Source organism: Onychostoma macrolepis, chromosome 08, assembly GCF_012432095.1.
Source record: "Onychostoma macrolepis isolate SWU-2019 chromosome 08, ASM1243209v1, whole genome shotgun sequence".
Lineage (NCBI taxonomy): Eukaryota > Metazoa > Chordata > Actinopteri > Cypriniformes > Cyprinidae > Onychostoma > Onychostoma macrolepis.
Genome location: NC_081162.1, coordinates 9541808 through 9680673, shown reverse-complemented (window position 1 = coordinate 9680673; position 138866 = coordinate 9541808). Strand labels below are relative to the sequence as shown.

Genomic DNA, 138866 nt, shown 5'->3' with positions numbered 1-138866 from the left:
TAACGCTAATTTGCCCTGTTTAGTAAATCTGGCCCAAAATAGTAATAGTAATAAATAACAATACAAAAATTCAGGTTCCTGTTGGTTGTGGTTCACACTTATTAAATTCTCACTCTAAATTGAAAGCGAGTCCTTTCTAAATTCCGAATTTTGCATAACCCTGTTTGTTGGTAGTGTGTTTCTTTGTTTCTGTAAATCTTCACATTTGCATCTTTATTGCGTGGTATACTGTATGAATGAGGACAAATGGAGATAGCAAGAAAAAGAGAGAGGACACATGAGGAGGGACGACAGCAAGTGAATTAATAAAAGAGCGGGGCAGAGTCTACTGACTGTCTTCTCTGTGCCGCACCCAGAGTGAGCACAGCCTGGCATTACTCATTCATGCTCATAGGCTTTTCATGAGTTCCACTGACTCGTAGTCTTCCTCAAACATCTCTTACCCTCTTTTTAGCCACACTGTCTGTGTTCAAATTAAATGTATATATATGTGTTTTGTTTTCAGAAACCCACAGTGTTTTTGTTTTGCCTTTTAGACTTTAGAGCGAATACAGTGCGCTGCTTTTTCCATCCTTTTGTTGTGTCTGTCTTGTGGAGGGCTGTGGTTAGTCTTTTCAGAGCGAGAGTGTGTTTAAGGCATCTGCTCCTGTCTTCTGATCAACCACACTACCATTTTTGGCTGCTCCTTTTTCTCGTTTTCAGCTTGATGTTATGAAAAAAACATGACCATACATGTTTTTGCAAGCCTGAAATATAAGTTGCCGTCTAAATCACTGCAGTGTCCAGATGAAATGTCCACCGAGTGTCGCTAAAAGTGATTGATTTTCTCCTATAAAGTCTAAAAGTCTATATAGTGTTTTATGGATTTTTAACACAACCAATAGGAATGCATTTTGTCCTAAAGCTTACTATAATCAATAGATCTTAAATGTAATTTTTTTTTATCTAACTTTCACAATTCAAGACATTATTAATTGATAACATTTATACACCACTACTGCTTGTTTCACTTGGAAACTGCTGCAGTTTCCTCCCACAGTAAAATTTTTCAAATTTTTTTCATCATTAGCAGAATAAATGTTAAGTATGATTAGCAATGCGGACCTTCAACACACCCGTGAGGCGTTCTCTTATCTCTTGTGTTTCTCCTTTTTACTCAGTCTTTCTGAATGGCTGGATTTGTCAGTTTTATTGTGTTGGAATATCATGATAGGAGGAAGTGCACCCAGAGGAGAGAGTCTGCCTAAGTTCTCTGTTAATAATTTAAACTACACAGGGTTTTATAAGGACCCTTTTACTAAATCAAAGCCTTTCTTAAGAAGTCATGGTGGGGACACTTTCTTTTATCTTCTGGTAGAAGCAGAAAAACAAACAAACATGGTGTTAGATTAATACATTAGCCTACAAGTGAGTATATTTGTAGGAAGTACAAACTGGAATATGATATATTAGTCTGGACTAAAGTGTTTTTGAAAGACACTTACTGCCCCTTAATACTTAAAATGGAATTTTCTTTGATTTGGAAATAAGAGACAAGAGTTTGATGTACTTGATCAACTTTCCGAACTCGAAACTTGAAACTCAAAACTGTCTGTCTTAAAATATCCTTTATTTAAACTAAGGTACTCATCAAAATTGCATGAGCAGAGGATTTGCATGAAAGTCTTAAAGTCACAGCAGCAAACATGATTAAACATATTCAAGGCATGTTTTTGATCTACTTCAGCAGTTTTTTGCTACATGAGTACAAGGAAAATGGACATTTAATCTAGTCTTCCATTTATATGCACCATTATATAAAGTAATAAAAACAGTGTTTATGTAATGTATGCTACCATTCACAAGTCTGGGATCGGTATAAGATTTATTGAATAAAGACTCTTATGCTCACTGAGCTCAAGAAACATGTTGTATTATCAGTTTTGAAAATTTTTTTTGTGGAAACCGTGATACATTTTTCAGGATTCTTTGACGCAATAAAGTTAAAAAATAACAGCATTTATTTGTAGATAAATGTTTTGTAATACCGTAAAAGTCTTTGTCACTTTTGAAAAAAAAAAATTAATAATCTGACCCCAAAACTTTTGAACAGTAGTATGCATACTGTATATTTTATATTGCTAATTATACATTTTAATATACGAAAAATGCAGTGTAGAGATTCCTGTGAACACGTTAAGAGTGATGACACAAATAGATTGAGGCAGAACTTGAATCAGAACTGAATTGATTCGTTAAAATGAATCATTTGAACCAAATTCATTGAAATTAAACAAACTTAATCAAATACTGTTTTTACTTTAAATGATGCTATTAAAACATATTTCTATACTTTTGAGACAAGGATCAAATAATCACAGAAAATCAATGGCTAAAAAAGAATCAAAACCATAATGGCTTAAAAAAGCACTGTATCATTGATAATTACAACATTGCTTGAATATTCAATATATCACCCAGACCTACTAAAATTTTAAGTGGATCAGAAAACATCAAGGGAAAAAAAAATCTAATGATGAAATATGTATGATATGACCTCTTTAAGAGTGCTTTGGGATGGGGGATGGTCCCTGAGCAGTGCAGGGTCTGTGGAAACCAGCCCAGCGTTCACCCCCTTAAATCAATACTTCCACAAACAGTATCTACAGACTCTCCATCGCTTCTCTGCCTCATCTGAAACGCATTATGTAATGTCAAACCATTATGCTGTCATTAGATAAATATAGCTATTTGTCTTCTCGGACAGAGGGACGATGATTCTGGGAAGGGGTAGTGATATCCGAAGTAAACAATTTAATTGCAGTAATGTGTTTGTGTGTGTGTAAGTACTGTATGACAGTCTCCTGACCTCACTATGTGGCTGTGACTCCATTGTAAACATCTCATGTGAGTGTAGTTTTATCCAGCACTGACTTCACATGTGCAGTTTTATAGAAGCTTGTCCTGATTACACAAACAGTCACATCTGTATTTCGCCTGTACTTATGTGCCTGAAGAGTGATTTTGGTTTTATGTTGAATTACTTTAAAGATGTATTTTGGCATGTACTCTGGGAATTGCAGAGTAGCAGATATCCTGATGTTGATGTCTCCGAAGAGGTTTAATTAAAGATGCTGTAAGTGATATTTTTTAATGGAATGACACTCAGAAAATGTCCCTATTACAGTACCTGTCAGATCTGAATTAGATGTCCTAAAATATCTTGAAATAATACACTTGTGTATGTGGCAGCACTGAATCTGTAACCTGCAAAAATGTGACTACAGTCAAATTCTTTTTTAGATAAAAAGAAATTTGAGGTGCTTTTTGTGTGTCAAACGTTTTGTGTGTTTCATGCTAGAATAATATTTTACTTCTGTTGTGCTTGATAATGATGGAATTAATATAGACTGTATTAGTTTGTGGTTATTAGATCTTTTTTCTTTGTATCGGTATTATTATACAATAACAATTATATATACACATAAAATTTTCCATCATAATCAGTTATAATGTAGTAGAAAATATCTAGCTTTAGAAAATATCATATTTTATCTCAAAAATTAGTTTGTGGTGTTTTATTTTTGCGTTTTAGTATATAAAATAAGAATATTATTATTTATTTACTTAAATTATTATTTAAATTATTTTTATATTTGTTTAAAAAATAGTATAGAATTTTATAATCAGCCAGCTACACTAAAAACATATTTCATGCAGAAAATAAATTTCATTCAGAAATTGCTAGTAAATGTCACAAATGATTACAAAGAAGAAACAGCAAGTAAAAGTAACGCATTAAATTAACCGAGAAATAGAAAGTATAAAGTCAGAAATAGTCATTTCTTGTAAAATGTCCTCCAGTAACCTTGGAGCTAGGTGTGCAATTGACTAATGTAACTTTTAGTCATAGGGAGTGATAACTGCCAGAAGGCTGAATATTCTATATATCTGACCAGTATTTTCTTTTCTTGTATTTACAGGTCTCCTGGGCTAGTGTGTGTGCAGGTGTGAGTGAGTGAGCTTATTTATACATGTGAGTGTGACCGCGTACCATCGTCAACATGGCCTCGGTGAGTGTGACCTTGGAGAATCAACTGCACAGCGCACAGAAAAACCTGCTGTTCCTGCAACAAGACCATGCCAACACATTGAAAGGCCTGCATGCTGAGATCCGCCGCCTACAACAGCACTGCACAGGTACACACACACACACACATGCCAATACACTGAGCATCATGTAGTGATTGCCACTTACAGCAAAACTGCACTAAGCAAGCATCCATAAACCCATACATTATTCATTTGTAAAATGTCTACACTAAATGAAGCATGAAAAATGGAGTGTCTCATTTATTTAATGGCTCAAATTCTCATTATAATTACTTGCTTATGTAAAATGTTTTTGCTGAGCAATGATGAAACATTATTGCCAGTTTTAGTGCATTTACTATTATTTTGTTTAGGTAATCTAGTATTGTTTTTATTTTATTTTTGTATTTTTGCCACTTTTAATTCAGAGATTCTGGAAATGAGAGGACGAATAGGGGAGGATGGGATTGGGATGCGACTCGAGTCGGATTTGAACTCACCCACACAAGTGCCCTCATGAAGTGGGCGCCAAATCCTGTGCATGACGACTCAGTTTAATGATGTTGACATCTTGAGGTCACTTGTGGTGGCATCATATTAAATGTCTATGTCAAAAATGAACATAAATCTGTGGCACTTTGTCAGAGACACATGCTGCACATAGAGCTTATGCAGTCCAGTCACCAGGTCACTTCTCTGTGCTAATAGAGTAAATGGTGCCACAGGGATTATTGTTTAGGATTGTGAGAATAAAGTTAATCTCATTGTAGATGGCTTGATCCTCATCTAAAGGCCATTTCAAACTGACGTGATGCGAAAAAGCAAGGTGAATCGCCGACGAATGGTGCTTTCACACCGAGTGTGAAACGATTGATCGCCTTTGCTAATTCACGTCTACATGCTAGGTGGCGCCGACCAACAATGCATTTTTCCTCAGATATGTATCTCGTATATGGATTTTGTGGACATTGTCCGCTGTTCAATATACAGCATTAAATTAAGATAAATAAAGTTTGGTTCTGCACCAGAAACACAAACTATCTATAATGCTTACAAGAAAACATCTTAAAATAGTATAAAGTACAATTAGCATCAAGCCAAATATGAAAATTGATGTAATTATTAATGTTTTTGCTTTAAAACCCATTTTAAACCTTTATCGAGTGCTTGTAATAACTTCCGATTGTGATCTATAGTTGATTTTGATTCTGTAATAGGCAGACATGCACTCTTTGTATGTTTAATCATTTTAAAAAATTTGGTGCGATGACGCTTTTGAATCGAAACAATAGATCCCTGTGGGGCTAGTCACATTAGGTGCAATCATTGTTTTTTTCCCCCCGTCACTCCACGATGTAACAGGCCATCCAATTAAATTTGAGCTAAGATCACATGCCCAGAGCAGCTACTGTTGCACAAAAAGGCAAGAGGCACCGAAGAAGAGTATTCTGAGAGAGAAGAGGATGCTGAGTTCTTGTTATCATTGGTATCTAAGAACAGAATTTTTGCGTTCAGTGTGAAAAGGCCTTAACGCTGCTTCACTCCAATCTCCATGGCCATTTTTTTTTTTAAGTAACCATGAAATCGTTGTGCTATTATTGTGTGTGTGATTTATTATTGCACAAAACAAAACATCACAGCCAAACAGCAAAGCAAAACAAAACAAATCACCAAAGCAAAACCACAAAACAAAACAAACAAAAATATCAAAGCAAAACAGCAAAGTAAAAACAAAACCACAAAACAAAACAGCCAAGCAAAAATGCAACGTAAAGGCAAAACAAAACAACTAAACAAAACAGCATGGAATACTGTCTTATTGTTTGCAGTATATTGAAGCACAAAACAAAAAAACTCAGTAAACTACATAATTTGAAGTTTCATGTTGTTTGTATTGTTCCACTGACTCCCACATGCTCTTTTATCCTTGGTTGACTCTCTCTTGTGTTACTTTTTCTCTGTTTTTGCTCTCACTCTCTTGATCTCCTCCTGTTTCAGGTGATGTCTTGTGTCATGTGATCTTCAACTGTTGTCATTTAAGGTAGTGTGATGCTCTGTGCTGCCAGCCTAACATTTGATCTCTCTCTCTCTCTCTCTCTCACACTCCTCCCTTTGTCGTTCTGTCCACTCCTTCTGTCCTCTCTTTTGTTTCACAGATCTGACATATGAGCTGACAATGCGGAGTTCTGATCCAGGCGGTAAGATTTCTCACGCACGCTTTACATGTGGCTGCATTCACACTCAGAACAAAATGCTTATGCAAGGGGGCTGTGTGTGTGTGTCAGGTGTTGCTAGGATGCTGTCAAAGTGCTCGTCATCCACACGTTCACCTGTTAAAAGAAATCTCTTAACAGCCTGGTAGACGCACAGACAGATGGACATGCAGACAGCAGGAGGAAGGCCAAATCCAGAAATGCTGTTCATATTTATTTTTAGTTTCTTGTTTTGTCTGGCAGTCTCTTTATTTATCTGCCACTTTATTGCTCCCTCTTTGTAGCAGGTTGCAAATAAGAGTTTTTTTGTTTCCCGCAAAGAAAGAGAACTGTGTCCCTCTTCGCACATATACCACCATGGACGTGCCTTGTAACCTGGCAACCAGCGACCCACCCAGCAAACACACACACACATAGACACACATGCAGTTTCCAGACAAAACAGTGAAGGCGTTGAGACTTTGAGAGTTTTTTACATGATAAAGACTGTACATGTACATGTACATGTGTAATCTTTATTACACAAGAACAACAAATAAATGCATGAAATATTGATTTTGGAGTTGAAATTATTATTAAATATTATTATCTCACAAAAAAAATAAAATAAATAAAATAACAAAGAACACCATGACGAACACTGTAACAATATTACGATATTTATTTTTATATTAATATGATTAATCTGCTGATTGTATTTCTGCAGTTGACTAGTTAGAATAATGTATTCCAGAGAGCTGTGTATAATGAATTAGTTTCACATTTGTTTAGTGTCTGTATGGTTGGACAGGCTGTTGTTTGTGTTCGCGCTTGTGGCTGATGTGAGCCAGATCCGTGTCTAGCACAGGAAATGAGATTATGAATGACTACACTAATACAGCACTAATGCAAACGGCTAATGCATCATCTGCAACCTGCTGACTACATCCCCACGCTCATGTTCCTAACAATAGCCATGATATTTCAGACCAGCACCGGTGCCATACATCAAAACACTCGGTTTTATGTGCGATGACATTCACAAATGACATGAGAGACTTTGCAAATGATAATCACACGTTCCTCTCATTTCAAAGATTAAGCGTCATTCTTAATCCAGCCATCACATAATAATAGAGATTATTTCTGTTCCAATTTAAAACAGCACTTTATGTCGACTGTAGTAACAGCAGATGGTTCATTCTCATTAAACTACATGTCCGTAACAGATAACTACACCACCGATCGCTGATTAGAGCGACATCTGTTGTCTCTCTACCATGACACATGTGATATTAGCATTGTGAAGAATGAAGTATACTTATCACAGTTTCACATGTAAGTACTCTCATACTGAAGCTGTTGCTTTGACCTCAGATGACTGTGCTGGAGTGTGTTTCGTGGATGTATTATGGCTGTCCAACTGGGTTTGTGTGTGAATTTTGATGGTGACCTCATTATCTGGTGTGGGCAGGGAAAGTGTGAGAGAGTGTGATTCGGTCTTCAACATGAGCTCATTCTGCATGTCTATTTTAATAACTATTAGAGAGATCACATAGAACTGAGACCCTCATCTCAGATGAAGTTTAACTTCAATATGTGAATCTGACATTGAAGGACATTTTATTTTATTTTATTTTATTTTATTTTATTTTATTTTATTTTATTTTATTTATTTATTTGTTTGTTTGTTTTGTTTTGTTGTTAATGCTATTTGTATATGCCATTTTGTCTATTATGTTGTTTCACTTTGGTTGGTTTGCACTAATTTAAATATGCAGCATTTTTCTGATTAATTGGATACAATTTTCTGATTTTTAAAAAAAATTTTTTAAAACATATTTGCTAAATCATTTGATAAATTTCTGATTCTTTTAATTTTACTCCATATACTACTATACTGTTCTTTCTTCCTTTCTTTTATTTTCTTTTCTTTTTCTTTTTTTCTTTTATTGCTTTGGCAGTTGCAAATGTTTACTTTTCGTCTTTTGTCTTGCCAGTGATGCATGATAAATTTAAACTGAGAAAAAGCAAGAAAGTGAGAGAGAGAGAGAAATCTTCCCTTGTGTACCATTGTTTAAGCTGTTGCAAAGCTGAAGGTCAATAAAGAGGGACATTGCTATTCCCCCAACCTTCACATCCATTAGCAGTGTAACAGGAGATAGGATCTCTGTCTATGTGTGTCTGCCCTTCACTCCCCCTCCTTATGAGTGTGTGGAGTCTCTCTCTGAGGTGCCCGTCTCAGCCCCACCCTATTTGGCTGCTAAATGCATGTCTTTAACAATCTTAGACATTTATAAGATTACCAACATAACCCATGTACATTTCTTTAATGATGAGGTGATTTTCAATAAGATGGTTCAGAATTATCCATGCAATTACAATGTACATATCCAGCTAAATTTATGTAGAAATCAATAATATCTATGCTGAGCTAAGCTAACCGAGCTGTTCCCATAATACAACAAATGCTGTTTGTCAAAAGCTTAACATCAGATCTTAAGGGAGGAGTGGATTGTTCCTGTATAGGAAAAGGTTTGATGTTTCATAGCCATTAGTTCTGCAGGGGTAATTGGTTTATTGATGTGTGATTCACAGTTCACTGCTGCCCTCTGCAGGCTAATGTTTTAGCCAGTTTGCAGAAAGTCTTTAAGTAAACATATTATTTCAGACATTGTACTTATCAATAGCTTTATTCCAAAACCTAGTGAAATCCTTCTCTTCCTAGATAGACAGCTGCCTTGTGCCTTCTAAGGAAGCATAATCATCATTACTCACAAGTGATCAATTAAAAAACACTTTGCATAGACATTAACTCATGTGGCACACAAGTAGCACTGGAGACTAGAGAAGAATCTTAAAATGCTGACAACAAATGATGATAATAGTGAAAGGTTCTTCAAGTCCAGTCCTGGAGGGCCAGTGTCCTGTAGACATGAGTACAATCCCAATTTATCGCACCCGTCTGCAACTTTCAAGTAATTCTGAACACTTTATAAGTTTATTCGGATGTGTTTGGTTTGGGTTAGAGCTAAACTCAGCATAGTAATAAAATGTATATTTGTGTGTAGCATCCTTTTTAAATGTTTGGACCTAACATCTTGTTCTCTCTCAGATGATGGTGAGGCTCGTTGCAGAGAGCTGCACCAGCGCTGTGAGGAGCTGGAGGTTCAGCTGAAGGCTAAAGAGCAGGAGAACACGGAGCTCCTGCGGGATCTTGAGCAGAAGAACGCCATGATCTCGGTGTTGGAGAACACCATCCGTGAGCGAGAGAAGAAGTACCTGGATGAGCTAAAGTTGAAGAGCCATAAGTTGGCTGTCCTGTCTGGAGAGCTGGAGCAAAGAGCCAGCACCATTGCCTACCTCACCTCCCAGCTCCACGCTACCAAAAAACGCCTTCTTGCCGGGGGAGCTGCGAGTATAAGCCCCTCTGTCAGCCCTGTCGGCTCTTTCAAACCCGCCCCTCCTCCCGCTTCTGCGGCATCAGGAAATGACAAAGACGTCCGGCAACCCGAGACCCCTCGCAGACGCATGCGCAAAAGTCTTTCGCAGCCGCTGCACTCTGAATATACAGAGCTGTACCGGTTGGGTGCCGCAGATGGCCGCAGGGTTGTACTGAGGGATTCGGTAGATGCCATGCCAGATCCCACTCCGTTTCTGCAAGCCAGAGAGCCCACGGCCCCCGTAGAGTCTCAACCAGTGCTGCGGGAACGCCCTTCTGTAATCCCGCCCATCGCTTCTTCAGCCACACCCCCTGCACCATCAAGCCCCGCCCACATCCCAGTGCCCCCAAGTCCCAGGAATAGTCCAGCACGGGAGGGACCCCATCCCCGTGCTAACGCACATATAGGAGTGGCGCATCGCATTCACCGCTCGCCCTCAGCAGGTGGAGGTGCGGCCCGGCAACAGGCTGAAGTGGAGACCCTCGCCGTGGACCAGGTCAATGGGGAGCAGGTGGTTCGCAAACGCTCAGGTGCAGACAGAACTGTTTAAGACTGACAAATGCGCACATATACACATCCTAAAACAGATAGTATATTAACATAGACGTATTAAGACCAATGCAGTATATGCGGAAATCTTTATGACTGTGAAAACACACAAACATGGATACAGATGCTCAAATCATCAACATATCACCAACAACCTAGTCAATAAACGAATAGAACACAAACACAATACAAATTTAAACAACTAACAAACACAATAGCACAGCACAACCCTGGGAAATGCTGAACAACACACCAGTGAACAAGATTTAGGCAAAGACTGTTTTTGCGAGTGTGAGAGAATATGTATGTGTTTTAAAGGGAAAGATGGAGAGACTACGGATGGCAGCAAGAGCTTCTGTATGTCCTGCTGCTTTTTATGCAACACTGTATAAATGAAAAAAAAAAAAAAGATGTAAAAGACTTTTGTTCATGGTCATTTGAATAACTTCTGTCTCACCTCGGTTGGGAAGGAGAACTGTGAGCATGCCAAATGTTTGTTTTTCTTTCCCATTTGACTTTCAGCACCTTCTTCACGCTTTCTGTTCTTCTCGTCATCGATGTCCCGCTCCGTTTGACTCAAGGTGCAAACACACACTCATATATTGCCAAATCTCTTCATTGCCTGCTGATTTAATGTTCTAATGCATATTCATATCTACTCATATTTATTCATGAGCACTGCAGTAGTACTGGAATCTCCACACTCCTTCAACTCTCCTTCCCCTTTCATTCACATATCTACAGGCTAATGTGAACAATCCTGCTGCTCCTAATTAAATGCCTACAGAAATCAAAGGTCTCAAAGAGGTCACTTCAGTTTATGATCTTGTTTCACTTGCTTTTATTAATAACATTCTACATATAAAAAATAAGTTCACCCAAAAAATGAAGATTCTGTCATTAATTACTCACCCTCATGTGGTTTCAAACCCGTAAGACCTTCGGTTATTTTCTGAATACAAATGAAGATATTTTTGATAAAATCCGAGAGATTTCTGGCACTGCGTAGACAGCAACACAACTGACATGTTCAAGGCCCAGAAAGTGTTAGGTATTCTCGTAGCTTCATAACATTACGGCTATTTTAACAATGACCATACTACCTTTTTGGGCCTTGAACATGTCAGTTGCATTGCGGTCTATGGAGGGTCAGAAAGCTCTCGGATTTCATCAAAAATATCTTCATTTGTGTTCCGAAGATGAACAAAGGTCTTACAGATTTGGAACAACATGAGGGTGAGTAATAAATGACAGAATTTTCATTAACTATGCCTTCAAAGATGTATTACTCATTGTTTAAGATGAAGAAATTATGGACGATGGAGCTACAATAATATACTGGGGAAGAACATTCCTCCTGCTTACTTCTGAACACAGAATTTTGTGATTATTAAGTGGTCTTTGTTAGGGGTATTTTGCATGTGTGGACAATATCATGTCCACATCTGAAAATGCAGTTTAATTCAAGGAGCAAAGTAGTTTCAATTTCTCCCATTCCTGACTAAATCAAAAGACATTTACCCATATTATCACTCACATGGAATGAAAAATGACAAACGTCAAGTATTTTATGAAGTGAATTTATTTTATATTAGCAGTACAAAAATAAACATACATACTGATAAACAAATCTAGGAAGGTGTACAAGCAATAGCAATGGAATCTTATTGGTTTAAGACAATCAGCTGCTTGTTAAAGAGCTCGGGGAAGTGAGGTAGAGAGCGCCCGAGCCCTTTAACAAGATTTGCTCTCGACTCGACACACTTCGTCAAGCTTATTATGGTTTAATGTGATTTTACCATAAGCCTTGTTTTATTTTGAATGTTCGCTGACGTAAATGGCAGGAACAAACAGATTAAATCATTGAGAAGGTTGAAACGGCTCAGTAGAGAACAATCAATGCACGTTTGCATAAGTATCAAGGAAAATATATATATACATGATGCTCTGCAAATCTCTTTAGATAATAAACTGTTAATAATACCTGTTATTCATCATACATTTTAAATAATACAAAATTCCATTATTCAGATAAACTAAATCATGAAAAAAAACTACATTTATAAAAATCATCAATCTGGAAAAAAAAAATGTACAGGCATGTGCTCATCATAACTCTCGCTTCAGAGACAAAAAACATTGGAAACAGTCGCCAATCAAGCAAATGCAACCTTGTTTTTCTGCTGTCAATTTAACACAAAACTTGGGCAGAGATCGTGCACAGAGTGCTGTTTAATAGCATTTAGTCCATGTTCCATATTTTTATTTTGTTAGGTTATTTTTGTATTGAAAGAAGTGACAGATCCAAGATTGACCCGTGCCAAGTGACCCATAAGTGGCCCTTATGACAGAAAGTACCCAAGAAAGAATGACATCACGAGTCCAAAAACTGTCACACAGCTATAAATGGGTCCAGAACTGGCAGCATCTGTGTAATAATCCACATCTGTCTCATTGTGAACATGATCTCCTGAATGCTCACCACCATGTCCTTCGTGCCCATGCCCGTGTCCATGTCCGTGGCCGTACCCGTGGCCATGCCCATATCCTGCACCGTAGCCTCCGTATCCTCCATAGCCTCCATACCCGTGCCCATACCCATATCCAGGTCGGGCCAAGGAGCTCAAACCGTGTCCGACCAGCATTCCCCCTAGAGCTCCGGCAGCAGCAGCCCCTGCTACCTTCCCAGTGCTGTGTCCCGAAGAGCCTCCGGTGTGGGCTGGTGGGGCACGGTAATGTCCACCGCCTCCTCCCCAGCCCGCACGACCGGAGCTGCTGCCGCCCCATCCTCCACCTCGGCCTCCTCCGCGCCCGAAGCCCCCGCCCCGACGCGACTGGACCACAGGAAACATCACCATCAGGAGTAACAGGCAGTTCATCAACGAGAAGATTTTATATTGGGAGAACATGCCGGAAGATGCTGTGAAAACACAAGGTCAGAGGTTGACTGAATCCACGTCTGGTAACAAAGGCTGTGCATGCAAACTCTGTGAAAGCAAAGAGCTAAACATAGTTCAAAAAACCAATCAGTCTTAGACTCGTAGGTCCCAATGAGATCTGTCTGATTAGTGGACACAGAGGACACAGCGTCGGGGGGAAGGATATAGAGAGAGCCAATAATGTCAAGAAAGAGAAATTAGAGAGGTCTTCTTTTCTAAAATGTCTATAGGTTCTTATCTGAAAAAAGTAGCATATTTATCATGTATTCATGTAAGCATAAAAAGAAAGCATAAGCTTAATACATTTGAGAGACAATTCTGTTTTTAAAACAAGGGAAAAATAATCGAAGATGCATTTAAAACAGATCTTTTAAGAATGTTTATGTTAACATTTTTTTTTTCATAGTAAAAAAAGTGTTAAAGACTGCACACAATGTCCTTTGAGAAAGAAAAACAAATTACAAAGTCTTTCTTCAGAGGCCATAAAAATACAAAAGTGCCCATGCAGTGATTAGATGGTTTCAGTGTAACGTCTGTCCGTCCGTCTGTCTGTCTGTCTCTCTGTCTGTCCGTCTGTCTGTCCGTCTGTCTGTCTGTCTGTCCGTCCGTCCGTCCGGCCGTCTGTCTGTCTGACTCTCTGTCTGTCTGTCTGTCTGTCTGTCTCGTCTGTCTGTCTGTTCGTCTGTCTGTCCGCCCGCCTGTCCGCCGTCTGTCTGTCTGACTCTGTCTGTCTGTCTGTCTGACTCTCTGTCTGTCTGTCCGTCCGTCCGTCCGTCCGTCCGTCCGCCGTCTGTCTGTCTGACTCTCTGTCTGTCTGTCTGTCTGTCTCTCTGTCTGTCTGTGTCTGTCTGTCCGTCCGTCTGTCCGGCTGTCTGTCTGTCTGACTCTCTGTCTGTCTGTGTCTGTCTGTCCGTCCGGCTGTCTGTCTGTCTGTGTCCGTCTGTCCGGCTGTCTGTCTGTCTGTCTCTCTGTCTGTCTGTGTCTGTCTGTCCGTCCGTCTGTCCGGCTGTCTGTCTGTCTGACTCTCTGTCTGTCTGTCTGTCTCTCTGTCTGTCTGTGTCTGTCTGTCCGTCCGGCTGTCTGTCTGTCTGACTCTCTGTCTGTCTCTCTGTCTGTCTGTCTGTCTGTCTCTCTGTCTGTCTGTCTGTCGTCTGTCTGTCTGTCTGTTCTGTCTGTCTGTCTGTTCGTCTGTCTGACTTCGTCTGTCTGTCTGTTCGTCTGTCTGTCTGTCTCTGTCTGTCTGTCTGTCTGTCTGTCTGTCTGTCTGTCTGTCTGACTCTCTGTCTGTCTGTCTGTCTCTCTGTCTGTCTGTCTCTCTGTCTGTCTGTCCGTCTGTCTGACTCTCTGTCTGTCTGTCTGTCTCTCCGTCCGGCTGTCTGTCTGTCTAGAACTATTGGTAACACTTTACAATAAGCTTACGTTTGTTAACATTAGTTGACTACATTATAAACTAACAATGATAAATACTTCTAAAGCATTTATTAATCTTAGTTAATGTTGATTCCGACATTTACTAATACATTATTAAAAACAATAGTTGTGACTATTAACATTATTTAATAGACCTGAGCTAACATGGACTAACAATGAACAGTTGCATTTTTATTCATTAATGTTAACAAAGATTAATAAATATTGTAACAATTTATTTCTCATTGTTAATGTTAGTTAATTTAATATAGTTATCAAATAAAACCTTGTTGTAAAGTGTTACTGAACCTATTTCTATATTAAAATATTTTAAAATGTAATTTATTGAAATGTTATATAATTATTTCTGAAGGATCATGTGACACTGAAGACTGAAAATTCAGCTTTGCATAACAGGAATAAATTTCATTTTAAAATATATTCAAGTAGAAAACGGTTTTATTTATTTATTTTTTACAGCTTTAAAACAGATTATAATATTTCACAATATTAAGGTTATGTATTTTTGATCAAATAAATGCAGTCTTGATGAGCAAAAAAAGATTTCTTTCAAAAACATTAAAAAAAATCTTAATTCCAAAATTTTCACTGGTAGTGTAGTGTATACACACACACACACACACACACACACACATATAATTAAAAAAATTGTATGCATGTATTTATAATTTAATTTATTTATATTTTATATATAAATGAAGTTCTGTATAGAGAAGATCTCTATGTATATTATGATCTAGAATTGAGCAGTATACATGATCTTTTCAGAAACTAGGCCGCCAGTCTGGCAGCTTTAGAATGGTAATCTGGTGTAGTTCAGTGTCTGGTTGTCTCAAGAATATTCTCACCCCTGCACCATTCACTCAAATGCAACACAAAGAGGATGCTCATTCTTAAAGTCATTCAATTCTGAGGTAAACTTTACCACAGAAAGATAACCTTAAAATAATGTAAACAGCACTGGAATTTGAATAATAAGCAGATGTTTTATACCGTTATCTTCATATTACATACAAATATTAATTCTTCATCAACAGCCTTAGAAAACAGAAATAAACAGTAATACAACATTATACACCAAAATATCACACATTGGTATGTAATTTTCCCGTATGAAGATACTTTTCTTTAGAGATATTAATAAAATAATAATAATATTAATAAATGACTGATATTAAATATGGTTAAAATAAAGTTTTGTTCCTCCAAAGGAGGATGCATTGACTTACATTGACTTGGTGTGAGGATGAAATGTATTTTGGAAGGTTCAGGATGACTGTCCAAGTGTTGTCCTTCTCTCTTGTCTGCTGCGCTTGAATGGATGAGAGTTTGAGACAGAACTCACACAAGTACACGTACACAGTGGCATTAACCGACCGCTGCTCATTCTCTGATTGGTTGAGTGAATGAACCTACGTCGGCCCTTCTCACCGGCATAGGATCAGAACATCGCTCTAATCCATCAACAGGATTAAGACGGTCTATGGATTTGACAAACGTCTTTAGGCCCAGGGTCATACTGTGGGGTCGGTCATGTGGTGACTGTATCTCTCCATGAGCTCAGAGATGCTGGTTAGATAACCCACAGATGACCTGCAGTCAAATCATGTGGAAGACTGATAGTTCTGACATTCACACAGTGAGTTTCTTTGCTGGTAGGTTGTGCATGAAAAAAATTCTTGGCCAGTGTACAAAAAACAATGGACATTTTTCACGTTTCCGGGGTTCTCAGAAGCAAAAGTTGTTATATAGTTGGGTAAACCTCTGAAGAGATGAATGCAATCCCCCAAAAATGTAGTGTTTCTGAGTTTCCAAAAGAGGAAAAAATTATAGAAATATTAGGAAAAGATGTCAAATTTGCCATCACTCACTCGGCTGTTAAAAATACCCACACAGCAGAGTTAACTAGTTTTCTGAAATTTAATACTAAGGTAATAAAACATAAAATATAGTGTCAAAAGGTAGGCCCTACAGAAAAAAAAAGCTAGATATAGCTAATAACTGTGAAAAGGCTCCACTGTATCCAGAACTGGGAGAATACAAATACAAAACATTTTAATTAGCGATCTCACACACTTTTAGAGTCCTCTGCAAAAACTGATACTACATACATAGTGTGCATAACCTCAATGATGTTATAAACGCATATCTAGCTATATAGGCCTATTTCAATGTTCACCCTAGATGTAATGCATACTAAGTTTGTATTTTACTAGATTTGTAGTACATATTACATGTAGGGCACACTGGATGTAGTTCATACTGTATACTCTGTGGTGTAGACTATGTAGTGGGTTTTGTCATAACATCCTTTGATGACTGGAAAGTTCAAAAGAACAGAATTTCTTTGAATTAGAAATCTTTTACCACTATAAATGCATCACTTTTGATGCATCCTTGCTGAATAAAAGTAATAATTGCTTTCAAAAATATATAAATCTTACTGACCCCAAACAGTAGTGTATAATACTCTTTTTGTTACATGTTTTAATAGTTACATGCACACTGCAAATAATAGTAATTATCCTCTATAATCTTCCATAATCTCTTAATACTGATACGCATGCTCATATTCATACTAGTAACAGACACATTTGATAAGTGTAAAACGTTCTGATGATAACATTTTATTTAAATATAATTATCACCATATTCTCAGTTTTACAATCAGTATCATATAAACACATGCCAGATGAAATATCAGAAGTATGACAACACAGAGGCCAGTCATAGGTGTGAATGAGAGTCTAAATGTAAAAGAAAAATATGAAGCTCTTTCTCAACTACAGCCATGCTGTCCGTCCTCTTCAGGTGCCCAAACATGCATACCAGTCATACAAACTCGCTCACTCAGACATCCCAAACAACATTCAGATATTCAGACGCGGCAGTCCCTTGTGCTGCTTCACTCCGTTTTCAATCATCCTTTAAATTCACAGTCTTTTACTTCGCTTCTCACCATTCTGGAACAAAGAGATTTTTAATCACTGTCTAAAAGAGACGTTGGTCTAATGGAATTGCAATCAGATGGTACAACAGGTTGGCTCAGACCGCATGTATTCTCAATACATCCAACATGTAAAGTGATCAGTCAGTCGTCACCCTTTTTAATGGGTTAAACCAAACAAATAATACTAAAGTTGTAAGAATTTATCTTTGTTACTTTGTGCTTGTCGTTATAATTGCTCTTTCCAGTGATCACTGGATGATGAAATTCCCTGGTTTAGTGGAATGTGCTTTTATATTATTGTACCTGCATGTGATTCCCTACAGCACCAGAGAAAAATATACAAAGAATGTTTATATAACAAGATGTACCATCCATCTTCACTGGTCAGCAAATATCAATGCATATTAGTGGTTAACAATCATTTAGGACAGACGGGACTGATGAAATTTAGTCTGGAAGTCCACTGATTGATAACGAGGGGAGTGTGCTCGTCACATACAGGTGGAGCCTTCTGGTAAACACTGGAGCTGCTTCTCAATGATACACCGCAGATACTTGTACCTGTTCAGAAAGAGATGCATGGATTATTAAAACACAGAAATGAACCGAAAAGGATTTTGACTCACTTTTAATGCATCGCTGATTTGGAGGTCTCTTAAAAGTGAAACTGATATTTTTCCCTGCCTGCTGCCTTTGACGTCACAGCTTAGGATAGTCTCTAGTGAAGGGCTTGTGACTGTGCGTCGTCTTGTGGTGCCATCAACCAATTAGCATTGTCATGACATCATTTTCTGTGGCGCTTGAGTCAGCAGTCACATGGCATTTAGACTCAAAAGACCTGGTAGCAGACCTGAGCACCCATGAGCCGAAATGAGCAGCAATGTCACATTTCCAATCACAGATTTTCTGTATATATGTGACCCTGGACCACAAAACCATTTCCATTGATGTATGGTTTGTTAGGATCGGACAATATTTGGCCGAGATACAACTATTTGAAAATCTGGAATCTGAGGGTGCAAAAAAATCTAAATATTGAGAAAATCGCCTTTAAAGTTGTCCAAATGAATTCTGAGCAATGCATATTACTGATCATAAACGACGTTTTGATATATTTACAGTAGTAAATTTACAAAATATCTTCATGGAATATGATCTTTACTTAATATACTAATGATTTTTGGCATAAAATAAAAATCTATCATTTTGACCCATACAATGTATTTTTGGCTATTGCTACAAATATACCCCAGCGACTTAAGACTGGTTTTGTGGTCCAGGGTCACACACATGAATTAATTTAATATTTAAAACAAGCAGCCTTGTCATAAATACAGGGAAAAAAACAAAAAATGCTTTGAATAGGCTGCAGTTAAGAATCCCTGATATATAGACATTGATATTTTATTGGTATGAAACTTTATGTTTAAATAAAAATCTGGACATTGTATATTAATTTATTGCAACTAAATGAAAATATGCCTTCGATTTGCAAAGTACAGTATTGTGTCATTGTAGCTGAGTCTGCAGATGTTGAAACAGTGGGTCATTACAAGCCATCATTTCTCCTGTCTGCTCATGTAAGGTGGATCATACCTGCTTCTCAGCTTCTGCACCTCCCTGTCCTCCTCTTCCTTCAGTTTGATAATAAAACTCCGCAGGACAGGCATCTCAAATTTGATGTACTGCGCCACCTACAGCAGCAGAGAGCAACTGCAGTCAGTCATGTGAATTTCTTTGTGCGTTTCAGCATTACCAGCCTTATAAAGTTGAATTTCTAAGCAGATCAACCCCACACACACACACACACACACACACTCACTTCATAGGGAATCTCTTCTCCCAGATCCTGCTCCATGAGAAAGATCTTGCAGACGTGCTCACATGGTCCCTGAAGTATTCTCACTACTAACGGGTAATCCGTACGCTTCAGCTGAACACGCTCTGAAACACATATCACATTTTGTACATCTGCAACTAGATTCCAATATTTTCATTTTCATTACACTGTACAAATATATAAGGTGCAAAACTGGTCTCCACCACGATACTAGTGTGTTGTGGACAATTGCCAAACAGATACGCAAAAATCTTAACCACAAAGCAACTTTTTTTGGCAATTTCTCACAACAAATTTAAATGTAAAAAATATCCATTATAAGATTTAAGGTATAATTCATATCTGTAGCACAAACATCAAGTTTAATACTAAAACTAGGTATCAGCAGTTACACTACTTATCAAATGTTTGGAATAATTACATTTTTATGTTTTTGAAAGTCTTTCATGGTCACTAAAGCACATCCTAGCTGATTTTTTCTTACTTAAACTTTTGAATTATAGTATATCATGGTTTCCACAAAATATGAAAAACTGATTAAAAAATTATTAAAGTAAAAAGTACATTAAAATTATTTCTGAATCATGTGACACTAAATACTGGAGTAATGCCTACTGAAAATACAGTTCTTCCATCACAAATAAATTACACTTTCAAAAATATATTTAAATAGAAAGAAATTATTTTAAATTGAAATAATATTTCAAAATATTACGTTCACAATTTTTTTTTCTTAATAAAAACATGCACCCTTGGTGGGCATAACACACTTCTTTCAAAAACATAAAAAAATCTTAATTATATAGTATTTATATAGCAGTATAATAGTGATTATTAGTGTATAATATTGATTGTAGCCTCCAATATAGTATAATTGTCATGTTGTTCTGTGTCCACTAGATGGCGATTCAGTGTTGCACAGTCAAGTTTATTAACTGGAAAATAAAAGCAGACAGCATCTGACCTCCGCTGGCATGAACGAGGTAGAGGGCGAAGTCATCCGGGCTGTTCTCGATCTTAAACTTATTCAGTAACACCCGCAGCACCTGTGGTGTGGTCATGCAGCTGTTGATCCGGACGTTAGTTACAGAACCATACGCAGGAGTGAACACAGCCGTCTAAATCAAAGAGAAAGAGGAACAAGAGATCACATGACTGATGCTTAAACAATCACACACACAACTGATTCTTCTCAAGTTACCTTGTGGTTGTAGAAGTGACCGTTGATGGAAAATCTGTGCCTTCTGATTCGCCGCTGGTCGCTGGGAGACCGTTTCCTGCCCCGTCTCAGTACACCAGCATCACTTTTGGTTCTAAGAAGCTGAGCGGAGACGTCACACGCATCTGCCAGGAGAAAGCAGAAGATGAGGAGGAAGAACAAGTCACAAATTCACATAATGTGTCTTTTTGAAGTCGTACCTTCTTCTTCTTCATGGTCTTGTGTTGTGCCGTTGCTCGAGTAGTCCTCGGGGGGCGTCACTTCCATCTGAGGTGGAGTTTGAGGAGTCTGTTTCTGACCCTCCTGACTGGAAAACAATTACAGAGGAACATAAGAATTCTTCTTCCACAACATAAAATTCACAATCCACAGCACAAAATGTACCTAATATACTATACACCTATTTTATATATATTTTGTAATTTAATTTAGCTCACAAAGGCTGCATTTATTTGATAAAAAATACAATATTGTAATTTATCATATCAGAAATCATTCGAATATGCAGATTTCGTACTCAATACTCAAGAAACATTTCTTTTTTATTAACAAATCAGGATATTTTGATTAAGAGAAAGCTGAAAAACAACAGTTATTTGAAATAGAAATCTGTTGTAACACAATAAATGTCTTTTCTGTCACTTTTGATCAATTTAATGCATCCTTCAAAAACCTAAATGCCAACAGATGTCATTTTAATGTTTAATTAAAAAAGGTCAGTAAAGCAACATTTGATCATGCTGTAAGCCAGAAATATTTTTTTTCTGAGCAACATCAGTCTGTATTCAAAACTGAAATCCTAGAATCAATCAAATGAATCTTATTATTTGTCCAAATGATGCCAAAACAATCAAAAATGAATTCCAGTTGAAATCTTTCTGTCATGCATATGAACACATACTGGACATGAAATCAAATGATTCTGGGAACTGCTTGTTAAGCTAACATAATCAATAACATCTGGCATGCAAGTGCTCAGTTTCTCAGCTCTTTTATTCTGTGTACTGACTCTCAGTAGGTGCTGAAAGCAATATTAGCATTGGAGTGCTCAGATATAAATAGTTCTTTTGAAGTCCCCATTTGGAACCATAAGGCAAAACTAGACGAGATCAAAACTATAAAACATTAGAAATGTGTGAATTATTTATATAACACACGCTCAAAACATTTCAGCTGATGGAATGCCAAAAGCATGGTCATCACAAGGATAGAGTTGCTATGGCAACAAACTCAGGAAACAAAGCAGGCTCTCAGCTGCTATATACTGTAGTGTCAAGGTTACTTGAGTTTAAAGAACTGGGCTTATGAAAGAAATCTTGGTTTCTGTTATGAGGATATGGTTGATAAGCTAAATAAGTACTAATCAAACACTGTTTTGTTTAATAAAGTGACATTTAACGGTTGAAAATTCTGTATTGCAAAAAAAGTATTTAGCAGTTTATATACACTACCTTTCAAACACTTGTGGTCAGATGTTTTCTAAAGAAATTAATAATTTTGTTCTGCAAGAACACATTTAATTGATCAAAAGTGACAGTAAAGACATTTACATTTTTAAACCAAACTTTTTATTCATCAAAGAATGTTAAAAACAAACTGCATCAAAGTTTCCACAAAATATGAGGCAGCACAACTGTTTCCAACATTGATAATATTTAGAAATGTTTCTTGATTTCTGGAGGATCATGTGACACTGAAGACTGGAGTAACGGCTGCTGAAAAATTAAGTTAAAATATATTCAAAGAGAAAACAGTTATTTTAAATTGTAATAATATTTCATAATATTAGGCTACTCCTTTTACATTTTTAATGCAGCCTTGATGAGCATAAAAGACGTCTTTCAAAAACATTATCTTAAAGGGATACGAAAATTTGAAAATTTTGTCATTAATCACTTACCCCCATGTCGTTCCAAACTTGTAAAAGCTTCGTTCGTCTTCAGAACACAATTTAAGATATTTTGGACATTGACTGCCAAACAATTAACACTGTCAAGGCCCAGAAAAGTATGAAAGGCATCTTCAAAATAGTCCATCTGCCATCAGTGGTTCAGTCTGAACTTTATGAAGCGACGAGAGTACTTTTTGTACGCAAAGAAAATAAAAATAATGACTTTATTCAACAATTCGTCTCATCTGCGTCACCGTAGCGCCATTTTGGAGAATACCCGCTGGACGCAAACTGCGTACGCTGTTGTGTGTCAGCCGCACCGCATGGATACGCTGTTTTCATTCAAATCAAAGCGTAAATAAACGTAGAAGACGTATCTGTGCGGCGCAGCTGACACAGAACAGTGTACGCTATTTGCGTCCAGAGGATATTCTCCAAAATGGCGCTATGGTGGAGGAGACGAATTGTTGAATAAAGTCATTATTTTTATTTTCTTTGCGTACAAAAAGTATTCTCGTCGCTTCATAAAGTTCAGATTGAACCACTGATGGCAGATGGACTATTTTGAAGATGTCTTTCATACTTTTCTGGACCTTGTGTTATTTACTTGGCAGTCAATGGGACAGTCACAAACCTCCCGGTTTTCATCCAAAATATCGTAAATTGTGTTCCGAAGACGAAGCTTTTACGGGTTTGGAACGATATGGGGGTAAGTGATTAATGACAAAATTTTCATTTTGGGGTGGGGTAACCCTTTAACAAATCTTACCAATCTCAAACTTTTGAACGGTAGTGTATATTGACATATTAATCAGTCTTATTTTCCAGTAAAAACAAGGTATATTCAGTAACATAAACTGATTTTGTCTGTACTTTTTTTCTCTCTTCATCAGTGTACAGTAGTTCCTCAGTACTGCATGTATAGGAAGTAAATGAGCTCATTTAAATATATTTGTGTGTATGCTTCATTGTCTGACCTCTGGTTGTCAAGGTTACACCCTGAGTGCCAGGAGGTAGAGGAGGGAGGAGGTCTGATTCGCTCGTGGTCATCCTGCATCTGAAGCCTGATTGGTCGACGCAAACCCCATGAGATATTGAGAAGTCCTTCTATGATCAGCTCCTCCTCTTCCTGCAGGCACAATACACACAACACACATATACTTATCCTTGAGTTTGTTACCTGACAATAACAAGTGATGATACATAATGGACCCGAGTATTACTTTTAGAATAAATTAGGTTGATAAATGTAGCATATCTAAATCTGTCAGTAATTTGACACAGCCAGAGCACCTGAGCAAGCTGCATTTACAGACACAAAAGGAGCCCTGCATGAACACCCCCACACAACCCCTCCAGTCACAGACAGTTATTACTCCCCAGACAATAGTGAATAATTGAGAAAGCACAGACGGGGTCAAACGCTTCCCCACCTGCCACACAATGAGTGTAAATCTCTTTCTTACCTCTCTGTGGCGTAACTGCAGGTTCTTTCCTTCATAGTAGAGATTGTAGGTCTTTAAATGAGAGAGAATGCTTCTCCTGAGAAATAACAAAGTTTGTTCAACAATTCATTTAATCTTTGAAAAAAGTAAAGAAAATTCTTTAAAAATTCTATTTTTAAAAATGCATTTAAAAAGTTGTGATTTATTTTCTCATTAATTTATTTGTGTGTGTGTGTGTTTATATATACAAATAATGAGTACAAGATACAAATGAGTGCTTATGTTAATTAATATGCATTGTCCCTTTTAAAATTAAAATAAAGAACAAAAGAATAAAGAATATATATTTATGTACACATAAGTTGATATTAGTATTATTATTATAACTATTATCCACAGAAGAACATATTCTTAATATCCTAAAATTGACCTTATTCACTACCGTTCAAAAGTATGGGCTCAGTAAGATTTTTTTAATGTATTTTTTTTTTTTTACATAAGTTTCTTATGCTCACCAATGCTGCATTTATTTAATAAAAAATACAGTGAAAACTGTAGTGTTGTGAAATATTATTACAATTTAAAACAACGTTTCTGTTTGAATATATTTTAAAATTTATTCCTGTGACGGCAAAGCTGCATTTTCAGCAGCCATCGCTCCAATTACATTTTTAATGAATAAAATAGCAAATGAATAATGAAATGATAGATAGATAGATAGATTAATTTAATATTTATTATAATTTATTTTATTAATTAAATAGTGTTTTAGTATTTATCTTGTTGGAGTATTTTATATCCATGTATTTTATTAGTCTGTAGCTTGTCACTTAATGTAAAGTCAGCCAGTCATGGTGACAAAATAAAAGTTTGATCTTCCTGTCTGGTTATTATTTTATTGTAGTGACAATCTGACTGTACAGTATCGCATTGCGAACAGATTATTACAGAACTGTCAGTGGTAACAGGACAATAAAAAGCAAGCATTTCTATTGTTCAGATTTTTTAACATTCCAGTCATAGGATGATTTTAACGCTCATGAGTTTGGTGTAAGATTTATACTCACTTGCTGATGAATTTGTTCTCTCCAACCCGCACACCGTCATTCCTGTCATCCATTTTATCCCAGCCACGACTGCATGGAAGGACTCTGGAGAGACGGAGACAGAGGAACAGGGAGGAGAACAGAGAAAGAGAGAGAGAATGTTTCTGCTTCTTGTTTTAACATCAAAGAATTAACTCTTCTGTATCTAGGTCAGCGCACGAGGAATGGAAGAAACCAAACAAAGTAAAGTATGCATATCTCACATTGACTAACTCATGTATTTTTGATATCTCTTGATAAGAGACTGATGCTCTGTTCTATATCACACAAACCCATGTGATGCCGACATCTGCAAGTCACAGCTGAAAGTAAACTATTCATGAGGATGTGACCAGAATAGACACAGAGCACATACTGGAATGAAAGAGAGGATTGAAACAGACAAAAACAGTTCATCAACACATTTAAAGACCCCATGAAATCACAGCTCAAGTTTTGGGCCCTTTTGTTTTACCTTTGAGTTCACCTATAGTATAGTAAAAATTCTAAAGTTTGTTATCAGTAAGATGTTTTTTAAAGAAATTAACACTTTAATTTAGCAATGGCACATTAAATTCACCAAAAGTCACAGTAAAAAAAATCCTGCTGTTTTCAACTGTTTTCAACATTGATAATAATAAGAAATTGATAATAATAAAAAATGTTTCTTGAGCAAATCAGCATATTAGAATGATTTCTGAAGGATCATGTGACACTGAATGTAATGATGCTGAAAATTCGGCTTTGCATCACAGGAATACATTACATATTCAAAACAGTTATTTCAAATGGTAATAATATTTCACAAAATTATTGTTTTTACTGTATTTCTGATCAAATAAATGCAGCCTTGGTGAGCTTTCAAACACATTACAACATTTTTAACAGTAGTGTATGCTAATATACACATTTAATTTTGATGTGTTTCTCATTTGGGAAAACAAAAAATACTCATGTTGCACAACACTGATTTTTTTCCCAATCAAATGATCTCTAAATAGAGAATTTCCCGCCTCGCAACAGAGTCTTTAACATTTAAACTGGTAAAAGATGCTCAGTCATAATGATGATCAATATATTTATGTTTTTAGGAATGCCATCGATTGAAATACAATCAGTGCTGTCGGATAATACAGTACTGTCCCTGGTATTTCATTACAGATAAAACTAGAGAAACCAGAGACGGAAGAAACTTTTAATATCACACATCAGTCAATAGAAATGCTCATACATTGATCTAAAAAACATGAGTGATATTCAGTCTAAATCCTTCATCACAGTGTGAGTTATTCAAAGGATAAGTTGCAAAATATGCAACCGACTCTAAAGCTCAATGGCTGACACATATACTCCTGTTTGGAGGTTCCCTTGGCACAATACAAACTGCTCTAGCTCTACTTAAGGCTTCCTTCCTCACCAGCTGGAAAGGCTTTACAGAAGCTTCCGGAGACAGGGACAGGTGCAGGACAACAGGGGTACTGTTACCCCACTGTTACAACTACTCAGCATCCCGGACTCCGTGCTGTTGCTGTTTTATTGTGTCTTCTTTAAAACATTTATACAACTGTCATGCCAACAAAACTAAAATAAATATGTGTCAAACTTTTTTAAAGATACATGTTGACGCTTATGTTAAAGGAACTGAAACTGAGGAAATAGCAGTGGCCATCTGCCTAGTATGTGGTTTAACTTTGTACAAGCATGTTAAAGGAACAGTTTACCCAAAACTCTAAATCTAAATTCACCCTCATCTTGTTTCAAACCTGTTCTGTGAAACATTAAAGAAGATATTTTGAAGAATGCTGGCATTAAAACCATTTCGTTTCCCACTGAAAAATACAATGGAAGTCAATGGGATAAGAAACAGTTTGATTACTAACATTCTTTAAAATATATATATTTTTGTGTGTATCACAGAAGAAAGAAATTAAACGACATAGAAGTTTGGAGCAACATGAGGATGAGTGAATAATGAGAGAATGTTCATTTGTGAATCAACTATCCCTTTAAACACAGAAAAACAACCAACCCAACAGTCATGTGTCCTCTGTATTACATGATGAAATGACATACAAGTTACTTAAAACAACAACCTTCCTGCATTTACTCTTCATCTGAAATACTACAAACCAGCATATTTTAAGATGTCACAATACACTGATTTAAATCCTGACATTTTCAAAAGCTTAAAGAGTAGTACTTCCCATTTACGGTCTCGCTATCTCATAGGATTTCCTGAACTTGATATAAGAAGATTTAACTGAACGCACATTACCTTCTTTCTTTTCCAAACGGCTCTTTTGCAGCTGATCGTCTGGTGGTCTTTAAACGCTAAAGCAGTGTTGAACCCATGTGACACGCAGCTTCGCTCTCCTAAACTCTTCCTCTGATTTGCACAGCGGAAACTGACATGAGGCTTCAGACTTCCCCAATGGTGGTTTCACTGCCTCCTCCTCCTCCCTTTATCTCCCTGTGTCAGTCTCTCTCAAGTTCACCCATGTCTTTACGCACACTGCCGTTTAATCTTACACCAACAAAAGATATATGAACTTTATGAGCACTTAGAATCACTTCAAGAGAACTACTTAGTGCACACATATAACTCAAGAGTCCACACACACACAAAAACACACAAACAGAGCACAGGTGTCCCACTGAGACCCCAAATGGAAGCGGTAATGGCCTCATTCAGTCCCTGACAAAACTCCTACACGATTATACTTTCACAAGATCATTATCCCACGAGCAAACAATAGGGTCTCTCTCTTGTATGGGCTTGTTTTCTTATCAACACCACCATCTCCTGACCCAGAGCGTACAGTTAAGTATGTGTAGCTGTTAGAGCTTGTGTGTGTGTGTGTGTGTGTGTGTGTGTGTGTGGCCCCTCCCACATCTTTCATACACACCACTCGCTGCGCTCAATCAGGAGATGATGAAATATTCAATACCAATCGACCCTGAGCAGCTTATTCTGACATTAATATTTCATATTCCACATATAGTCCTGCCAGAACTACAGAAGAGCTATTAGTCTCTGATACACATCCAAAAGTCATTGCCAGCAGATAATAGGCATCAGATGACAGGCGATGATTAGATTATAGATGCATGATGTATCGGTGCCTAATCTGAATCGGCCAATATTGTACATGCTTATTTCCTCAAAGCTGATAATTAAAAACACTAATAATTTAATAACACTGTTGTAATCTTTAGGAAATCTCAAAATGAATACCCAGTTTTCATACTTCGTTATACTGTGATAAAGTACCTATATTTAGTTGTAGCATTTATTAAATTGATCAAAAGTGACAGTAGACATTTAAAATGTTACAAAAATTTCTATTTCAAAAGGTTATTATTATTATTTTTTTAAACTTTCTACTAATCAAAGAATCCTGATAAAAATATATCATGGTTTGCATAAACAAATTAAGCAGCACAACTATTTTCAACATTGATAATAATCAGAAATGTTTCTTGAGCATCAAATTAGCATATTATAATGATTTCTGAAGGATCATGTGACACTGAAGCTTAGAGTAGCCTACTGGTTACAAAAAAAAAAAAAAAATCAGCTTTATTAATCCTTTATTTTAATGTTTTAAATACTGTTTTTATTGTATTTTTTGTATTCTTACAAACACCAAAACAGTGTAGATTACTACACATACTGCCAAGAAGTCAATCCAAGAAATGGAAAAAGGGAAGTTGAGAGAAAAAAAACAAAAAACATTTCACAATCTTATCTGAACTTTTCCTTTATTCAAGCTCTTAGACGTCGGTTAGGAAAATATAGATAAAGAAAAACCCACCAGTGATCCATGCAACATGACCCCACTTCAGTCTCTGAAATGCAAAAGCCATTTGTTTCATGCTTTTTACTGCAACAGCCATCAAACTACTTGAGCACCACGTTTCAAGAGCCATGTACTTTTCCACACTTATGCAACGGTGCACTCTAGCATTAAATGTGTCAGGGGAGTCCATGAAAAATGAATGAAAAAGAGCATGAGAACTATTTTTACATGGCCTTTTGGGCTCATGTGACTATCCAATCTGCTGGTTCTCTTAAAGATCAACTTTGCATCTATAAAAGTGCCTAATTATGAATAATTACATGTTTGTCAAACACAGACTGTGGCTTGGCACTTGAGTTGTACATGTGTTTCGTGGGACAGACATGGAAGTGGTTGTTTATCCTGCTTCAGCATCTAAAACTAACCAAATTCTGTTGGTGGACATTTTCTTTTTTGCATGTTTGCATGTTACACTTTAAGTAATAAATTCTATCATATTTGTTCATGCTATTGTTTGCAATGACCTGAAAACAACCACGGCCACCTTTCCATCCGTTTTCTTCCTTCCCATGGCTTGGAAATTTCCCCTTGTTGTCCAATTCCAAAGCAACCGCTCATACCCTCGGTCTTTAAGATCCAGGCCAAGATCTCCGCTTGATGTTTCCTGGCCTACATCCATTCCCTCACCTCCCCCAACCAGCATCTCCTCACAAACACTATTGCTCGGCTATTGTTAAATTGCCACGGCAACCTGGAAAACACTTGCGAACCGACAACAAGCTTTGTCCAACAATGCTGAAAGTCACACTTCTGCTCCCTCTTCCTTCTCTTCTTCCTTCCCTTCGCTCATGTGTTTAGCAGCTTGCACTGCTGCAGTTGTTGGAGTGTTTACTGATGGCTGCTGCTGTGAAACCCTCATGAGTTATGAAGTATGACAAAGAAGACAAAACACAGCTACTTCAAAATCTGCTGCATGGAAAATGTGACGCCCACATCTGACTGAGATTCTAACTTGCAACTGAGAGACTAAGGCTAGTCTGGAAATGAGTAACTTATTTGATGAAGATGAAGAGAAGGAATCTAATTTTCCCCCCATGATTTTCCTCATGTTTAAACTCTCTGAAGATGTTTCCCTGATTCACTCATACTCAAACGTGTCACAGGCACCGCCTGAAGGTGTGAGGATCACTGTTAAAGGGATAGTTCACCCAAAAATTAAAAATCTGTTATCATTTAGTCCCCATCATGTAACTTCAAACTTGAAAGATTTGCAAGAACTGCATCATTTATAGGCACTTAAAAGTACTCTTGTGGTTTTATACAACAATTAGTCCCAGACTCCCGGTCCTCAAATCTGATTGGTCCAGCAGCGCTCCAGGACTGCTGATATTTAGTCCAACAGCAGTGAGACATTTCACTATTTGTATCACTCTGCTTGTCCGTGTCCTTGGTGACTCACAAAGTTTGATGCTTTGGCCTATTTTAGAAGTATTTTCATTGGCAACAAAGAAATATATGAAATAACTATCCAAATTCAGTCTGAATCACAAGTTACCACACTCACAATGGTGCTGTTGATATATCAGCTGCATGTTATTACCTGAGGCCATATCACATTATTTAGCCCTACTGGAAAGGTCTATAATGTTTGTTAATGTTTTAGAAAGATCTATTTTATGCTAATCGAGTAAAAATACTGTAAAGACAATAAAAGTGTGAAATAATATTACAATTTAAAATAGCCTGTTTTCTATTTAATGTATTTAAAAGTACAATTTATTCCTGCGATGGCAAAGCTGAATTTTCAGCAGCTGTCACACGATCCTTCAGAAATCATTCTAATATGCTGATTTACTGCTCAGTTAATGGTGAAAATAGTTGTGCTGCTTAAAGGAAGTGTGGAAACTTTTGAGACATGTCTTTACTGTCACTTTTGATCAATTTAATGTGTCTTTGATGAACAAAAGTTGAACAAATGTTAATATGCTTTCACTGTTCATAAAAAAAAAAAAAAGCATGAACTTCTCCTTTTGTGTTCCACAGAAGAAAGAAAGTCACAGCGATTTGGAACAACACCTGCATAAACAGTAACATAATTTACATTTCTGAGTGAACTATTCTGTATAAAACAGACTGGTTATGTAATCTAGACAAATATAATGCCAAACGAGTCATTTGAGCCCGTAGTTTTGCCATTGCTAACACATATATCTCACAGGGGACATAAACAACTCTACATGTTAAACACCGTGGCATATTATTCTCACAGATGCTTTTGTAATCTGAAGCCTGAATATTACATTACATTTCCAGTAGACATTCTTAATGAATTTCAATACACAACTGATCATATTACACGTTATGATACAAAGTTGCAAACACATGCCAGCATAAGCATCCAAGTCTGATCAAGTCGTGAGTAACAAACAACATGTTAGAAAACATGCACACAAACACCCACCCTTCTCTCGTGGATCTCTGCTCTCCAGATGCCCGATGTCACGATGATCAGATCAGATCAGATTCTGAAGGCTTTTCAATCTTATCTGTGCTTTTACGTCTCCAGACGACATTAAACTGAACAAATCTACCATCAGCGATGCTACCAACCGATCCAATGCTTTACTCACTCCAACTCAAACCGAGCTTCTGTGCTCGCATCGGGAACAATCGCAGTTTGAGGGGGGCGTCTGAGGAGGAGGAATACCCCCATCTGCTGTTACAGACCTCAGATAACGCAGCAGCCAATCAGTGCGCGCGCGGACGCCCCTTTGTTCGCGCTGCTCCTTTCGCGCTGGTCGCTGGACAACATATGCGTTCAGCGGGGAATCCCCAAAACAATAGCCCGCTGGAGTATAGGGACATAGTGAATCAAAGCACAGGTTCTCCCGTTTAATCCACATCGGTAACATTTGGGATTCAAATGTACAAAAAGGCACAAACAACTCTAAAAAGAGTTATTTTACAAATATGTGATCTATAGGCTAAATAAACGTAACGTACATGGCTGCTGTAAAAACAGAAGTCACGTGACCAGAGGTGTTTAAATTCAGTTTGTCTCTCTGAAAGATGCTGGCAATGTAGTAAAAGCCTTAATACTGGGGTTGGGTGTCGATTCAGATGTCCCGATTCGATTCGATTCTGATTCGCAAGCTCGCGATTCGATTCTTGATTTGATTCCCGATTTGATTTTTTGTTTTTTACTACATTCAGTGAGTATGGTTTTAATACAAATGCTAGTGATGTTTCTAAAAAACAAACATTAAACATCAGTTTACAAATGGTAAATTTATAAAAAGAAATTAAGAGCCACAGACCTGTATTTTAGGTCCTAAGGTTTATTTAAACAGTAATTGGGCCCTATAAAATGTTTTTCTTAATTTTTATGGTACCGACTGATTCATGGCTTTTGAGAATGGATATATAAGTTAAAAATATAAGCTTTTTAAAATGTAATTATCATGATTATGTTCACAGTGCATAACGATAAAATAACTCATGATCTTAAAAGTGTATTAGTAAACATTAAGGTTAACTAATACTAATAGATGCTGTAAAAGGTTAATTGTTAGTTTATGTAACTAATGTAGTTAACTAATGTTAACAAATGAAACCTTTTTTCTAAAGTGTAACCGTCTAGTGGACAAGTAGGTCTAACACATTATGAATAAGACTGATTCACATTATAAAATTGTAAACATGAGTATGGTTACGTTAAATCAGATTATATATATAGGCAGTTCAATGAGTAAGAACACATGCTCTCTCTGTGGAAAATTTGGGTAAGTGACACTGAGGGTGAGGATTAGATCATCATGGGTCGTCAAGGGTCAGAAAATGAGCAAATCTGAGCTGGGAAAGACTGATATCGTTTTAATCTCTTGTAATCTGCTACCAGCTATGATCTACCCATCTGTCGGGAGCACGGTTAAAGGGTTCATACAGTAAAAGCAGCAAAAGAGTTTAGGAAGCTCAGGATTAAAAAGAACTTCTAGTACGAAGTGAAAAGTACAATATACTTTGTTCATTTCTAAACAGATTTTTAAAAACATTTTTTAGTATTAGAGATTTGTCCTGTAGACATACCGAAAGGTCTATCATATATCATATTATTTGCTAAATAAACAGCGCATCCTCTATTAATAATGTAGGACCCACCATTCAGAATATGGGACCACAAAGAAAAGACTTGCTGTTGTTGACAGCATCTCTTCACTTTCTTCTCTCTGAGCCCCCTATGACTGCATCTATTAATTGAGTCTGGTTGAGTTGTGTGTGCTTAATCATGTTAACTCAGACGGTTACGGTCAACACACACACACGGTTGATGGGGGAAATCAGAGGTGAAGAACTGGCATGTGTAACCTGATACATCTAATGAGTTTACCAGAGAAGACAAAAAAACATTTTAAATGTCACGTAACTAGACCATAATTCTGAAAAAAAGAGCCTTTCATGCTTACCATTCATTTGAAATATGAATGTTTTTTTTTTTTTCCCCTCATACACCTAACTCTGATCCTGAAAACAGTTAAGGATGCAGGAATAGACCATTTGATGTAAATTGATTTGTCTGAATGATCATCATTATAATAATTATTTACAAAATGTTATTAATAATAATAATAATAATTTAATACTTTTTTAATTTTACCTAATATATACTGTTTGTTGCGGGGAACCTTGATGCACATACATACAAACACACATACAAAGAGACAAGAGACAAAAGACGTTATGATTTGCTCAGAAACATCTTATTAAATGTCTTTAGGAACATGGAATAAAACAATTTCTGCTGTTTCTACTAACAGGAGCTGCAATGGCTGGTCCAAGAATATAGCACATTCTGCACTCAATATATATATTCATGTATTTATAATAGTTTCAATGCATTGCACTTTCTAAATTTGTACTAATTTTAACATGAACAGAAGTAATGTTAGAAAAATACAATATGAAAACATCCAAGTTAACAACAAATATATTCAATCAAACTACAGATTAAAAAAAAAAAAAAAAAAAGTAACAAATTGGTGCGCTTTGCAGCATGATGATTTAAGATAAGCATTTTTTCCAACATCTTTTCGTCTGTAAAAACACAAAATGATGTACAAACAAAACAGTAAAACATTAAAAACATATTACAATTCAGAGAAACTAAGTATATTCTTCAGATATACCCCCTTCAAAATAACTGAAGGGTTGTTTTTCTTTGAATCACATGCCACCATGTTATTAAGACCCATCACAACCTTTACATGACAGCCCATACAGAGATTTCGCACAACAGTGTGTGTTTCCAAAATGTTCTCATGTTAAAAACCATATTTAGCATCAATAAATGTTAAAAGTACTAATAATAGTGTAAATTAGTGGCCAAAAATCCTTTTGAAATCACCATTTGCTATATATTCTGACAAATATTTATTAATTTCACTGCCATATAAATGACTGAAACGATTGACAAGACAAATAAACACCACAGGCTGTGAAAGGTCTTCATAAGATGTCATATTCTGTTTCAAATAACATTTCAATAAACTATATAAGGATAAAATTTAAGGAGACGAGACTGACACCACTGCAAGCACTATCGGTGTGAATGGGATGGGATTCAGAGGCAAACTTCACACTTTCTCAGATGCATTTACTTTGGATTCACAGGCAATCATTATACCACACTTCAGAGTGCTGAATGTTTTATAAGAAGGTTATTTTAGGACCAAAAAGTGCTATAGTAATGGATTCTTTACAATATATGTTTTGAACTGTATATCTTATTCTACTGTAGAATTTTTGCTGCAGCACTCTGTTTCAAGTGTTCACTAAACAGTAAGTAAATTAGTATTGCCTTGTATACATACAACACTCAGATCTGGCTTTTAGGTACCAAATACTGTCTCCTCAACACTCTCAAACACACGTGCGATGTGTTCTTTCCTGCTATAATGCACAGAACGTTTTGAAAAAATGTGTAAATAAGGCTGAAAACAAAGTAACAGTTGTAACATTGTGTTACTAAGTGAAATGGTCCTTGCATAATTAGGGTTTTCTGTTAAAAACAAAATCAAAGAAACCAAAATTAGGCTGTATTACAGGTCAGCTAGAAAGAGAGCGAGCGAGAGAGAAACATCTCAAACATGTTAGTTGGAATGATTCACAGAGGAAGCACCAGTTATGTTGTAAATATCAAGACTGGTAATATAAAACTGCAATTTCTCTTTGCACCATGCTGACAGCCTATCAAATCAAACCTTAGAGTGCAGAACTGCATCTCCCATTTCCTGCTTACAGGCAGCAAAGGATTTGCACAAAGATAGTAGACAGTACATATAAATAAATAAATTACAAGTCAACAAAAGAAACTCTGAATCTGAAGTGGACACAGTATGAGCTTCAAATAAAGATACAACCATCAGATGAAGCTGTAAGTGAGATTATCACAGAGGTGAAAGCATAACTGCGCACTATTAAATCAGGAAGGCCAATGAAGTCTCCATTCCATGACACCAGAGTCTCCAATGGTCAAAAATTGGTTACAATGCTGCAACACAAACGGATAGTGTACATTTAAAAATGCTGTGTGTTGTACATGTTACTGTAAAGATTATAGTACGTCTGTAAACCAAAAATGAGAAATGTGAACTTATAGGTCCAACTAAATACTAACGATTAGTAAGTGATTGTGATAATGCAGTACAACAGGATTTATACAGTTGGAGAAACTGTCAATAAATGCCCACTAAATTCCGCCCATCCTCTCTGTGTCCAAAAACAAACCACATCTGCAGTGCTTGTGAGAATCTACATTATAAACCACATTCTCTTGAACAGCAGTGAGGAAGTGCCACCTATAATCACATAAAAGACGCCCAAAGGAGGGCTCAACAGAATCCGACCAAAAGAAAAACGTTTCCCCACATCTTTCGATGGGACTGCCTGAGTGCAACCATTCTCAAGTTTTCCCCTTCCAGTCTTCCTTCTTTTGCAAACCATGCACTGACATACATTCGTTTTTTGTATAATTTTACCTACTGCATAGCTATCCGCCTCCAAAACACGCTACAAATTCAAGGTGGCATTTAATAAGAAACGTTTCTTTCAATATGAGCTATTACAGTGTTAGTTCACCCAAAAATTAATTAATTTTCATTTTTGGGTGAACTAACACTTTAAGCAAAATAGCAGCTAACTAACAACATAAACGAGATGACTAAAACATAAATTTGTACGACTGAATCGTTTTCCTTACATTTAAGGCATTGGGACTTAAATTTTTCATTTCAGTTTAAGTACTTACGGATTTGGAAGCAAGACTCGGACACTGGAAGTTAAATTAGGAACAAGCAAACTACATTTTGTGCGTTAATTCAAGCAGTGCAATTCAAACATAAAGCACAATAACCTTGCATCACTAAGTAAACCTTTAACGATCCTCTTGGTTTAACGGGATCCGGAACTGCGCCATGCATAAAGCGAGACTGAGCATGTTTGTGTTTGTTGTGAATGTGAAGGTGATAGTGGCCGCCATGTGCACGTAGGCACTCAATAGTACTTCATTTAAATTCAAACACATCCAATTATCTACACACTGATGCAGATGGAGAAGTGCAGGCCAAAAAAAGGAACACTGATACTGGAAATTCAGAAAGTGATTTTTCCATCCATCAGTCTCTGTTTTCACGTTCTCCCACACAGAGTGAGATGAACGAGTACAACCTGCATTGCATCCACTCACTGTTGTCATGGAGACACCTTCAGATCAGCTCCAAAGCTGCTGTGCTGTCAAAGTTTTAAGAAACCAACTTTAGTGTTGATGACAAACTCGATCAAAAAGGATACAGAGTTTTTAAAGGATTGTAGGATGAAGATAGTTTATAGCTGGCTTTTTGTTAAAGGACCGGGCTGTGGATTTTGCTGTCTGAGTGGAATGGAGCGTTGTGACTACCATCTGAAAACATACTAGTGCTAAACACTATACCCCACTTTCTCCCAGTTCTGGCTTTGTTGGCATGTCGTCCTCTCTTCTGTTATGGCAACCGTGGGTGAGGATGCTCCATTGGTAGCCAGCGAAAGTGGGGCTGATTGGGAGGTACTGGAAAATGCGATGACGCCGCAGGAAGTCCATACCAAACGGAAGGTCGTAAGACTCCATTCTGTCCCGTTTAGATGCGCTGTTTCCACGATTCATCTTACGGATGCCCCTTTCCTCCGGGGTGCCTGGAATATAATAGAAAGATAAGTTAATTAGAGGGAAGCAGGGAATGCACCAATGTTAAACATGATCAACAAGACAAAACTAAACGTTTATAATGTTTTATAAACATTTTAAATTAGAATTGCACCATTAATAAAATTAAAATAAAACCGAAACTGCAATATGGCTTAGTGTGATTATCAAATCGCCAGAGGCTTTGATTTAATTCAATTATGTGCAGTATAGCGCAGCACTGTGTTTATTTACACATGAGCAGAATATGAGCTGGGGTTTTCAGTTTGTCAGAGAGGCTCGGTTCACTATAAATGCGATTTCGCTTGTAACATGCATTTGAAAACGCAACATGCCACACATCTTCCCACACGTAACGAGAAGCACTAATAAATCAGCTGTAGGTTTTCTGCCAACATAGAAGATTAAAGTTTTATTTAAAATTTTGTTAGTAGTAGTACAGTCATGTTAATACAGAATAATTGTTTGCCAAATTGCCCTATAATTTATATAGTGCTATAGATTCTTAATGTTATAATTTCAACATCAAATGGTGATTGAAAACTTATTACTACATTTACCACCATTTTGTTAATTAAAAAAAGAAAAACAAGAAATTCTTAGAAATTTCAAATTACACATGAACTAGTTTGTTTATTTTGAAGGATGAGAGCTACCTAGTGACGTGGATTTTCGCCAAAGGTTTAACTGGATTGAATAGAAATAGCGGTTTTCTCCTGATCAATCAGACAAACAGTGTTTTATGAGTGTATTATGAGATTTGCACCTACCAGGAATAGTATTATCTAGCACAAACGCCACTGAACCTCCTACAAACATGGCAGTCGTAAGCAGAACATTCAGCACCTGATCTATCTGCACTATACCTGCAAAAGAAGAAAAGAATATGGTTCCACACTGGTCCCTCAGGAAACAAACATCATTCCCCATGTGGTGAGTTTATAAACACGTGTTTGTGTATCTACCAGTGACTAGAGGGTTTTCTTTGAGGTAGCTGGGCAGGACGAGGCCAAAGAAGATGGAGAAGCCAAGGACAAACAGATTGCGGGACGAGTTGAGATCCACAAATTGCAGATTGGAAAGGCCAACAGCAGTGATCATGCCGAATAGAGTGCAGAACAGCGCCCCCAGAACTGGGTCCGGCAATGATGCGAAGAGAGCGCTGAATTTACCCACCATTCCTAGTAGTAGCATCAGTGCCGCACCATACTGAATTACCCGCCTGCTGCCCACCTACACAGAGAGAAGAAACCGACCAATCAGAGAACACTATTGCATAAGTGCTGTTTATAAAATGCTAATGCTGTGATTTTCTTCTTGTACTAATTTTTATGTAGTATTAAGGTTAGGAATTGAAAGCAACGAAGTCAATGGATTATGCCATGGTTAAAGATTCTCAAAATCAGGTCTCAAATTTTCTGTGCAGTTTACGGTCACTGATCTACTAAATTACACTGTAGCATACAGTAACAACGGAGATAAACTGAAATACATGTATACACCATGATTCATAAGTGTGGGGTCAGATTTTTAAATGTTTTTGAAAGTCTCTTATGCTCAGCAAGGCTGCATTTATTTGATAAAACATACAATAAAAATAATAATACTGTGATATTATTACCATGTAAAACAACTCTTTTCTATTGTAATACATTTCAAAATGCAATTATTCTTCCTGTAATGCAAAGCTGAATTTGAAATCAGCCATTACTTCAGTCTTCAGTGTCAAATGACCCTTGAGAAACCATTCTAATATGCTAATTTAGGACTTAAGAAACACTTATTATCAATATTGAAAACAGTTGTGCTGCCTAATATTTTAGTGGAAACAGTCATGTTTTTTTCAGGAATCTTTGACAAATATATTAAAAACTGTATATACATATATTTAAAGTAAATGTTGAACTTTCTAACATTATAAATGTCTTTACTGTCACTTTTGATTAACTTAATGCATCCTTGCAGAATGAATGTATTAATGTAATACAAAGAAGGAAAAATCTTACTGACCCCAAACTTTTGAAGTGTTTGTCCACGAATAAGGTGATATTTATTTTTCTTCCCAAAATTGCTGCAGTAAATGTACAAATTATAACTATGGAACTGTAATACATGAAGTATTAAAATCAAAATAGCCGCCTCATGAGTAGCAGTTGCATGTCTAATAAATAAATAGTTCCTGTGGGAACAGCCCTGAGGGAGTACATAGCCAGCCAGAGCTTATTTTAATGACGCTCACAGGAAACTCAAAAGCTGCCCTCTTCAATATTGAAGGTCTTTTGGTTGCTAATGATCCACTGCAGGCACTGAAGGCCAATCTAACACATGCTGCTATGTGCCACAAGGACTGCTCTCTGCATGTGCTTTTAACAGCAAGCTCCTTGAAGCCAAGCACAGTAAAAACCAGTTTATGAGTCAATATGGTGCTTCTTCATTGTAAGTGACTAAAGAAATACCAAAGAGGCCGAAAAGGAAAATATCATACTTTTGTGATGCCCAGAACTCCAATATTTGGGCTAGACGATGTTGAGCCATTTCCTGTCCCAAAGACGCCATCGAGAACACAGGAAAGTCCCTCCATGAAGATCCCTCTGAGAAAAAGAGATTCCAGTTAGCGCATAAGGATACCAAACATGCTAGATGTTTTATCAGTTTTGATATGTGCAATTGTGTCCTTGTGTTGTACCTGTTAATGGCATGTATAGGTGGAGGCGGGGCACAGGAGAGACGGGCACAGGCATAATAGTCTCCAATAGACTCTATGATACTGGCAACCACAGCACTCATCATCCCAATCACCCCTGCTGCTGTCACTGTGGGCAACCCCCACTGGACTAAAACACATAATCGTTCACACAAAGCATTATGGGTAATCTTATCAGGTTTAGCATACAGAAATTCCTACCACATAAAGGTTTATTGAATACTTTGGTGGGTCAAAAAAAAAAAAAGCTCAGTCGGCTTCAGTGGGCCAAAAACACTCTAAAGTTAAGCTTATTACATTTAATAGAAATGTAACCTTTAATACTTTTCATTTAATTGCAATTAACAAATAAGTCATTACATTCAGTTTGCACTTAAAGATACATTATATTCATAATAAGTACTCTTTTAAAAAGTATGCTAAAATTGTTTTTCATAAAGGTTGGCCTAAAGAGGTACAGAAACATGTGCAGTTCACTAAGTTTTGGAAAAAAGCAAAACACACACACACACACAAAAGCAAGACTCACAGGGGTAGGGTATCTTAAACCAGGGAGCGGCTGCAAGGATGCCCTGTCGGGCGTCTGTTCGGGCATAGAACCCATATTTGTCCTTCTCAGGAGGAAACACGTCAGTCACCGTGAAGATGAAACACAGAAACCATGACACAAGGATCGCCATGATGATCTACAGAGAGACAGAAAGAGAGATAAACCCAGTTACTTAAAAGAAACTCTTCTCATGCTAAATTCTGATGAGTAACCCAGACTGCTGAACACAAAGCCAGACATGTTATCCAACCTCCTTCACTAGCCTTCAAACAAGCAGACGACACTGCAAGCTGAAACTCCCTCACGATTCATCATCAAGGATCAATCTGTGTATTTTGGCTTGCCTCTATCTGCCTCCCACACTCACTTTCATTGCCATGTCATTGTCTGCTGTGCTTCCATTTAAAAACACAGGCCAAAAAGACCTCATCTCTGAAACAGCATGGTAATTACGACTGTCATCAGAGCTAACGGCTGATTACGAGCTGTGCCAAGACTCTGAAAATGCCAGCTCACGCTGCTGGGAGCGAGAGACACCAGACTGCTAATGATCACGATAATTCCTTTATGAGAATGTGGATCATTTTGGAAATGAAAAACGCAACACACTGATTATTGAGATACGGAACACCACATGTCCAACAACTTTACCTGCTGATAGATTTAAAAAGCAACATTTGCAATTTGAAATTAAATCACAGATGATCACTTGAATGTAAAAAAACAGACAAAACAAAACCAGAAATGATCATATTCTGATTTTAGCTGCTGAGGTTCTGTTTTTATAAAAAGAAATTTTTTTTTATAATTGCTATCATATTTTCTATCACAACAATGGCAACAAAATAAGCAAAAAAAAAAAAAAAAAAAACAAGCAAAACAATTTAATGATTAAATTTTTTTAATGGAATGGCACTGAGAAAAACAAAAATAATAAAATAAAATAATAATAAATATTCTTATTTTGTCTCCTATGCAACTAGTGTGTTTTATTATAATTTTTTTTTGTAAGTTTTTTTTTTATTTATTTTTTGGCAATAACATAAGCAAGCAAGTAAATAAGTAAATATATGTTTGAATGGTACGGCATACATGCTTATATACTATATTTATACTACATTTACTATACTTAAAGCTGCAGTCCGTAACTTTTGGCACTCTAGAGGTTAATAAACAGAGCTGCATGCAGCTTGCGGAAAAACATTGGCACTGGAACGCAGGTACTGGGCTACTCTGCCGCGGTTCCTACCAGAACCAGTCTAAAATAGTCCGAATATAAATACATAGTGATTCACGACAAGCCAAAAACACGATTTGGAAAATGGATTCCTGATGTACTCGCTTATTATATAAATTTTATGCATTTTCCCTCAATTCCTGAATGAAATGAACAGACGTGCTTGTCTTGGATTAATTTGGAAACTCACTGGGAACATCTTGAACAGCTGCAGGCGGTAAGATGTCCAACCTTTTTTGGATCTGTAGATGGGAAGCGGCAACTGGATGTTACGTGCATACTGAGAGAACAGCAGCACCAGGAATATGGTTCTGTTTAAAAGAGGGGAAAGAGATTAGATTTTGGGTCCACAGAGCTACAGATCAGTTATATACACAAACACACGTGTGTGTGTGAGAACTGTACTCACAGCATGGCGATGCCCCAGTGTTTGCCTGCCCTCTCTCCAGCCGCCTGGAAGCCCGAGAGCCCAATGAGAGTGACAGTAGGAGTAATGGTGAGCGGGCTGATGTACTTCAACAGGACACCTGGCAAACCCAAGGCCCCTATGATCACCTCGATTAGAGACGAGACTATTATAGCACCCTGGATCTACAGAGACAGAGAGAGTGGGAGACAGAAGTTGTGCTTAAATCTGATCACAAAAATAGACTAAAAGACAAATAAGAAGGGATCTGCAAAAAAAGCAGTTAAAGGTTAAAAGTGATCAAAGGTTGAAACGTGTCATTGACAAAGGCCTCCAGACAGCGTAATGCTCCATTTAATCAAATTTGGCTCCAGTTGCTTTGTCTTCGTCTGCCACAGCAAAATCAATATCAAATCAGTTTAGGCAAGTCTCTTAAAATACAGATAAAGGGAAAGTTCATCCAAAAATGAAAATGTATCATTTATTCACTCTACTGTTGTTCCAAACCCACTTTAGACACATTAGACTTTGGCTAATCTTCAAAACACAAATTAAGATATTTTTAATGAAACCTAAGAGGTTTTGGTTCCTCCACTGAAAGTCCAGGTAACCGAATTTTCATGTCACACACAGTGAGTGTGTGCAATCAATAGTTATTGCTTCAATTTGTACATTATAGTTGTTAAATTTTTAAACATTTTTTACAGTTACATATTCAATATTGTATAGTTACATATAACTAACCATATACTATATATAATATAATTACACATTTCTTTCTTTCCTTCTTTCTGCTATATCTTTACAGTATATTCACTCTGAACATAAATCTGCCCAATTAGTTTTTTCATTGATTTTAGTGCACTAAATACACATTGTTATTTGTATGACATTAAAAGACATGCTAAAACTCATGTAAAGCTATTTTAATCAACATTTAAATTACATTTAAATTACAAATTAGCTCATATTACCGCAGTCACATTTTAAGATTTTAACTATAAAAATTATACATAAAAGTATGTGTATTTAATACATTGCAACGTTAAATTTTAATATAAAGATGATTTGTTAACTAACCCTTTTTATTAACGTTTGCAGTGTTAGTGGTTCTATAGATGTTTTTTTTTAATGCAGAGCCCTTTCTGCGATCTCATTTAGGGTCACACAATTCCATGGGCCAAACCTGTTATAACCGATCTGCCTTAACTTCTCACCTCATTTTATCTCATTAGTTTCACACCATCACTTCCTTTATCAATTTTACATTAATGTTCCTCATTAAATTCGTCAGAGCTCATCTCTTTCATTCTTTGTTTTAACACACCTCTCGTATCCTGGGGTACCAGATGTCTTCTGTGTGTGGCAGCTCTGTGGCATTTAATAAAGGAAAAGCTGCAGAGAAACAGGACAATCAGGTTAGTGGTTTTAAGCGTGACAGAGGATACACGAGCGAGTGTGTGCGACACGTACCTGTTGTGTTACATTTCCACTTATCCAGTGAAAGGATGGCTCTTGCAGGGGCGAGAAAAGCAAAAGCACTAGCCTGGAACAATGGAAGCCTGGAGGAAAAACACACACAAACACACAATAATTCACAAGAACAGTTTGTACTGACACACCCACAACACTCTTGCTCCTTGGAAACATTTATGTGTGGCTGAGGAGAAAAGACAGGTAATGGTCACTAAGAGGAGCTCTAAACCACATTATGAGTCTGTAAATCAAACTGACATGAACACTGACATCTATTTAGTCTCCGGTAATCAGACCACCGACTAAACAATGCAAGACCAGGTCCTCGTTGCAGAATTTTTTATCCAAGAACACTTTGACAAGAAGAGACCACCTGACTGACATGTACTGTAACACCACCCAGTTTACATTTGGTTTAAGGCATTGGTTCTCAGCCTTTTTGACCCCAAAAACCTCTTTGTTCAATCACCCTCCTGTCCAAGCTGATATGGACCTCTGGTACTTCTGTTGTGCAGCAAAAATGCATAAACTCTAAAATATGAGAACAGTTTATTGTTGTGCATTTTATTTTTTGTTATTTTTAATAAAGAGCATGTTAATATAACTAAATGTAAATTATTTTAAGACTTACCCCTGACCTTTGATTTGGCCTGCCATGCCAAAAAATTATATTACAAAAGGACGAATAAATAGATAAACAATTAAATAAATAAATAAATAAATAAAAATACCATTGAAGTATATGTTTTTCTAATTACTATTTTTTGTTTTAACATTTTTTGTGTTTTATTTTTGCATTGAAATGTAAAAAAAGTGAATTTGATAATAAATAAATAATACCATTGAAGTATGTTTATTGCTAATTTATATTTTTGTTTTATTTCTGCACTGAAATGTAAAAAAAGTGAATTAAGAGAAACAAATACATAAACGCATAAATAAATAAATAAATAAACATACCATTGAAGTATGTTTATTGCTAATTTATATTTTTGTTTTATTTCTGCACTGAAATGTAAAAAAGTGAATTAAGAGAAAATAAATAAATAAATAAATGTCATTACAATTTTTGTTTATTATTATTTTTCTGTTATTTAATATATTTTATTATACAGTAATATAGTTGGATATAATGCAACATTTTTATTTGGCCTAAACTTTCAGTAGTTGATTGGGCACTTCTGCTCTAACCACTAGATGTCTCCACACACACTACTCATATGATCACTGATGTGGACTCTTAAGTCTGTTAGTAAAGACTGTTGCTACATGAATAATAATTATAAATAGACCATTGATTATCTTTGCTCAAGAACACTTGATGCTAATTTGCAGAGCAACAAAGAGGGGAGGAGAGTCATCATGACCCAGCAACGACAATGAACAGTAACATCAAAAGAACCATGTTTTACAAAAATACAACAGAAGAGCACAGATTATATTTAAAAGGTTTGCCTTATGCGTGTTTAGATAAAGGTCAGAACATCAGTTCTTCATCCTCTGTTCAGTGGAAAAATTGTTCAGGTAGATGTAACAGGTATCAGGTCATTCATTTCTGTTTTCCATTAGTATAACTGATATAGTTTTTGGTGATCGTCAAACATGCACACAAAAATGCATTAAGCAAAGCTTGCATACAGCGACTAAGCACAATGGTCTAATGGCAACACTCGCCCGATTCTTTCCACTCTTATCTTCTCATTTCCTCTTTTTTTGGGGACTCGCTCAGGTTTCCATGGAGACAGCATGTGTCACGAGCAAGTGACGTCAAAACGGAGGGATCACAGACATCAGACGGACCTCTTATACAAGTGGTCACAAAAGAACATTGAGTGCCAGACACAGAACAGGCAAAGGCTAAATGTCTTTATGACATGAACAGCCTGAAGGATCAGACCTCCACAGGTACTCAGCCTCCCACAATCTACGCCACATAAGACATCACTGCCACTTGCTTCCCTTTTGGGGGTTTAGCGTCATATAAAACTATGTTACGACATTAATTGCATTAAAGCTCAGTGCAGCAGCAAAACATTAACAGTGGAAACTTACGGAGGAAATAACAGTTTCCTGAGTTGCTGTGATTGATGATGTTTTATATGTTTGTATGGGCATAAACAGACCCAAGGACTGTAGATAAGACATTGATGCAATAGTTATTTTATAAGAGACCAGTATGTAGGCGTTTGTTTTATCGAATGCACTTAATCCTTATTCAAAGCAGAGGTGAGGCAACATAAGGGTCATGGAGACACTGGACATCCCAGATTGGTGACTGAGGTTAATGGTTTGCAAATTATATTTAAAAAAAAATAAAAATTTATGTTGAAATTTCAGCCTCACTGCTCCAGACTTCAGAGTCACACGATCCTTCAGAAATCATTCTAATATGCTGATTTACTGCTTAAGAAACAAGTTGATAACATTTGTGCCGCTAAATATTTTTGTGGAACCATGATGCATTATTTTAGAATTCTTTGATGACTAGAAATTTCAAAAGAGCAGCATTTACTTTAATTATTATTTTTTTTTTTTTGGAACAAATGTATTTGCTTATATCATTTTTAGTCAAATTAATACATCATTGTAGAATTTTTATTTTTATTTTGTTTTTTAATTTAAAAATTATTCATTTCTTTACAATTTATTTATTTTTTAATTAGTTTAAGAAAAATAATAAATACCAAAATAGTTAGTGGCTAATATCAAAGATATTTTTTTTCACCATTTATTTATAAGTATCAGGCGATATTGGATATGATGGTGAATTTAAAACTAAAATGACTGATTTGTAGTTTAAGGTTTTTCAGATTCAGGACTCCACCATTGAGTGTCCCGGACACAGTGCACTGTCTGAATTGTAGCACTATAAAGAGCTGAAGGCCTTCATTACTGAGTGATTAAAGAACATGAATCACAAACACAAAGATCCACAGACGACCACAGCTAAAACTGAACTGACCCATTTTCTCCAGACCTCCTTGTTACACGAACAACTGATAGTTAGATTTTGTTCCAACAAAAGCAGCTCTTACACCACAAGAAAGCTGTAATATATTCTCTTCCACTTTCCGATTCTTTTGCTCCCTTTCATAATAAAATGCGGTCAGCCTTGTTTGTCTAAAAGGGTTGAGTGTCCTTAAAACAGAAAAATGTTTTCAAATAAATTTCAAGGCTAATGGTCCATATCAGGAAAGTGGCATTCAAAAAAAAAAAAAAAAAAAAAAATATATATATATATATATATAATAATAATAATAATAATAATAATAATAATAATGTAATTGGAGAAGAGAATGTAGCTAAAAGCACCTTGAATACAAGTGCCTGTGTCTTGCAGCCAGTGGAAAAAAACTTGGGAACGCCCTTCCACAGAACTGAGAGAAATATTTTAATCGACACTAAATCTAGGTTAGTAGATTACTTTCACTTTCAGCAAGAGGAAGGAGAAAGACAGGGAAAAGAAAAGAAAAAGATTAAGAGAGCAAAATAACAGAATGTACTGTAAGGTGGAGGAACAACTGAATAAATAAATAAATAAATAAAATAAAAAAAACATTAATGAATAACAATGTGGTTAAAAAAAAAGAAGAAAACAGATGTTCCTTTAAGCCATTTTTGTGCAAAAACATACATGTATATTGAACGTCACCAAAAAGAGTGAAAAATATCTAGATTTACAATTTACAACCTCCCAGCATCATACTTGTGTAATATTCAAACTAACCTCAAGTACATGCCCAGATATGCCAACACAGCCTACCAATGACTGACGCAAAAAACGTTTACCTTTTGCTGTAATTGCAGCTTTACAATAACTGCAATCTCCAAGATTACCTCTGTGAGGTCATGACGTTCATGCCCTTGTTCTGACTAGCTTACCCAACCCATGAACATGAGTGATGCAGTGTTCAACATGTTCTATACATCATGTGATAATAACTTTCTCACGCTGTGAACAAGCATTTGTTTTTTTATACACAATTTTACTGTAAATATCTCACAATCACTGCATAATTTCAATTACGATGTCAATTACATAGACAAGCCAGCAGTGAGAAAGCTGAGATTCTCCACAGCTGTTTTTACTGTGCTCAGAACGTTCTAGATGTTATCCTCTTCTCTACCATATTTTCTGGAAGTGAAAAAATAGTAGAGTGAAGTAGAAGCAGTACTTGCTTAAGTGCACTTGCCAACTAAGCCTGATCTAACATCCTGAAAGCAATCAATAAAACCACCCGACACAACACAGTGTGCACAATAAAAGTGAACACAACAGATGGGTTTCTGATATATTCTCAATACTTTTATATGTTTGATCAGAATAACGTATTCTGGGGAAAAAAGTTATAAGGTATAAGTAAACTGTTGAGCTTACTTGTAAGTTAATTAAACTCCAATGAGAGTGGAGCATTGCATGGGATTCACCACACAGACTGGATGCGAACCTGTGTCTTGCATTGTCACTATGACACAATGTGTCTGGAACACATTCTAGACCTTGCTTTAAAAAAAATTAAAATAAAAAAACAAAATCACACACTTACCGGCAGCCAAGGGTGGTCTGCAGCAGGGTGGTGATGCCCACACAAAAGAAAATGGTGCCAATCAGCTGACTGGTTGCCCATTGGTCATATCCCACACACATGGCCTCAGAAAGCAGGAAGGGTACAGCGATAGTTCCACTGAAGCAGGTAAGATAGTGCTGAGGAAGAACGGTGTGGAAAGAAAAAATATCAGTAATTTTATCTCTGTTATCTCTGTAAAGGAGAACATCAAATCTCTAGTCTGCTTCAATGTCAAAGGCTGCTTCACTGCTGTAAATTCTAGGGCCATTGCTTCAAGTTGAGTGTCACTGCTTTAAAGTCTAGTTTCACTGCTGAAAGTTGAGGGTGACTGCTTCAAAGTCTACGGCCTCTGCTATAAAGTCCAAGGTTACTGCAATAAAGTTGAGGCTCATTGCTTTAAAATCCAGGATTCATTGCTGTGAAGTTGAGGGTCACTGCTTCAAACTAGATGATCACTACTGTAAAGCTGAGCGTCACTGCTGTAAAGTTGAGTGTTACCGTTTCCAAGTCAGTGTTTACAGCAGTGAAAGTTGAGGGCCAGTGTTTCAAAGTTGAGGGTCACTGCTTCAAAGCTTAGCTTCACTGCTGTTAAGTCTAGACTTCAAAGTCTAGGATTCACTGCTTCAAACTCGATGATCACTGCTGTAAAGTTGAGTGTTACTACTGTAAAGTCGAGGGTCACTGCTGTAAAGATAAGTGTCACTACTTTGTAGTGACACTTTGTCATTGCTGTAAAGTTGAGTGTTATTGCTTCCAAGTCAAGGTTTCACTGCTGTTAAGTTAAGGGCCACTGCTGTAAAGTCTAGATTTTGAAGTCTAGGATTCATTGCTGTGAAGTTGAGGGTCACTGCTTTAAACTCGATGGTCACTGCTGTAAAGCTGAGTGTTACTGCTTCAAAATTAAGGTTTCACTGCTGTAAAGTTAAGGGCCACTGCTTCATACTCGATGTTCAATGCTGTAAAGATAAGTGTGTAACTACCGTAAAGTTGAGGTTCATTGCTGTAAAGTTTAGTGTTACTGCTTCCAAGTCAAAGTTTTACAGCAGTGAAAGTTGAGGACCACTGTTTCAAAGTCGAGTGCCACTGCTTCAAAGTTTAGCTTCACTGCTGAAAGTTTAGAGTCAGCAATTTTAAGTCAGGAGTCATAGCTGTAAAGTTGGAGTCCACTGCTTCAAACTCAGAGGTCACTGTTGCAATGACGAGGGTCACTGCTTCAAACTCGAGGGTTACTGCTATAAATTCTAGATCTAGTCAGTGCTATAAACCCTTAGTTGAGTCAATGTTGGTATATGAATATCTTAAACATCTGGGGCACATCACTCTACACTTGAATGTTCAAGCCAGTATGTCCACATGTGGCTGTGCATGTGTTTGTACCTGTAAACCTAGAAAAACACACAGGTACCAAGGTGGTGTGTCCTCTATGGTGTATATCATGTCACTTCTCCTGGCGTCTATGCTGTCTGTACTGTCCACAGTCTCTGATATGGAGCACTGAAGGGGAGAGGAAACACAAGACACATGGGATTCAGGCTCTGGGCTGTTCCTATGGTAACCAATCTCTATTACAGAGAAGTTGAGGGAGAGCTGTACGCTATAAACAGCATCAGCGCACACACAAACACACACACACACACAGCAAAACTGCTGGCAATTCAAACAGCATTAACAGGAAATCAGTTCCTCTATATGCAATTATCCTGACATGAACTCAAACAGCTAAATAAACTCCAAATTGATAGAAGATATTACTATAAGAGTTAAATATGTACTTAAACATGTTGTAATGGACAATACATACTTGTTTTAAAAATTTGACCAATTAAAACAGTGCAAGGATACAACACAGCCATAAAAGTCTTGTCTATGTCTTTCAGAGTTTTATTCTCAGATGCAACAGTTATTTGTTACGACAATTCAACTACCAGTTAAATAATTCTAATTTACGACAAAAATATAAGTGGGAACACAGAACCAGAGAGAGAAACAAACTAAAAAAGGATCCCAATGTGTTGCATCAGCATTGCTGTATTAGAGGCGAACACTGAGGAAATTCCTCTGCTTGTTGTGTGACCTCCCAAATCCCGTTCCCTCTGGGGGGGGGGAAAGTGCCAAGTCATAATGACTGAGCTATTACAGAACAGGGCTTAACACAGATAAGCATGACTGGTACAAGCAGCCCCTTGATTTAAAGATGAAGTGTGTAATTTCTAATAGTACCAAAAGCATTACGAAAAACTCACTTTGTCCTCAGTCTGGCTGTCTTTTGTGTAAATGGCCATGAGTTGCGTGTCCTCTGCGTCCTGATCTCCGGGGGTCTGCACGACACCATTAACCACCTGTCAAATACACAGAAATGTGCAAACATCACATATTTACCAAGTAACAAAATAAAGAAAACAGGGTACACTACTTGCAAACTCTTCCATTGTCATGACAAAGGATAAAAGTGGACGTGGGCATCTTGGCACGAAATCAGACATTATGCAGGTGAGTTTGGCACAGGATGGTTAAGGTTCCAGAAGCTTTGCTTTGGTTCTCTTTGCCAAATTCAAATGTCAGGGTTTCAGTGACAAGCGCATAGTTTTATCTTACATCTCATGATATTAGATCCACATCAAAACACATCAGTCCACTAAAGTTCACCAGGGCACTTGCTTAAATTTCAGAGACAGGGTTATGCAAATACAGTAAGTGACCACACTGATGTAGGGAAGAGTTCACCAGAACAAGGATTACATGAGGTTTAGCTCTAAAGTAGTGGAGATTTTGGTGGTTTCTAATTACATCATACTAGACGGAAGATTTAGATGGCTGCAAAACGGTCTCTCAAAAAACCTCAAACAATTATTATATACAGAAATGACTCAGCAAGGGGACTAGAAAAGAACACGCGCCACTAATAATTCATCATCAGTTTAAAAGAATGATATAATACATATAAATGGTACAACCATGGTTTGTTATGTAATTGCATTTAAGGGAGTGTTAGGCATGACTAAGGGAAACTTGAGTCTTGACACTTCTTTTTAAATGAGTGAACAGATAAAGTTTCAGAGAGCAGACCATAGTGAACTGACTGATAAAGGGTGACTTCTGTGAGGAAAAAAAAAAAAAAAAAAAAAAAAAGTACAAAGATTTTCTTACAGCATGTCTCTAATCTCTTGACATGTTTTGTTTAAATATGCATGCTTGGCAACAAAAACACTATCAAAAAGCAGCAGCTGCTTATAGGTTGTTCGGTTTGTTTCCCTTTTAGAAAAACCTTTCCTGCAGTGGTGAGATAATGCGAAAATGTTAAATGTTATATTGGGTAGAATTACTTAAGCATTTATTAATAGTAATGTTTATAACGTTTACAATGTTAATTTATAAAGAGATTATTCCTCGCTGTTAATTCAGGCCTGTTCGTAATAGATTAATTAATGTAATTTTATACTACAAGTTGAAATGTTGCAGTATTAAAAATGTATTATGATAAAATGGATAGTTCCGAGGCTCACCAAGCCTGCATTTATTTGATCAAAAATATAGTAAAAACAGTAATATTGCATACAGTTCAAATTTAAAGTATTTAAAATAATTGTTTTCTATTAGAATTATTTTTCAAATGTAATTTTTTCCTGTGATGGTAAATCTGAATTTTCAGCAGCCATTACTCCAGTCCACAGTGTCACATGATCCTTCAGAAATCATTCTAATATGCTGATTTGCTGCTCAAGAAACATTTCTTATTATCAATGTTGAAAACAGTTGTGCTGCTTAATATTTTTGTGGAAACGGTCACTTTCTTTAGAATTCTTTGAAGAAAAAAAAAAAAAAAAAAAAACGGCATTTATTTGAAACAAATATTTTGTAACATCAAATGTCTTTCCTGTCACTTTTGATCAATTTAATGCATCCTTGCTGCAATAAACCCTAAACATTTTAAAAGTAGTGTATTTACAACCCTACTGTGAAGTGTCACCATTATATATGACTTGTGTGTGTATCTTCAAAAGAAACCTTATGTATACCATGATTATAAATAAGTTGTTTGCCATTCCTTGTAGCTTACTGATACATGAAATAGAAAATTCAAAAAATTCAGCTTTTAAATGGCACATATTTAAGGTTGCAATTTGCACACCACATTGTCTTGCTTAAAAGTATACGTGACCACAGTGTCCTGTAGAGACACTGTAATAACAGGCTAGAAGGCATTGTTTCTGACCCTATGATTAGCATCATTCCACACAGACAAACGCACACTCACTGGGATGGGATAGAAGTGTGCACTGTGTTTGTTCTCCTCCTCATATTTGCCAGGCTCTGCGGCGGAGTCCATGGATTTGGAGGTGGTGTTTTTACCAACACCCATTCCTTCCCTTTGCTCCTCTGCCTCTTCCTCCTCCTCCTCTCCCTCTGGCTCTGTTCCTCTCCTCCACTCCCTCTCACGCTCTGGTAGAAACACTGCTGCTCTGGCTGTCAGCACACTCTCATGCTCCACTGATTGGCCAGCCAGGTCATCTGGGGTCAGAAAACAGAATGTTATTCATTAATAAATAATGACATGAAAGTGCTCATCTGATGACTTCCTGCAATCATTCCACAAAATAAAATGATAATCCATATAGTCATAAACCAATGTAATTACCTAAAAATCATCCCTTCGTTTTTTTCTTTTTGCTTTCATTTTGCTTCACACTCATTTAATGGAGGCAAAGGCAGAATAAACTGACAAATAAGTTATGCAATGAAATGTAATCTTAAAACAAATCAAGATCTGAGACCATTAATCAAATGATTAACGGTTTATAAACTCACATCCCACACTTTACAGTGTGGTTTTGGACTCAAACGACCATTTATATGACAATGATGTTTGATCAAACATCTACATTTATGGACACAAGCAAAAGATGATTTAAAAAAAAAATTGTGGTGAGGTAAAGAAAGTTTAAGGAGATGAAAAAAGAAAGTTGGAGGACAGAGAAAGCAGTGGGGAGAAGAATGATGAAGATAGGATGGGTGAGATGGAAAACAGAAGGGAAAGAAAGACACCGAGTGACTGGTGAAGGTCAGTACGCTTTATCAGCGGACCTTGTTGATTTTGGTAACAGTCAAGTCCTGTTTACTTTTCTTGTGGCCTTGGTCCAGCACCCTCCCTATTAATGACAGTGATTAGACATGTCAGCGCACCACCAACGGCTGCATCCCCCCAATACCGCCCATGATCCAGCAGTAGCCTTGAACTCTAGGACAATCACATCTGCTTGGTATCTAGAAGCCATCTGGGTCCACAAAACCCCCCTAAGTGCTACGCATGTCACGCCAGACTCCTACACGTGTCCAAACTAGCCACTGTAACAACAAACGTCAAGATATTTTGACATAATAGATCAGATATTTAGTAGAATGTTAATAGATTATTATTAGGATTAGTTATTATAGTTTTGCATTCAACATAGTTAGGACACGGTGTTATATTACTTTTTTGTTAATTTCCTCATTCATTCAACCAACAGATAACCGGTCAGACATATTTTAAACAAAATTAACACTTGATTGTTAGGTCGTCTTCAATTCATTAAAACCAAAATGGACCTTTAATTTCATTCTCATAATTTAAATCATAACATTGCCATAAACAACTCTAATTCTGGTCTCAAAATAGTTGGGAGTTGGGGGGCATGTTTACCATGGTGTAGCATCTCCTCTTCTTTTCAAAACAGTTTAAAGATGTCTGGGCATCGAGGTCATGAGTTTCTGGAGTTGGAATTTGGGCCCATTCTTGCCTGATATAGGTTTCCAGCTGCTGAAGAGTTTGTGGTCGTCTTTGACATATTTTTTGTTTAATAATGCGCCAAATGTTCTCTATAGGTGAAAGATCTGGACCGCAGGCAGGCCAATTCAGCACCCGGACTCTTGTACTATGAAGCCATGCTGTTGTAATAGCTGCAGTATGTGGTTTTGCATTGTCCTGCTGAAATACACAAGGCCTTCCCTGAAATAGAAGTCGTCTGGAGGGGAGCATATACTGTTCTAAAACCTTTATACCTTTCAGCATTCATAGTGCCTTCCAAAACATGCAATCTGCCCATACCGTATGCACTTACACACCCCCATACCATCAGAGATACTGGCTTTTGAACTGAACGCTGATAATACGCTGAAAGGTCTCCCTCCTCTTTAGCCCGGAGGACACAGCGTCCATGATTTCCAACAAGAACGTCAAATTTGGACTCATCTGACCATATAACCCTTTTTGACTTTGAAACAGTCCATTTTAAATGAGCCTTGGCCCACAGGACACGACGGCGCTTCTGGACCATGTTCACATATGGCTTCCTTTTTGCATGATAGAGCTTTAGTTGGCATCTGCAGATGTGTTTACCGACAGTGGTTTCTGGAAGTATTCCTGGGCCCATTTAGTAATGTCAATGACAGAATCATGCAGATGAGTGATTTTATACACTTTCACAGATTGGAGAGCCTCTGCCTCTCTAAGACATCCCTTTTATAGCTAATCATGTTACAGACCTGATGTCAATTAACTTAATTAGTTGCTAGATGTTCTCCCTGCTGAATCTTTTCAAAATGCCTTTCCTTTTCAGCCCTTGTGTTTCCCCCGTGCCAACTTTTTTGAGACCTGTAGCATGCATTAAATTTGAAATGAGCTCATTTACTGGATATAATTGTAAAATTTCTCCATTTAAACATTTGTTATGTTCTCTATGTTCTATTGTGAATAAAATATTGGCTCATGTGATTTGAAAGTCTTTTAGGTTTTCATTTTATTCAAATTTAAAAAAACGTCCCAACATTTCCGGAATTCGGGTTGTATTATGTCCAATATATGAAGACATTTTCTTGGAACAACCTTTTTTTAATAATATGATCAATTGTGTCTGCACCAATAGCCTCGTAGCCTCTCTCCCACTTCGCTTCCTGTCTAAATACTTAAAACGGAAAAAAATTAAATAGTTAAAAAAATGATCAATTGTGATCTCACATTTACTGTCATTTTAGATATCGTCTTAAAGTCTGTTTAAAGCAATATTAAATATGTGTTCTGAGTTTGTCAATGTGTTATTAGCCACCTAGCCAAATTCGAATGATAAAAAAAAAAAAAGTAAATAAAATAATTTATCAAAATCTTGAAAAATAAGCAGTATTCTCTGCTGTCAACCGCTGGGGTCGTGTCCACCGTCTGCACTGAAACCACGCCCACTCACGGGAAAGCTGCCACCTCTCTCAACTGTTAAATACCGCTACAACCTGAACCAACCAGGTAATATGCATTTACATGACGAAGACATAGCTAACTAGCAAACTGTAGGCTGTAGTAAATAACGGTAAAGACAGTAACTTACGATCGAGCACCGATGCTAATGCGCTCCAGTTATTATAGTGTTGGGGAAAAAAACTTTTAACTCCACAATTCAGTACTAGATATTTCACAGTCTTTATAACGTGTTTCCAGCAATACATTTCTAACATTGATGATGTGTTTAGAAATGATTCTTTGAATTGCCTTTACACAGACTTTAAATCAAAAGTCTTGTTTACATTTTACTGAGCAAATAGAGTTGATACTAGGTATCGGTGACATTCTATTGATTTTTATTTGGAAAGCAGGTGTCCTAGAGCAGCTGGGGACAGTAAAGAAATTAGTACCTAGTTCACACATCACTCCCACCAATCAGGTCGGCCGGAAGCATCTGTGTGGGAGGGGTTAAACTGGGAGAAGAGAAGGATAGAGAGAGGGTGGAAAAAGAGAAAGACAGAAGAAAAGAGGTAGGGAAATGGAAAAGGAAAAGGAATGAGGGTTGACAAAAAGAAACATAAGAGGAGACAGGCATTAATTAGCAGCCAAAATACAAATCACAAGCCATTTCATTTATATTTGATTATTCAAAGTATGTTGTTTAATTAACATGCTGATATTTTGAATGTGCTTGCCTATAAGCAAATCAATGCCTAACACTTAAAGCTTAAACAAAAATTGTCGGTTTAAAACAAGTTAAGCTCTACCAACATCATCTTTAGCATGCAGTTGATTACTACAGACAATCATTTTTACTTGTTCTGTGTACTTGTTTAAACAGGGCTTAAATTTTGCCACAGGTATTTCCCATAATTTTACTCATTCCTATAGACTATGAAATCAAATTAGTACTCTGAAAACTTTCACAGGCAGAATCAGTGATTCGTAACTACCACGTCTTCCCTTTTCACAAGAATTCAATTAGTATTGAGGACTGTTTTCTGTGCTCACAACCAAAGCAACCAACTTGAACCTGTTGTGAAATCTGTGTGGAATTATTATTTTTTTATTCCTAAACTGATTGGAGTTGGTATGCAAAATTTGCTGAATAACAGTAAATGTTACTGGACATGAAGACCCAATCTCAAACGGCACCTCACGGACCTCCTCATGCGAATCTACTCATTGCCACATGGAGTTATAAAATTGTGTCCTCTGCTAAATAGCACACAGTTGTTGTGAAGTAGAAGCTTGGGCATCCTTCCGAAACTGAAAGTGACTAAATATATGACTAAAACTAAATGCGATCTTGTCTGAATGCTGCACCAAATGATCTGGCAGACAAATGATGAGACATTCATTTAAATAAATAAACTCTGAATACACGAACTTGAGCACATTTTCTTAAAATAATTCCACTGATCAGAGATAGCTGGCTGTGTGTTGTCTGCATGTGTACAACAGTGTGTGTCTCTGTCTGTAGGCACGTAGACAAACAAAGTGAGCTGTCAGTTTATATCAACATTCAGCTTTACTGCTGTTAGTCATGACCCATCAAGTATAATACGTGTCCTCATAATGTGATCATCAACGGACGGTCCAAAACACAGTAGGACGGATCCATCCACAGATACTGCTATCACACATGGTTCGTCTTAGCAGATTTAGTCCTGATTTCAAACAGAACCAGATCCATTTGATTACATGACAGGCAGCTAAACAACTAATCCAACAACTCAAACTTCATAAACAAGGCATCAACATGAATCTGGCAAGAGCCTGAGGTGGAAAAATTCAGGGCCACAAAAATATTTGGCTAACTGGGGTGAGCCGTGTATATAATATCAATGCCGGACTTCAAAACAGAAACCTTAAACCTGAAGAACATCATCTCACTGGGAAGCAATTATTACTGGAGCAAGACTAAACCAACAAACTCAAAACAGCTTTAGGACACCAGATGAGGAGATTTAAGGGAGAACTTGAGGTGCTTTAAAGATCATGAAGAGACGACAGTCTTCTATTGTGGAAAGAAAATACTCAAGTCCAGACAGAACGTTTTGTAATATTCCCACAACAGTGTCTGTTGCCACACTGGTGACTAGCGTGTGAAGCACATTCTTCATTTTGGTCACCTTTAATGATCCCATTATCTCATAATTACAGCTTGCTGATGTTTAAAAGGTTAAACCTAGACATCCAACCTCTTCAAAAGCACATTTATAGACAAAACACACGGAGCTCATTTCTGCTGCAGCCTTCACGGTGAAACATCTGCTAGTCAGACGTTTGGTCGTGAAGGCCACAGAGAGAGATTGACAGCATGTAACAGTTCATTGCATACACATTTAGAATAATGTGAACGTTAAAAGTTTCACTTGTCTCATATGGGAATTCAGATGTGTCAAACCCAGTCCCAGAGACAATTCATTCATAGTATGTGCGACTTAAGTGTCCAGATACTAAATACGGATACAGTAAAATTGAAAAGATCTTTTCTATTTCAATTTTAAAATATTTAGAAATTGTAATATCTATTTTAATATTTTTAAAATGTCATTTATTCCTGTGATAGCAAAACTAAATTTTCAGCAGTCCTCAGGATTATTTGCTGAATAGAATGTTAAAAACAGAATTTATTTGAAATATAAATCTTTTAAAACAAATTATAAAAGTAGAGACTGTCTTTACTGGCAATTTAATGTGTCCTTTTTGAAAAAAAAAAAAAAAAAAAAAGACAACAACAAATACTTGACTTCACACTTTCGAACGGTATGTTTTTTTCCATGATGGAACTGAAACCAGAACTGGTCTGACAATCAATCCAGAGACTTGACTGACTCACTAGTTCTCGGCCATTAGCTTCAGAGGAACTCATCAAATTTCACACGCATCCACAAACTCAGCATTTATACATTCACAAACTTCCTCTTAAGTCTTGCTAAGATCATGCTGAATAATGTGACTTGCACTTCCCCGAGTCAAAAGTTTTAAAATGAGGGTCCATGAAGCCCCTAAGTATCCACAAGATGGTGCTACGGAGTTCACAGACAATTTTACAGAGAAAATAAAAATCTTCCAAAACATTTTAAGAGTAAGAAATATGATGCGCAAGGCACAAATAGTCAATATACTCTTTTCTTTCAAAGTTATTATAGCTACTGTTGTTCTTAACTCGCTCACTGGTTATCTGGCACTATTGTCAGCTTTTACATATTAACTGTGAATTTATTTTTGATATCGGTTTTTACTATTTATTGGGAAAATCATTGTAGAAATACTCCTGGCTTCAACTGGAAATGTTTCTGTAATATTATAATATGAGGTAGAAAGAAAAAACATTTTATACTAAAAATGTAACTGTACCTTAATGTAATGTGACAACAAAACCAATCTTAAGTGTCAATTTACAAAAATTGAGATTTCTACATCATCTGAAAGCTGAATAAATAAGCTTTCCGTTGATGTATGGTTTGTTAGGATATGACAATATTTGGCTAAGATGCAACTATTTGAAAATCTGGAATCTGAGGGTGCAAAAAAATCTAAATAATGAGAAAAACGCCTTTAAAGTTCTTAGCAATGCATATTACTAATCAAAAATTAAGTTTTGATACATTTACGGTAAGAAATTTACAAAATATCTTCGTGGAACATGATCTTTACTTTAATATCCTAATGATTTTTGGCATAAAAGAAAAATTGATAATTTTGACCCATACAATGTATTTTTGGCTACTGCTACAAATATACCCCAGCGACTTAAGACTGGTTTTGTGCTCCAGGGTCACATATATTAAATATTCTCCAAATAATCTGTATGCTGTTTGCAAAATAAGTTGTTTGAACATAAATGTGTGTTGGAAGTGTGTGTACACATCCATCCTACAATGATAAAAATCATTTTTTTTTTAAATGCTTATTTTAAAATCAGAATCAGCCTCAAATCAGGCTGTTCTGAAATTCCTGTCAATATGAGTAGTTCTGTACAGACCCCTCCCACAATAGTTGATTGACAAGGCCGTCTTACCTTTGACCCACCCTGAATGAGCTGAGCTGTCTGCCATTGTGTGACTCTGGTGCAGGGGAAGACAAGATATCTCCGATTAAGCGATTGAGGTATTGTGATGGATGTAATAATGAATATAGCAGTCGTCATTTACTCCCGACACCTGAGCTGCTGAAGACGCAGAAGATTAACGTTACTTTCTTTTTGAATGGAATGCGCTGATCCCGATCTGTCTTATGATCGCACTTATCATTCGTGATCCAGCTTCATCTACAACCCGAATTCCGGAAATGTTGGGACATTTTTTTAATTTTAATAAAATGAAAACTAAAATAATTTAAAATCACGAGCCAATATTTTATTCACAATAGAACATAGATAAATGTTTAAACTGAGAAATTTTACAATTTTATGCACAAAATGAGCTCATTTCAAATTTGATGCCTGCTACAGGCATCAAAATATTTGAGACGGGGGCATGTTTACCATGGTGTAGCATCTCTTCTTCTTTTTAAAACAGTTTGAAGACGCCTGGGCATCGAGGTTAGGAGTTTCGGTGTTGGAATCTGGTGTCCGAAAGCAAACATTTATTTTGCCTATGTCACAACATGAGGTAAATGCGGCCCTGTACATGATACTTTATGTGGACAAATTGGTTTGGACCAGTTGTTGAATAAACAGTTAACTTGAACCATTATGCCTGTCTATCTGCTTGACTGACAGTTTTATTGATCACTGTGAGAGTACTGACATGGTATGATGTGAATTCAATATAAAAATGAAATTTTTAAAAAATAACTTAAGATTGCTGAAGCTTAGCTTGCTACATTTCCCAGGGCTGTAGCTTTAGTATAGCGAAGCTTCATCTAATGAAGAGTAACTGTTAGCTTAGCTCACTACATGTTCCAAGTAGCTTTTATATTTGTTGGTCTTTGCCATTAAAAAAAAACAAAAAAAAACGCCCGAGTCATTATTCTTGTTTTTCACTTAAACTACATGCTTGGTTTCCCCCCCAGAAAGAGGCGACCTTTCCACACCCATGACAACACATTCTTCCTTACCCACTAATTCACTCAAATATGCTGTTTAATTAGCCCTCTCAGTGGTGAGGTTAGATTAGTGACAATAGCACAGCACAGTAGGAGCCTGACACCACAGGACAGCGGCCCCAGGCCCTGCGAGAGGAGATTTATGCATCACAGCACACCTCCGCAGGTGGGGAGGGTAGTGCAGGTCAAACTATTGAGTTTCTGTACAGTGAATATCAAAGAATGACAAATTCCTTTAGAAATGAATATATCCACTGTCTCTCTTGGATGCACATCAATTAAACACAAAGGGACCCCACGGGAAAAAAGGGGACATTTGACTCAACAGGGGGATCTGAAGAGCTTCTGTCAGCAGAACAGTGAGGGCTTGAATCTACTCTGCCCCAGATTTACTGCAGCACAGCAACAGAAATTTATAGAGGTGTGTATCAAATAAAAGATCTCAAGAGATACGGCACAATTAAATGGTGTTCAGTAAGAACAGGCTGATTAAAGTCAAAATAACAGTGTTTTAGATCTGAACTTCACAAAATGAGTTTAAAAGAATAGTACACACTGAATATGTACTCACTCCCAGGCCATCCAAGATGTTTAAGAGTTCATTTCTTCATTGAAGAAAATTTAGCACACCAATGAATCCTCTGCAGTGAATGGGTGCCGTCAGAATGAGAGTCCAAACAGCTGATAAAAACTAGGGCTGGGACAATAAATCGTTGCAGAATCGATTCCTGGATCGATTCTGATATTTTCCGAATGCATCACGATTACAGATTCTGAGCTTAGATTTTAACAGCAGATGGCACTGCATGCCTTAGGCTGTGTTTACACTGCAAGTCTTAATGCACAGATCCGATCTTTTGACCATATCCGATTTTTTGGCCCAGCCGTTTACATTCACTTTAGACACGACTGCCGATATCTGTGTTTACATTAATTCCCGCCCAAAAGGATTGTCTGCAGTGATCGCTTTACTATGCACATGGTAGACCCTCGGGTTTTAAATGGCCGTGCTATTACAATTCTTAATATAATTCACGTCGAATGGCCATTATAATTTGCCAGCATGGACAACGGCTGTCATGGATGTTTTGCAGCACAAAATCTGACTGAACGGATAAAGACCGTATTCGTCAGACTATTTTATCTACAGCTTGTTAAAGGTAGAATTCTTTAGTGAAATAAAGGTTATATTTATTGAAATGAATTCAAATGAATTAACGAGAGAGAGAACGAACGCATGCACCCACGTGCGAGCGAGCGAGTGATTGTGAAGCATTGAAAACAAGCAGGTCAGATGTCCAGATATCGGATGTGTATCCGATTAAAATTCACATTTGGAAGTGGCTCAGATCGGATGCGAAAAAAAAAATCGGATCTCGTGCGGGTTTTTGTGTTTACATGTGTGCAACAAATTCCGTGTCAGATGTGAGCAAAAGATCGGATTTTTTGTGCCAGTGTAAACACAGCCTTAGAAACAGCCGTTCTCTGCTTGTTTCGAAATCCTTAAACACACTTGAACCTAAAAATAATCATTCATAAAATTCGAAAAGGTTGAAGCAATTTACAAGGGCGTTCACAGTGGGCTGTGTTTACACTAATCTTGCATCATGAAAGCATTCTGAGCTGAAGTGAAATTACATGACTCGGCCGAACGCACAAGCGCTCTTCATCATGAGCATTTGAGTGTGCGGACAAAAACTAGAGTAGAGCGCCATCTGCTGTTAAAATCTAAGCTCAGAATCGATTCCAGAGGAATCGCGCCGCATTCGGAAAATATCAGAATCGATCCGTGAATCGATTCTGCAACGATTTATCGTCCCAGCCCTAATAAAAACATCACAATACAACATCACAAAAGTCTTATGAAGCGAAGAACGGTGTGTCTGTAATAAACAAATCTCATCATTACGACTAAATCTAAAGTCCTCCAATCCACGATATTTCTTTCTCCAGTAAAAAAAATCTTAAACAAGAGAGAAATATGCACAGATTCCAAACAAATATGTCAGTGGATTTTGATGTGCGAGGACAGAGGAGACTTTTAGAGTGGAGGAAGCATTATTATAGAATATTGGATTTAAAGTTAACTTAAAATGCATTGACGCATTTGTTTCTGACAAACATGCAACTTTTCGCTTCACAAGATTGACGGACTGGAGTCGTGTGGATTACTCGTGGATTATTGTGATGTTGTTATCAGTTGTTTGGACTCTCATTCTGACGGCACCCATTCACTGAATTTCAGGTAAACTTTAGCTAAACAAATTCTCATTTTTGAAGGAACTTTAAATGTGGAAGAGAGCGCTTAAAAAAAAAAATCAATATGAAGGGTAAACTCTTTAAACCTAATGATACCAACTCAAATAGACTGAATCAAACAGGTTATATATATGGATCCATCTGACAAAAGAGACACTTACAAAAGCCACTATCTTGTGACAAAAAAAAAAAAAGTCACCGTCAAGGACATTGTATGCCAAATTTTTAAAAACATGCGGTCAAAATCATGTGTCTCTCTCGTCTGCTTACGATGTAATTTTTTTTAAGGTCAACCACACATGAAATTCAAAGCAAATCACTAAACAGGGGCATCGCACATTGGAGCAAAATACTGTAAAAACAATTAATTCCAATATATAGTTCAAATACAGTTAAATCACCCTCTGCCTAAATGCTGTTGTTTTAACATTATGGTAGTATGGTATGGAGTTTGTCAAACAAAATGCAAAAGTTCGGAATGCAGAGCAATTTTTGCCTATAAAAGCTGATGGCAAGTATTTAACATCATGATGACTTCATTATCATTTGATGTAATGAAAAACCACCAGTGATCATTTCTCATAAAAGATGAATTTTCAGTGATAGTAGTAGCAAATAATTGTTTAAAAATGTGTAATAGCCAAACCATTTGTTATTCCTTCATTAAACACTAGGTTATGATGTCTTTTATGTGGCCTCTTTCATATCTGAAACTAGTCAAGGGACATGTTTGTCACTCTATACTGACAATGACCCATCAGCAAGAGGAGGCAGGAATGACTTGTTAAGGGTCACACCCTGAACAGATTCCCACACAACTTACTTCAAAGTACACTTTAATTCTAAGAGGTGTCACAAATGATATGCGCGCTCTGTGCATGTTTACAAGGTGCTATAGTACATGTGCACATAAAGTATAAAATTGCAACTGTCACAAATTTACTTGTCCTTCGTGTCAGAGGTAGCGTGAGCACTTGGAGTATGTCAGAAATAGAACAGGGCATCAGTTTACTGTCGGGGATTTGCCACGCCGCATCCAGTGCAGACAGAATCACTGATTATAATGGATTCTCTTTTGTTGCATGGCATCATTTGAATCTAGTGTCAACACAGTGTTAGCTGAAAGCTCAAACACGTTTTGCCTCAAATGTCATTAATGGTCACACACTTCTGCCCTTTGCTAAAGAACATATTGTTTTAAGCAATCTTTGTCTCAGCCTTGATTTGGCAGTTATTAAGAGACGGACTCATCTAATTATGCAAACTTAAAAAAAAGAAAAAGGAAAATTACACAAATCCCCTGTTAAACGATGGAGTTAAATCTGACAAATTGCCTTATGGGATATGAAAAACTGAAAGGGCGAGGTTTTTTCCCAGACGAGAAACCAGTGACATAAGAGAAAGGTTTCAAAGGTGTGATGGCCTCACAATTTGCATTACCACAAACCAATAGGATCTGAATTATACTGAAAGTACTATAATGATGATTTATTTAAAGGATCAACCTCAATCAGAGGCCAATAGGTGCAATTCAAAAGGTTGTTATTAAATACAACTTTAGAAACTACAACTACAGAAAATCTTAAAAGGAATAGCTAACAAAATATGAAAAATCTGCCATCATTTACTCACCTTCACGATGTTCCAACCCAGTGTAACTTTGTCTTCTGTAGGAAAACAAAATATATTTTGAGAAATGTCCATACAAGTTACCAAAACTGTTTGGTTACCAACATTTTTCAAAATATCTTCCACAGAAGTAAATAAGCCATGCAGGTTTGGAATAACATGAGGGTAAATAAAATAAAGGCAGACTTTTTGAATTTTTGGGGTGAATTAAATACAACACAGATGACAAAAAGGAGTAATTATCGTGCAAAAGTCACTTTGGTGAAGTTTTGAATCCCAATTTAAATCTCAGCGCTGGGCTATTTCACAATGGTTTCAAATGGGGCTCATTCAACCACAATTTAAAGTTTAATATCAGCATAATATTTTTTAATGAGTTTTGTTTTGAACTGCTATGCGAATTCAAAAAAAAAAAAAACTACAAAGATTCTTATTTAAATCAACATGTTCATTCTGTAAAGGATAAGAAAAGCCTAACAATGCAAATGTTTCCTCAAGAAAATCAGAAAGAGACAGAAAAAGAGAACAGAGAATCAAAATTAGTTTGAAATAGACTGAAATAGTGTTAGCGTGAGTGAGAGTGATGACATTTTTTTTTCCGCTTCAAGGGACTAAATCCCATTTTGTGAGTGATCAGATGACTGAGAAAAAGAAAGAATCAAAAAAGAGGAAGAAACACTTCAATAACCTCTTGTTTTCCAGTGGTGTGTTAGATAAGGTTTTGTGACTGTGAGCCTGCTGGTTTGTTAACACGCTCCATCAGCTTCACCATTTAATTACATGGTCCTCTCTTTACTTAGTTAAGCTCTGAGAAATCAATACAGTTAATTGGCAATTTCTTAAACAATCCACTTCTGGGCATGATTGGATTGTGAAGAGCAACTTGTGCTGACAAATGCTGATTCAAACTAACACAAAAGTTAGAGGAAAACAACAAAAATTCAGCCCTCTAGGCACAAAAGCTAATTAAAACACATTTATTAATGTAATGCATCACAGATGAGAAATACAACTATTAGGATCCACTGCCTTTAACTTTTCTGTACAATATTTAGGCAAGTCCAAACCAAGCACAACAGATTTGTTTAAGCAAAGCATTCCACTCAAAAGAGTCTTCTGCTGCTTGACAGCCTGTGCTATAAAATGCAGCTGCCACAATCCAGTCTGTGTTCCTCCGAGCTACATCTGTTTATCTAAACTGTTTATGCAATCCTGGACGTCTTTCAGTTCATATAATATTAAAGGAATGGCTCAAAAAGAGAAGAATCAATTCTGTTCTCAGAGACATTCGTTATCTTTAGCAAATGGGATCAAACTGACCATTAATCAATAAATACACTGGTGAAATACTGTCATTATTGGCATCTAGGTGGAGATGTCACTGACCAGACAAATACTAAAAGTCATAGTTCATACGACACCACACGAATGGACATTTCAGGCATCATTTACTGTGAATGACTCATAAGCAAATATCAAAAAACAAATGAATCAGAAAGACTGAGAGCACAAATTGGCTATAGATGCCCTTTATGCATAACTGGAAGGTTGGAGAGGGCATGTTTTGCCATTCATACTGCAGCATTCTCTTAATGTTTGATCAAACGATTTCCATTCCCAGTCATTCATGATTGCTGGGTAAATTCATTCCATAGAGATTGCTGAGGAAAATTTAAATTTATATGTCAGGTAGCAAGTTCTTATATTAACTAATGAACAATTTTGAATATCAATGTAAAAATGTTTACAATAATATACACATTTTTTTAATGAGACCTTCAACAGACAGGCCCATGTTATCAAGATGGCTTGTGGAACATTTTGCTCTACGATCAACATCTTGCTGAATACATTTTTCAGAGCTGAGCAATATTATAAACATATAGACTACTGCTCAATAACTACTGCTTTTATTTGCAAGAATATGATAACTTGATCAAAAGTGACAGTAAATACATTTATAATGTTAGCAAAGATTTATTTTTCAAATAAATGCTTTTCTTTTGCAGTTTCCATTCATTCCACACACACACACAAATATTAAGCAGCACAGCTGTTCGCAACATCAATTTCTGAAGGATCATGTGACACTGAAGACTGGAATTAACCTAGAAACTTTTACTAGCCCACATCACCTACTACCCATTTCCTTGAACACCATTTATAGTTGTGAAATCACTAACGGAAAACATGCCCCGATTACCAAAACCACTCATGATATTTAATGAGGCACAAACAATAAAGGTCCAGGTTGCATCACATGAGTCACAGATGGTGACTTCAGATATTGAACCTGCTCACATCTTCCTCACATGCTTCACCCTGTGTCACCTCTTCTATCACATTATTACTACCCTTGACATACATCTCAAAGATAACCAAAACAAGTATACCTTTATTTAATTAACCAAGATAAGAATGTTTAATATTTAAACTAGCATATCATCACACCGGATACATAAATTAAAAATAATTGTTTCACTGCTTTTGATGGAGATACCATATACCTGATACTGTGTTGCGTTCAGTTTAATCAAACGTGACATTTTAACATAATCTTGTTTTATTATTCCGTTATTAAGTGATGAAAAGCATCAAGCATGTGCGCAGCCTGTGAAAGAGAGAGCTTAACTCGCTGTCACTGCTAGCTATTATAAGACGAGAAAATACATCTCAAACCAGACAGACTGAAAGCACGTGGCCTTTAGAAAAAAAAAAAATCTCCCAACAGACATATCAATAGTGCTGAACGACATCCATATTGCAATATCATGTTTTATACACACATACACTGTAAATGATCATATAAAAGAATCGTCTTTATTGTAGATAGAAGCAACCCAGCTACAAGCCAGCATCGCATCTCTGAACCAGGAATCTTGAGGTGTTGGGATGCGACTAGGACATTTTTTTAATCATTATTACGCCTATTTGATATTAAGAAAATGCATATTTACAATTACAATACACCACCTGGGGGATAAAACACAATGACTCGTTATTTCTCACCTTTCCGGGAAGAAAAAAATCGTTGTCCTCTTCTGTAATTTCCCCTTGTGTTCTGTTGTGGTACCTTGTAGCAGCGCTGAGTGTCCTACTTCACCACTACTGCGGGTAAATGCAGGAACAGCGGCTTTCTCTGAGCAAACACCTTCGGCAGGACACAGTCTTCTGACTAGACGGGCTTATATGATGAGCAGGAGACGGGTGGAGCGATTTTTCCCTGTTACATATCAACACACGGACATACACACAGCACACGGGGCACTGTGGTATTTCAACGCATGCTCAAAACAAACTCTGACGTCGGAACGCTCATAAACCCCGCCTTCTGGTGACTCTCGGCCAATAGAATCGTTCACAGGCGATGACGCAACATCCCAGGCGTCTCTTTTGCCGGTGTCGTGTCTGCCCTGTGATTCCATAAACCCGCTCAGTGCAGCCTCTTCACACGCCCCCTATCGCCTCACAGGACTCCCATTTCCTCCGATGAGCTGTTTTAACAGTAAAAATGGCGCCGCCAGTCTGTTTTTAATCAAATATATTTAAATTAAATAAACACACGTTTAAAATAACTTTAAAATAAATCATATTTTAAATAAAAAGCTAGTTAGGCGCCTTTCGTGTCACTGAAGGCCATTCGTTGTGTTTCTAGGCGCCCCCTTCCGGTCTCCAGACTGTACTGCGTTGTTACTTAATTGACCTACATTCAGTAACCGCTACATAATGACATGAAACCAATGATCTTAGCTGCACTTTCCACATTACAAAACAGTTTTTGACTAGTGCCTTACCAAACTGGCTTAAACGTTTAAATACAAGTACATTTCCAACAGGATGGAATAAAAATAACAGCCTTTAGCTATAACCTTGTTTTTTTTTTTTTTTTTTTTTTTAAATGTCATTATTACCAAACATCATTACAAAGCAAATTATATATACAGGGAGGTCGCTGAGTGACCGTTATTTTCCACCAACAGAGGGCCATTGAAGACACAGAAGAAGCAGTGTTTGTTGTGGAAATGTTACATTTAGGGGTTTTGCTAAGCTTTCAGTGAAGGGTTTAAAAGTGAGCAGAACACCACTGACTAGACAGATCACTGAACATGTGAACACAGGCTTACAACAACAGCACTGAATAAAGAAACTTGCAGCCGCTTTTATTATATTGTTGCACTTTATGATTGGTGGTAACAGAGCAGAGCTACACTAGAAATTAAAATATTTAAGGAACTGTCTACATGCAATTTCTACAACTTAGAATTGCTTTTACATCTTAAGCATGGACATTCTCGAAATATGCACACAAAGGGAGCATGTGTTCTCTAAAAATATTTACAGTACCTCATGACTCTGTACTTCCCCCTAGTGGTGTGAATAGTTTATTTCAAAAATGTCCTTTTACAAAAAGTCAGCTTGTGTACATGGCATTTTCCTAATAAGCAGGGAATGAGAACGATGAATGAGTTTGTATGATCTTTTCTCAGGTTTAATGACTGGAATGCTTGAATTACAAACATAATTGGAGTAGGATTTAACAATAATGGCCTAAAAATAAGTGTTTAGCAGAAGAAAGGGTGGGTTTACCTATGTTTAGTAGGCCTACACAATTTTTAATGCAAGCTGTGTGATCATTGCTTATATGTTTGACAGTTTTTTTTTTTAAAACCACCCGGGCCTGTACATGTTACAAATACATTTGTAGTAAATAAGTCATTAGTTAAAAATGTATTTAATTGAGTTATTTCAGTTTATGTAACAGTTCTTTCTGTTCCTCGAATCTGATTGGCAGACAGGAGTGCAACATTCAAGTGATAACAGAACTCCAACCGTTTCACCGTTTGTATCACTCCGCTTGTGGTATTTCTATAATTTTATAAATAAAAGGCTACTGTTTTTGTCATGGAATGTAGTTTTAAGAGTTTTTTTTAGGTGAGAATTTACTGTTTAGGCTTCAAATATGCAATTTGTTAATAAAAGATAGCCTCTGTATGAAAATTTGCTTTGACTTTTTCAGAAATGTGAGTTCCAGGGCATCAGCAGCTGTTTAGCACACGTGAACCCGCCAAGAGCAGCCTTACCTCGGCCAGATCTTCACACGAGTAACAATATGGTGTGCTATATGGCTGTATATCAGCATGGTTGTGATTCAGCCATAGGCTCGAGCTCCGCAGGCCTTAAAACAACTCTTAAAACTACACTCTGTATTTGCTCATTTAAATAATCGTTTTCTGTATATTTACTGTACATTTTATATGAAATACACAGTATTTCTACGTTGTCCAAATTTCTACCTTAAAATTTAAATGATTTTCTCAATTAAATATCCCCCCTTTTTAACAAATCACACCCTGCTTATAATCATACATTCACATGATGACACAGGACAACACAACATCCGCTGATTGCGTCTTCCATAATTTAATATCTGCACTTAAGCTATAAATGGAATGAATCAATAAATGCATTTCTGGTCAGAAATGCACACAGGAAGTGATGTCACTCCTGGAAATAGCAGCAGTTAAGAGGAAGACCTGAACAGATGGGAGAAATAATCCCAGTTAGCTGTAGTGCTTTCATAATACATGAACAAGTAGACAGAGTTGACTTTTCTTCTTCCTGCTTATTTAAGTGCTCATGTCCTGAATCAGTAGCTAATCTATGGTGCTAATTGATGGATGTAGGTTAGTGGGTCTATAGGGCTCACTCAGATTTTACATGGTTTAATACTTTGTTATCTTATCACATAGAAGCTGTGATAAGAAAGAAATCAGAGATGGAAGATATTATGGGAAATGTGAAGATAAACCACAACCACTAGAAACGATACATGAGAGTAAGGTGAAAAGTGCAGAGATTAGAAAAGATTATATTCCCTAGTCAGACACCCAAAGCAAACAAAATGGAGAAGTGTCTCCAGCATGAACCAGATCACACACAGACTTCCATAAACATAGCAAATGGGCATAAGCATTTCTGTAAGGACATGATATTCTATGTAAACACATCCACAGTCATACCCAAAGATATTTAGTTTCAGATCACTGTGTTAAGGTGCAAATCTTTTCCACTTTTCCTGTTTGCTTGGGTGCAGTTTGTATTATTTTAACACACAGGATTTGGTCTTGTAATAACTGGCACCTTTCTGATCTCTATTCACACACACACACACACACACACACACACACACACACACACACACACACACACACACACACACACACACAGTTCCTTTAAGAGTGGCATGTTTCAAGGAAAGCATCAATGTCTTTTAAAAGCTAAATATTTGAAAATATATAGGCTATATATTTTTTTTAAAATACAATTTTAGATTTTTAAAAATTGTTAATTATTCATTTAATATTATAATTTCAGAAATATCAGTAATACTAACAATTTGTTATTTTAAGTACTTTTAAGCAGTGTTATTTTAATATAACTGATATACAATTTTAGTTTTTGATATTTTAAATTCGATTTTATTTTCATTTTTTGCTTTCATTCTAATTTTAAAGTTTTACATTAAAAAAATAAATAAATAATTACTGTGCTCCAGTCTTCTTGAGAACCACTGAAAATTAATGCATTACTTTACCAGTTAGCTACTTAAAAAAATATTCTGATTACATTACTTGTAATGCGTTACCCCCAACACTGATTAAAAGCATCAGAAACATTAACATAAACACACTGGTTTTGATCAAGAGTAGTGCATCTTTTATTCATTGGATCTACATTAAACTGTATCTGCTCCAACCAAATAAATAAAGAATAAATAAATAAGAGCTTTTAGGTCATTTAGGTGTTGCTACTGAAAGTGAACTGAAAACAGACTTTTAAGTAACTTTGAATCTTTAACTTCACCTTCATCATATATTTGTTCCTTCATAGATGAGCAATAGTTTCCCACCATCCCCAAATAAAAGGGGATTGTTGCGTAAGAGCAAAAGCTATCCATATTCCTGATAATACAACTGTCATATAACAAGGAGAACCCCAAGATTGCTCACTGTGTACTGTACGTAATGAAATACTAACCTTTACAAACCATGTGGGCAAAAGCAAAATATAAAGATAAACAAGCCTCTCGTACAGTATATATCTCAGTCTGTTTCAAATATATATATATATATATATATATATATATATAGCAAAATCCAAATGATTTCTTTTTTTTTTTAATGAGCATAATAAAACTTTTTAATAACCAGGACATGTCCGTTCATGCCTGAACCCTGCATTCCATTAGACACCGCCTGACAAATAAATACATTCCTGAAAATAAAACACATATTTCTATACTTCTAAAATGCCTAAACTGTAAATATATCTTTTAATATACCCCATTGCTGTGCAAGAATCAAATGTGACCAAACAAATCATCCTGGCCCCACTGATATGTGCAATACAGGTTTGAGCAGAACTTATAAACACTGGTACACTATGTAACTTCACGCATACAGTTGCTTTAGTTTGCTTACAGTCTTCTGTGGGACCTACTGGCTTACAAGGAAGAAAATGTACAACTTTGTCAGTCTCCATGCAAGAAAATCACAAATATCTCACATATTTGGACAGGCATGCTTCAGGTCGGTTTTCATCACATTGATTTTGTTCTTTTGGTGAGTATTACGTGTAGTTTCTGGTGTGCTTCAAATCGTCATTGGTGCTAGACGCTCCTTTGGGTCCCTTGAAATCCATTGTTACTGTACGCTCCTTCAAACTATGGTATATGGAAAGTTGAGATTGAGTCTTGTAATGTCCCTCATTTGTAAGGCAGAAGAAAGCAGTCCAGAGCGTTGATTGGTTTTTATTTGGACGTCAGGGAGCACGTTGGAATCCATCAAGCAGTGATACAAAACGTGGCTTTGCTACTTCATTTGTTCGTTCGGATCAGAAAGTTCCACCACATGGTTGCCGGTATTTAGCAACTGGAAGGATCCCAGCCATCCAGGCTTTTCTTTTTAAAAGTAGTCCTGCTGTGAAGTACAAACTGTGATGCCATACTGTAGGCTATGTGTTGGTCTATACGATTCTACAGAGTGCAGCAGGCATGGGAGTAGTGCTACAGGACAAGACAGAGAGTGACTGCTGTGCTAGTTTGGTATATAGACATGTGGAGAGAACTGGATTGGGACATTGAGGGCCTTTTTAGCTTTAGATCACTCCACTCCTGTCCTAAATCACATTTTCAAAGAGCTGCATGGAGTTCATGATGTTTTCGTCCTGGAAAGCAGAAGAAGAATCAATTATGACTGTTTGAAATAGTCGGCATCAACCTTAAAGAGACAGTTTGCTTTTAGTTATCAGATCTCATTCATGGTCATGTTCAGTTTAAATGTGGTATGAAAATGTCAAATGTTGTGTTAAGAACCATACACAAATTTTCACATTGAACTGAATGTTTATGTAATAAAAAAAAAATTAAAAAAAAAGACAAGAAATGATCAGAATGATTTTAAGAACATGACTGATAATTTACGTAAAAATGGTTTTATGAACCATTAATATTCACATTTGAAATAATTGCAATAAATTATGGCTTCACAAACTATTTACATTTATTTTTGCATTGAATAGAATGTGATTATTTAAAAATGGCTATACATTTTACGTTTTTTTTATTTTTATTAAATAGTGCAAAAATGTACATTTACAAGTAATTTCCATAAATTTCACATTGGACTGAATTTGATCATGTACATAAGGATGGCTTTATTTCTATTTATGTAATTTGGACATTCAATTAAATGTGATAATTTCCATAAAAATGGTTTCGCAAACTATTTGTACATTTTTGCATTGAATTTAATGATGAATGATTTTAAGAACAGTTTATGTAAATGTTTGCATTGTAAGTGATAATATATGTAACTATGGTTTTACAAACTATTAACTTTTTTATTGACTTAAATGTGACAATTAACATACGTTAAACAAAAGTTTTTTTAAAAACTATTTATGCAATTTTCACATTGAATTGAATATGATAATTTAAAGAATGTTTCTTACAAACAATACACATACTTTTTTACATCTAAATGAATGCAATAATTTATCTAAGAATGCTTTTTCAAGCCATTTACACCAAAATTTGTGGGTAAACACTAATTTCAACTTACTTTCTGACAGGTCTCAATAAACTCCTCAATAGTGACCACACCATCTCGATTTCTATCCATTTTCTATGAGAAAATGTAATAAGTGTAGAAGATCTTAATGCTCTGTTAAGATTGTTTTTGTGTCTTCATATTAATGTGCTTGTTACTGATACCTGGAAGAACTTTTCCACATGTTCAGATGGAGCTTCATCTCGCACACTAGGGTAGGTGTACCTGCCCATCATATCGTAGATTGACTTCATGATTAACAGCATCTCCTACACACAAACACACACGCCATTTATTACTATTTAAGTCTTAGAAGGAGCCTCTGGAGCATTAGACCATAAAGGTTTAACAAGAACCTCTTTAGTGATGTATCCATCCTTGTTGATGTCGTAAAGGTTGAAAGCCCAGTTGAGCTTTTCAGTGACGGATCCTCTCAGCAACACAGACAGACCAATCACAAAGTCCTGTCATAGAGAGCAGAGAGTAGACGATGAAGGCAATGGAAAAAAATGAGGATGATAAAAAAAAAAAAAGAAGCTGTGATTAAGGATATTCTCACCTCAAAACGAATTGAGCCATTTCTATCAAGATCAAACGCATTAAACAAGAAGTGGGCATATGTAGTGGCATCTGAGGAAATAACAACAAATAGACCAGTGAGAAAAACTAATTTGTCCAATTAGTCCCAAATCACAATTCATGCAAAACCAATAAACACGTTTACTGATTTAGTGAAAAATATATGTATTTACCCCCTTGGGGAAAGAACTGAGAGTAGATGGTCTTGAAAGTTTCCTCATCAACCAAACCACTTGGGCACTCCTTAAATGGAAAGAGAGGCACATCTAATTAAACATTTAATTAAACAGATAATGGACTAATTCTCACTGTGCCACATCGGCAGCTCGTGAAGGCTTTAAATAAGTGCAATGTGCTCATTTTCTGTCCTATATAGTACACATCTGCTGATACAAACAGAAAGAACAACATTTTCAACCCCAGAGCTCTTCATTAAAGACGAACTGTATCATTTTTTTAAAATGAATAATTAAAATACTACTACTGTTTGCAATTGGGTTGAGTCTTCACCTGGTGGACAATAAAAAGACTTATGCTAAGTGAGTCACATCTAGGGACCAGAATATCATAGAGACTTGGGCTCTTTTGAGCCGATGGATCAGTAAGAAACCATAGCAGGCATCCAGAATACTCAATAGTTCAAATAAAAAGTGAAAAATTTGTCTTTTTGCAGTTCTGTTTGAAGTTCAATTTCAAATGTAATGCTCAACATTAAACTTTTTTCATATCATTCATACAGTCTTGATAGTTGACCCACCACAAAAAAGAAAACAACTGACCACAAACATTAAGTCAACTTTAATCCTTATTTATCCGCTCTCTTCAACAGATACTCACGTTTTTGAAGCCCCTATAAAGGGACTGCAGCTCCTTCTTGGTGAATTTGGTCTGAGCCTGCAGCTGCTCCAGACCCTCGGGCTGGTGTCGCACCGTGGACAGCTCAAGGTCACTGTCACTGCTGTCTATGGGAGAGAAAGAGCAAAAAAAGAGAGAGGAAGAGGGGGAAAGCAGAGAGATAGAGGGGGAAGGGGTCGGGAAGGGGGTGAGTTGATGGGATGCAGGATGGGATGGGGTGAGAGAGCATTTCAAAGAGGGAGACAGCAGTTGCGAGGAGAGAAAGAGGAAGAAAAAGGGGAGTAAACGCAAAAGAGTTAGCATTAAAGTCAAAGATGTGCAGGAAGAGGAAAGAGAAAGAAATGGAGGTTTGATAGACAGGGTGACTCTTTCTTTTTCAATGTGACTGACTGTTGGTGTCAATGTGAAGGACTGATTTTTGGGTGTCCTTACTGTTAGACTTCAGCAATTATAATTGGTGGAATTCAGTATTTCTTCTAAGCTCTGCTAGTGTTTGGATGTGAGCTATGGAAAAGTCAATCACATAACGAAGAAAGCATCCCACAAAAAGAAAAGGAGATAGACCGAATTACAAAGAAAAGAGACTAAACTAGACAGGTGCTTACACTCACCGTCTTTACAAAAACAGGTAAAAAGTGAGATAGGGAGGAACGAGAAGGACAGAAAGGGTCAGAGAGAGCGAAAGGAGAAAAAAAGAGAGAAACGGTCAAGTCATAAAAGCCACAAAAAATAGAACAATCGCTAAAAAAAAAAAGGTGGCAAAACGACGGAGGAAGAGAAACTATATTGAATAATCAGTGTTGTTATCGTTAACTAAAACTATTTAATACTTCAGTTAATCATGTTAATTGAAATAAAGCTGAAATCAAATCAAATATAAATATTTGATGAAAAACTACGTTGGCAACTAACAGAAATAAACTCAATTTAAGTAGAAGTGCTAAAATTATTAAAAATGACTAAAACTTGTATTACAATTTAAATGGAAAATATTAAAATAATTGAAAATACTAATAAATACTATAATATAAATAATGTAAAAGAAGAGCAAAAGATATTTCTAAACAGACAATGGAAGCTTAAAGAACTGGAAAATCCCTCAAAAATTGAAATAAAAAAGGAATTTTCCAGGTTAAACACAGTTCATCTGGAATGCTGTCGATGGAAAAATAACAAACAACTAAACAAAACTTATTTTCCAGTAAAGAAAAAAAATCTAAACACCCTTAATGCAATAAAATTGTATTTAAGAAGCAAAAACTGTATATGACAATAAGACAATATAAGTATCAATAATAAATTAAAATTAAAATTTAATTTAATTAAAACATTAACTTTTAAACTTAAAATCAACTAAATTCAGCATAAATTCTCTGAATATTATATGCAACTTTGCCTCTCAAATAAATGTATTTTATTTTAAGGAAGATAAGATATTTTGAATGAAATGGATGCTTGTACAGTGTTCAGATCATAAATATAAGACAAGTATAACATCTATATAACAACATTTTTAAGCAACCCCCTGTTTGCTAGTTTCTCTCTCTTTCTCTCACCTGTCTCAGTTATGTCTATGAGTCCAAGCAGATGCATGAGTTTGAGAAACATGATGACCAGGCAGACGATGCCCACAGTCTGTAACCCCTCTGTCTCCCACCTCACACTCATCCTGACACTCACGTCTTGTTCTTCCAGCTCAGTCCAGTTTTAGACTGTTAATTCCACAAGCTTCATAAATGAAACATAAGTATCCTAGAAAGCCGATAACGTGATTGAGGTAGAAAGATGGGCAGATGCCCTGTTTCGAGAAACATCTGTCACGCTTTTTGGAAAAGTCAATAAAGCCAAAAACAAAAAGCATCTTATGTTGGTGTCATCTTGTCTTATCCTTGTGTCCAAAATGCTGGCAACTCTCTTCTCTCATTATTTCTATGCCTCTATTCTTCTCACATCTATTTAAAAGTTCACTCTCACACAATTTTCAAAGGGAATTGAGAAAACTCCCACTCAGGAGACAAGGTCGTCCCAATTAGATTTAGACACAACCCCAACATGAATCTTCAACTTTGACATGATGATAAAAAAACAGACACCTTGTTTCTGCTTAAAATGAGACAAAACAGCAAATGATCACATTTTGTTGTACATAATTCCTTGTCCTCAGGAATGCAGTTCATATGAAGCTTCCCTGACGAAAGTAAAACGATTTTATGCCTTTGATTGATGTGGAATGGACAGTGAAGTTGTTGGAACAGATGCACAATCACAAGGTGCCCTAAATCCTGCTTCCCTTGTCTTGTGAACCAGTTTCCCACGACTAATTGTTCTCTCTGTATTTCAGCCTTTGTGATATGACAGTGATCTACAGAGACTGTTCTTCATTTATCCTCCTACTGGCAGCATTGTTATTCAGTGCTCTCTTGCCAAGAGTAATCTTTTAGATTTTGTCATGCACAACAGATTTATGACAGCCAAAACCATTAGCACTGAAGAACTCAAGAGTTTTCAAAGGGGATTGATACTAACAAAACTACAACTGATGTTTACAGTTTTCATAAACAGTACAAATGTTTTTAACAGGCCAAAGGGCAGTGATTTGGTGCGGCGCAACAAAATACTATATAACTCATTATAATCAGTGATGCTGTCTTGAACTTGGCCCTTCAAGTGGCAATAAGTATGAAAAAAAAAAGAAAAATTCACATTTTATAATTGTAATAATGATGAATTGATATACACTACTGTTCAAAAGGTTGGAGTCTATAGGATTTTTTTATATATACTTTTGAAAGAAATCTCTTATGTTCACCAAGGCAGCATTTATTTGATCAAAAATACAGTAAAAATAACAATATTGTGACATTTTATTCCAATTTAAAATAGCTGCTTTCTGTTTTAATATATTTTAAAATATAATTTATTTCTGTGATGCAAAGCTGAATTGTCAGCAGCCATTATTCCAGTCTTCAGTGTCACATGATCTTTCAGAAATCATTCTAATATGCTGATTTGCTGCTCAATAAACATTTTTATTATTATCAATGAAAACAGTTGTGCTGCTTAATATTTTTATGGAAACGGTGATAGCATTTCTTTTTTTTTTATTATAAATTTTTCTTTATGATTCTTTAATTAATAGAAGGTTCAAAGTGAGCATTTATTTGAAATAGAAATCATATCTAAAATCATAAATGTCTTTACTGTTATTTTTGATCAATAAAGTTTTGCAAGTTAATATAGCATGGCGCCAGACGCAGGGTGTCTCAAAAAGAAAGATTAATTTCATTAGCTCCTTTAGAAGAATATTTAAAAGGAAAATCAGGAGATATTTTTGGCAGAACGTGCATAATAGATGTAGCCTATTAATTTCTTGCAAAAAAAACACTTTTGAAAATAAATATTCCTTTTATGATGAAGCAAGAGACAATGCTGCAATTTGTGATCCCTAAATGCCACTGGCCGTCAACAGAGAAATGCTTTTTAGAACCAGAATGTCTAACCATGCTAACCAGCCAAAACTTCACCCCTTGGTTCCTGGCCTGAGCACATCGCCTGGGTTTGAGATCATAAAGAAACATTGCCCTCTGGTGGCTGATGCTTCATGTCTGTGGTGCATCACAGTAGACAATTTGCATTATACTATGAGCAGAAACATGCAAGTTGAACAAAATTATAGTTGACAGATAAAATTCCTCTCATGCAACAGAGCCGACACATATTGATCAATACGCACGCTTCCCTTCAAAAGTAATACTTCAGTGTCTCTGATTACGTATTAGATTCACACAAGCAGAAGCCCAAAATAAACTTCACCCTCCTGAAACACGGCTCTCAGGAATAGACAGAGATGTAGTAAGTGATGCCACTGAGCTAAAAATAGTCCCCTGCTGTGCTGATCCGTTGGGTGGTCTGGCTCACGGGCCAATACTGGAGGAAGATTTATGTATAGATTACAGGAGGCACTCATACCCTTCAAGATGATCAAGTGTTTATTTGCATAACTGTCTGTCATAAAATCTGATGTGTTATGCCTATACTGTTAGCACCTATACCGTATATCCTTGCTGAAAAAACTGTGTAAACCAACCTCAAAACTGCTGGTCTTTGGTGGTTTTACCTGGTCTACCCTGATTTCTAGTCCGAAAGCTGACTAGTAGTCAAAGAATCATAAAAATACACAAACCAGTCCAGCCAAAAAAAAAAAAAAAAAGATTTTCTTAGTATTTTTGTAGTATAAATATCTAAAAAATTCATGAATCAAGATTAATTTATTTTAAAAGTAAAATGACGTAAGATATTGTCTTGGTTTCTGAAAAAAAAAAAAAACATTTTTAGTTTTTGCTTAAAACAAGCAAAACTATCTGCCAATGGGGCAAGAAAAATTGCCTTTGAATTAAGATGATTTTTCTTACCTCATTGGCAGATATTTTTTGCTTACAAAATTTTGATAATGCCATTTTTTTTCTTTTTTTTTTTTTTAGAAAACAATACTTAACATTGTCAAGTAAAACGACTTGATTCAGCATTCTTGATTTAAGAATATTAGATATGTATACTACAAAACAAGACAAAAATTCAAATAATAATAAGTAAGAAAATCTTTTTTTTTTTTTTTTTGCAGCGTAGAGAAAAGCTGAGACCAGCTTAGGCCACACAAAGCGATTAAAATAATTATTGCAAAAATATGCATGACTCTATGAAGTTTTATTTTTTATCAGGATACTGATAAGACTGAATTGCAGCTCAAAGCACATTTCCATAATGCCATTCTTTTCATTTGCAATACTTTTAATGAAGAAAATGACTGATAATTTTAGATTGATTCTCATTAATAACAATGACCAATCACCTCTGTTCCTGAAAGTCAAACAGAAGAGCCACTAATGTCGAGGCAATTTATGGAAAACCAAACAAAAATACAAGAATTTCAATGTACAAAACAGCACACAGATGCCAAGTATTCCACATACAGTGGTGTGAAAAAGTGTTGGCCCCCTTCCTGATTTTAAATTTTTTTGCATATTTGTCACACTTAAAAGATTCAGATCATCAAACAAATTTTAATATTACACAAAGATAATGCAAGTAAATACAAAATGCAGTTTTTAAATGATGATTTCATTTATTAAGGGAAAAAAACTGTCCAAACCTACCCCCTCCTATTAAATCATGAAAGAACTGTGATTTACCACATTATTTTAGAAAGCTGAGTTAAATTTCACTAGCCACACCCAGGCCTGATTACTGCCAGACCTGTTGAATCAAGAAATCACTTAAATAGAACCTGTCTGACAAAGTGAAGCATGTTTAAAGAGCAACACATCATTCCACGAACTTAAGAAATTCATAAACAGATGAGAAACAAAATAGTTTACATGTATCAGTCTGGAAAGGGTTATAAAGCCATTTCTAAGGCTTTGGGACTCCAGTGAACCACGGTCAGAGCCACTATCCACAAATGGAGAAAACTTGGAACAGTGGTGAACCTTCCCAGGAGTGGCCGGCCTACCAAAATTACTCCAAGAGCACAAAGACGACTCATCCAGGAGGTCATAAAAGAACCCAGAACGTCTAAAGAACTGCAGGCCTCACTTGCCTCAATTAAGGTCAGTGTTCATGATTCAACAATAAGAAAGAGACTGGGCAAAAACAGCATCCATGAGAGAGTTCCAAGGCAAAAGCCACTGCTGACCAAAAAGAACACAAAGGCTCGTCTCACATTTGCCAAAAAAATATCTTGATTATCCCCAAGACTTTTGGGCAAATATTCTGTGGACTGATGCGACAAAAGTTGAACTTTTTGGAAGGTGTGTGTCCCGTTACATCTGGCGTAAAACCAACACAGCATTTCATAAAAAGAACATCATACCAGCAGTCAAACATGGTGGTGGTAGTGTGATGGTCTGAGGCTGCTTTGCAGCTTCAGGACCTGGATGACTTGCCATAATTGATGGAACCATGAATTCTGAACTCTATCAGAAAATCCTGAAGGAGAATATCCGGCCATCAGTTTGTGACCTCAAGCTCAAGTGCACTTGGGTTATGCAGCAAGACAATGATTCCAAACACAGCAGCAAGTCCACCTCTGAATGTCTCAAGAAAAACAAAATTAAGGTTTTGGAGTGACCAAATCAAAGTCTGGACTTAAATCCAATTGAAATGCTGTGGTATGACCTCAAACAGTCCATTCATGCTCGAAAACCATCCAATGTGGCTGAATTAAAACAATTCTGCAAAGAAGAGTGGACCAAAATTCCTCCACAGCGATGTGAAAGACTCAGTTATCAGTTGCCAGTTATCGCAAATGCTTGATTGCAGTTGTTGCTGCAAAGGGTGGCACAACCAGTTATTAGATTTAGGGGGCAAGCACTTTTTCACACAGGGCTGTTTTCCCTTCATAATAAAAAACTTCATTTAAAAACTGCATGTTGTGTTTACTTGTGTTATCTTTGATTAATATTTAAATTAGTTTGATGATCTGAAACATTAAAGTGTGACAAACATGCAAAAAAAATTAATAAATCAGGAAGGGGGCCAACACTTTTTCACACCACTGTAGTTGCAGGCCAGTTGTCTCGATAGAAAGTAATTTGAGACAACAAAGATGCGACACGACACAGGGCACGTCCACCAGACGACAGACGAAGTGTGGAGAACATTGGAGAAAATAAACTCCAGAAAATAAACTTTGTGACTCCAGAGGAAGTGCGTCTATATGAAGGTGCTGACTCTGATCTGTACTTTCAGAAATGATTGGCTGATGTGATCTTGTGATGAAGCGAGGGGAGAGAGGGAAATGGACAGTGCCCTTCAGGACCCAGTACAGAGACCAGCGGACCCATTTTTAGGTAGCCGTAAAGAAAGCCTGTTCAATACAGCATACATAATGAATGAAGGGTAATGTTAGACTGGGTTTTGATTCAAAGAGAGAAAGTGTGTGTGTGTGTGTGTGAGTGAAAGAGAGAGAGAATGCAGTATTTCTGACACCAATATAACATTCTCAATAAGTTACTTGTCTTTAAGTAAGGGGGAAAAAAAATCTGGATGCGCTGTTTGTTCAAAACAAATCACATACTAGCACATCATAAACCTAAACAATAAAAAATGTCCTATAACATTTATCATTAATAACGGACACACCCACACAGATATAATCAGCAATTTAGGTAGTTATACAGTAAATCCATGGACTTTAAAAAAAATCAGCATCAATATTTTGGGTTAAAATTTTAACAAATGTATTTAACTAAGCACCATTTCAGTTTTTACATGATTTTAATAACCTTTTTTTAGTGTAACATTTAGTTCAGATTTTGCATTTAATCTCCTAATTAATAAGGTGATAAAAGCATGCATAATAATGCTGTAGCTAATACTTTTAAATGGAATATAGCATGTCAACTTAATTTCATGTCTGATGGAACATAGCATGTTAAATTTATTTCAATTTCATGTAATCTGCTCATTTAAACAAGGACATACAATAGCCTTCAATTGTTTATATATATATATATATATATATATATGTGTGTGTAAAAACAAAACAATAAGCTAATTATAATTTACAATTGGCAAATAATATATAAACTAATTATAATTACTCCTCCTCCTAAAATAAACTTTTTAGAATTAAAAAAAAAAATGTTATGTACTGTATTTATGATTTATTTTTTACTTTTAAGATCAACCCCAAAAGGAGGTTGCCAGATTTGAAATTTCTAAGGACAAGTTTTTCCCACACTATCCCGGTGATGCAGTCCCACGGTAACACCTGGTGTGAGATGTATGTGTTACATTTACGTCTGTGTACAGTACAGCAAACATTGCGATAAAACGCTTCATACTTTCTCCCACCAATGACCTTCAAAACTCACAAGCATTTAAAACTCAACATGGAACAATCTATTACTGCATTCAAAAGTATTGTAAAAGCGCAATCAGTTTCCTTCAGGTGAACACAAACATCACAACATTACTAGAGAAGAATCATCAGATTTGTTATCTTTATCTTCAGGATGTACCTGACGCAACCCCGGCCCCATGGGCTCCACTGGTCAAGCATATCACCATGACAACAAAGGGGAGGACCTCAGTTCTAGAATGCTCCTTACCTTCCAGCGACATGGGCTCCAGAATGCCAAACTGTTTGAGAACAGCCACGAACAGAATGATGACCACTCCGATGGCGAACAGCTCCATTCCCTGAATACCCATGACTGCGGTGATTTACGGCTCTTGGCACGAGAACTTCTAGAACTACTGGAAGTATTAATCTGCAAGTGTGTGTACTAACACGGGACAAAGCCAACTGGCCGATATAGCATGGCGCCAGACGCAGGGTGTCTCAAAAAGAAAGATTCATTTCATTAGCTCCTTTAGAAGAATATTTAAAAGGAAAATCAGGAGATATTTTTGGCAGAACGTCAAGCTAGCAGTGTGCATGGGAAAAAGAGTCCGGTCTAGTTACACTTATTTTGGAGATGAGAAGAGAAGTCAGTGTTTCCATGTTAGGTCATTCTTCTTGAAAGCCCCATCGCATAAATAAAGAGCTGGATTGCAGTTCTTGTACACAGTCCAGATGTGTAAAAGCCATCCTGGGCCACAAATGTTATTTGCAAGTGTCAACAACAGAGAAGAGCATTTTAAACTCTACTGTGAAGAAGTGCTGCGGCGGTGCTGCGATATTCAAGATTGTTGATCCAAAGGTGTACGTTTCGGTGTGAGACAGGAGGCACAAGAGAAGGGAAATTCATTCAGTGGAGCACAATGTGGAATTGCGACTTGGAAGCAACCAATACACTGCGACGATTTTGCAGTTAAAACGATCATATTTCAAGTCCTAAGTGGCTTTTAAATCCGGGTTTTGTTGATGTTGACAGAAATTTGAGACTAATGGGCACCGTAGTGCCTCAAACTGGAATCATCTGTCCACGTAGAAGTAATACCCAGTTACTCAGTTATACGCAGGATCAACATCTGGCACTGCCTCGGTCACTGCGACAACCACTGAGGTGGCATCTCGAATCCTGCTCCAAAGCGGTCGGAGGCCTTCAGGTTGGTGCAAATCTGCAACGGAGCTACAAGGTACTTCCTGTGGTAGTGGCAAAAACACGTCAATCCTTCGAAGATCGGGTGGATCCGTCTGGAAGTGGGCGCAGATCCCCTTGAAGTTCTCAATTGTTGGCCCCCGTCAAACCTTTCAAACGGCTCATTAAGTTAGGCGATATGTCTTGGGAGTGGTCCTGAAGAATGCAGTTTCGCGTCTCCTCCTTCTCTGGGGTTCGGCTGTCAGTCAAGCGCTCTCATCTTTTCCCTCGTCGGTTTCCTCAGAGTCAGCATCAAGTGCTTTTGTCTCTTCTTTCAACTTGTACTGTACAGTTCACGTTCTTCCTCCCTCCCTTCCTTCCTTCCCTCCCTCTCTCCCTCGCTTCTCTTGCCCTCTCTTGTCCCGTAATAATCTGCAGTGGGCAGTTTATCTTCACCTCTCTGTCCATCCCACCCCTCCTTCCGTGTCTCTTCCTCTCTGCTCATCTATGACCACTCCATCCCTTCTTTTATCCATTGCTCACTACCCCTGACTGCAAAGTCAGACCCTTGTGAGAACCAGTCCTTTTTCCCTGACCACAATCCCTCTCTCTCTCTTTTCCTTGCTTCCTTTCTGCCTGGGGACTTGGGGAAAAGTCACATTTCCAAACAGGGCAGAAGGCAGGAGAGAGGGAGAGATACTAAGGGGATCAGATTCCAGGGACGCCCTCCCCTACCGATTTCCCAGCCTCCATCCACCCACATATCTGTTCCATTTGAAGCACTTTCTTTCTCTTCTTCTTCGTGAGTGAAGCAAGGCAAGGCCTCTGCGTGGACTGGGACAACCAGAGGAGATAACATTAGCTTACGGGTTTTCCTGTTTATAGTTTAGCGAGAGGGGAAAGGAGAGAGCTATAATAGCTCAGTTAGATGAAGGAATCAATAAAGTCTTAATGGTAGCTTTAAGTCAACCAAACACAAGGTGAGATCAGACGCTGTTTCTACTGCCAGCATCCACTCATCTTCTCTCACAGCACCCCCCTCCTCCTCCTTTTTCTAGTTAAAAGAGCCATAAAAAGATGATAAATGTCAGAGATAAAAACAGGAACAGAAAAAAGAAATGTGATGCTACAATGTAGTTATTTGAAATGTAATGGTAATCTTTTGGAAAAATCGAAATTTTTGAAGCGTCATATACACTTCAAGATGAAAGACACCCTCCAGAATATACAAAAGTCATAAAAAATCCAAAAGGAATGTAAATTGATTGCTAATGCTCTTTATATCCTAATTTGAACTATAGCTAAATAAATTAAAGAATTTAGTAAAAGGAATTTCACTAGAAGTGGAATCCAGGTAGATTCTTCTTTGATCCATTGTTATTTTTGCATAAGTTCCAAATTATGATAGAAAGTTATAACAATAACCTGAATGAATGAAACAGCAGAGTTCTACTGGATTCTCTTTTGATCCATTTTCGATCTTTGGTTTGTTATGATTAGATTATGATACACAAAAATTCAAATTTCGATCACAATTTGGAAACAATGATCACAATACAATAAAAAGGCGTAAAAGAAAAGATAAATAGATTAGAATTGAATTTTATCCAGTAGAACAAAATTATCATCATAATTGGGAAACAATAAACTGAAGAAAAATGGTCAGAAACCTATTGAATTTTATTTGACCCATGTTTGGTCTTTGGATTGGTTGCAAATAAAGACAGAAATTGCATTCAGATTTTCTGACAAGAGGTCAAGCACATAAAAATCAAAAACATAAATTTATGTACATATTTTTCCACTATTATGATGGCTGCAATGCCTCAATTTCACCTTTATAATGCATGCTCTGACTAAGCTGCTGTATTTATGGCTGGCGTCAGTGCTTGTTGTGTATAGGAATTAATGTTGAGCTTTTAGGAGGACGGGGCAGGTTCCAGTAATGCCATTAGAAGATGAACACTTCTTAATAGGAGCTCAAGCATGAAGCTTTTGCTGACAAGACACTATGGCCTAACATAACTCACTGAACCTGAACGTGGGCATTAGAAAAAAAACAATGGTCAAATCTGAAAGCTTGGCATAGATGCTTGGAAAAGAGCATAGATTTTCTTTTAAAATGTAATTTTAACAAATGCATCCTTCTCTTTTCATTCATGTGTTAAAACCAGGTATTCTTCTGAATATTGATCTGATGCACTTCGATTACAAACAGCAAAATCTGGATGTGTCCATCAGTGCTGCAGTATTCATTCACAGCAAACAAATCAGCAGTATACTATATGGAGGAATAGTCTGACAAAGTGATCCCTCAATGTATACAAACATGGCACTTCCCCTCTACATGTTCAGTAACTCTGCACGAACAGAAATGAAACCTGATATAAGGCAGCCGGTCCTCTAATACATAAGCACTCTTGAGGCCAAACACGGCCCTGCTCTCTGAGTCCTCAGATCCGACAAAAGTGCTCTCTCGGTCTCTCCCTCTCTTTTAATGAGGTGTGATGGATCGACTTTTTAATGATAAAAACACCCTGGAATGTACTGACAACATAACGTTTACAACAAACACAGGATGGGCTTCCATTGATTGGAGGAAATGACTAATTACTTCTGATTAGCCAAAGATTCATACATTACTAATCCATAAGTTAATAACCAGGAAAGGCTATAGAGTAAAGATGTGTCTTAAGCCTAGATTTAAAAACAGAAATAGAAGGAGCACACTTAATGTCAGCTACCATGGAGCAGTAACTGCAAAGGCTCTGTCACCTTTAAATTTAAGTCGTGACCGTGGGACATATAAAATAAATTTATTATCAGATCTGAGGGACTTAGGAGCTGAATTCAAAGAAATAAGATCAGAGATGTAAAACAGGGCTTGTCCATTAAGTGCTTTAAAAAACAATCAGCAAAAACAATAATTTTGAATTGAATTCAAAAACAGACGCTAAAATTGGAGTGATATGATCACGTGTTTTTTTTTTTTTAACAGTCTGGTCACTGCATTCTGGACCATCTGCAAATGTGCCAATGAAGATTGGGGAAGACCAAGGTATAAATGATTACAGCAGTCCATCAGTGATGTGATAAATGCATGAATTACTTTTTCCCAAGTCTTGAAAGTAAAGTGTCAATATAAGTCTAGAAATGATTCTCAATTATAACCGTCCCAGTTACTTTGCACCAGTTGAGCTACAAGAAAAAAAGAGAGGGGTCACCTTCTTTGCAAAAGCCAAAATTAGTCTGATGTAAAAGAGTTCTACCAAAAAATAAACTCATGCACGCACAAAAATGGTGTTTCTTTCAGCATGTTTTTAAACAATATACACATTCAGTGAGATACAAACCCCAAATACTGCAAGTCATTATACAAATATATACAGACAATTCAACAAATTTGCCCCGAGTAACCCCTGTGTGTGTGTGTGTGTGTGTGTGTGTGTGCACATGTGAGGAGTTGAAATGGTCAGCACAGTCCACTGCAGGTTGAGACCATAAACCAGGGGTGTCAAACTTACGGCCCGCGCCAGGGGGTTCAGTCCGGCCCGGGGGATAAATCTGCAATATGAAAAAAAATCATTTTCATTTTCGGCGGAACTAACAGCAGATGGTAGCACTGAGCTTCAGGGTCTGTGTGGCGTTAGCTTTAAGACGCAGTGGGGTCTGAAGCCCTTATAGAATCACGCCAAATCATTGGCTGATGGCGCGGGGCGTCGCCCCGACGCTTTTACGTCGTCACATTATATAGGCGCGCGCGCCATCAGTTCTGAGCTTCAGGATCTGAGTGGCGTTTGGTTCTATCAGTTTACCCGCTTTTCTGTTGGGCACCGTCATCAGCGAAATGTCTTTGTCAAAAAAAAAAAAAAAAAAAGAGAAAAGAGGACACAGAGTGTCGGATTTTTCAAGAAAAATGGACCTCTTCCTATATGTTCACGGAGGTGAATGGGAAACCAGTGTGCCTGGTGTGCACGCAGCAAGTTTCGGTGCTTAAAGAATATAATATTCGGCGCCACTATGAAACTCAGCATGGCGAAAAATACAACAGCTTGCACGGAGAACTGAGAAGACAGAAGGTAAATGAAATGTTGGTGGGTCTGAGGAAACAGCAATCTGTTTTGTAATATGTATAAATTTGCTAATTTTACAAAGATTTTCTTTTTAAAACAGCTGCCACTTAAGATTTTAAAACAGCTGCCACTTAAGATTTTAAGTGTGTCAATTCATGTGTTCAGAATTAATTCCCAGAATTGGAAAATTGATTTTTTTTTTTTGTTAACATGCAGGAGAGTGTTTTTAAGTTCCACAAAACTGTGACTAAATGTTTTGCGACATTGTACAATAACTGTGATCAGTTGTTATGCATAATGCACTTAAATAAATGTGAAACTGAGTAATAGTGTTGTTGAAATTGCACATACTAGGTTGTTCATAATATATTTTGTAAAAGGACAATTCATTTAATATAAAGATTTTTATAATTTACTTCTTCTTTGCACTAATACAAAGAAAAAAAGTGGACTTATTGTTAGTTCTATGTAATTTTGCTATGAGTTTACTGGTCTGGCCCCCTTGAGATCCGATTAAGCTGTATGCGGCCCCCAGACCAAAATGAGTTTGACACCCCTGCCATTAACATTAACATAAAATAAGGAAAACCAGTCCTATCTGTACATGAGTTGAATTATGAGGGCTAATGATGATGTCCTAAACTTGGATGTCTGGTCAACATGAAGATTTAATTCCAAATTCACCCAAGGAGTTGCTTCAGCAATATAGTAAGGCCATAGTCCATAAATAATCCTGTTTGAGCAGGAAACACAACAATTTCTCAAACAGGATAAGGAAGTAGGCCACAGGTAATGAGGCAGGTTTGAGCAGGAAACACAAAGGTTTCTCAAACAGGATAAGGAAGTAGGTCACAGATAACCATGAGGCAGCACTTACTCTATTACTTCCTGTTTTTATTTAATACAGGGTGAACTACATGTGTCCCCCTAGTGGCCAGTATGAACATAACATGAACATAATTGTGACAGACAGTGACTGTTACACAATTGATAGTAGCTGTTTTTAACAACTGAGCGAATTTGCTTTTCAATTCAGAGTCAAAGATAACGCCTTTGATCATTTTTTTTGCATGTGACTTAACATATGGAGTAGGATTGTCTAAGTAACAGGGTATATAGTTTATGGTTTTGAAGGGACCAAAAATAATCACCTCAGTTTTTTTTTTTAATTGTTTAGCTGGGGGAAATGATTTGCCATCCAGCATTTAATGTCCTTAAAACAATCCATGAGAGGCTGCAGAGAATGTCTAGGTTTTAATGGAACGTACAGCTGAGAAGCATCAGCATAGAAATGAAAAGAAATTTTATATTTCCTAATTATATTACCAAGTAGAAACATGTACAGATTAAAAAGTAATGGCCCCAGAATGGACCCTTGAGGAACCCCGCAAGGGAAAGAAGCCGATGATGATTTACAAATCTCTGCACTTAAATCTCATAAGTAGCAGACATCAAAGAAAACCCAGAGTTATAGGTTAAATTATTAGTTGGAACTAGTTACATTTCATTCTTAAGGAACGGTTACATTTAAATATTTTTTCACTTGATTTTTAAGTTATTTTGGTGTTAGTCTTCTTTCCTTTTAGGTCCCAAAGAAAAAGATGAACAGCATCATAGATTACTGAACACTTTGTTTTCCTGATTTCCTGTCGACAAAGCCAACTGAAGTTCAGCTTACTGTAAATGTCCTACAGGGCCCTCTGTTGGACAAGACACATTACTGCGCAAACCTTTTGGGAAGGATCAATGCTTGTAATGTTTTTTGTTTGTAATAAAATACAGTGACTCGTGCACTATTACTTTTGGTGCAGTAACTTTACACTGCCATATTTCTATCTTACTGAGACTGGCTGCCATCCAAAAGTAGTCATGACAGTAGTCTTCAGACATATCTATCTATCTCTGTATCTATCTATCTCTGTATCTATCTATCTCTGTATCTATCTATCTCTGTATCTATCTATCTCTGTATCTATCTATCTCTGTATCTATCTATCTATCTCTGTATCTATCTATCTATCTCTGTATCTATCTATCTATCTATGTATCTATCTATCTATCTCTGTATCTATCTATCTATCTCTGTATCTATCTATCTATCTCTGTATCTATCTATCTATCTCTGTATCTATCTATCTATCTCTGTATCTATCTATCTATCTCTGTATCTATCTATCTATCTCTGTATCTATCTATCTATCTCTGTATCTATCTATCTATCTCTGTATCTATCTCTGTAGGTCTGATTCTTGTCTGAATTCAGTGAGAAGGAGTGCTCTTTATGTTTGGGGCGGGTCTCTTTTTTTTTTACCCAAAGGTGAAAATACATTCTGAAGCTTTTATAGTAGTAAGGAGCTCTTTGTCAGCATTACTCAGATTTCCTACTGCAAGAAGTGAGTAGCCATTATTCTTGCTCAATAATTGATTGATTGATTTTTTTTATTTATTTAAATATCTGTCAATGAAGCTGTAGTCCTAAAGTATGATATGCTACATGCACGCTTGTCTTTATCATTGGTTTGAATATGCTGATAGACTTGTATTGTAGACTTCTGTTATAAGTGTATATATTGCAAAATATCTAGAGCTTTTAACCCAAAGGAAATATACTCTCTTTAATGAACATTCCAAAATGCAAATTCTGTCATTTTGTTCCAAATTATAGTGCTTTTTATATAATTGTTTTTTATTTACTCAAAAGAAGAAAGTCATAAAGGTTTGGAACAACATGAAGATTAAAACATTATAAAAAAAAAAATAAAAATTAATTTTTGGTTGAATTATTCCTTTTTAGTGTTAACAATCAGTTTGTTGTTCTCAAAACATGCTTGCTTGATTATTACTTGAAAAGCTCTGCATTTAATTTTTTTTCATCTTCATTTTTTTTTTTTTTGCATATTTGCTGTCTTCCCACAAGTGGTTTGGACCACAGTTGCACCAGCATTTTACCTCTCGTGGAAACAAACTTCATCTGCACCCATTTTGATTGTAACACGTATGTTCATATTTACACGTTCTCAGCTCAAAATACTTCATAGTCATTCTGCAGTATTTTCAGAGCTACGGTCTTTTGAAATAACACTTGCGCACAGTGAAGATGTTGATGCACTGAGAAAACATGAGAGAACTGAGTACACTTGTATTTTGCATGTTTTGGTAATTTACCACACTTTAATGTTATGGGCAAACAGTCTAAACTTAAAGAGTTGAATTTCAGAATTTCTTAAACTTTATTTGTACTTTACTGACAAATCAGAGCTGCATGAACACACATTTGTGAAACCTAATGATCTGAGATAATCCAGAGAATTTTGAGTTTCTATGAAAATATAAAAAATCTAGAAATAGTGCAGAATCAGAAGTACTTCTTGTTCATTTTCTTTTTTGCATTTATAAATATCCCAACTGTTTGTTTAGAGGCATAAATCGTTTTTTTGTACCACACTGTTGTGTGTCTAACAGGGGTATGGGGTTAAAATGACGAGCGGCAATGCTAATCAGTTTTATCATTTATTTTTAGAATGGATCCGTTATATGCTATACAGCATCGGTGCTATTATTGTGATGGTGTTTTTGTTTCATTGTTTTCATGGACTCTTCAAGAGATGCAGGCAAAACCGTAAAAGAGGTAAAATATTATTAAATTAATTACAATGATTAATTTCCGTTTTAACACCGAAAATAGTAACTGCTCTTTTGAATAGGTAAAGTCACACTGGAGTTGGGCGACATTTTTAATCCAGACAGCGGACCAGAAAATAAAAAGGCAAATACAGCAGAGAAATGGCTTTATCTTCAAAGATACTCATATGATCAAGATTCTGTAGAACTGATCGGTTCTTTTGTGTTCAGGATGAGCACCAGTCATCGTCAGCAGAACAAGAAAACACCAGTGTGAGAATGAGCTCTGTCTACCAGAGCCTGATCCCGTCTGCTACTGAGAGACTGTCAGTCTATGAGACGCTTGATCAAGCGGGAACTCGAGACATTTATGAGATTTTTGAGTGATGGTATAATGGCAAACTTAATATAAAGTGTCTTTACCTACTATGCACTTACATTTAATCATTTAATACAATGCACTTATTGTGTATGTACATCTACAGAACATTATACTTATATTTAAATACTCTCCTGTAATTACATGCTGTAGTAACATCTATAATCACACTGCTGACCCTATAACTTAACCCACCCTTAAACCTAAACAAACTACCAAACTTGTCCCTAACCTTAACCGTGTACCACCTCAATAGCAGCAAAAGTGATTTGCAATACAACATAAATACAAAAATACTTTGTACCAAATAATTAATTACATATGACATAAGTACATAGTACTTAAAGACAACTAATATTAAGTGGGACCCACAGACTCATATGGCTGATCGCTTTTATAAAATGTAGCAACAGCACTATGACAAAAGATATCAATGTTCAACAAACAGCCAAATGTATCATGAATAAATATCAGAATAAACTGCCATAATGGATCCATTATAATGTCTTCCTATAGGTGTGTTTAAAGTCATTTTACATTTTACTGCTATTTTACTTTGGCTCATCTAATCAAAATAAAATGTGTAGATGGACATACAATATTAGACTACTGACCATTTTCAGTGCATTATTTAATGCATTATGTATTATCTAAATACTTAAATTAAATACTAAATTAAAGTATTAAATTATGGAGGCCTGTTTCCACCACTGAATAAAGAAAATAAAAAAAAAGGTTATTGCGACTTTTTATCTCACAATTCAGACTTTTTTTCTCAGAATTGCAAACTTTTTTTCTCGCAATTCTGACTTTTTTTCTCGCAATTCTGATTTATGAGTTATAAAGTTATAAAGTCCAATTTTGAGGGGGGAAAAAAGACTATGTTCTCAGAATTGCGAGTTTATATCTCACAATTATGACTTTATAACTCGCAATTTTGAGAAAAAAAGGCAGAATTGTGAGATAAAAAGTCACAATTATCTTTTTCATTTTTTTATTCAGTGGTGGAAACGGGCTTCCATATTAAATTGACAGCCTAGTTATACCCCATACATTTATTTTCCAAAGACCTGAGAAAACTACTGAAAGCTGGCTCTATTTTTTTCTTTTTCCACATCAAGAAAGTGTATAGGTGCTATATTTTACCTAATTTATTGTTTACATAATTTTTCTCAATTAATTCTCTCAATTATGTTTAGCTCAAAAAAACACTGTGCAAAACAAAATAAAAATAAAATAAAATAATTAAATACAATACAATAAAATAAAATTTTTGAAGTATAGCATGTAATGCTGCAGGAGACTGCTTGACTTCATTTCAGCTACATTCTGCATTTCATCCCTATATTTGTTCGGTAACACTTTACAATAAGGTTCATTAGTTAACAACATTAGTAAACATGAACTAAGAATGAACAATACTTCTACAGCATTTATTAATCTTAGTTAATATTAATTTCAGCATTATTAAAATCACAAGTTGTGTTTGTTAACATTAGTTAATGCACTGTGACTAACATGAATAAACAATGAACAACTGTATTTTCATTAACTAACATTAACAAAGATTAATAAGTAGTGTAATAAATGCATTGTTCATTGTTTGTCCATGTTAGTTAATACATTAACTAATGTTAACAAATGACACCTTATTGTAAAGTGTTACCATTTGTTCTATGTAATATAGTCAACTTGAAATTATAAACATACAATGAATCTTTTAATGTTTTCTAATCATTTTAATGTAAAAGTAACACTGTAATGTGTCCAACTTATGCCAAACTGAGCGTGCCAAATTAAAGTGGCAAAGCACAGACAGCTCAAAGACAGAGTGTTGTTCTGATGAACATTACCTGAGCGATGATAGCGAGCCGTAGTTTGACGACAATCAGCCAGGAAGCTGGGTCTCGAGAAACGCCGACGCGCTTCTAAAGAGAGCGTAGCCATCACGCTCCCCATTATAGACTGCTACAGAAACCACACCAAATTCGTTACAAACTTCAACCACAACGAGCATGGACCAGCTTTTCTCCAAGAATGCACATGACATCCTCGGTGTGTGTGTATGAGTGTGTGTCAAAAATCACATTGAGCAGTCTGTTTGGTGACTATGGGTCAGACATCCAGATACAGATACATGTGAGAGAGAAAGACACTTCAAAGATCCAGTGCCACGATGACCTTTCACTTAAAACAGTACACACACTCTCTCTCCTGTGGCCTATGTTTGAAAGTTTTTTCCTCTCACACCGAGACCACCTCACAGATGTGGAAATATTAATATGAGCATATGAATAAAACAGGTGTGTTTCAAGACCCCTGCGTTGAGCACAGACCAAAGCATCTTTAAAAAAAAAATACATAGGCTGTTTTTTTAGAGTACAGTATGTACAATTTAGGACAGTGATATACTCTCAAAAATAAAGGTACAAAAGCTGTCACTGGGGCGGTACCTTTTCAAAAGATACATGTTTGTACCTAAAGAGTCCATTTTAGTACTTTAAAGGTACATATTAGTACTTAAAGTGTACATATTTGAACCTAATAGGTACAAAAGTGTACCTTTTGAAAAGTTACCGCCCCAGTGACAGCTTTTGTACCTTTATTTCTGAGAGTGTACTACTATTGTGTGAATTTAATTATTTCATCAATTCATGAATTCAAATTATATTTATTTATTACAAATTAAATGTATAACTTTCTGGTTTTGTATATTTGAAATATTATTAAATAAAAATATAAAAATCATATATGTATGTAAAAAATATAAAATTTTTAGAAAGAAGTCTATGTTCACCAAGGCTGCCTTTATTTAATTAAAAATAGAGCAAAAACACGAATACCGTGAAATATAATTACAATTCAAAATAGCTTTCTATTTGAATATATTTAAAAATGTAATTTATTGATGTGATTGCAAAGTTGACTTTTTAGCAGCAATTACTTCAGTGCAGTGTTATTTTAGTATTATTTATGTATTATAGTTTTTATTAGCATTTTGAATTAGCTATTATTTTATATTTTCAGTTTTCATTTTTTTTTTTTGTTGAATTTTTATTTTATGTGTTTTTCGTTATTATTAGATTTTTACTAATAATATTATTTATTTGGTTTATTATTTTTTATTTCTATTTAGGTTTATTATTTTCAGTTTAATTCAGTAGTTTTTCCAGTTTTTATTTATTTCCAGTAAGTAAGTTTAGTGTGTCAACTTAATCTACCAAGGCAACATTTTTCATTTTTCTTAGTTTAAATTTTAATTTAATATTTATTTTATTTCAGATATTTCAAACAAAAATGAAATAAAACATTTTAACAAAGTTTTAATACTTTTACTTCCAGTTAACAACAATTACCCTGCTTCAGTCTTTAGTGTCACATGATCCTTCAGAATTCATCCTAATATGCTGATTTGCTGTTCAAGAAAATGACTTTTTCAGTTTTTCATTTCAATGGAATTGACATTTTACAGTACTTAAATGTTGAAAACAGTTGTGCTGCTTAATATTGTTGTGGAAACTGTGATGCTTTTTTTGTTTTTGTTTTTTAGGATTGTTGATGAATACAAAGTTCAAAAGAACAGCATGAAATAGAAATATTTTCAACATTCTAAATGTCTTTGCATTACTATTCTAAATGTCTTATTTCTTAAAGAAATCTCTTCTCTAATCTTACTGGCATCAGTAGTGTGTAGTGTAATGAATTTCTCTGTCCACTGTGAGGCACTAGTGCATCAATGACTCCTGTGATACTTGCAGGACAGTCACACATTGTGTCCTGGTTGGTTGACCTGGCTGAAGGCCACTGAAACATGAGACAACAGATTGAGTCGATCTGACTATTTAAGGGACATATAAATGCTTAATTAGCAAGACTTATGATCTTATTCTGTTGCTTAACCTGAACTGCCCCTGCTGACACTGCAATTTCTTTTCCTGTCGCACAGAAGAAAAAAAAAGAAAAAAGTCTGCTGACCTGCAACCAGTCAAGAGACTATTTCAAACAGACATTTTGTAGATATATTCTACAAACATATTTGATTCTATAAATCTATTTGATAGTGTAATGTTTAACACATCTATAAATTCAAACAGAGTCTGTCTGAGATTGTCCAAAACTATTATCTTTCCATTTTGGAGAATTATATTGTGAACTGCTTTTTATATAAACATTAAAAGCCTTCAAAATCCTTTCAAAAGCTATTTTATTTTATTTTATTTTTAACTTGATTTCCAATCAAATAATCCTGAGATTTTCATGCTCATGTTCAAGACCATATGCAGAGCTCAAGTTCACCAATGTGGAAGATTTCTAAAATGTAGCTAATTTTCTGCTGTTTTATGAAGGTTAAGAATAAGTATAATAATTAGACCCAATGGCATTCAGTTCCATTTTCACACATTTTACCTTGTCTGAAACCATTCCACAGTGTTCTGCAGATTTTCAACCCAAACTCAGAATAGAAATGGCTAGATTCTGTCAGGGCCTGGAAGTGATTCATTCCCTCCTGACCCCGGAGTTCACATCTCGATATAAACGTGCAAATGGAATTGAAATAGACTCGGCCTCTCTGTCTCTGTGGTGTAAATCAGCACACACAGCGAAGAACATTTTAAGACAATTGTGTTTAGCTAATAGACCAATAGGTGCACACAGATTTGAGTTAACTGGCTGCTCCAGGGAGTTTGGAAAGCTGAGGGCGGATCTCACAGGAGAGACACAACAGAGAAAAATCGGAGTTTGGTGGAGAATTAATAAGAGAGACAAACAAAATGATAAAGTTGAGAGGGCTTTTTTAACATTTAACCATTTTACATGTATCTGGGATAACATGGGTTTTGGAGCTTGACAGTCATAGTCGCCATCCTTTTTCATTGGAAAAGAGCAACGTGAACATGCTGCCAAATATATCTTTTTACAGAAGAATGAAAAGGAACAGGCTGAGGGTGAGTAAGTTACAGTAGTGCCAAAGGAAGAGACAGGACAAACTGAACATCTGTCCTCTGATAAGCAGTGACACAGAATAACGTCTTGGTTCATGGTGAAAGTTAAAGAGCTCCTGTTACACCCACAAACATAGTCACAATGTCAGTGTAACACTACAACAGCATAACTGTCATTCAGATTTACTGAATCAGTGTCCTGTAGATCAACACAATCGCACCATCAGCAGATAAAACATCACAGAGGGCAATTATCGACCTGCCTGTCCATAAATAATGTGTTAATTTCACCTCATGCAGCTACACGCAAAAAAAAAAAAAAAAACATTCTGATATAAAAATCCAAGCCTATTTTTTTCATAAAAACCTTAACTACTTTAAAATTACATTCAGTCTTACTTTTTATGATTTTTTTTATGAACTGTAAAAACTGTTCAAAATAACTCAAAACAAAACAATAAAACTGCACCTTTTATAATTATTTTACAACTATAAAACTACTAAAAATATTTATAAGAGGGTATAAAACAAATTCTGCTTCTCAAGTAAATGTATCTATTTTAAGAATGTTTAGACATTTTGGTTCCATGTTATTTTAAGGTGTCCTTGTTACACATTATGTACTTACTATAATAATAATAATAATAATAATAAATTACGCATAATTACATGCAAGTAACCCTAAATCAAACCCTAATCCTAACCCTAATCGTATAGTAAGTACATGTAGTTGATTAATATTGCTCAGTACTTAAATGTATAATTACACTGTAACAAGGACACCTTAAAATAAAGTGGAACCAACATTTTTTATTGGAAAAAAGGACAAAAATACAGATTCAATACTGTCTCAGTTCTGAACTATTTGAAATTGATGTTTTGTCTCCCAAACAACAAAACTTCCCTTGTGCAGAAACTTCATAAAGTTCAGTATAAGATAAAGAGGAGTACAATCATTTTAAAAGAATGGAAAAAGACAGAGCAATAGACCAAAGCAAAGTAAGTACCTCGGGCAAAAGAGCCGGTGACCAAGCCGAAAAAGCAGCTCAGCATATTGGCCAACTCCTTCTGACAATCATTCTTACAGTCCTTCACAGCATCCATGTCTTCAGTAATGTCTCTCGAATGTTTCAACTGCTGACTGAACAGTCAATATTAAACTGTTGTGAAAAAGTCCATTAAACGTTCACCAGCAGACAGATCAATCTCTAAAAACTCTACTTCAAAAACACTCTGACTCTTGCTTTGTCCTCAAACTTCCTCCTCAGGTAGCAAAAAGTTCACAAGTTTTAGTCAGTAAAAATACATTTCATATTCATGAATATTCAGATGAGGAGTTTTAGGCTGCTGTGATTGTTAAATTAGAATTCATCAATTTCTTTCTCAAAGAATCAACAAAACCATACCGACTTCCTCAGATCCACAGCTGGAGGGTTTTGCTGCTCAGTGCAGAAAAGTCTCAATGTGACCCAATGTAGAACACACTGCTGATTTGTTATCTGGATAACATTACACCTCCCAATCCAGACGTGGACAGTAATCCAAACCAAACAGCTAGTGAGCTCCTCAGAGTCCTGACAGAGCTCTGCTGTATATATCTGAACATATCCGGACTGCCTAGGAATTAAAGCTACGAACAGGAAGTACCACTGATCTGAGAGAGAGAGAGAGAGCGAGAGAGAGAAAGAAAAAGAGAATGACAAATAGAATGCTCAAATTTCACAGGATGCAAGTACAGTATGCTGTACAGTCACAAGACATCAAATCTCTTCATTAAAGGAATAGATCACCCAAAAATGTCAGGCCATCCAAGATGTAGATGAGTTTTTTTCATCATTGGAACAGATTTGGAGAAATTTAGAATTTCATCACTTGCTCACAATGGATCCTCTGCAGTGAATGGGTGCCGTCAGAATGAGAGTCCAAACAGCTGATAAAAACATCACAATAATCCACAAGTAATCCACACGAGTCCAGTCCATCTTGTAAAGTCAAACGCTGCGTGTTTGTAAGAAACAAATCCATCAATATCCCGTTTTAATTTGGAACTGTCGCCTCTGGCCATCACACATCCATCTCCTGTTGTCCTCTCACATCAGAATCCACCAACATAGTTGTTCAGAACTGTTTTGGACTGTTTTCACTTGTAAAAGGTGCTTAATCTGTGCATATTTCTCTCCTGATTCAGATGAGACAACTCTTTCACTGGAGAAAGCAATATTATGGATAGAATCCATTAACGTCTAAATTATGGATTTGTTTCTTGACAAACATGCAGCTTTTCACTTCACAGGATGTTAACTGATGGACTGGAGTCATACGGCACCCATTCAACTGCAGAGGACCCATTGATGAGCAAGTGATGTAATGCTAAATTTCTCCAAATCTGTTCCAATGAAGAAACAAACTCTACCGGATGCCCTACGAGTGAGTAAATTTTCAGCAAATTTTCATTTTTGGAAAAATAATTTTTATGTTTATTTTTATTTTATTTTGAAAAACAATTCTGCAATTTAAATTTTTAGGGGAACTATTCCTTTAATAAGGATGATACAGAAAGAACTGTTTTTATCCCATAAGGCCTCTATCTATGTCGCCCTAAAATGTATTTGAACCAAGCCTGTAGCCAGCTATGAGGTCGCAGAGGTCCGGATCCTTAGTATATATTTCATGTTCAAAAATAAAATTTGTTCTCTGAATTACTAATTTGGTGTTTAAAACTCCTCATACGAGTTTCTGCATGTATAATTAATTTTACACAGTTTGTAAGAATGTTTAGCGTCCGTGGTATGAAGATGATCACTGCGAGACACTGGCGGAGTGAAGGAGGCTTCAGAGAGTTGAGAGTGAGGGCGCGGGCGCAGCCTATGTATTGCCAGATCCAGCTATTATAAGCGTCTTTGGACTTGTCTTTTCCACTTAATTTTCCACTTTAGAAAGTTAGTCAAGTGGAAAGTTTAGGGTCAGTAATATATTTGCCTTATCTTATTTGCAAAGATTTGAAATAATTTTATACACATTATGGTGTATAAATAGGTTACAGAATAAAATGAAATAGCCCACACAAACACTAGCCATGAAGAATTCTATGCTATTACACAAAGTTATCATCAATATAGCAATGATTATTAATGAAAATTACAGTAGCCTATAACAGTAATAGTTACATGATTACTGGAGCTCCTCAGGGCTGCGTTCTCTCTCCACTGCTATTCTCCCTCTACACTAATGACTGCACATCTAAAGACCCCTCTTTCAAGCTCCTGAAGTTTGCAGATGACACCACACTTATCAGCCTCATTCAAGACAGTGACGAGTCTGCTTACAGACTGGAGGTTGAGCAGCTGGCTGTCTGGTGCAGTCTTAACAACCTGGAGCTCAACACGCTCAAAACAGTGGAGATGATCGTGGACTTCAGGAGAAACCCCCCTGCACTCTCCCCACTCACCATCACAGACAGCACTATAACTGCAGTGGAGTCATTCAGGTTCCTGGGCACCACAATTTCTCAGGACCTGAAATGGGACATTCACATAGACTCCATTGTTAAAAAGGCCAAGCAGAGGTTGTACTTCCTTTGCCAGCTGAGGAAGTTCAACCTGCCACAGGACACAGGAGCTGCTGAAACAGTTCTACTCCGCCATCATTGAATCCGTCCTCTGCACTTCAATAACTGTCTGGTTCAGCTCAGCTACCAAATCTGACCTCAGAAGAGTACAGAGGGTAGTCCGGACTGCTGAGAGAATCATTGGTACAACCCTCCCCACTCTCCAAGAACTGTACTCATCCAGAGTGAGCAAAAGGGTTGGCAAAATCACTCTGGACCCCTCACATCCAGCACACTCCCTCTTTGAACTGCTGCCGTCTGGTCGACGCTACAGAGCTCTGATCACCAGCAGTGGCGGATTAAGACCCTTTGGTGTCCCTGGGCAACGACACGTAGAGTGCCCCCGCCACGCCACGCCAGGCCAGGCCAGGCCACAAAAAATAAATAAATAAATGAATGAATGAATGAAATGTGCTTCATGTGATAATTTACATTAACTGTTTTTTTTTTTTACAAAATTTTATATTAATAAACTGATCTGATAACAAGGCTACAAAAATCCTTATAAAATCAGGTTACTACTTTTTACAGTGTACTCTGATCAATTATTTATAACATGTGAACCCACCTCTTACAGGTGTAATCTGTTCTAAGATGAGATATAAATCTGAACTGTATGCAGCAAATTGAAACATTTTATAACTAGTGAAACCAACTGTTACAGGTATAATAATCCAATCTGTTAATCACTCTATGGCCAACAAAGAAAGTGTGGATAGTCTTTTTAGAGTCATTGTTGTCCTCTGCAAATTTTTCATTCATTTATATTTAATTTACAAAATAATTTACTTAATGTTTTACTCCCTTGTGTAAAAAGGGTGTTTTCAGAAATGCGACAATGAGTGCATGGTCTTGTTTGCAATCACATATACAGCGCTTAACAAATTTATTAGGCCACCACCCAATGCTAGGTTTGTGCCACAGCTGCCCTAAACTAAGTATTGGCGTATTGGTGATTACCAAAATCATTTTTTTATGTTTCTGTAATGGTTAATCCACCAGTATGTGTAAGATCTTTAGTCACAGTAGTGTTTCTAATGCTACTGTTGGAACTGAATGGATTTGAAGATAGATTGCACAAAAGTTTAATCAAAAGTTGTCTTTGGGAACAACTAGTATTTGGAAGTCAGTAACAACCGATACTGTGGAAAAGTGCATAAATATTATGCCAGCAAGAATGCAAGCTTTTATCAAAGCCAAAGGAGGCAATACAAAATATAAAAAAAATATATATATAATATATATATATATATATAGGTTTATTAGTTTTTTGATTATTATGAGTGAATAAAGACTATTTAGTCGTTTGAGTTAGCTATTTGCCTAATGACCATACAATTTTTAGTTAAACAAGTTTTTGTCCGGGTGGTCCAATACATTTGTTAAACACTGTATATAGATACATAGTTTTGTAAGGATTTGAACTGAAATTAAAACTTACAAACTCACTTGTTTACACTTTACCCCTTTCTTCATTGCCAATGGCTGCAAAGTACAACGTGATGCTCTGTAGCGGATTCACACATCCATGAGCGAGGCAGTTTCATTTCAGTTGAAGAGACGTGACTTGCTTGACGTGACTTTCTAATCTGTTTGAGTAATATATAGGCGTCGAAACGAAAGAGCACCAAAAAAAAAAACTTTTAACAAAACATTCAGAGAACTTAGTACTGTTCTGATAAAAGGGTATAGGCCATGGCTAGATAGACGTTTGAGAATACATCGCTTATTTTACCGCAGAAAATTTATTTGCGTGGTGCCCCCCCTGGACGTGATGTCCCTGGGCCCTTGCCCAAATGCCCATATGGTTAATCCGCCTATGAGCACCAGAACGGCCAGGCACAGGAACAGTTTCTTCCCTCAGGCAATCCATCTCATGAACACTTGACAATAAACGCGGAACACACAACACTATGTATACACTTATACACTTATTTATCTAACACACATACTTAGTCTACATTTCAATTTGCACATAATATACCTGTACATACAAAACTGTCTATTGTAATATACCTGCACATACAATTGTCAATTTGTATATTGTTATTCCCTATTTACTTGTTCTATTTTTAATTCTCCTATTTATTATCTGTTTTTTGTTCTTCACTGTCATTCTGTGGAAGCTTCTGTCACAAAAACAAATTCCTCGTATGTGTAAACATACCTAGTGATAAAGCTCATTCTGATTCTGATTCTGATTAGTAAACAACTGATAGAATTATCCACCCCAACCTAGTGCACTGTAAAAAAAAAAAAAAGTTGAGCCAACTTAAAATTTTAAGGCAACCAGCTTCAGCAGATTTTTGAGTTTTCTCAACTTGTCTAAGTCAAGTTTATACAACAAAAATTTGAGAATCTCCCACAAAAATAAGTTGAGCAAACTCAAAAATCTGCTGAAGCTGGTTGCCTTAAAATTTTAAGTTGGCTCAACTTTTTTTTTTTTTTTACAGTGATAGTGTAGATATTTAATGAGTTTTATTTATAGGGGTTATTATAGCACAATTCTCAACCCACCCCAGACATCACAAAATTTTAAACCTGGCTACGGCCATGATTTGAACACTTAAAATTGTATAAATGCTCATCATTCATTACATAATATAGACAATATAAAGATTTAAAATAGGTTTAAAGCCTAACAAACTTGAATCCTGCTTTAATATTTTCTGTTTAATGATCTGATGAATTGACATTCATATATTTTTAAGTCGTGGTTTAAGCATCAAAATAGTTTTTAGGGTCACTGTAAATATATAGGGCCACTAGCCTAAATCTGAGACACTGCTTATCCTTCGTCTCTTCTTTCACTCTTCCTATAGCCCTCTCTGATTTCCCCATTTGCAAGCCAATCTCTGATTTCCTGATCCTGCCAAGAGTGCCACTTTCTTTTAATGGTGCCACAAACTGTTTCAGTGTCTCTTTCAACGCTCTTATAGGTAATTCTCTGAGCTCTTTCAGCAATCTTGAGAGTGAACAAACAATTAAATCAATATAGCATAATGGCAAATGCTTATTATGTACACATCACAGCTACTTGGTTGAAAAGCAATTCATTAAAAATGTATAAACATTCATAAAAGCATTGTGTCTTCTAATATCGTGCATGCAACATGACTAAATGCATTTGTTTCACATGAGCTAATGCAATAGACCAATTTGTTTCCCCATATAACCACTAGACGGCACCAGCTGAGCATTCTGAAGATCATAGTAACATTTTGACTCAGGCCCTATCAGATGCCACCTTGAATTATAATAAAATAAACGATAAGACAGATAAATAAAAGACACCCTTGCATTTATATCATTTTCAAGTTTTATATTTGATGACTCATCAGGTAGAAATGAATTTTCCTTACATCTGGAATACATGAGGTTTTTACAATATTTACAATATTATATTGTACATGACCGTTTTTGCAGAAGGTTTTATGTATTATGTCTAAGAAATAATAATTTATGTTTACGCCAAACTATGGTACTTTTTTTCCCAACCTTTTTCTTTTTTCATTATGATATCAGGACACGTTGATGTCTGAAAAACATCAAAATAAATGTTAATACAGAAATTAAAAACACACTCAACATAAAAGAGGTGCATTAAAGTCATTATATGTTAGACATTATTATGTTCACATTAAACAGATCACAGTTATAAATAATATTTAAATATACAATATATAAAAAACGGTATACATACAAACCCTATTGTCACTCATCTCTAAATTATTGTAGCCATCATGAAGTGTAGCACATCCTAACCTAAACTGGCAGTATTACTGTAGAAACTAAAGACAACTGTTCTGCATTCAATGCTGACAGTGCTAATAAAAACAAACAAAGTTTGGACAAGCAGTACTTTCTAGATATTGACTTTAACCTCTATTTTGATACAATCTCATTAATGACCCACAGAGGGCTAGCTTAAGTGAAGATAGTGGCAACACAGATCAATCAAAACCGAATTAACCTGAATCCCTTCCCTCTGTGCCACGATCAACAGAAACTTCTGCTGAGGTCTATTTGATCAATGTCACCCTCTCGAGGCCAAGACCCAGCATCTGTTGTTACAAGCTGCTTGGGGACACATTAACTGATGGATATGCTGTGAATTAGTAGGTAGAGAATTTCATGTACTGTATGTATATTGCATGTTTTTGCATATATTCTCTGTTGGTGACCAAATAAAAAAGCGACATAGAATTTTCATTAAAGTGGTTAATTTGACTTAGAAGTCTTCTGAAGCTTTGTGTGAGGAACAGACTTTACAAATAAAAAATCTTTACATCAGACCCAGCGCTCCTCATATTCATAAGAATTCATGAGACAAATAATGATTCGTGAACGAATCTTTCTTTTGAGTCGAATCTTTCATTTGATTCGGTTAACACAACCAGTGCACAACTGCATTGCCCAAAGGCATTGTAAGCATCAATAGACCTCAGAGACCACTGGTGACATTGGTTTCTATGATAATTTTTGGCTCACAAAGCTTTTGGGAAATGCAGCCATGAATTATTTATTCACAAATCAGATTGATATTGTTTTTGAGTTCACAGTTGCAGCAGTCCTCGAGTTATTAGCTCACTGGAGGGGGCCATTTCTAATGAATAATAGAGAAATTCTGGTTTGTTCATCACTGAAAGCTATATCATTTGACTTGTAGTGAAAGAGTTGTAAAACCACTTTCAGTTTCTTTCATCCCTCTTTTCTCAGTTAACGGTGTTATATCTTAGCCATGTACATTTCTCTTTCAATTTGGTCTAAATGGATACAATTTCTGGTTCTTTGCAAGTGAAGCAATGCTATCAGATGCTTCCTGCCATTTACCAAGTGGCCAGTTAGGACTTTTTTGCATAAACGTTGTTGCACTTTTGCATGCTAACTTTACTTATAATATTTTAGCTACAAAAGCACACTGATACAAACTGAATAAGTATCAAGGATAATAGTGAACCACTCAGAACACAAGTTACAGAAGAAAAAGTTTTTTTTTTGCAAAGCCATGAGGAGAGCAATTGCAAACGTACTTTGTCTGATGCCATATTCGGGTTAACATTGTGTCTGACAGTTTTCAATTTTGTTGGACACTGAGAATTTTTAACAGTCAAACACAAGCATTTTCAAACACTCACGAAGACTGAATGCTTCATTCATCCTTCACTGCAACTGCCAGTAGACAAGTTCAAAACTGTGATAACGCTTCTCATCATCTAGTAAGAAAAAGGAAGTGCATTTGTGCAGATGAAAACACACCATCACTTTAATATCCAGCATTTCACTTGCATTTCTTCTACTAAACATCTGACTGCAATGTATGTTCCCTTTTCAGACAGCATGTGTCCAGTGTGTGATATTTCTCCATTAACCGCACCTCAAGCCAAGACTCATTTCAAACAGCTCAGCAGGTGATAAAAGCCACTTTCAAGCCATTTCAGCATTAGCCTGAATACAAACAAAACATAAACTAATCACGAGGTAAAACAGCAGTCCCATAAAAATGACACCATTATCACAATTCCAACCGTTAAACGCCCAAATGCACAGGAGAGTCCATTACAGACAATCTTCATTATGAGCAAGACATTCAGTCCCATGCTGCTCTGAGGGAACTGGACCGTCAAATATGCAGACATTCCTCATCAGCAGGCCTTCCTAAAACCTCATTTCCTCCTTGACCTTTCCACCACTTCTCCATCTCACCTTGCTCTTTGGGTCCGGTGCTGGCGATGATCCACTTGACCAGGCAGCACCTCATGAGGGCTTTCCGTGTGAATCGAGGCCTCTGCCATTTGCCGCTCTCCTTCTGTCGGCCTGTGCCAGGCTCCACCCCATTTGCATCACCCAGCAGACTGCCATCCACCACCTTGCCATCCTCCTGGGAGAGAGAAACAGACAATGACAAAGGGCTTATTTCTTCTCACTCAGCTAATACAATCTTGCTAGGTTTGTGCTTGTGTTAAATCAAATTCTCCTCAATATGAGAACGGCAAATAGCAGAACGTGTCTTTCTAATATTACAATGTGATCTTTGACTAAGTGTTGGAAGTACTTCGGAGAAGACACATAATTGTCCTCAGGGGTATGAATATTGCATATGTAAACAGATGGTATTGCTGCGTTCAGATTCTGTACACGATATCACTCAAACATGAATTGACTTATTCTCTTTTGGCAAAACAAATATTCAGTGTGCAAACAGATGAAGAAAGCTGACCAATCGGTGTTCAGAATGCAAATATTATGATGATATCACCAACCGGAATGATTAAAGGTATAGTTTCTTTCTTCTGCTTAACATAAAAGTTGATATTTTGAAGAATGTTGGTAACCAAAGTGTTTTGGTTACTACTGAACAGTGAGACATTTATTTAAATATCTTCTTTTATGTTACACAGAAAAAGGTCATACAGTTTTGGACATTGTTTGTGAGTCAATGATGATGTAACACATTTTTATGTATTTTAAACCTAAAAAGCAATATATATATTTATCTTCAGGAGGTTGTCATGTTGTTGCAAAGGAGATGTGAATAAATGATGTTTACATCAGTCTATGAATCTAAAATTACCTTTTGTAGACCTCGGGTTGTTTATTTTGGGAAAAAAGCCCCATACGTCACACAAAATGATAAATTATCATGCGGCATATGGAAAACATGGAAAGGTTTCATATCAACCTCTGAATCTAAACCTTAGCCTGCTGCCAAAATACAAAAACCATATGAAAAATATCATGTGCCCTGCCACCAGCCACACTAATATCATAACAGAGCACTGGCAGATTATGACATAATCAGAAATTATGTCATAAGATGATCTGTCATTAGAGATTATATTACTCTTTCATAGAATCCCGTCATTGTCACATCATAAGAACTAGGGATTCTTATTATAAATTCAAAATGAGATATAGAGGCAAATTTCCAACATTTTTAACATCTGAGACTTTTATACGGTGACTCTGAGTCACGGTGCACGCACACACACGAGGGAAGCGAGGAGACGAGAATGAACTCAAATGATAGTCTTTAATCCAAAACTCAACATAGGCAAGGCAAGGCAAGACAAGGCTGGGACACAGGAACACCGGGAGTAACAAGTGGACCAGACGATTATTACAATAAAACTGGTAACTTGGTACTAGCCACAATTGTCATAAAGTTGGACAGTTGATTCCATATGAATTTATTTTTATAAATTATTTTACAGAATGAGTAGTAACAATAAATACACTAACTTTGGCAGGAAGTACGGTTACACTACAGTTCAATTTGTTTCCTTCTTGCACAGCCTTCCTCCATTGCTCCATTTCTCGATTAATACCAACTCCAACCAAGATTCATTTCAGCATCTCAACAAATAATGAAAACCAGTTGTTTCTGAAGCCATAGCATTGCTTTCAACAGCAATTTCATAAAGCATATTATTGGTTCACATGGTCGTGGTGGACATCATGATTACATTTCCCACTGACAAGCAAAATAGCTTCTTCTGAAAGATAAGGTTAACAAATGCACCTGTCAAGCCGACCATTATCTGCACACTGTTGTTGCTTGTTTATCTAGGATTGGACAATCAAAAATTAATCACACACAACAATACAGAGATAACATTACATCACTTTTGCAACAGATCTTAACTATTAATTGCGTACTCTTAACACTTGCTGACATTTCCACTGTTGAAAAACTGCTTTACGTCTTGCTTGGAAAAAAATAGCGTTGTTTTCTTTCACGCTGCGGGGTGCTGTGTGAAGATGTCTTATTTTGTTATTAAGAGCGACTCATTGCTTTGAGCTTGCACACTGTGGGCGCTGCTCACTCTTATTGATGGTTTGTGCAAAGCTGAGAGGAACAAATGCATTGCTGAATTTTTTGTCATATTTGGCTACTCAGTTCAGTTATGGGAATATTCATTATTGGTTTTACAGAATGGAGCATAATTTTACATGATTGGGAAAAACTTACCCCATGATTTACTGACCCTCAAGCCATAGTTGTATAAGACTTTCTTCTTTCAGATGAATACAACTGAAGTAATATTAAAAAATGTCCTAGCTCTTCCCAGTTTTATAATGGCTTTAAATAGTGGTCAAGATTTTGAAGTGCATAAATCCATCATAAAAAGTACTCCAGGCTCCAGCGGGTTAATAAAGGCCTACTGAAGTGAATCAATGCATTTGTGTAAGAATAATATCCATATTTATAAACTGTAATCCTTAGCTTCCGCTAACTGACGTACGTGCGTTCACGAGAGAGTGGCGTTCCAGTGAGAATAAGCTAGTCTCGCAAGAACCAAGCTTTGTTTACAGCAATGGAAAACCAGTCTCCTCTTGGTTTATATCAAAATCCCCCAAAATCTTTCTTTACAAATCCTCGTTTTGTACTTCTAATTCGTGTTTTGCTCTCTCCTCTGCGCTTCCGCATTTGACACTTCTCATTGGAGCTTTCGCTACGCCTACGTCTTCCGCTGGAATGCCACTCTCTCGTGAACGTGCATACGTCAGTTAGCAGAGCCTAGAGATTATGGTTTATAAATATATTATTCTTACACAAATGCATTGATTCATTTCAGAAGGCCTTTATTAACCCCCGGAGCCATGTGGAGTGCTTTTTATGATGGATGGATGCACTTTATTTTGCTTCAAAATCTCAACCCCCATTCACTGCCATTATAAAGCTTGGAAGAGCCAGGACATTTTTCAATATAACTTTGATTGTATTCATCTGAAAGAAGAAAGTCGGATACACCTAGGATGGCTTGAGGGTGATTAAATCTTGGGGCAATTTTCAGTTATGGGTGAACTATCCCTTTAAAAGAAATTACGCTAAATGAGAACTGCAAAAAGACATTTCAAAAACAAACTACTGTCAAATAAAATTCTAAGTATTTAAATACTGTAAAATCAATCAGCATCAGTCTGTAGTCTGATTCATGCCAGAGAATCTTATCTACATCTCAGGCCATGTTACAGTACTGTAACTGTGATCAGGCAGCAAAGGGTAGTAGCCCCTGTGGGACGTCCCCTTATCAGTCAAGACTCAAAGGTAATGTTCTCTCAAGATTCTCTCAACATTTGAACAACTGAATGGGAAAATGTGGCATTTCAAAGCCCCCCGTGAGTTATTTCAGCTCATTGCAGAATCACCAGTATTAGAATCAACAAAACCTAGACTGGAGCAAACACATACGGAATGGATAAATAAAATGACAATAAATGTAATATGGTGGTGGAAGTGGTTCCAGATTATTCCAGTCCAATTTAATCCCTGCCTCTAGTGACTACCTCATGGTGAACAGCTGTCACCATCACGCTTTAAAAACCAGGACAGGTCTTGTTTACTAAAGGAATCCCCCGACACGTACTGTACTTCACCTCGTTCCTGCACAGTAGAGCACCGCTCGTTCGTCTTTCGGCACTCAATTATTCAGACTCTAACTCTATAAAAACCCCATCAATAAAAGATTGGCAGAGAGCAAGAGAGCAGGAAACGGTAGGACAAAAGCCTCTTTTACATGCACACACAAAAGCATGGCAGGTAGAGGTTGGAGAGCCGCCTCGCTCTTCATAAACTCACAAAGAAGCCCGTCATCATCCTGAGAGGGCTTTTATAGAGATAAACACAGACATTGATTTGGCTCTCAGGGAGAGGTTGGTTTAGGCCACGCTGTAAATGCTGAGCAGCATGATCCGGGTCGAAACACAATCGCTAGAAGCGGAGCTAAATACCAGGTGAGAGAGAGACTGTCAAAGAAAATGACACATCAGTCAGCCGCTGCGGTAAGACGCTGGAAAAGGGGGGGGCGTTCAATCCTGACAGTGAGCGTAATCGGCTAAATTAAAAATGGAAGAGCCACTGCTCTCGTCACATAAAGTCTGAGAAGGCTGAATTAAAAGTGTCGTCGGGATTAATGACTGGGTTTTTGATAAGAATGGCAAATTAGGTATTAGAACGACTTTGAATTAGAATAAAGAGACACATTTGCATCATATTTGTTCTGCTGAATTAACACATAAAACGATTCAGACCTTTCCCATCTGGTGAGAAAGACAGCATGCAAACGTGTCAACTTTCTTAAATATGTTCTTTCTTTTGCAATTTTGTGCACTAGAGCTTGTTGATATAACCAAAATTCCTCAATATCAGTATTTTCAGTGTTTGATTATACATACATTCATAAGTTTGGGGTCAGTAAGATTTTTAAATGTTTGAAACAAGTCCTCATGCACACCATGGCTGCATTTATTTGATCAAAACAGTAAAAGCAGTAATTTTGGAGAATAATACTACAATTTAACTCGTATATTATATATAAATATATTTTAAAATGTTATTTATTCCTGTGATGGTAAAGCTGAATTTTCATCATCATTACTCCAGTCTTCAGTGTCACATGATTATTCAGAAATTATTCCAATATGCTGATTTGCTGCTTAAGAAACATTTCATTTTATCATTGTTTAAAACAATTGCCCTATTTAACATTTTCTTGAATAAAAAGAACATTATTTATTTAAAATAAAAACTTTTATTATATTATAAACATCACTTTTGATTAATTTAACACATCCTTGCTGAATAAAACTATTCCTTTCTTTAAAAAAATATTACTGACCAAAACTTATATATATATATATATATAATCAAAAATAGTGTGCATTACAATCACTGTGAATGTACAGTATTTGTGAATATTCAAAAAGACATCTGGTCAGCGCCTAGTAATCATGCTTTGGCAAAATTTTGCAACCACACAGTCATGCCAATAAAGCTAATTTGAAATTGACAGGAGAAAAATTATCAAGAGAGGCGAACACATAAAGAAATGTGTGGGCCATGCAGAGCTTTTAGTAGCTCCATCCGCTCAGTTCATTTTTTCCCAAACCTTCCCATGATGCCTCAGTCATGGGATAATCGTAATACTACTTGCCAATGATAATCTCTCTCGATCCCTCTAATTGACCCAACACTGTCTGCCTCACTCTTCATCCCCCCCCCCCCCCCCACACACTATTCGGTTCACACACGCTGTCAAGCACAGGCATGCGTATGGGTACATGTTTGCACACAAACACACACATGCTTTAATTCCACACCAATTATTGATCTAGCAACATTTGAGGGCGCCGTCGACCACCAGAAACGGACTGAATGCAGAATACGCCCCAGTGCAAACGAGAGGACGAGATGAAAGAAGCAGGAGAGGAGGATCCACGTTTGTTTCCATAAGGGACCGAAGCGAAGGATGAAAAATACGGAGAAAGGAGGGAAGCAAATAGAGTAGTGTAAACGTTCTGACCAAACACTCCCACCACGCTGAGATATAAATAGAAAAGGAGAGATAAGAGAGAAAAGAGAGAGAGAGGAGCAGCATAACAGATATAGAATAAAATAAGGGGAAAAAATCCACTACTGGATTTTGTTCTTAGATACACTGACGCCAATTAGCATAATGAGCACAGAAATACAATAAAAGAAAGGGAAGACAGAGCGGAGGAGTGAAGAAAACAGATGAAGGAGGAAATGACGGAGAGAATGGAGGTTTATTGGAAGATATATAGATGATTTGAAACCATTTTGGAAGGGGGAGAATTTGCATAGCTATTTCTGTGCATTTCATCGGGGAGGGAGAGAAAGAAAGAGACAGAGTGTAAGAGAGAGAGCACGGGGAGAAAAAGAGAGAGGAATGAGAAAGAAGGAGTAACAGAGGGTGAAAAGACTCAATGACACAGGTGGAGGAATAAAATAAGTTCACAAATTCATCAAAAGCTAATTTAATGCAGACTAAAGTAAACAGAAAGGCAATGTGTGAAGTTCACAATGTGCTTTACTCCTCTACTGTGCCAATATTTGAGAACATTCATCCTCTTTTCAAGATAAATGTAACAGCCATTTAATGCATTTTAATATGCTTGTCTTTGTTCATTCTTAAAAGGGGGAACCAAAATGAGAAAAATCCCATGAAGTCATTACTAGGCATCAGAAGCATTTTTGACTTGCCCAATAAGCGACAACCTAACAACATCCTGGCAACCAAGTGACCACATAGCAACACACACAGCATTACTCAGAGCACAATCTCATAGACTGAGATAAAGCAGTTTTTAAATTTCCTGATGATCTACTCACCCCAATTCTATATACTTTTGAACCACAAGAGCCCGTCTTGCACTAGCTCGACTTCACACACTACGTGATCACATTGGAAAGGTGCAAAGAAAGTAAAAAATAAAACAAAAATGTCATACGATTTTGAAGTTGGAGGAGAAAATGAAAATGAGTTTTTTGCCCTACCCTAACTTTTTGAACTGAAGTACACAGACAATGAACTAATCACGTATGACTTTTCCAACATCATTACGTAATGCGTGAAGTTCTGGATGCGCATCGCAGAGCTATTGCAAGACGAGAATTTGTGGTTAAAAAGTATATCATTTTTATTTAAAAAAAATAACCAATCATTTCTCAAGATAAGACCCTTATTCCTCAGCTGGGATCATGTAGAGCCCTTTGAAGCTGCACTGAAACTGCAATTTGGACCTGTTAAGTGCTATTCAGTCCACTACATGGAGAAAAATCCTGGAACGTTTTCCTCAAAAACCTTAATTACTTTTTGACTTAAGAAAAAGAGACATAAACATCTTGGATGACATGGGGGTGAGTAAATTATCAGGAATTTTTAATTATGGAAGTGCAAAAGATGGCGTCGTTCATGGCAGCCTCCGTGGCATCACCCGCAGTTGTTTTTATGTTTTTGTTAGTTTGTCCTGTCTTTAGTTATATCCCTGCAATCAGTTTCACCAGAGACGAATTGCTGGGCATTCGGCAGTACACACCACCCGATATTTCACCGGTTTTCGATTATTCGGATGTTTTGCTGGACATTGTAGTCGGGGGAGCAGCGGCGCTATTCAGACGCTTCTGGACACGCAGACGGGGGAAACGAGCCGGCACGCTCGTGAAGCTCAGACAGCGCGGATTTCGGACAGCACTGCCTAGCATCCATCTGGCGAATCTCCACTGTCTACCCAACAAAACGGACGAACTCCTTCTGCTCTGCCGGACAAATAAGGATTTCTCACACTGTGCTGCTCTGTGTTTCATGGAAACCTGGTTGAACGATGCCATTCCATTCATCTGCTGGGCTTTCAGCTGATCAGAGCAGATCGCGACGCAGAATCAACGGGGAAATCGCGTGGTGGCGGGACATTAAATCTTTTACATCAATGAGAGGTGGTGTACAGATGTAATAGTGTTAAAGAAGATGTGCTGTTCAGATCTAGAAGTGCTCTTCATTAACCGCAAGCCTTTCTACTCGCCACAGGAGTTTTGCTCGTTCATTCTCGTGAGTGTTTACATTCCTCCGCAAGCGCACGTGAGCTCAGCTTTACAGATACTCACTGATCTGATCACAGACACAGAACAACAACACCCGGACTCTGTTTTAATCATTCTCGGTGACTTTAATAAAGCAAATCTCTCCCGTGAACTGCCAAAATACAGACAGCACATCACATGTCCCACCAGAGACAGTAATATATTGAATCACTGTTACACAGCAATAAAGGATGCATATCACTCTGTCCCACGGGCAGCTTTAGGACTCTCTGATCACTGTTTGGTTCATCTTATACCAACCTACAGGCAGAAACTGAAATCAGCTAAACCTGTTTTAAGGAATGTTAAAAGATGGACTAATAAAGCAGAGCGGGATTTACAAGCCTCTTTCTTTCTCACTGATTGGAGTGTTTTTGAAGCTGCTGCCACCAATCTGGACGACCTCACAGAGACTGCTACATCATATATCAGTTTCTGTGAGGATATGTGCATTCATACCAGGACTCATTTAACCTACAACAACGACAAACCGTGGTTCACTGCAAAACTCAGACAGCTCCGTCAGGCCAAAGAAGATGCTTACAGGAAGGGGGACAAAGTCTTGTATAAACAGGCCAAATACACACTGGAAAAGGAGATCAGAGTGGCAAAGAGGAATTATTCTGAAAAAATAAGGATTCAATTCTCTTCCAGTGACTCAGCATCAGTGTGGAAAGGTCTGAAAGAGATCACCAACTACAAGACACAATCCCCTAGCACTGTGGAGAATCAACAACTGGCAGACGATCTGAATGAGTTCTACTGCAGGTTTGAAAAAAACACCCCACACCCGAACTGAACACCTCTCCACGCAACCATTAACACCTCCAGCAACCCCCCTCTCCCCCACACCTGCAATTCAGATTGGCGAAGATGAGGTGCGCCAGGTCTTCCGGAAGCAGAAAAGGAAAAAAGCACCAGGCCCAGATTGTGTTACACCAGTTTGTCTGAAATCCTGTGCTGACCAGCTGGCCCCCATCTTCTCACAGATCTTCAACAGATCACTGGAGCTGTGCGAAGTCCCTTCATGCTTCAAATGCTCCACCATCATCCCCATCCCAAAGAAACCCAAAATTACAGGACTAAATGACTACAGGCCTGTGGCTCTAACATCTGTGGTCATGAAGTCTTTTGAAAAACTGGTACTGGCCCTTGCTGGATCCTCTTCAGTTTGTCTACAGAGCAAACGGGTCTGTGGACGATGCAGTCAACATGGGACTGCATTATGTTCTGCAACATCTAGACAGACCAGGGACTTATGTGAGGATACTGTTTGTGGACTTCAGCTCGGCCTTTAACACTATCATACCAAACCTCCTCCTGCCCAAACTAACTCAGCTCTCCGTGAGGCTGGGAAAATACACATCCAGCACCCGCATAATCAGCACTGGAGCTCCTCAGGGTTGAGTTCTCTCCCCACTGCTATTCTCCCTCTACACCAACGACTGCACATCAAAAGACCCCTCTGTCAAGCTCCTGAAGTTTGCAGATGACACCACACTTATCAGACTCATTTAGGACGGTGACGAGTCTGTTTACAGACAGGAGGTTAAGGAGCTGGCTGTCTGATGCAGTCTTAACAACCTGGAGCTCAACACGCTCAAAACAGTGGAGATGATCGTGGACTTCAGGAGAAACACCCCTGCTCTCCCCCCACTCACCATCATGAACAGCACTGTAACTGCAGTGGAGTCATTCAGATTCCTGGGCACCACAATTTCTCAGGACCTGAAATGGGACATTCACATAGACTCCATTGTTAAAAAGGCCCAGCAGAGGTTGTACTTCCTTTGCCAGCTGAGGAAGTTCAACCTGCCACAGGACACAGGAGCTGCTGAAACAGTTCTACTCCGCCATCATTGAATCCGTCCTCTGCAACTGTCTGGTTCAGCTCAGCTACCAAATCTGACCTCAGAAGACTACAGAGGGTAGTCCGGACTGCTGAGAGAATCATTGGTACAACCCTCCCCACTCTCCAAGACCTGTACTCATCCAGAGTGAGCAAAAGGATTGGAAAAATCACTCTGGACCCCTCACATCCAGCACACTCCCTCTTTGAACTGCTGCCGTCTGGTCGACGCTACAGAGCTCTGGGCACCAGAACAGCCAGGCACAGAAACAGTTTCTTCCCTCAGAAAGTGTTACCCACTTATTTATCTAACACACATACTTAGTCTACATTTCAATTTGCACATAATATACCTGTACATACAATTGTCAATTAGTATATTTTTATTCCTTTTTTACTTCTTTTAATTATCTGTGTTTTTTGTTCTGTCGCTGTCATTCTGTTGCACTGTGGAAGCTTCTGTCATGAAAACAATTTCCTCGTATGTGTAAACATACCTGGCAATAAAAGCTCATTCTGATTCTGATTCTGAACTAATCCTTTAAGCACCATAAGCACCACCTTTATTGCCATCTATATGGTTCAGTAAAGAACCTTTAACATCCATGGAAAACTTTCCATTGGACAAAAGGTTCTTTATAGTCAAAAATATTCTTTAGGTTATAAAACATTCTTCACACTAATAATAACAAAAAAAGGTTATTTGGAAAACCCAATTCAGCTGGTTTATGATCGACATAATCTGTTTTTAAACAAGATGTCAACAGCAACTTGTTGAGTTATAGGGGCATATTTTGTTATTTTGCATATTTGGCAGCATATTGTTCTATGAAATGCTCTTTTGCACTCGAATACTATTTGCTCTCACTACAATGAACCAAAAACATGAGTCAGTGCATGGGCGTGAACAAAAACATTCTCTTTAAAGATTCATTCAAGAGCTCTAATTCCTTCATAAACAAAACACCATTAAAAGCACTGTGCTGGGAACCACCCACAACAACCTAATGGCTGCAAGTTGCACACCTCATCTCATTTTCTTTAGAAAACCTAAAATTTATTCATCTTTTACACTTTTACTCAACAACTACACACACATTCCAGTCACTCCTTCATTCAACATATTTACAAATACACAAAGCATGTCCTTGTTTAGCATTTAATGCCAGGGAAGCAGACAGAGGCAGGACGGTATAATTAAAGCCTGAGGGAGACGCTTTTATTCAGAGGAAAGGGAAGATTCCTGCATTAGATCAGGTACAGAGTCACCATTAAAAAACATGAACTGAACAACCTCAGAATCCCACACACAAATACACAGACACATTTAAAAACAGTGTTTCTGTAGCTCAAACAGTAAAGCATGGCTCTAGCAACACCAAGGTCAAGGGTTTGATTCCCAGGAAATACCTTGGAGGCAAATTATTTTAGTAAATGTAAAAGACGCAATCCACCACAAACTGTATGTTTAGAATAGGGTACTGAATATTGTGCAGTATATACAGTACAGCCTACTATTTTTTAAAATATATATATTATGTGAATGCATTATGAATGCATGGTTGATAATTCTGATTCAGTTACACTGAAACTGGAAGGTGAAGTCGAGCGAATGACATTGTCAAATACTGTTGTTCACTGCACATTTATGCTTATGTATAAGGTCTTTAGGGTATTGTAAGCACACAAAACATTAGCATACTGTGCACTGCAAAAAAAGTCAAAGTGGTACAGTAGTATGCTATTCTGAACAAAAACCTAAGACAGGGCTCTTTAACCTCCTGTTGTAACCAGTGCTTAGTATTGACCACATATAGATTAAATGCTGGGTAAATCTACATAATTAATGAGAGTGGTGCCACACATGTGCTGGGAAGGAGGACCCGCTGGATAAGACCGTGTGTTCCATTAAAACACCATCAAACATGCATAACGTTCTCTGCCCTTGAGTCTGCTTCCATGAGCAGTACGACAGTTAAGTCTAAGAGCATGTGAGAGGTTTCCTTTTCCTTTCTCTGATGATATAATCAACTATAACATTTTTATCATCAGCATTCCTTGGTCCAACGTTGTTGTACAGAAGGAAATAGTAGTGTTACGAAAGCTAAAATTAATATCTACATTCATTCATTTTCTACAAAGAGAAACTGATTGACCTACAGTTAATATCCAATTAACTAGTGGAAAAACTACATTACCCATAATTTTGAAAAGATCTCCATCAATCAGACAGGTCGCTGTTACCATGGAAACACCCACCCACTACTATGAAGCACTGTGAGACCATATACACACTGCAGCTAAATTCGGTTGTCATTTGACCTTTTAGAGCTTAATCTTGTTCTGTACACACAGTTCAGTAATTTACTGGCAACACTTCATCAAAGCACTCTGTTTCTGTCAATGGTGGGTTGGTAAAAACAGACAAAAACAACAAGTCATTGGTCATTATAACACTACTTTGGTCAAAAATATTCAATACTAATGAATGAGATCATTGTTACGGTTATCGCAATTTTGGGAGTAAGTTCTGTTTCATACACACACAAAACCATAATTTAGGGGGATTCACTTCAATTGCAGTGTAACTTTATAGTGCGTACAGGACCTGAGTTTCCTTACACTCTTAAGCTGAAATGGACAAAAACGCAAGGTCTAGAGAAGCTGAATTTCTTTCAACTTGAGCAATGCATTTTTAGAACACAGTGCCATGCATGAGACACTGCAAAAAATATGAGACACAAACGCAGTGGTCAAACTCGTCTATTTTTAGCATTTATGTTTACATAGCAAACTAGTTGGAAAACCTCCGCAGTGGTACACCAAATGCGAGACACAGGGTAGTCACATGAAAAAAGCAAGGTCTAGAGATGCTTTAACTTTTAATTTGACACAGTGTCCTAAAAACATTGCGTCCATGCGCACGACGCTGCAAAAGACACAAGACATTAGCACAATGGTCAAACACAACCATCTAGCACAAGTCACATAGAAAACTAAACGTATAGCAGGGCAGGGAAACAAAAAAAAAACTCCCCAAAAGGTCTAGAGGTGCATTGAACTTCTTTTATCTGGAGAGCTGCATTTTCAGAAAGCTGGGAGCATGAGCAAGACACTGCAAAAGATGCAAGATGCAAGTTCAACAGTCAAACGCAAGTTTACATAGAAAACCAATAAAAGCAGAGCAGTGGAATACAAATATATGAGACACAGGGCACTGAAAAAAAAAGAAAAAAAAAAAAAAGAAAAACTCAAGGTCTAGAGACACGTCTTTTTTTAAAGGTGAACTTCTTTTAACTGAACCATTGTATTTTTAGGACGCTAAAAATGCAAGACACCGCAAAAGATGAGAGCTTAATGGTCAAACACACCTGTCTAGTCTATGTAGGAAAAGCAGCACAGTGGGATGCAAAAATGTGTTTCATGTGAATAGACCCTTACCTTTGCAATACTATATTATGGCTGGATGAATAAGTGGGTGGTCACTGTTGGCCCTCAGATGACATTACTGTAAAATGTAACATCATATGTAATCATGCATGGCGAACCTGATGCTTGAGCATGTGGAATTAAAGGTCATGATCATCTCCTTCCATCAAACATGTCCTTGAGAGGAAACGCCAGCCCTTATGTATCCATGTGACATTTTTTTTGTATTTGTAATACAAAATAGTAAAGATGGACAGAGGAGGGCAAAGAATAGCGAAGTAGGGAGATGATAAAGAGATAGCTCTACTCTGCCAGGCTTTACCAGTCATAGTGCTGTATCTCGTAATATAAGGTCGGCTTTTATGTTCTGCCTTAACGCACCACTGCCCCTTTGACTCAAGACAAGCCGAAAGGCTTTGGTCTTCAAAGAGCTGTTATGACTTCCACCTTAAACACTGAGAAAGAGTGAGAGAGAGAGACAAAGTGAGGAAGGGATGGTGCTAGATGAATCAATTATTCAGTACAAGTCAAGGGCTCTGTGATATACAGTAAGTGCTTCTTCAGATCACGCATGAAATATTCACCTCCCTCCACATAAACACGTGCAACTAACTAAACAATTATAAACGATTACTCCAACTGTTACATAAGAGCTTGCTAACAATTTTTAAGGATACAAATGATTTAGGGATAAAACCACATACGGACTGGTTATTAATCATCAATATGAAGTTTTGAATGGCCGGTGCCTGTACGTACGCAATATCACACAAGCAAGATAACAAGCTAATATTCAGACCAACATTCCAGTGTGGTTTTATTTTATGTAAGGCTGAAAACAATAAGTTAATATTGGGTAGCTTACATTTTAGAAACAATATTGCTTGCTAATACCCCAACAACAGAAATAGTTGCAAACATTCACAGCATGTTTACAAGCAATCAGAAGGGGTGTTACTATCCAAATGATTCCAAGTTTTTGAACAAATCACTTGAGTGACTGATTCAATTACTCATTCATAAAATTTGTTTTGTTTCTGAAAGATTCAGCATTTTTGAATGAATTGGTTAAGTGAATGATTAAATGACTCATAATACGTCTATTTCTTTTTTTGAATGATTCAGTATTTTTGAATCACTTTACTGAATCACACATTAAGATGTCACATGTTGCCACCTATTGGCATAACAATGTAACTTGCAGATTCACTAAAAATTATTATTTATTTTTTTTAAAGTGCCCCTATTATGGGTTATGAAAGGTTCTTTTTTTGGTTTTGGGAGTCCCCAACAAAAGGTTGACATGCATGCAAGGTCAAAAAACACTTTCATTATTTATTCTTATAATATGCATTTATTTTTACCTTATTTGCTCAACGACTCCCAAACGATTCGTTCAATGATTAATTTTTGCAAACCCCTCCTTTGCATGACGCTAATCTGCGGTGATTGGTCCGATTGGTCGATTTCATTTAAAGCAGTGTTTGTGATTGTGAGTAGTTACCGGGGAAATTACTATTTTTAAAGCCCCAAAAGCAGCACCTAATGGCTACAAGTGGGCGGGCAATATGCTAATGATTCATTTTGACATCAACATGAAACGGCTTAAGATTCGTTTTAAAAACGACTCGTTTCAATGATTCAGAGTCGACTCTTTCTTTTGAGAGCCCATAACTTTATACACGGTGCACATTCACATTTAAAACTTTGCAGGATGTTTTCATTCACTTACAGATGTGCAACACAATGCATGAAAGGTAATTTTCAAAAATCCATAATAGGGGCACTTTAAAAAAAAAAAAAAAGTCTCAGTGCTGTTGGACTAAATATCAGCAATATTGACTATAATTTAATTAAGCTAAAAAAAAAATGTATTTGAATATCAAATCGCAAATTATTGATATTGATTTTGTGAATCTATTTGCAGACCTATTACATTTATTCAGTTGCTAAAGGTTGTTTATTGGTTGTCTAAAAAATTAATTTCCAGATCTTGAGGGTTGGTGTTAATCGGCATGAGCTGACATGAGTATCAGCCAAGTTTTTCCTCAAATTAGCTAAAAACTGGCCTGCCTGATAAATCAGTCTATCACTATTCGCTCTGATTGGCATCTAGTCCTGACTTGTTGCAGCTTTCAATGATGGGCCCTCGAGCTCCAGAATGAGTCCCACAGACATGTAGGAGTTTATTTTTAGCTGAGACCACCCCGTACACATTTTCCCCTGAGACAGAGAGACAGAGAGAAAGATCCTGCAATCAGCTCACACACCTGCTGCTCCTCGATCCCTGCCGTCAGTCTCTGTACTGTAAATGATACACTACGCTCATCTTCTTTCCACAGAGACGAACTCGCACTCACAAAATAAAGCTGAAAGTAACACATAATCTCTCCATCTTCTACGATCTATTTCCCTCTCCTTTAATCCTCCTCATACCTGCTCCAACTCCATCTGCCTTTCCCGCTCAATATCTTTTGCTGTCAATCTCTCCCTTCCCATACTCGCTTCCTGTCCTCCCACGCCTGATGTCAGATACCATATCTCTCCATCTTCCCCTCCTCACTCCTCTCCACTAGTTTCTGTATTGCTTTTCCTAAAAACAACCTCCCTGTCTCTTTTTCTGTACATAATTTCCCCGGTTCCTCTCTCTGACTCTCTGTTCTCTCTGTACCCGGGATCTGTTACAACATGAGAGCGACACGGTGTTTCTCTAAATATCAAACGCACAATGTGAGTGTTGCCTTGTTACATCCCGTCTCTTATATAATCCCTCTGATCTACCACAAGCATGCTGCTCCATCAGTCATCCCAGGGCCACCCAACCCCTATAATGTATATAAAAAATAAAGCAAAAAATCTCTTTTCTGAGATTAAACATTTAATAGCAAAATCTTCCAGGGAAAAGCACTTATAGGTAGAATCAGTTTTGGATTCCAAATGGCTTTAGCAACCTGTAAAATCCCCTTATGAAACATTCACTCTGTTATATAGCACAAGTCTATTTCACTCTGTCTCCGTCCTTCAGGATTAGACGAAATTAATCGACACAGAAAGCCTCTAAATCCTGATGGTGGACTTGGAATCTCAGAAGACCTGATCCTAACTGATCGCTGATTGATTGGATTGTGAGATGTCTGGCATTGTTTTGTCGGCCTAAATGAAAGGCTGATTGAAAAGTTGGACGGAAAACAGAGAAAACAGGCTCTGCTGTTCCCAAGGTGAAGATTTAGAGGTGCACAGATGGGGACAAAGGGACAAGAAAAGGGATTGATTTCAAAGCTTCCTCTCCTCTTTCATGAAATTCAAACATTCAGATGCCTCGGCGTGCCCCTGCCTCCGGAGAAATGCCTCGTCTGTGATTCCACACAAAGGGAGTAATGACCTTTTCAGAGAGGATCCATCTTGACGTTCCTCCGCTCTTGTAGTGGACTAGCGTGTCTACAGTAACCCTTGATAGTCAGAAGGAGAGGCGTTGTGTAGCTTCGGTGTGTTAAGGTGCTGAGATGCTATTTGTGGCTGCGTGTCTCTGTGGCGGCGAAGTGAGAAAAAGGAGAGAGCGCATGCTTCTCTGTGCTTTATGGAGCTGGTGCATCTGTGAGTGGGTGGACGGCAGCTCCATATGCATGTCTGGGTAGGGTGGCAGGTCTTCTAGGGGAGCACATCTATTTATTACAGTGTGTGTGTGTGTGTGTGTGTGTGAGTGTGTGAATGAGTGTGTGTCTCTGCAGGGAACAGTGGGGGGCAGTGAAAGCAATTGTTCTGGGCAGTGTACCTTGTTTGTATGCACAAATGGCTCCAAGCGAGTTCATCCATTTGTGCATGCATACAGTCCTCCAGCATTTTCACTTCAATGTCTTTAGAGAGCCACAATATATCAGTACTAAATGGATTTAAGGGCTGGTAGTAGATTATTTATTTATTTGTTATATTGGCTATTGTTGGATATTTAATTATATACTTTATAAAAATGTTTTTTGTAAGTTTACATATAGATTACATTTGCCTTCATAAGACTCACTTAAAGTGTTGAAAAATGAAAATTAGTCCATGTTTTACTCACCCTCAAAGCATCCTAGGTGTATATGACTTTCTTCTTTCAGACGAATCCAGTCGGAGTTATGTTAAAAATTTTCCTTGCTCTTCCAAGCTTTATAATTGCATGGCCAGGTGTTTTTGTTTAACAGTCCAAAAGTAGTCAAATAAAGCGCATCCATCCATAATAAAACATGCCTCACACGGCTCCGGGGGGTGAATAAAGGCATCCTGTAGCGAATCGATGCATTTTTGTGAAAAAATATCCATATTTTAAATTATATAAACAACTTTGTGTAACTTCCGCTAACTGTTGTACGCGTGTTCATGAGAGACTGCCTTTCCGGGCGGATCCCGCCAGACGTAGGCATAGCGCATGTGTCATGAATCTGGTCTGCACTCCTGTTCATTCACCACTAGAGGTCACCCGCTCACCACATGGACTTTCACACCACACATCACATGGACTCCAATTCCCATCAGCCATCTCACCAATCACACGCACACAACTGTCACCAATCACTCATTGCACTAATCACACGCACACCTGATCACACAGCATCTCTAATCACACACACTATTTCAACCCTGGACATTCTCTCCCTCATTGCCGAGTATTGTACGCATTATTGCTGCCCTACAGAGCCCTATTAGTTTTCCTAGCCTTGCCTTGCCTTGCCTTGCCTTGCCTTGCCTTGCCTTGCCTAGCCTTTGTCGGATTGTGTTTTCCCCTGCCTGGACTATCGCTTACGTTGTTGGATTACCTCTCCTGTCTCGCCCCTCTGGATACTGTTCGCTGATCGTCGACCCACGCTTGCCCTAAGTTTTACTCTTTGTCTTGTCCTTGCCATACCTGTTTGCCTTTGTTTGACCCTGCCTGTTATGACCACGTCTCTGCCTAATAAAAGCCTGCACATGGATCCGCACGCCTCTCGTCTCGTCAGCCCCGTAACAGAATGCGCGTGTGAGACTCGCGAAAACCAACGTTTGTTTACAGGAGCAAAGGAAGCAAAGTTTCTTTACTTTACCAAAGGAAAACCAGTCTCCTCTTGGCTTATATCGAAATCCTCCAACATTTTTCTTTACAAATCCTCGTTTTGTTCTTCTAATTCATGACCGACGTTTTGTTTTGCTGTCTAAAACATGGACTAATTTTCATTTTTTGGGTGAACTAACCCTTGGTAATTACTCACCCTCATTTCGTTCCAAACCTGTAAGACCTTCTTTCATCTTCAGAACACAAATTAAGCTATTTTTGATGAAATCTGAGAGCTTTCTGATCCTGCATAGACACCAATGAAACTGACACGTTCAAGGCCCGGAAAGGTAGTAAGGACATCGTTAAAATAGACCATGTGACATCAGTGGTTCAACCATAATTCTATGAAGCTATAATAATTTTATGAATTAAATAAATTATAATTAAATTATAATTAATTAATTTAATCAATTATATAATAATTTTATTTTACATTACAACTGTAAAATTACAATGCTAATAATTATTATCTTAATATCTTCATTTTCAGATGTTCAAACTTTTATTTTTTATGGAAAACTGCAGGAAGCCTTTAGCCTCAGGATTCTTAACTTGTTTTTAGTGTTTTAATGTTATTATTTAGACCAAATATTAGTGTATACCATAAATACTGTATATATATATATATATATATATATATATATATATATGCACATACATACATACATAGACAGACAGATAGATAGATAGATAGATAGATAGATAGATAGATAGATCTATATATACAGTAGATAGATCACACAGAATTTTAATATTAGTGTACTCGTAACATCATTCATGTTTGATCACAAATATGTCAGAGCACACATATTTACATGCATGAAGAATCCACATCCCACATAGCAAATCTTTCTGGCCCAGCTCCGGGCCACACAATCACTTTTCCCTCGGCCCAAGTACCGCAAAGTATGACGGTCCTGAAGTGGCCCAGAACTGGATTAAAGACAAGGGCCACACATGGGCCATAACCGGCCCGAATCTCAGCCAGTAATCACCCTTAACTGGCCCTGAACTGGGCCAAAACATGTTTTATTTCTGGTACCATTTCTCAGCCTTAAGTAAACCAGAATCCCCAAATCTGACCCATACCTGAGCCTTATATAGCAAAGACCCAATACATTATATTAATATTTGATATTATTGTATTGTGTATTACTATAAACGCCATTATTCATTTTGTGAAATGTTTTGGTAATGTACACACAAACTATGCCAATTAAACTGAATAGAAAATCAGCCTTAAAATCCACAGGTCATGTAACTGTGCAATAAAAAACGTATTGCATTGAAAATGTTTTATTTTTATAAAGAACAAATCAACCAATAAAGAGTGAGTGTATAAAGTATACAGTCTATAAGAGAAACATAACAGACAGACAGGTGTAATCAAGAATTTATTCCACAAATGTCAAAGAGCAGTACCACAGTAGTCCAAATGACGATACATTGCAGTCGCAGTCCTCTCTGGCAGGATATAATAGTTTAGTGCGAGGAGCAGGGCATAATTAAAGTTGTTAAACGCTGAAAACACTATCGATCCACTCCGCGAGGGCGCGCATTTCTTATTCAAAACATGCATCACCGGAAACACGGCATGTCACAATCTATGATGAAACCGGTGAGAGCCGATGAGCATTTGATATCGCTGCCGCAAAACTTGTTGTAAAACTTCCTAACGGCAAATTTTAAAATGTTTACTATAGCTACAGAGGAAGGAGATACATAATATCGCTGATGTATGGTTTGAATTTGGATCTGTCCCTCACACAAAGCATCACATGGATACCGAGGATTTGAATAAAAATAAAATACTTTCATGATCATTTTATTTAATGCTTGTGCATGACAGCATATTAATAAAATTGTGTGCCCCATGGTAAACCAAATAAAGATTACATGATAATGGTTAAATTATCTCTCTCTCTCTCTCTCTCTCTCTCTCAATTCAATTCAATTCAATTCAATTCAAGGGGTGCTTTATTGGCATGACAAAAACTATACATTTGTATCGCCAAAGCAATTGCAGCTGGGCTGCTTACAAATAGTGCATATATAACAAAGAAAGAAAGAAAAAGAATAATAGTAATAATAATATATAAAAAGTATTAAGCATGTAATGCAAAATGAATTTCTAATGTATGTACGTATATAAACTAGAAAATAAAAAAATAAAAAATAAGATCAGGGATTAGACAGATTCCTCTCTCTCTCTCTCTCTCCATGTAAGGATTCTAAGAGTATTTGACCACACAGCCATATCACCCTGCAGCCCAAGACTGGTTGCCCACGGGGGCTGAGCCTGGTCAGTACCTGGATGGGAGACCTCCTGGGAAAACTAGGTTGCTGTTGGAAGAGGTGTTAGTGAGGCCAGCAGGGGGTGCTCACCCTGCGGTCTGTGTGGGTCCTAATGTCCCAGTATAGTGACGGGGACACTATACTGTCAAAAAGCACCGTCTTTTGGATGAGACATTAAAACACGTTCCTGACTCTCTGTGGTCATTAAAAATCCCATGACACTCATCGTAAAGAGTAGGGGTGTAACACTGGTATCCTGGCCAAATTCCCTCCACTGGCCCTTGTCAATCATGGCCTCCTAATAATCCCCATCCACTTGATTGGCTCTATGACTCTCTCTCCTCTCCACCTGAAGCTGGTGTGTGGTGAGCGCACTGGCGCCGTTGTCCTGTAGCTGCCGTTGCATCATCCAGGTGGATGCTGCACACTGGTGGTGGTTGAGGAGAGACCCCCCACATGATTGTAAAGCGCTTTGAGTGTATAGCAACACACAATAAAGCGCTATATAAATGCCTCATTCATTCAGTTGACTGATTTACTGATTTGCATAATTTTTAAATGATAATGTTTTGTTCTGTTTTGACTTGCCATTTCAAAGATTAAATTTAAACAATACTACACTTCATTAAAATTTCTGTGATCATTTTATCATATTTTATTTATCTTGTTTTTCATGGGTCTCATAATATGCTGTCAGGTCACTGCCTGATTTGGGCCACATTATCACTGGACTGATCTGGGCCACACTCCTCCCACCAACAATCGGCCCTCATATTGTTTGCCGTGATCCAGGCCGTGCCATCATTGCCACACATGGCCCAGCTCTGGCTGAATGGGTACATGCCATTGCCGACAGGAGGCTAGCAGTGCCAACTTGAGGCCACATTTGGGCCAAGACCGTTTGCTATATACATGCATGATACAAAATGTGTATATCGCTTTGAACTCTATGCATGTTTGATGCAAAGCAAACGGTGCCTCTCTGAGGAACACAGTTTATTGAATGGCACACTAAAAAAACCTGTTTCAGTAATGCTTTTGGCATGCTGTTTCAGCCCAGCTGTACACGCAGGTCTGTTGATTATGGGTCTACAGGGACAGGTTAGAGTCAATGGAGAACACGCACCAAAAGACTACAGACGAAGGAGATTTTGCTGTAACTTGAAAATATGAGACAATCGCTTTGTTTGATCAAAGTACAGTAGCATATTTATCATAATTAGCGACACATGGCTGATGAAGCTTCAGTCATACATCTCCAGGCCTTGTGCCATGTCTGTGCCACCATCTGGGCTAGGAAAGAAGCATTTTATAATGTAGTTGTAATACTAATTTGTTCAATTATTGAGCATCTATTGCGTTTATTTACCATATGCATGTTCTGGCTGTGAAATTAGCATATTATATCATCATTAATATCAATTACGGTGTGTTGCATCTTTACTGTATCTCACTTGCTCATACACTGAACACATCAGCATTAATTCATGAGGCCCTCCAGCCTATACTGCACTCGCTGATACTACGTTTAGTATTCCGTCTACATTCTTCCAATTTATGTTTCTTGTTTAATTCAGGGCGGCATGTATCGCTGTTCCAGGTTCTAGGCTTACACTGACTTAAAATTCAGAACCACAGACTGATTAAAACTCAGAGAAGCGAGGCCAAACATCACACTGCAGCCAGCCAATTCAGTTACGGGTGAAGCAGGCCAAAAGAAAGTTCTCTTTCAGTTTAATCAATGGACTACAACGTGGCTCTACAGCTTCATGATCCTCAAACAGCACTGAAGCAATCTTTTTCGCTGTTGCTACCTCAGGACCACATGTGCTCACTTGTAAACAGAGGGAAAAGCACTGACCTCACACCTCACACTTTCAATCATGCTCATCAGAGGATAAATGAGCCCTGCCGGTGCCGGTAGCGTCAGCTCCGGTTCACTGTGGCACTGTTATTCCGTTCCCCCTTTCCAGGCATTTCCTTCCCCTTTCACTTTAGCAGTAGTATGGATTACACACCACCCCAAATTATTTATTATTCAGCTTCTCACTCACCTGGACCCTATTGAGACCAGGCCACTGTGCAGTTGTGTGTGTGAGGGGACATTGAATTACCCTTAATGAAAGAACCTAATCTATGCCAATTGATTTGGTGTGAATGGCTGAAGAATGGTGTTTGGTTTCTATGTGCCAGTAACTGAGGGCAACATGGCCCTGACATACGCTTTGATGAAATCTATGGACACAAATTAAAGAGGTTTTGATTATCGATATTAATATGAAAATAGGCGCGATAGAGACAAAAACAATCTAAAGAATCCGTCCCTCACAAAAGCCCAATGTCATATTTTTAAGCAAATAACAGTTCACATAAAAATGATAATATTCATAATTGGTATTACAGTAGTTTTTGTCATTGTGTCAAACTGTCATTAAGCCAGAAGGTTTGAACATATGCAACCATAAATAAGATTAGAGAGCTACGCTGTTGACCAAAATTATGTCTCTTAGACCAGGGGTTTTCAATTAACCCATTCTGATGTTTAAAATTCAGCTACTGTGTAAATTTTCATAAAGAGCCAATTTATACAGTGAAAACAAACTGTTTATATCAAATCAATCAAAATTTAATAAACACTGAAGCCATTTTCTCTGTTCCAGGGTTGGTAGTTACTGCATTTAGCAATTTCATCCTTTTTGCGCATTATATTATTATGTTGCAACATCTCCCTCTCTCTATGCATTTTGCTTAAAATAAGTAAAACATTCTTAAAACAAGAGTATTTGACTTACCTACTTATTTTAAGCAAAAAGCACTTAATTTAGTTTTTTCCCCTGGAAACAGGACTAAATATATTATGTAATTTTGCGTATCTAGTAAATCTTAATTTAAATATTTCTAGACATTTTGACTAGAAACAAATCAACAATACTAAGCAAGATGAGCCTTTTTTTTTTTTTTTTTTGCAGTGAGGGTTGTTTCTAGGCAGGTTGATAGGCACTCAGCCTATTATCTGAGTGTGCACCAACGTTGAGAGAAGTCAATGTCGGACCGCAATTTCTACCAAGGAGAAATTTACAACCTAGATTTTGAAGAACTTCACCACCTAAATGTCTAGAAATGGTACTGCAAAGAAGAAATAAAGTCATACTGGTTTGGAACAATCTGAGGTTAAATGCTCACATACTTTTCATTTTTGGGTGAACTATCTCAAGTCAGTGAAGCATTGAAGAAATCTGACAAAACAGACACAAAATAGTATAGGAGTAATGCCATCATTTAAAAAATGATTGAAAACTACCTGATGACTCACACTTAATGCACTAATATTTTACCATTTCTGCACCCTTCAGAAACAAATCAGTTGTCTCAAAACATCATTATCATCAGAGAACAATGACATATCTAGTTTTTACATGTCAGATCAAAGCTCTCAGGAAGCCCACCGGACTGCTCCCCAGGGTACAACAGAATTTAATCCACACAATTATTTCAAAGCTGACATAAACAAATGATTGTACCTTTTAAATGTCAAACCTTTCATGTGGCGAGTGAGAAGGATTCTCACAGCTAGAAGCCATCATACACCACAAGGTTCAAAACTAATCAGCTTGAAACCCTCTGACTCACAAACATGAGTCAACAGCATGAAGCCACACGTTCATCAAATTAGATAATCCTTGAGGTCCAAAGCAAAATCTGCAGAACACCCCAATCATTAAAAGATAAACAAACTGGATTTCAGTTTCTTAGAACGTTCAAAACATTAGGTGTGCTTAGATTCCCCAAACCAAGAGGACATGAAATCAAGGAAAAATGAAAATAAATAAAATCTGGGAATAAGCCTCTTATCACAGAGGCTCGCGCGCAATGCTCTCTAAATTTACGCGACCTCAATCGACCTAGTCATATGTTTCTGAACAACTTTTCATTCCTCTAACTCCCCGTGTTTTCCCCTCTTCACTAAAAGAGCATGTCATTCCATTTGAAGAGATTTTTCACCCGTGAGTATTAGACTAAATTGCAGGGGCACTCGGCGGCTTTGAAGCGAGAAGCATCTCTATTCTGTAGAGGTCTACAAGTGCGGTGGAGAGTCAGTCATCATCACTGCCCGATATAATAATGATATATCGTAGCCTACATAATAATACACATTATGCACGACACAACTTAAACGGACGCGATGATTGACACCGCGACCTCACGCTCTCTGAGGACGCGCGAGCAGTTCGAATGAATTATATAACTATCAACTCAGTCTCGTATTCAACGAATGATCTTATCAGAAACCATAACGATTTAAATGCAAGAAGATTTAGAATATAATTTTCTAATTTATTAGTGTTAATTAATTCTATCGTATATGATTCCTACTTGCCGCTTGCCACATCGCTTTTTATTTCATTTTCTTTTTCTTTTTTTTAAAGACAGCCGTTAGGAATAAAGGTGATACGATCGATTCCTCACCTGCATTGTGTTCTTGTGATGAATCCTCCTCAAGCGCTGAGGAGAAATGTCTTTCTTCCACTCACTACAGGAGCAGCAGCTTCACCGCGCAGATCTGTCAAGTGGAATGTGAGGGAATGCCCAAGCTTCTCTCTCTTCTCTCCTCTCCTCTCCCTCTCTCTCTCTCTCTCTCTCTGTGTGTGTGTGTGTGTGTGTGTCAAAGTGTGTGATGTGAGCACCCAGACAGATTGGATGAAATGTGTCTGTGGCTTTATCCATTTGAAGTCATTTATTATCTTGGCAGATTAAGAAAGAAGCATATAAACCTCCGCTGGCAGATTAAGATGCAAATAGAGTAGCTCCACGTCCATAAAGTGACAATAAAACGACCTTTAAAGTTAAAGAGGTGGTTTTCTCGCCTTCTGCATTATGGCAAAAACAGCATTAGTGTTCCTGTAGCTTGAATAGTAGCACATGGTAGCAATGCTAAGGTCATGGGTTGGAGTCCCAGGAAATGCCAGCTGAAAAGATTATCTTCAATGTAAGTCACTTTGGTTAAAAGGGTCTGCTGGATGTGTGTGTATTTTGTTCTATTTTCGAATTTAATATTTTGGAATACTGCACAGAGTGTACTATAAGAGCAGCATTATGACATAATCCACAATAAACATTTTAAACAGCAGTATTGTTGTCACTTTGTCACTTATTTTTACTATGTTTTGTCACATTATTTAATTTCGTAACTTAATTCAGCAAGCGGCTTCCAGTTAAAGGAATAGTTCACTTGAATGAAAATTTGCTGATAATTTATTACTCACCCTTTAGGCCATCTAAGATGTAGATGAATTTATGTATTCAACAGATGTGGAGAAATTTAGCATTACATCAGTTGCTCACCAATGGATGCTCTGTAGTGACTGGGTCCAAACAGCTGGAAAAAAACCAACAAAAACATCACAGCTGAAAACAAATCCATGATTAAGCCGCTTTAACTGTAAACCATCACTAATGGCCAAAATACGAGTCCATAATCCATAATAACCCTTCCTCCAGTAAAGTCCATCCCATGTTGTCCTCTCACATTAAAATCCACTGACATGTTTGTTCGGAACAGTTGACTGTTTTCCCTTGTAAATGGTGCTTGATCTGTGCATATTTCTTTCCTGATTCAGACACGATGACTTTTTCAGTATTTTGTCCAGAAGTGATGATTTAAAGAAAATGATGCCAACCCCACACAGCTTGTGGATTCTCATTCTGATGGCAGCCATTCACTGCAGAGGATCCATTGGTGAGCATGTGACATACAGTAATTCTAAGTTTCTCAAAAAAAAAAAAAAAATTTCACATAGTATGCATATACAGTATCTCACAGAAGTGAGTACACCCCTCACATTTTTGTAAATATTTTATTATATCTTTTCATGTGACAACACTGAAGAAGTGACACTTTGCTACAATGTAAAGTAGTGAGTGTACAGCTTGTATAATTTTGTAAATTTGCTGTCCCCTCGAAATAACTCAACACACAGCCATTAATGTCTAAACCACTGGCCGCAAAAGTGAATACACCCCTAAGTGAAAATGTCCAAATTGGGCCCAATTAGCCATTTTCTCTCCCCGGTGTCATGTGACTCGTTAGTGTTACAAGGTCTTAGGTGTGAATGGGGAGCAGGTGTGTTAAATTTGGTCTTATCGCTCTCACTCTCTCATACTGGTCACTGGAAGTTCAATATGGCACCTCATGGCAAAGAACTCTCTGAGGATCTGAAAAAAATTATTGTTGCTCTACATAAAGTTGGCGTAGGCTATAAGAAGATTGCCAAGACCCTGAAACTGAGCTCCAGCACGGTGGCCAAGACCATACAGCGGTTTAACAGGACAGGTTCCACTCAGAACAGGCCTCGCCATGGTCGACCAAAGAAGTTGAGTGCACGTGCTCAGCGTCATATCCAGAGGTTGTGTTTGGGATATAGACGTATAAGTGCTGCCAGCATTGCTGCAGAGGTTGAAGGCGTGGGGGTCAGCCTGTCAGTGCTCAGACCATACGCCGCACACTGCATCAAATTGGTCTGCATGGCTGTCGTCCCAGAAGGAAGCTTCTTCTAAAGATGATGCACAAGAAAGCCCGCAATCCTGTGGTCTGATGAGTCCAAGATAAACTTATTTGGTTCAGATGGTGTCAAGTGTTTGTGGCGGCAACCAGGTGAGGAGTACAAAGACAAGTGTGTCTTGCCTACAGTCAAGCATGGTGGTGGGAGTGTCATGGTCTGGGGCTGCATGAGTGCTGCCGGCACTGGGGAGCTACAGTTCATTGAGGGAACCATGAATGCCAACATGTACTGTGACATACTGAAGCAGAGCATGATCCCCTCCCTTCAGAGACTGGGCTGCAGGGCAGTATTCCAACATGATAACGACCCCAAACACTTGCTAAAGAAGCTGAGGGTAAAGGTGATGGACTGGCCAAGCATGTCTCCAGAACTAAACCCTATTGAGCATCTGTGGGGCATCCTCAAACGGAAGGTGGAGGAGCGCAAGGTCTCTAACATCCACCAGCTCCGTGATGTCGTCATGGAGGAGTGGAAGAGGACTCCAGTGGCAACCTGTGAAGCTCTGGTGAACTCCATGCCCAAGAGGGTTAAGGCAGTGCTGGAAAATAATGGTGGCCACACAAAATATTGACACTTTGGCCCAATTTAGACATTTTCACTTAGGAGTGTACTCACTTTTGTGGCCAGCGGTTTAGACATTAATGACTGTGTGTTGAGTTATTTCGAAGGGACAGCAAATTTACACTGTTATACAAGCTGTACACTCACTACTTTACATTGTAGCAAAGTGTCATTTCTTCAGTGTTGTCACATGAAAAGATATAATAAAATATTTACAAAAATGTGAGGGGTGTACTCACTTCTGTGAGATACTGTATCTTGCAGCAATACTACTAGCAGTAAGGTGCAGTTGCCAAAACAGCCTATAAAGTAAATGCTGTTTGTTTGTTAGGTGCTGCTGTATATTGACCAAAGACTAAAAAGACCAGAGGTGTTTCTCAAACCATAATTAAAAGTCTTCAGGAGAATTCTCTGTGCAGTAACGAGTCAGTGAATCAATTTGCACTGCTTCCACTAATAGCATGTCTGGACTCTTAGATAGACATGTGGCTGAGGATCTGCAGTCAGCCTCATACACACTATGTTACATGCACTCTCTGTCCTCTGGGACATCACATGCACTGTCAGCCCCCGTGACGTCACTTGCACTCTCTGCCAAGGAACCAGAAGAACATTACAGTCAGTTCTTGTTTGCAGGTGGAACAGCAGTCTCAGTGGGTTAGTTGCATAGACACACTATCCATCTTGCATGATGACACTGCTCAGAGTGACACAAGACATAGCGTTAAGCAGAAACAGTCAAAATAGCTAAAGAGCCATCTATTTTGTAAAACACTTTGCTGTTCCCTCCTTTGGCCTTTACTGTGAACAGCAAAGACAAAAAGAGCAATGAAAAAAGCACATGCGAGAGAATTAGTCTACACTGTAAAAAAATGGTATGACCAATAATTCATGACAACATATGTTTTTATATTACTTTAACCCATCCAAACAAATTAAGCAATGATCAATTTTTAAAAATAAATTATACAAGATTCAACTCATGTTTATAAGTCAGTTAAATGTAATTTATATACAGCCAAGTTGATTATATTTTAAAATTTAAGGCAGCAACTTTTGATTTTTAAAATCATTTTAAAATATTAAGAGTTTATTTGCAAAAACAGATAATTCCAATTTTTTTTTAAATGTTAAAAAATCATGTGTTTTTTTGTTGTTGTTGTTGTTATGTTATCATGATTTATTGTGTTTTATTGAATTAGTTAGCTGTATTTCTAGTAATTTTTTAACCTAATCAAAATAACCCAACTGCAGTTTGATTGAGATTAATTGGAAAGCACAATGAAAAAATAAGATTTTTGAAAATGGTTAAATACAGAGTTATCTGCTTTTGCAAATGAACTCTTCGTATATTTTGTCCTCCATATATTTCAATCCAAGATAATACATTCACATGTCACATAAAAAAAACAAAAACAAAAAACACACTTTTAGGTTATTCCAAATTTGCATTTAGCTTAAATGTAGGCTACTGTAAGATTGAAAATGTATTTTCTCACTTGAGGTATAAAATGTATTTTGGTATATGAAGGTTAAAACTAAAGTCATTTTCAGTTTCAGAACTGAACTGTGAATTGTGGCACTGTCAAATGATTCCACCTTTGCAGTTTGTGAAATTCCATCCCTGCTACATACTCCATATTCAAGTATTATTGGAAAGTGGAAGCATTTAGGAAAAAAACAACTCAGCTACAAAGAGGAAGACCAAGTAAAGTCACAGAGTGGGGTTACAAGTGCTGAGGCTCATGGTGCATAAAAGTCACCAATGCTCTGCTCATTCCATAGCTGAAGAGCTACCAACTTCCAATGGCATTAATATCAGCACAAAAACTGTGCAGCAGGAGCTTCATGGAATGAGTTTCCATGGCCGAGCAGCTGCATACAAGTACAATGCAAGCGTTAGATGGAGTGGTATAAAGCACGCCACCACTGGACTCTGGAGCAGTGGAAACCTCTTCTGTGGAGTGATGAATCACACTTCTCTGTTTGGCAGTCTGGGTTTGGCAGATGCCAAGAGAACGTTACTTGCTGAATTGTGCCAATTGTAAAGTTTGGTGGAGGAGCTGGTCTCAGGAGCTGAGCTAGGTCCCTTTCTTTCAGTGAAGGGAAGTCTGCTTCAGCATACCAAAGACATTTTGGACAACTCTGTGCTTCCAACTTTGTAAGAACAGTTTGGCGAAGGCCCATTTTTATTCCAGCATGAGTGTGGCACAGTACACAAAGCAAGGTCCCTAACCTCCTGAGACCCGAAAAAAAAAAAAGTTTGTGAATTTAGTATTTTTTCATGTCATTACATTGTTTAGAGCATAAGACAAAAACTGAAAAATAACAATTTTGAAAAATGATATTTATATTTTATTAATACATTATGCCAAGTCTTTTGTAGAGGACACTCAATTTAAAAAAAATAAATAAATAAAAAGACATGAATGAACATGCATAGACAAAAACAATATATTTATTTAATCACCAATAATTGTTTTCAGTATTTTTTATGCCAAACTTTGTATAAAGATGATTCTCAACTATGTTATGAAAGATATAATAGAATGATTTGATATACCATTTTGCTTTATGCAGTTTGTGCGTAAAACGGCCATAAGAACACTCTTAAAAATAAAGGTGCTTAGAAGGTTCTTCACAGCGATGCCATAGAAGAACCATTTTTTGGTTCCACAAAGAACCATTCAGTCAAAGGTTCTTAAAAGAACCATCTCTTTCTTACCTTTTTATAATCTGAAGAACCTTCTTTTGCCACAAATAACCTTTCTTCAGATGTTAAAGGTTCTTTATGGAACCATTTAGACAAAAAGGTTATTCTATGGCATCGTGAAGCACCTTTATTTTTAAGAGTGAAGGTTTTCCCATTATATACAATGTATCTATTCACTGTATCTAATTTGCATATTAATGTGTTCTTGGGGCAACATGTAATGATAAAAGAAGTGTAATTGTCACAGATCAGCCAGGCTCCACCACCAATCTCTCACAGCAGTCACTGTCACCTGAGTTTTAACTCAAACCACCTGCAACTCATCAACACTCAATCATGCCAGCCCTACTTAAGCACACACCTCACATCAGTCAGTTGTCCGATCTCGTTTACACGAAGTGGACTCACACCTACTCTACACGGATACTTACCTCAAGAGTACTTACCGCCTGTTCCTGTTCCTCGTTGGTCCTCTGCCCTCATCCGTCACCCCAGCTCGTCTTCGGTGTCGACCCGAGGTGTGTGCTTCACCACGTCATTCACGAGTTCCTGGCAAAGAGACGATCATCAGTATATCCTTTATCGCTCTAAGTACTTCAGATACTTACTCACCATTCTCCCCTGCATACCCGACTGCTGAATTCTAATAAACATCACTGTGTTATTTCACATCCTCTGTGTCTGGTCTACTTCCCGTAACAGAAGATCGGACCAAACAGAGTGATTCAGAATGAGTCGGCCGGATCCATTCCAGGAACTCGTGGACAATCTACGACGTGTCCTCACTGCTACACCTCCACCAGCACCAGCCACCACTTCCGTATCCACCATCGCCAGTCCTTCTTCGCCGTTGATAGCCAGTCTCATGGCCAGATCAGCGCCATTCTCCGGCGTGGCGGAGGAGTGCAACGGTTTTCTCCTACAATGCTCACTCTATATAGAGAATCACCCTCATCTCTATACCACGGAAAGATCTAAAATCTCCTTCCTCATTTCCCTCCTTTCTGGCAAAGCATTGCAGTGGGCGGAGACGATCTGGGCTCAAGCCGGTAATATTACCCAATCATTCGATAACTTTGTTTCTCATTTCAGAGAAGTCTTTGGACAGCCACACGGTGATCCCACCGCAAGTGATCAGCTTTATCACCTCCGGCAGGGGTCTCAGCCTATCAGGTAGTATGCTTTGAGGTTCCGAACGCTCGCTTCTGCCAGCGGTTGGAATGAACTCTCATTTATCACTACTTACCGCTTTGGATTGGAGAATATGATCCAACATTCCATTCGTTGCTCCTCTCGCATGCAATCATGCTTCGACGAACAAACCTCTTGGAACCGTTGCACTCCTTAATACTGTCACCCAGAGACCCCGTTCCCTCCAGAACCAGAATCAGAACCCATGCAGACTGAGGCTATGCGGTTGGCACCCGCTGAGCGGCAGAGGGGACTATCTAAGGGATTGTGTTTATACTGTGGCGGCGGAGGGCATGTGATTTCTTCATGTCCCACTCGTTCACCTCGACTATTGGTGAGTTCCATCCAACCTGTTCCCCAGAACATGTCTCCACTCACTATTATGGTAACGCTGATTACTCCCCATATCTCTCTTCCAGTTCATGCCCTCCTCGACTCGGGGTCAGCCGGGAACTTCATATCTAGGAGTCTCTGCCGCCAGCTCAAGATCCCTGCAGCAATCAACCCAAAGACCTACCAAATCCAATCCATAACTGGAAAGTCTCTCAGTCGTCATAAGGTCAGGTACCTTGCTGGTCCCATAGATCTACGCGTGAGCCATTTACACTAGGAGAACATTCAACTTCTGGTTCTGGAGGAGGCCAACATTGACATCTTTCTTGGCCGTCCGTGGTTCGCAGTACATGAACCTCAACTAGCCTGGCATACAGGAGACGTCCTGAAGTGGGGCAACCAGTGCTTCCCAGATTGCTTCCCACGTCTGCCTCGACCATCTCCGCCAACCAAACCTATCCTCTCTCTCAATGCCACGTCCATCGAGAGTCCTGTAGACCAGCAATCTGTGGATATTCCCAAGGACTACTCCCACTTCAGAGATGTCTTTTGCCCGAAGAAGGCCTCTCAACTACCTCCACACCGGCCATGGGACTGCGCGATAGATCTGCTGCCGGGTGAGCCAGTGCCCAAAGGGAACATCTATCCCCTGTCACTCCCAGAGCAAAAGGCCATGGAGGAGTATATAGAAGAGGCTCTCCAACAGGGTTACATCCGCCCTTCTACCTCCCCTGCTGCTTCAAGTTTCTTTTTTGTGGCCAAGAAGGACGGAGGCTTGCGGCCCTGTATCGATTACCGGTCACTTAACAATATTACAGTGAAATTCCGCTATCCACTTCCTCTCGTCCCTGCAGCTCTGGAACATCTCTGTGGTGCCACTATCTTCACCAAGCTGAACCTCTGCAGCGTGTACAACCTCATCCGAATACGTGACGGGGACGAATGGAAGACTGCCTTTGTGACCCCTACTGGCCACTACGAATATTTGGTTATGGCCTAGTCAACGCCCCCTCCGTATTTCAGGACTTCATGCACGAGGTGCTCCGAGAGTACCTCCATCGCT

The 138866-nt window shown here is 37.3% G+C and overlaps 6 protein-coding genes across 14 annotated transcripts in view; 1 reads left to right on the top strand and 5 right to left on the bottom strand.

Annotated features, from left to right (window-relative positions):
- The window catches only part of ccdc92 (coiled-coil domain containing 92), a 15763-nt gene extending 4684 nt beyond the window's left edge, over positions 1–11079 (top strand). Inside the window, exons 2-4 of the mRNA XM_058783706.1 lie at positions 3963–4179; positions 6228–6269; positions 9379–11079. Coding sequence (XP_058639689.1) covers positions 4044–4179; positions 6228–6269; positions 9379–10256 — 1056 coding nt within the window. The 5' untranslated portion in view covers positions 3963–4043 and the 3' untranslated portion in view covers positions 10257–11079. The remainder of the gene's footprint in view (positions 1–3962; positions 4180–6227; positions 6270–9378) is intronic.
- A 450-nt stretch (positions 11080–11529) lies between these two features.
- Positions 11530–13723, bottom strand: prnpa (prion protein a). The gene has a single exon (XM_058785509.1). The coding sequence runs from the start codon at positions 13162–13164 to the stop codon at positions 12598–12600; it is 567 nt and encodes a 188-aa protein (XP_058641492.1). The 5' UTR covers positions 13165–13723; the 3' UTR covers positions 11530–12597.
- A 3509-nt stretch (positions 13724–17232) lies between these two features.
- Positions 17233–31862, bottom strand: rassf2a (Ras association domain family member 2a). Of its 2 annotated transcripts, none has more exons than XM_058785570.1 (10): positions 31317–31862; positions 25038–25121; positions 23992–24067; positions 23503–23654; positions 20835–20941; positions 20617–20759; positions 20380–20533; positions 19398–19519; positions 19172–19269; positions 17233–18136 (listed from the first exon to the last, which is right to left on the bottom strand). In XM_058785570.1, exons 2-10 carry the CDS (start codon positions 25088–25090, stop codon positions 18067–18069), a joined length of 975 nt encoding a protein of 324 aa, XP_058641553.1. In that variant the 5' UTR covers positions 25091–25121; positions 31317–31862; the 3' UTR covers positions 17233–18066. The 2 variants fall into 2 exon arrangements, with proteins under 2 accessions (XP_058641553.1, XP_058641554.1); XM_058785571.1 differs by lacking the exon at positions 31317–31862 and adding an exon at positions 27331–28315.
- Positions 31863–33576: 1714 nt separating this feature from the next.
- On the bottom strand, positions 33577–67529 carry slc23a2 (solute carrier family 23 member 2). 4 transcript variants are annotated; one of them, XM_058784930.1, is made up of 17 exons: positions 67234–67529; positions 64228–64262; positions 55689–55751; positions 52285–52538; positions 50273–50368; positions 49407–49523; positions 48009–48166; positions 43459–43547; positions 43313–43380; positions 41989–42170; positions 41770–41890; positions 40322–40478; positions 39775–39922; positions 39574–39679; positions 38054–38321; positions 37859–37954; positions 33577–37078 (listed from the first exon to the last, which is right to left on the bottom strand). In XM_058784930.1, the coding sequence occupies exons 3-17, from the start codon at positions 55699–55701 to the stop codon at positions 36834–36836; spliced, it is 2118 nt and encodes a 705-aa protein (XP_058640913.1). In that variant the 5' UTR covers positions 55702–55751; positions 64228–64262; positions 67234–67529; the 3' UTR covers positions 33577–36833. The 4 variants fall into 4 exon arrangements, with proteins under 4 accessions (XP_058640913.1, XP_058640914.1, XP_058640916.1 ...); XM_058784931.1 differs by lacking the exon at positions 64228–64262; XM_058784933.1 differs by lacking the exon at positions 55689–55751 and having other exon boundaries at positions 33578–37078; positions 67234–67526.
- A 3389-nt stretch (positions 67530–70918) lies between these two features.
- Positions 70919–98380, bottom strand: LOC131546187 (calsenilin-like). Of its 4 annotated transcripts, XM_058785566.1 has the most exons (9): positions 98217–98380; positions 97818–97951; positions 74751–75382; positions 74087–74156; positions 73894–73964; positions 73691–73798; positions 73499–73603; positions 73347–73409; positions 70919–72450 (listed from the first exon to the last, which is right to left on the bottom strand). In XM_058785566.1, the coding sequence occupies exons 3-9, from the start codon at positions 75069–75071 to the stop codon at positions 72403–72405; spliced, it is 786 nt and encodes a 261-aa protein (XP_058641549.1). In that variant the 5' UTR covers positions 75072–75382; positions 97818–97951; positions 98217–98380; the 3' UTR covers positions 70919–72402. The 4 variants fall into 4 exon arrangements, with proteins under 4 accessions (XP_058641549.1, XP_058641551.1, XP_058641550.1 ...); XM_058785568.1 differs by lacking the exons at positions 97818–97951; positions 98217–98380 and adding an exon at positions 82880–84098 and having other exon boundaries at positions 74751–74875; XM_058785567.1 differs by lacking the exons at positions 97818–97951; positions 98217–98380 and adding an exon at positions 76325–76966 and having other exon boundaries at positions 74751–74875.
- A 5391-nt stretch (positions 98381–103771) lies between these two features.
- Positions 103772–131042, bottom strand: LOC131546188 (calsenilin-like). Of its 2 annotated transcripts, XR_009272617.1 has the most exons (3): positions 130913–131042; positions 106124–106298; positions 103772–103955 (listed from the first exon to the last, which is right to left on the bottom strand). XR_009272617.1 is itself a non-coding variant. In XM_058785569.1 (2 exons), the coding sequence occupies exons 1-2, from the start codon at positions 130916–130918 to the stop codon at positions 106041–106043; spliced, it is 264 nt and encodes an 87-aa protein (XP_058641552.1). In that variant the 5' UTR covers positions 130919–131042; the 3' UTR covers positions 106014–106040. The 2 variants fall into 2 exon arrangements, 1 of the variants encoding a protein (XP_058641552.1); XM_058785569.1 differs by lacking the exon at positions 103772–103955 and having other exon boundaries at positions 106014–106298.
- Between the last annotated feature and the right edge of the window lie 7824 nt (positions 131043–138866).

Coding starts and splice junctions, on each gene's coding strand:
- prnpa (XM_058785509.1), bottom strand. CDS start 13,164: ATGTTCTCCCAATATAAAATCTTCTCGTTGATGAACTGCCTGTTACTC.
- rassf2a (XM_058785570.1), bottom strand. CDS start 25,090: ATGGATGACAGGAATGACGGTGTGCGGGTTGGAGAGAACAAATTCATC. Junction 24,068..25,037: donor GAGAACAAATTCATCAGCAA/GTGAGTATAAAT, acceptor GTTATTTCTCAG/GAGAAGCATTCTCTCTCATT. Junction 19,270..19,397: donor GAGAAGAGATTCCCTATGAA/GTGAGTGTGTGT, acceptor CTGCTGCTGTAG/GTGGCGCAGTACATCAAATT.
- slc23a2 (XM_058784930.1), bottom strand. Junction 43,381..43,458: donor GTGGAAATGTAACACAACAG/GTACGTGTCGCA, acceptor GTTTCTCTGCAG/CTTTTCCTTTATTAAATGCC. Junction 39,680..39,774: donor CCTATACATGCCATTAACAG/GTACAACACAAG, acceptor TCTTTTTCTCAG/AGGGATCTTCATGGAGGGAC.
- LOC131546187 (XM_058785566.1), bottom strand. CDS start 75,071: ATGCTAACTCTTTTGCGTTTACTCCCCTTTTTCTTCCTCTTTCTCTCC. Junction 73,604..73,690: donor ATGGATACATCACTAAAGAG/GTTCTTGTTAAA, acceptor GTTTGTGTGTAG/GAGATGCTGTTAATCATGAA. Junction 72,451..73,346: donor TTATTGAGACCTGTCAGAAA/GTAAGTTGAAAT, acceptor TCTGCTTTCCAG/GACGAAAACATCATGAACTC.